This window comes from Sorex fumeus, unplaced genomic scaffold (assembly GCF_029834395.1).
Source record: "Sorex fumeus unplaced genomic scaffold, SorFum_2.1 ptg000013l, whole genome shotgun sequence".
Lineage (NCBI taxonomy): Eukaryota > Metazoa > Chordata > Mammalia > Eulipotyphla > Soricidae > Sorex > Sorex fumeus.
In genome coordinates, this window is record NW_026606070.1 from 2044787 (window position 1) to 2188965 (window position 144179).

The following is a 144179-nucleotide window of genomic DNA, read 5'->3' on the forward strand; positions in this document are numbered from 1 at the left end:
GAACGAGCAGACGCTACTGGGCTACACTAGCACGTGACAGGGTAGAATGGAGACGTTACTAGTGCCCGCTTGAGCAAATCAATGGGTAATGGGATGTCAAGTGATCAAGTGATCTTAATGTTATAGAAGATATTTTAGAGAAGTCAGGGCTAGTGTATCTAAATTATTAGGAAATTCATCTTCTTAGAACAAATCTCTTTAGCTCCGGCACCTGTTGTTTGGTTACAAAAAACCATGTGAGATGCCAGATGCCAATCAGTGGAAAGTCAGGCCAGAGTTCGGGCTGCAGTGTCCCCAGAGCTCGGCCCAGTTCTCAGGGCTGTGAGCTCAGTGCTCAATGCTCAGTGTCCTCAGAGAGAACCACCAACATGCACATGCCTTGTGGATGGACAGAATATATGTAGGTGAAACAATATCTTTGTATGATGTCTGGAGTGTGCTTGGAATGAAGCTTGGAATTGATGCTTGTAAATTTATATCCTAACCTGTTCTACTGTGTTATGAAAGGGAGAAGACCCAGCGAGTTCAATGAACAGGCAGAATCGCCAAGGCTGGTACCGAGCCCTACTGTCCTCCCAAGCCTGCCTCAACCTTCCCTGCATCTCTCAGAATCCCTCTTGCAGTTGTCCAATGTGTCCCCCGATGCCGGGAAGGACACCGGACACAGGCACTTCACCCAGTCCGTTCCCCCACTGCAGGACCCCGGCCTCAGTCTCACTCTGCTCAGCCTTGGCTTGCTGAGTTTCTAAAACCTGCTCGAATTGACACATTGCTCTGGGTGACTGATGCCCCGGCCCTCCCCTGCCGCCCACCTGGAAGCCGAGATGCTTGCTCGTCCTGTTTCTCCAGCCGCAGCTCGGGACTGGCACCCAGCATGCCTTAACTGGGACACATCCACCCATCAGAGGATCAAGTCACTGTCACTGTCCTCCTGTTGTTCATCGATTTGCTCGAGCAGGCCCAGTAACGTCTCCGTTGTGAGACTTCTTGTTACTGTGTTTGGCATATTGAATACTCTCGGTAGCTTGCCAGGCTCTCCAAGAGGGGCAGAGGAATCGAACCTGGCTTGACCTGGCTGGCTGCGTGCAAGGCAAACGCCCTACAGAAACATAAAAGAATGAAAGCTTTATTTGCAGATGACAAGATTGTCTTCTAGTAAAGCGTAAGGACATTGTGCACCACAGAGAAAAATAAACAAACAAACAAACAAAACATAAAGCTTTAGGGACCAGAGTGATAGAACAGCAGGTAGGGCATTTGCCTTGCATGCGGCCAACCCGGCTTTGATTTCCAGCATCCCATATGGTCCCCCAAGCACCGCTAGGGGGAGTTTCTGAGGGCAGAGCCAGGAGTAATAACACCTGAACATCGCTGGATGTGGCCCCCCAAAAGGAGCAAAAAAAAAAAAGTGAAGCTTTAATTTGCAGAGAATATGATTGCCTTTTAGAAAATTATTCTACCAAATATCCCTAGAACTAAAAAGTGAGATTAATTTATAACATGTAGCTGTCAAAAATCAATCATATTTTTATATAATAATATGTATGTAAGTATGTAAATGTATAAAGTTAAAAAATACAATACTTGGGGCTGGAGCAATAGCACAGCAGGGAGGGCATTTGCCTTGCATGCGACCAACCCGGGTTCGATTCCCAGCATCCCATATGGTCCCCTGAGCACCGCCAGGGGTAATTCCTGAGTGCAGAGCCAGGAGGAACCCCTGTGCATTGCTGGGTGTGACCCAAAAAGAAAAAAAATACAATACTATTTATTATTATCCAAAAGAAAATAAGCTACTTAGGTATAAACTTAGTAAAACATATATAGCATTTATAAGCTGAAAATTACAAAACAATGATGAAAGGGGAAAAAAGCAGTTAAAAAAGGATAATATATTCAAGGATTGGAAGGAAAAATACAATAGAGGTGTCATATTACCCCAAATTAATTAATTGGTTTAATGTCTTTCCTGAAAAAATGCTCGCAGAGGATCAAGAGAAAGAGGTAACTTGAAATATTTACAAACTCTCTGGAAAGAAAGATGGCGGCCGCACGGGAGCCTTGTGGACAGCAGGTTTGAGCCGGGCTCGGCGGGAGCGGCGGGGACCTCATGGGAAGGGGGGCTTTGTGGGCCATCCCCCACGCCCCACCGAGGTCGCCAGCTGCCCCCCACGAGCGGCTCTCCGGCACGGCCACGACTCCAGGGCACAGAAGCCAGTCTCTTAACTATCTAACTTTTAATAGAAATTCTTCCAGGGTCAATAAGTAAAATAGCAGAAATTCAAAACCGCGCGGACGCTATAGCGTCCGCGCGACATCATTTTATTCTTAAACCAAGTTGTAGAAAGCAAATCATTTCACAACGCTGTTTCAGCATATCTGATTGTGGGGGGTGGGTCGTAAACTCTAAACAATAATTGTGCATCTTCTATCGAAACAATCTATCTAGTCAAAGTAGATAGAGTATTAACTAGAACTCATCTGCCTCACAAGAATTGGGAGGGGTGGGAGGTGGGGGTCTATTGGGGTTCGGGGTTAAAAATAAGTATTGGTAAAGGGAAATGTGTTTGATATTTACATGACTGAGACCTAAACCCGAAAGCTCTGTAACTTTTCCCACAGTGATTCAATAAATAAATAAATAAAAAATAAAAAATAAAAAAAAATAACAAATAAAAAAAAATTTAAAAAAAAAGAAATATTTACAAAGTTAATAAGTAAAAGCAAACACATCTTCCAGGAAACTTTTCTTGCAATCTGCAGTTTCATTAATTCTTGATTTTTATTTAGACACCATGGTTTACAATAGCGTTTAGGGCGTAGAATGTTTCCACTTCCAACCCCACCACCTGTGACCCCAGGTTCCCTCCCACCCACTCCCCAGCCTGAGTACTTAACACACATTTCTTTTTAAGTTTGATTTATTGTCTTTTGGGTCTCCTGCTTCCAGCAGTGTTGGCATTAGTTTCAGACATGTTCAGTTCCCTCACCAGGGCACAGGCCAGCCCAAGGGCCCAGACTTTGATGCTGTTTCCTTCAGATTTCTTCCTCTTGCTTCCGGCTTCCATTTCTCTCCTTCTTCAGCAGTTTTGTTTCTGGAAATCTAGCATCCTCCAGTCCTGAGTGAAACTTCACCCGTGGGTTCTCAGAGAGAGAACGTCCAGTGAGTTTGTAGGCAGTAATAAGTGCACTGAGGTTCTATTGTCATACGCTTTAAACAGCTCTATCTCTCAAAATGAGTCTATGACAACATATGAAACCAGAACTCAACTACAAACCATTCAAGTAGTGTGTGTGTGTGTCTGTCTGTCTGTCTGTCTTTCTGTCTGTTCGTCCGTCTGTTCGTCTATGTATCTCCCAAGCAGGAAACCAGGATCTCTTCTAGTCCTTCTCAGTCACCTTGGCTGGCATCTGGGCATCTCGGTGTGATGGCATGAGGCTGTGGTGATGAGGTTGAGGTTGCAAGGGCTACTCAAGCACCTTAGTGGGAGCACAGTGCCCTCTAGTTCCCGCAATGCTATTTTTATTTTATTATTATTCGGCGGAGGTTGGGTCACACCCGGTGATACTCAGGCCTTACTCCCAGCTTGGCACTCAGGAACCACTCCTGGCTTGCTCAAGAGAACCTTCGGGGGTGCTGGGGTTTGAACTTAAATCTGCTGCAAAGACCAGTTCCTCTCCCACCTTAGAATTGCTCCAGCCCCTCACAAAGGACACAGAACAAAGAGATGCAAAAATATTTTCTTAGGGCTTGGTTTCAGAGCACTACAGAGAAACTGAAGCAGCGGGACTGTGTGTCTGCCAAGCCGCCGCCCTCTGTCACAAATATTCCTTCCAAACAAGGTCATGATATGATCGCTTAGCCAAGGGGTTCTCTGTAATAAATAGTCCCTCTGCTCAGGGACACGGTATGTTTGCTTAGCCAGGAATTGATCTCTAAGAAGCAAGCCCACGTTTATTCCACAATCAGCTGGGAGGAGTGTCAACTGCCTCTGACAGTTTGTGTCAAGAGGCGGGAGAAGGAAGGTACCCGGGTTCCAGCATCCGTGGCAGGAATGTGGTCCATACTCCCCTCTTGTGGCCACTTTCAAGCACAGTGACTTGTGCACAGGAATGTAGAGAGGCAAATGGATCTGCATTTATTCAAATTAGGTAACCTGCAAATTAAGGGTTGAGTCTTACTAGAATGTTAGAATAAATTTTAAGTATTGGCATAATAAACAGCATATTAAAACCAAGGTCAACAGGCTTTACGTTAAGTTTTCAATGATCAATGCTTCCGAAATCCAGATCTGACTGAAAGTCGGTGGGATGCAAACACACAGGTGGCCTTTGCGCAATCCACCTCCCCCAAGGAATAATCTCCCTCCCCGTTCAATCCCCGTTTAACCCCTATGGGCTGCACCCAGTGGATCTGTAGGAAATCAAGTTTATACAACGAAAAATGCCTGTCTAAGTATGACCCAGCAGGAAATGTGCACACCAAGAACTATAAAATAAAATTGAAAGTAATAAATATGAAGAAAAAATTAATTAATCTACAATCCCACTATGATTCAGAACCAAGCCCAGGACGGGAAGTGAAGGGAAACAGCTAATAAGGTGTTTCTTTGAACCAACACGTTCTAATATTCTAGTACAGCACAGAGAGAGAGAGAGAGAGAGAGAGAGAGAGAGAGAGAGAGAGAGTTTCTCTGTACCTCATGTTCTCAGCACTCTATCCAAAAATATGCTATTTAAGTAGAGCAAGTAAGATTTGCACATGGTTGACCTGGGTTCCATCCCCAGCGCCCCATATGGTTCTTCAAGTTCTGCCAGGAGTGACCCCTGAGTGCAGAGCCAGGAGCGTTGCCAGATATGGTCCCAAAACAAAACAACAAAAAATGTTGTTCATGCATACACATTGGTAGAGTCACTATAAAAAAAAAAACTAAATTGAATATTTTACCAAGGATGTGAGTAAATTGAACACCCTGTGTGTTCTTATTAGACATAAAATATAACCTAGCATCTGTGGAGGGTCATTACACACAATTTTAGAAATATAATTACCAGAGCCAGTGTGATAGTACAGCAGGTAGGGCATTGGCCTTGCACCGGGCCGACCCCAGTTTGATCCCTGGGTCCCACAGGGTCCCCAAGCACTGCCAGGAGCATTTCCTTAGTGCAGAGCCAGGAGTAAACCCTGAGCATTACCAGGTGTGACCTAAAAAGCAAAAGAAGTAAATAGAATTACCATATGATTCAGCAATCTTTTATATATATATATATATTTGCTCGAGCGGGCCCAGTAACGTCTCCATTGGAGACTTTTGTTGTTACTGTGTTTGGCATATCGAATACATCACGGGTAGCATGCCAGGCTCTGGCGTGCGGGCGAGATACTCTTGGTAGCTTGCCGGGCTCTCTGAGAGGGGCGGAGGAATCGAACTCGGGTCGGCCATGTTGGCTGCGTGCAAGGCAAATGCCCTACCGCTGTGCTATCGCTCCAGCCCCATATATATATATATATATATATATATATATATATATGCATTTGGCATGTACTTATTTTATAAAAGACAGGTTGGAATGAGAAATCTCAGCAATACAGATCATTTGCCCTAAAGAATTGAGTTCCATTGAACACGTGCAACTTTTTTTTTCTGTATCAATACTTTCTAGAGCTAGAGCGATAGCACAGCAGTTAGGGCATTTGCCTTGCATGTGGCCAACCTGGGTTCGATTCCTCTGCCCCTCTAGGAGAGCCTGGCACGCTACCAAGAGTATTTTGCCCACAAGGCAAAGCCTGGCAAGCTACCCGTGACGTACTCGATATGCCAAACACAGTGACAAGTCTCACAATGGAGACGTTAATGGGCCCGCTAGAGCAAATCGATGAATGACGGGAGGACAGTGCGCCTGGCTGTTCCTCCCTTGGAGGGGAGCGGGTTGAGCTTTCCTCCCCGCCCCAACCAGGGCTCCGGCAGCAGAAGACCTCCAGGACCAGCCACCACCATGCCGAGACCACTCTCCGCACACATGAAGGTACTGGCAGAGGGACAAAGCCACGCGGGTTCCGGGGCCGAGATCTCCAAGCCTACTCGGATTGGAGTTGAGCATCCTCCACCCAGATCCTCCAAATTCCAGTAGGCGGGGGTCACACCCACCACCTGGCCCCCTGGCGCCGTGTAATCCCATCAGCGGCCAAGACTCAGAGACTATAAAATCCAGCTCCCGGACATCTTATCAGGACATCTTTTTATGACATCTTATTATTTCATTCCTACTTTGGACAAACTTGCAGGCTATCGAATGTAGCCTGCCCACAGGGCAGAGTCTGGCAAACTCCCCTTGGCGTACCAAATATGCCAAATACCAGTAACAATGATGGGTCTCATTCTCCTAAAGAGCCTTGAATATAATCTCAGGGCTAGGATGAAAGAGACGTTACTGGGGCCTGCTCGAGGCAATCGACAAATAACAGGATGATGAATGAATGAATGAATGAATGAATATATATATATATTCCATTATATATATATATACAGAAATTTAAAGCAGGTGCTCAAAGATCTACTTATACATGACATTCATAGCAGCATGATTTACAACTGCAACATAAAGGCAACCGTAGCACTCAATGGCAGGTCATAGAATGCCATTCAGTTTGCAAAAAGAAATTCTTGTACGTACTATGTGTAAATCTCCTGATATTTTCTGTATATATATATATAGATTTATGCTAAATGAATTTAGTTTGGTCATAGAAAGACAAATACTATATGACTACCATATGAAGTACTTAGAGTAATCAAAATCACAGCTGTTTTAAGCTAAGAGCACATTTAAAAAATAATAATACAGAGGGCTGGAGCAATAGCACTGCAGGTAGGGCGTTTGCCTTGCACAAGGCCAACCCAGGTTCAATTCCCAGCATCGCATATGGTTCCCTGAGCACCTCCAGGAGTAATTCCTGAGTGCATGAGCCAAGAGTAACCCCTGTGCATTGCTAGGGTGTAACTCAAAAGCAAATAATAATAATAATAATAATAATAATACAATAACCCACCAACACTGAAGTGCCATTTTTCCATGACAATAAGACTGCAGGAGTTGGAGGCAATGGCCTTCTTTGGATGGATGACAAATCCCAAGGCTCCCTCTTGACAGCCCCAGGGCCAGCTGCCAGTCCTCCTTGAACACGTGGGTATTCTCCCATCCCTGGCCCTTGAAAGTGGCTGCATTTATGAGTTCAGAGAGAGAAAACAGCTAGATGTGAAGTGAGGGATTTCCCCACAGATATGATCAGAGGAAGAAGCTAAAGGCACAACAAGAGACATCTACCCTCTAGTGTTTGCTGAATCTCAACCATTAACAAACAATATGGAAAGTGCTAACAGGGGAGAGGGGGCAACCATAATTTTCCACAATCCTAATCATAATGGAATTTGCATCGCATTTCCACAGTTAAGCTTGTTTGTAATTCTTATTTCTTTATGACGTTTCTATAGGAGCCAGCTCAAGCGGTAGATCAGAGATGTATGGGGCGCCTGAGTTTGAGCCCAGCGCCACAACCCCCCCTGAGCATTGTTGGGTGTGCACCCTATAGTGTTTTTTTCTAAGAAGTAATGAAACCCTATGAATATTATGCAACACTGTCACACTGTCCTCCCGTTGTTCATCGATTTTCTCGAGCGGGCCCAGTAACGTCTCCATTGTGGACTTCTTGTTACTGTGTTTGGCATATTGAATACTCTCGGTAGCTTGCCAGGCTCTCCGAGAGGGGCGGAGGAATCAAACCCGGCTTGACCAGGCTGGCTGCGCGCAAGGCAAACGCCCTACCGCTGTGCAAGCTCGACATATATACAGTAACACAAACATGGAGTTATTTTTCAAGCCATAAATTCATAAATCATAAATTGAATACACCATAGGTTTTTTTGTGTGTGTCAGGAGGACCACATCTCACTGTGCTCAGATCTTACTCCTGGCTCTGACCTCAGGGATAACTCCTGGCAGACTCAGGGGACAATATGGGACAACAGGAATAGAACCCAGAGCCTCCACGTGCAAGGAAAACACAATACTCACCGTCCGATTGCTCCAGCCCCCACAACAATATTTGAAAGCATGAGATGTTTTAGGCTATTGTGAAGCACATTAGTCAGGGACCACAAAAGTGGTCCTTGGGAGGGATGAAAAATTCTCTTTTTACATATCAAACATAGCCATACATAGCCAAATAGGTAGCACTGTAGCACTGTCCTCCGTTGTTCACCGATTTGCTCGAGCAGGCCCAGTAATGTCTCCATTGTGAGACTTGTTACTGTGTTCGGCATATCGAATACGCCATGGGGAGCTTGCCAGGTTTTGCCATGCGGGTGAGATACTCTCGGGAGCTTGCCGGGGTCTCGGTTTTTAAGTCTTCAATGAAAATGTTATCAGAACTTTACTAGCGGTATCGGAGCAATTCCTGTGGGAGGGAGATAGGGGGAGCTCTCAAACAGTGCTCAGGGAGTCTGGGGGCCCCACTAGTAATTCTTGGGGGCAGGGCTGCTCTGATACTGCCCCAGGTGGTCACTAGGGAGCTCCAGGACAACACCCCATGGCGCTTGGTGGCCTGCAGAATTGTTCCTAGGAATAGAACTGGGTCAGGCTCTCTCCCGACCCCTAGAACAATTCTTTTTGCCTGTTCAGCTTCTGCAGAAATTCTCTCGCGGGAGGTGCTGGTCACTGATGACTCCACACCATTCCAAGCACTCAGATCTTTTATTTGTACCTGATCTTTTTTTTTTATTTTTAAAAAACCATTCTTGGGGCTGGAGCGATAGCCAAATAGGTAAAGGGACAAATATGATACCCTCTCAGGACCTGTATTACAAGCCATAATGTCCCAAAGGGGAAAGACAGATAGACAGACACACACACAAAGAGAGAGAGAGAGAGAGAGAGAGAGAGAGAGAGAGAGAAGTGTCTGCCATAGAGAGATGGACAGGGGAGAGGGTGGCAAGAGGGAAATTGGGGACCCTGGTGCTGGGAAATGTGCCCTGGTGGAGGGATGAGTGTTGGAACACTGAATGACTAAAACCAGACCATGATCAGCTTTGTAAATCTATATCTCATGGCGACTCAATAAAAATAAATAAATAAACAAATGACATTTAAAAACAAATTTTTAAGAAAAAATAGCCACAGATGTCACTCATAAGTGGCTGTGCAGTGTATCTGTGACAGTGCAATTTTCCAAAGGGAGGACCTCAGGGAAAGGAATATGCAAAAGGTCCCTTGAGAGTGACAATGAGGGCATTCTGAGCAATGTAGAGTGACAGGGATGATGGCATCAGCATTTAGTCACCATCCAAGATGCCAGCCAGCCAATGCCTGGGAAGCAGTCGAGAAGCCCTAACCGGGCTCCCGGACCGTCCACTCAGCAGCCAGTCTCGGCTGTGGTACCGCCAATATTAAACCAGACCATGAAAAATGCCTGTGATGAACCCAGTGCGCATTCACTGTGAAAATAGGACCCAAAAGTACAAATGCTTTTGCTCAAAAAAGACGACTAGCGCCAGCACAAATTTCCAGAGTAGGAGTGCTTCATTACACAGGCAGAGGTTCATCTAGGGAAACTTTGCACGCCGGCCAAGAAAACATCCTACAGATATGGAGGAGGGCAGCTTTGGGCAAATACCAGCAAAGTGACTTCACCCAGGAGAAGGCTTGTAACCTCCAGTCTTGCTGAACGAGACACGTCCTGCAAGTCAAGAACACAAAAATGTCCAACAGTCCCGCTGTGCCTCCCTGGGACTGAACTGTCTCAGAGAGGGGGCTGGGGGTCTGTCCCAAGGTGAGGTCAGAACAAAAGAGCAGCAACATTCCTAGTTTGTGCTGCCCGGGAACAGCCAGCGCCAACGCCCCGACACTCAAGGAGGGCCTTGTCTGAGCAAAGCAATGACAGGCGACCCCAGGGATTTTGTAAGCAGATGCTGTGTTCCCAGAGTTTGATGAAAGGGATGTGTTTTATCTCCTGGCCTGCAAGTCATCATCCCTGCCGGAGCATTTTAGCAGCTCATGTGAAAAGAGGAGGCGTCCTCATTCCTAGTGCGAGAGGCACCCAGCCGGCTCCAGCGACATTCAACTGCCTTTGTGATGATGTCATCATCTCACCATTACCGTTACGTATTTCCTATAGTGACTATAATTTGTTGAGCTCGAATCTAATTATGCATTGGACAAAATACTAAGCAAATATTGTTTCTTTTGATGGAAGTTATCTTTAAAAATACACATTAATTATATTATATTATATTATATTATTCCTCACTTGACAGATAAGGGCACAAAGGCACAGAGGTTGTATCCATTGCCCAAAGCCCCCTAACTAGGATGAGTAAGAGCTGAACTCAGGTCTGTGTGATAGGGCCATTCTCTCCTATCCCACTTGGAGGAAAAAGAATTTTTTTTTATTTTTATAAAGTAGTTCACAATATTTAATTACTTGTAATATTTGAACACCAATCCCACCACCATTATAACTTCCCACAACCGTATTTCAGATGTTTCCATCCCAAACCCCAATTCTTACCCCAAAGCGGAACAGAAATAATTTATTTTGTATTGTTTGTTGTGAATACACCACTGAAAATTCTCAAAAACAGTTTCCTTAGAGGAAGTGTGTGAAGATTGTTGTATTTCACCCAAGGACCAGTTAAGCCCTTCTATAAGAGATCACTAACATGTTGTTAAAGGTTGAAAGTTGTGTGCTTATATATGTGTGTGTATAAGCTTATATATATTTTACATATATCACACTTAATCACTTAACATCCCGTTAGTCGTCGATTTGCTCGAGCGGGCACCAGTAACGTCTCCATTTGTCCCTGTCGCGTGCTAGTGTAGCCCAATGGCATCTGTTCGCTCTGGGAACATGAAGAGCCTCAAACCGATCTTTCATGATCTTCACGAAAAAGTCTGACCATCTGGTAGGTGGGCGGCCATGCGGTCTTTTGACATCCCATGGAATCCAGTCGGTAACAGCTCTAGTCCAGCGGTTGTCTTTAAATCTCATTACCTGACCAGCCCATCTGATTTTCGACACCTTGGCAAATGAGACAGCTTCCCTGATTCTTGATCGTCGACGGATGTTGGAACTCCGGATTCTTTCTCTCATTTGAGTGAAACGTGATATTCCAAGCATAGCTCTTTCTATTCTTCTTTGGGAGACCTGAATAGCATTCTCATCTTGTTTGCGTAGGGCCCAGGTCTCTGAGGCATATGTTAATGCAGGAAGAACAGTGGAATCAAAGAGATGTGCCCTGAGCCGGAGGTTCTTCGTCCTCTTAGCTATTTCTTCGACGTTCTTGAAGGCATTCCAAGCCGCTCTCTTCCTCCTGCGCAGCTCGGGTGCCATGTCATTTGTCATGTTGACCTCTCGACCTAGGTACACATAGCTGTTGCATTCGGAGATGGTCGTTCCATTGAGAGCGAATGGGGCGTCAGGAACGAGGCTGTTTCTCATAAACATTGTCTTCGTAAGATTCAGCTGTAGTCCTACCTTTCCACACTCACGGTCAAAGTCGGCCAGCATTTGTGCCGCTTGGCTGATGTTTGGTGCTATTAAAACAATGTCATCAGCAAAGCAGAGGTGGTGTAGTTGCCGACCATCTATCTTCACTCCCATTCCTTCCCATTCCAGTCGTCGCATGATGTTCTCGAGGGTGGCACTGAAGAGTTTCGGTGAAATGGTATCACCCTGCCGCACCCCTCTCTTGACATCAACGATCACTTCTTTGTAGAATGGTGAGATCCTGGTAGTGAATCCACAATACAGCTCACGGAGGATCTTGATGTATTGGGCTTGAATGCCCTGATTGGCTAGGGCTTCAATGACCGCTTCTGTCTCAACAGAATCAAAGGCCTTCTTTAAATCAATGAACGTTAAACAGAGCGGCATCTTGAACTCCCGAGAAACCTCAATGAGCTTGGTTATCGTGTGGATATGGTCGATGGTGCTGAATCCTTTGCGGAACCCGGCTTGCTCGCATGGTTGTCCTTCATCTAGTGTTCTGCCAATCCTATTTCGGATGACTCGAGTGAACAACTTGTAGATGACAGACAATAGGCAGATCGGGCGATAGTTGCCAATGTCATGGATGTCTCCCTTCTTGAACAGTAGTACAGTCCTGCTGGTTTTCCACTGGGACGGAATCTTGCATTCAGACAGGTAGCGAGTGAAGAGCTGAGCCAGTGTATTGATGAGTACTGACGGCAGGTTCTTCAGGTTTCAGGTCTGACCTTGTCTGGGCCAGGTGCTGTTCGTTTCTTTATGGACGAAATGGCGTGTCGGATTTCAGAAGGGAGAATGTTGGGAACAACATATCCATCCTGTGGAATTTGGTATGTCGGCAAGTGGACATGGCTATCGAAGAGATTTGAGTAGAAGTCATAGATAATCTTCTCCATTGCCGTTCTGGAGGATGTGATGGATCCATCAGGACGTCGGAGGGCAGTCATCTTGGTCTTGTAGTTGGCGAAGGACAGGCGGGCGTTATGAATACTTTTCCCGGCTTCTGCCGCATCTACCAGTACTTCTGCTCTTCTCTCTTTGAGGTCTTCCTTGATTGCATCTCTGCACTCACAAGTGCTTTGCGAGCTCGGACGTTAGCTTGCAGTTGCCTGAGGCATGCGCCAAACCACGCTGGCAAATTAGCTCAAGAGTTTTTGATGATAGGCGATTTTTTGTGGCTATCTCTCTCTTGGCGTTCCTCGCACATTCATGGAGGTGCTGAACCAGTCGATCGTATTCCTCGTCAATGTTGTCAACAATGGCATCTTCCCATGTTGCCGCAATAGTACCAAAGAGTTCCCAGTTGGTGGTCATTCTGGGAGTTCTCTTTTTGAACTTTGCAGCCCTTTCTCCCCGCTCTGTGAAGTAGAATTTTGCATGAAGGAGACGGTGGTCCGATCCCGTTCGAAATTTTGGGACAACAGCGACATCAGTCAGGCAAAACCGTCGATTGAATATGATGTGGTCTATTTCGTTGTGGAATCGTCCACCGGGAGACTCCCATGTCCATCGTTTAGATTCTGCCTTCTGGAACTGTGAGTTACCATGAATGGTCTTGGTCGACATGATGAACTCAGACAGTCTCTCACCCTGTTCGTTCCATTCTAGGCCATGGGTCCTGATGTGAAGTTCTTCAGCTGATCTTCTCGGTCCTATCTTGACATTAAAATCACCCACAATGATCTTGTAGAAGGTGTGGTCTTCTTTATAGGACTTCTCTAGCTCCATGTAGAACTTCTTGATTTCTCTTTCATCATAATGAGATGTTGGTGCATAGACAACGAAGATAGAAACTGCAGGCAGTGAGCCACATCTATTCAAATGTAAACGTCCGATTCGGGTTGTTAGGCATTCTAATGAATCAATGCTCTTGGCCAAGTTTGTGTTGACAAGGACACCGACGCCTCCAACACCACTTTTATCGCATGTTCCGAGGAAAAATTCTTCTCCATTGTCGAAAATGGCATGGTGAGATTCGTGCCTTCTTGTCTCGGTCAGACCAATGATGTCGTACTTGATCATTCGCACTTGTACCATCATGTCCTCGATGGATGCATCTGGTGCTAGCGTACGTGCATTGAAAGTACAGATGATCATTTTTGTCTTCCTTCGTTGTGGCAGCCTAGGTCGGCCTTGAGATTTTGTCGGCTTCTCCTTTCTCATCCTTCTCAGTGCTGCCATGTCGGTGAAGCCTTCAGGGTCAGGTGAATGAGACCAGTTGTAGTTACTGGTTTTGGCATATCGAATACACAATGGATAGCTTGCCAGGCTCTTCCGTGCAGGCAGAATACTCTCGGTAGCTTGCCAGTCTTTCCGAGAGGGATAGAGGCTTTTGGGGCGACCTCTAATCACCCTTGTAGGTGTTACCATATTTGAACCCTATCAAATATGGTACGACAATTCCGGAAGATGGGTACCTAGTGTCTTATGATGTGTCGCGCGGCCGCTTGCGGCCGAGGGGGTCCGGAAAGCGTCCTGGAGTGTGGCAACGGCTGGGTAGTGGGAGTAGTGTTGATAGTGGAAGTCTGCCAGTGGGGTATTTATCTGAGTAGGGTGGGTCTCCTGTGCGCAATTCGATCCCTGGGTGGTTGATGGAAGCAGACAGGGCAGGGTAGGGTGGGGCTCCTGATTAGAATCCCTTTGTCACCTGTGGTTGGTGGGAGCAAGCAGAGAAGCTCTGTCCCTGGGTCCGCCGAGCCTGGAGTCCAAGGTCTCAGAGAGTTCCGCTTATCTTGTTCTGTGGGTTCTTGTTCTATTTTACATATATACACATATATATCTGTAAAAATATATTTCCCTCTAAGATTGGTAGCCTTCCACTTTAAACCCCACCAAATGTGGTGTGCTACTTTGGAATATGAGTGGTGTGAGATATGAGATGTCATGGCCACATGGTCTAGGGGAAAAAGAATTTGAGCACAATGTCAGAGTATCTGATATGTACACTCAATTGAGAGGCAACAGAATTTATTCAGAGGCAGCAGTCACTGTCAGTCATATTTGGATATCATTGGACAGTCTATTTTCTGTTGGGAGGTGGGTACGAAAGATAAATGGTGCAAATGAACCTTCAATTTAGAGTTTAATAACTCTGAGTCAAAGTTCTGGATACATGTACCTTCATGTAACTCTCTGAACACACCCAGCAGAAGGCAGCTGGAATAGAGAAGGGATCACTAAGTCAATGATGGTTGGAGGGGTCGCTCGGGATGGGAGAAGTGGGCTGAAAGTAGATAAAGGACCAAACATGATAGCCTCTCAGTATCTATATTGCAAACCATAATGCCCCAAAATGGAGAGTATTGGGGAAATTGTCTGCCATAGAGCAGGGGGAGGGGTGGGATGAGGGGGGCTACTGGGGACATTGATGGTGGAGAATGTGCATTGGTGGAGTGATGGGCGATGGATTATTGTATGACTGAAACTCAAACATGAAAGCTTTGTAACTATATTTCATGATGATTCCATTTAAAAAATTAAAATTAACACACACACACACACACACACACACACACACACACAGCAGGACTCAGAAACTAGTCCCAGATTCATGTCGAGATCATGCACACAAAGTTTCCGCTGCAGCCTGTTGAAACCTTTCCCCAAAACCCCCAAAAGGAATTTTTTTTGCTATTGTGATGAAAGTCTGCAGTAACACAAAGAAAGGGATGGAGATTATGACTACCATGTAAAAATCTGCTTCACACAGGTAAGTCTATTATGAACTAAAGGAACTGTGATTTTTTTTTTGCTTTTGGGTCACACCCAGCTCTGCTCAGGGGTTACTCCTGGCTTTGAGCTCAGGAATTACTCCTGGGAGTTCTTGGGGGACAATATGAGATGCCAGGAATTGAACCCGGGTTGGCTGCGTGCAAGGCAAATTACCCTACCTGCTGTCCTATCACTCCAGTCCTGAAACTGTAGATTTTTATTAAACTGAGATTCCAGAAGGAAAAAAAGCATTAAGGTATCTTGCGTGGGGCCAGAGAAAGCACTCATTAGACCGGGGTATATATATTTATTATTTTTTCTTTTTTGGGTCACATCCAGCAATGCTCAGGAGTTACTCGTAGCTTTGCACTCAGGAATTACTCCTGGCGGTGCTTGGGGGACCATATGGGATGCTAGGGATGGAACCCGGGTCAGCCACATGCAAGGCACACACCCTACCCGCTGTGCTATCGCTCCGGCCTCCACCAAGAGTAATTCTTGTGTACTACCAGATATGGTCCGAAGTCAAAATAAATAAAGGAAATAAAATATAATAGCCTGATTCCCCTTGCCCACCACTGCCTTTGCTTCTTTGACTTAAACTGTGCTCTATAAACTCAGTCCTCCACTTTAAAGTGTAGCTCGATCTTTATTTTCCACAAAGATTTCTTATGTTCCAGATTCCCAGTTGTCACGTGATGCTGCCTGTTTCATCCTCTCTTGCCATGACTCCTCCGGGAGTTTTCACTTCCTGAGTCAGTTCTGCCCTGAGACCCACACCTGGGCCACCTCTTAGCACGCACCTGCCCTCCTGGGGAGCACCACTCTGTGGGATCCACGTCCCCGAATCTGGGACACTACATGCACCAGCCCCGCAGCAAAGGAACCTGCTGAGCCCTCATATCGCTCGTCAAACCCTAGCGGCCACCACCTGGCCATCCTGACTGTCCTCTCTTATGCGGCCAGGTAGCGTGTCTGCCCCTGAGTCATCCATACATCCAAGAACTGAGAAGCTCTTCATTCCCCCAGTCCTGAAGTGAAAACAGGGCCGCTTAGGTCCTACTTTTTCAGAGATCCTATTTAACGGCTTGTTGTATTTAAAGCCAACATCACTGCTTTCCAAGATGCACTTGAGTCCATTGAGGTCTGGCCTAGGGTCAAGTCGAAGGGAAACGAATTGTTCCACACCCCAGTGGCCGTAATATTGAGCTGATCTGTCTGCCTGGTTTCCGTTACAATAAGCTTTTCCTCATGAAGAATTCATCCCACTCATCCCTCGGGCATATCCAAAGCTATTAAGTCACACAAAAAACTAGGTTCAAAGTGGACCAGCAGACATCAGACTTCAATACAAATAGCAATTATTACACACACACACACACACACACACACACACACAAACACACACACACGTGCGCACACACACACTTTTTTTTTTTTAGTTTTGCTAATTTCAAAAATATCCAACCTGGGGCTGGAGAGATAGCACAGCGGGTAGGGTGTTTGCCTTGCACGCGGCTGAGTCGGGTTCGATTCTCAGCATCCCATATAGTCCCCTGAATACTCCCAGGAGTAACTTCTGAGTGCAGGACCAGGAGTAACCCCTGTGCATCGCTGGGTCTGACCCAAAAAGCAAATATACATGCTACAACAACCTACAACCTACAATAGATTATGTTTCTGTCTCACAGCATTTCCTTACTGAATTTTCACTGTCACCTTTTGCCATTATCTTTTCACCTAAGGATGTCAGAGGGACCAAAAAGAAAAGCATGCTACTGAAAGGATGCCAAAAAGAGTGCATTTGCTGTTTTGCATCATGTCATTATATAATATTAAACCTGAAAATAATGGAGCCAGAGTAGGGCACTTGCCTTGTATACAGCTGACCAGACTTCAGACCCTAGCACCCCATAGAATCCCCTGAGCACCACCAGAGGTAATTCCTGAGTGCAGAGCCGGGACTTACTGAGCATCACTGGGTGTGACCCAAAAATATAAAGTTGATATAATGTGATCACAGCAGTGCTGACGTCACCACATCCACCACCCTCCCCACTATCTCAAGGTCAGCTTTCGTCTGAACTTCATTTCCCCCAAAAGCTTGGTAATACTTATAATCCAAGGCTAAGGATTTATCGTGGTTCAATATTGTCTTTGCATGTTATTGTATGCCTTTTCTGTCTTACATGATGAAATCATTTCCTCAGTCAATCAGAAGTTCGGAGTCAACTGCAACCCATCTTGCTGTGAGTTGAATTGTGTCATCCCCCAGAAGTTGATGTTCAAATTTCAATGCCTGGAGTTCGTGAATGCCATTTTTTTGTAAACAGGGTCTTTTCTGTGTCACGGTCACAGTCCTCCCATTGTTCATCGATTAGCTCGAGTGGGCCCAGTAACATCTCCATCGTGAGATTCGTTACTGTGTTTGGCATATTGAATACATCACGGGTAGCTTGCCAGGCTTTGCCATGCAGGCGAGATACTCTTCGTTAGCTTGCCAGGCTCTCCAAGAGGGGTGAAGGAATCGAACCCAGCTTGTTGTTACTGTGTTTGGCATATTGAATAGATCACGGGTAGCTTGCCAGGCCTTGCTGTGCGGGCAAGATACTCTCAGTAGTTTGCCGGGCTCTCCAAGAGGGGTGGAGAAATCGAACCCTGCTCGGCCAGGCCGGCTGAGTGCAAGGCAAACCCCCTACCACTGTCTATCACTCCAGCCCCTTTTCTGTGTAAGGAAGTTAAAATGAAATCACATGAGTTAGGATGGGTCTTTAATCTAGTGACTGGAATGCTCCTTAGAGGAAAAGAGGGACACGCAGTGAGAAGGGAGCCAGGTGACGGTAGAGCGGTAGAGGTAGAGACTGAAACCTTCTTATTATGAACCAAGAAATGCCAAGGATTATTGGAAGCCACTTGAAAGGGGGAAAACGTCGGGGAGGGTTCTTTTGTAAAGTCGTTTTAAGGGACAAGTGCCTGCTGCCACCTGGTTGCAGACTTCCAGTCTCCAGAACAGTGAGAAAATGAATTCCTGTTGCTGAAGTCACGGTCTGCCCACTTATTCTAGTCCTACAAGAGCCGTTCAGTTGCAACGGTGCTCGGGGGCTGGGGAGACCTTCCCAGGCCAATGGGTGGGACCTGCAGGCCAGGAGAAAGAGCCCCGAGCCCCGAAGGAGTGGGCCTGGGCTTGAGACTTCTCAGAATGTGCCCTGCAAAGTGAGTTTTAAACTGACCTGCCACAGAGACCCCCTCTACCTTCTCTTTTTTCCCTTCAAATCAGAAATGTCTGGGCTGCGTCTTTCCCCTGCCGCCTTTGGGTTTGGAAGCAGGTAACTTGATTTTCAGTTTCGCAGATCCATAGATCGACAGGAATTTTGCCCCAGAATGAACGTATCCCTAAGAAAATTAAGCTCTGTGGTGCTCAGCTTTCTAGTTAGCAAACTAACTGGGAGGGGCTTCCTGTCCAACTCTTCATGGTTTCGTTTTCTCCTCTATGTCCACTATCATGTGGGTGCCTGCGACTCCCAGGGAATCTCACTCCTTCCAACAGTGGACCCTAAACTCCTTCTAGCAAGATGTTTCCTCCGACACCAAACAGAGACAGAGACAAGTCCTTCGTGTAACTAAATGCTCATTGGATCTTTGAATGGACTTTCTGGTCTTACATCTGAATCCCACCACCTGAAGCTCATGGTGGGTGTGTGGAGCTCATAGCGGCGCAGAAGCTTGCCCACGGCCTGCATCCAAGTCTCAAAGGAAAGTCTAGCACTAAAAATATTTTTGACTGCTTTAGGTTCATGCTGAAACTTCTGGACAGAGTCGTGCTAGTTAGTGAGTTCCTATACAGTAATGAAAAAGCTCTTGCATTGTCGAAACTCTCTGGTGACACTTAAACATTGGACAAGCTTTTTAAATCTGATCTACAGCTGGGTTTGTGAGGTGTGGGCTTTGCTGCTGGTCTATTGTCTTTAGCTTCTTGAATGGTAGGCTATTTTAGAAATGACAGAAACAATGAGCGTTGGACATCAGCCAATAAATATTTCCGACATATTTAAAAGCCATTGTGCATTCAGGAGACTTTTATTTCCAAAAACAGCTCGATGAACATGGTTATCAGAAGTACAGTGGATCTTTTTTATTGTGTTTGGATCAATAAAACCTAGAGACAATCTCCTACATAATTGAGGGAAGATGCTGTAGCTTTTCCCTTCCGATGTATTTTAAGATAAATTTATCTGTAGGGGTCAAAGCTTGAGAGTTTTGTATGAAATATGAAAGAGTTTTAACAGGTAAAATTTTTTGGGGGGGGGCTGGAGAGATAGCACAGCAGGTAGGGCATTTGCCTTGCATGCGGCCGACCTGAGTTCGATTCCCAGCATCCCATCTGGTTCCCTGAGCACCGCCAGGAGTAACTCCTGAGTGCAGAGCCAGGAGTAACCTCTGTGCATAGCCAGGTGTGACCCAAAAAGCAAAAAAATATTTTTTTTTGTTTTTTTTAGTTTTGGGGTTTTTTTTAATTTTTATTAGTGAGACACCATGAGGTACAGTTGTAGACTTACAAATTTTGTGCTTGGGTTTCAGTTATACAATGATCGAACACCCATCCCTCCACCAGTGCCCATTTCCCACCACCACAGATCCCAGTATCCCTCCCACCCCCATCCCCCCCATCCCACCCTGCCTCTGTGGCAGGGCATTCCCTTTTGTTCTCTCTCTCCTCTTGGATGTTGTGGTTTGCAAAAGAGGCATTGAGTGGCAATCATGTTTGGTCTATAGTCTACTTTCAGCATGCTTCTCCCGTCTTTTAAAAATTTTATCCAGTTCACTTTGAGCAAATTATTTTGGGATGGTTGGTTGGTTTTGTTTATTTGATGGGGAGGGAATTTGGGCAACACCTGGCAGTACTCAGAAATTACTCTCAACAGTGCTCAGAAAACCATATAAGTGCTGGGAATCAAACATAGGCCTTCTGTATGTGAAACTTGTGCTTCACCCCCTTGAGCTCTCTCCCCAGTTCTCTAATCCTATTCTTTTATGTTGATTTTATTATCATTTATTATTCTATTAAAATTTTCTCTGACAAACTTCATTGCAGTTTATCATAGAAACATAAAATATCAGTTTCATTATTGGAGTATATTGTATGTCACATCTCTAAGGGCTTCCAGCTAAAACTTTATTCCCACTGAATCTCTATAATGAACTAAAGTCAGCCTGGTGAAATCATCTCAGATTGGGCCAGATAAAACATACAGGGGTTAAGGCAATGATCTCTAGCACTACACATGGTCCCTGGACTCCATCAGGAATGACCCCGAGCACAGAGCCAGGAGTAAGTCCTGAGCACAATGGGGTGTACCCAAAGTCCGCACAGGCCAAAAAAAGTCATCTCCTGGTTAAAGAAACTTTGGTACATCTACACAATGGAGTACTATGTAGCTCTTAGAAAAGATGAAGTCATGAAATTTACATACAAGTGGTACAATATGGAAAGTATCATGCTAAGCGAAATGAGTCAGAAAGAGAGGGATAGACATAGAAAGATTGCATTCATCTGGGGGATATAAAGTAACAAAGTATGAGATTAATACCCAAGAATAGCTGAGATCAGCACCAGGAGGATTACTCCATAACTTAGAGGCCAGCCGGGTATCCTAGAGGAAAGGGCTATTCAGATAGAGAAGGGAGCACCAAATAAAGGATGTTTGGAGGATCCTCCCAGGAGGGGAGATGCATGTCGAAAGTAGACTATGGACTGAACATGTTTGCCACTCAATGCCTCTTTTGCAGACCACAACACCCAAAAGGAGAGAGAGAACACAGGGGATTGCCCTGCCACAGAGACGGGGGGATGGGGGGATGGGGGTGGGAGGGATATTATCCATGGTGGTGGAAAATGGGCACTGGTGGAGGGATGGGTATCTGATCATTGTATAATTGAAACCAAAGCACAAAAAATTGTAAATCTACAACTTTAAAAAAATAAAATAAAATAAAGGGGGAAAAAAAAAAAAAAAAAAAAAAAAAAAAAAAAAAAAAAAAGTCATCTCGGGATCCCAAAGATAATACAATGGGTAAGGCACTTGCCTTGCACTTGCCCAACCTGGGCTACATCCCTGGCACCACAGAGGGTCCCCCAAGCGCCACCATGAGTGATTCCTGAGCACAGAGCCAAGAGTAAGGCCTGAGAATAACTGGGTGTGCTTGACCCCACCCCCAAGGGAAAGAAAAACAAAACAAAGAAAAAGTCATCTTGAACGGAGAATATTTCTTAGAATAAGGAGTTAACATTCGGGGTTCCCAGGAAAATTACTTGGAATCAGCCAAGACGACTCCTCAGAAGCGCCATCTGGCAAGTCCTGCGTTGGTCTCCCTCAGGCCCTGGCACCCAGAGCTGTCCTGCAGCTCCAACACTTGCAAGAAACTAGGGTGCACCAAGCAGAGCAAAACCCGCCCTCCCTTTCATGCTGCCTGTGGGGAGACTTCTCACACTCTAGATCTCAGCTGAGGAAAAACATCCCATTGTCTGACTTGGCGTCATCTATCCTGCGCCTGGAGAGGCAATTTAGAACAAGGACTCTGGATGCCGGGGACCTGAGGCAGCTCTGCCGGCCGGCTGTGACTTGTTCTCAGTTCCTGGGCAATGCGCCCAGTTTCCTCTGCCCAAAAGCCCCCAACTGCAAAGGAGAGATAATCCTTGCTCCTGTTCTCTGCTGGTTCCGAGAGATAAACAGGACAAATGTTTCCCAAATGCCTGGCAGCTTAGACGCCTAGAACCAGAGGTGGCCTTTTTTTTTTTTAATGGCTTTTTTGTTCTGGACTTGTGTTTGCTTGCTTTTTTACCCTGACTTGAACATAAATGACGATGAGCGCAATTAAATTACATCCCAGCCCTTCTAGTTGGTGTTGGTAGAGAATTTGCAGAGTGCGGATCTCCGGGTTGGGCTGTTGGAGATTGTCTCCTTCCAGCTCACTCAGAAGGGAGGTTTTGTAGCCTGCAGGTAGGAGAACAAAGGTATAGTAGCCCGCCAAGTATCTGGATTGAAGTCCCACCCTACAACGAGCTCATAAAACTGGATGACACTGGAAAATACCGCTCAGCTTTATCAAGCTTCTGTCTCTGCACATGCCCGCCCAGTAACTAACGCTTGCTGAGTGTCTGCTGGGAGGCGAGGCTTCTGTAGACCTCATAACTGAACACAGGAACCAATTTTAGAGCTCAGAATCACCTCGTTTCATCGGTTACTCTAAGTGCCTCATCTTCCAGTTAGGATACCAAAGATAAAACCACTTCCATGGCATGTCCCAGTTACGTAGAGTTAGGAGAGATAAAACCAGGCTGCAAATCCAAGTTGCGAGCACGTGAACGTTACCACTACATTGCACTTCCCTCAGATGGGAACTCGGTCCTACTTTCCTCATCTAGACTTGTGAGGATCAGGTGAAAGACACACACACACAAAAAAAAACCACCGTGCAAATAGAGTCTGACACATTGGAGATGTGCGATAAATGAGAAGTGGCAGTAGAAACAATTAGACACACACACGTATAAATAGTCCGAATGCTGAGACAGAAATAAATGCATCCCTCCAGCCTATTTTACAGGGAAACTTTTCCGATACACCAGTAATTCCCTAGGAGGTACTAACGGCTGTACTTGGGAGAGGACTGCAGCATTTAAAACCTCACAAAAACGTACTGCATTATATAAAAAGTGATGCTTCGTGGACATGTGAATCTCCCAAGGTCACGCAAAGACAGGGTTAAAGCATGTGAGGTACTCTGCGCTTATTAAAATTCAGAGTGGATTCATGAGAACAATTTCCAGTGTAGGGATGTAAAACCCATGGGTAGTAAATCTCCCCTGTCTTGGTTCCATATCCCCACCCCCACCCCTACCCAATGGTCTTTCTGAAGAAAGGATCTCCTGGAAGATGGTTTTGTATTGTTTTGTTTTTTCCTCAAAGTCTTAAAATAAAAATCCCTCTCCTCATCCCCGCCCCCACCCCCTGCAAGAGATCTTGCTTATAAAATCTTTGAGTTGCATGAGAAAAAAAAAAATACGTAAAGCCAAGTGCTTCAATTCTGGCCAAGTCTGAGCCTCTCTTGGAACAAGAGCTGGAGGCTAGGATTCTTTAACCCACTCCGCTCCAGAAGAATCGCTCCCTCCCCAGTGTGGGAGCCGCTCAGCCTGTAAGAAAGCGCATCGTGGAGGAAGAGGGAGGGAGAAGCCAGCCCGAGAACTGCAGGAAATCTGCAACGGTCCCAAAGGGGGGGGGGGGGGGGGGGGGGGAACGCAATGACAGTGTGAAAAGATCTGCAGCATCAGCCTCCAGATTTGCCTGTCACTTCAGACCCCAGGAGTTGACAGAGCCGCAGACTTTCCGATCTGCAGATTTGAAAGAAAGCAAAGCTAACAAGGGAAGAAATTTCAATTATTTCTTCTCATTTCCTGGCTGGGCGTGAAAAGGGAATTCAACTTCAGTTTCCAGCTGAAGTTCTGGGTTCAGCCACCTACCCGTAAGGTAAGTTTTTATAAAATCATGATGTTGTCTAGTTGCATGAGTGAAACTAGCTTGGGTGATCTCATAAAGCTAACACTTTGGCCTTTTGCCTAGATTTTTAAAAAAAAGCCGACATTATTTTTACCAAAAATAAATAAATAAACCTGGAGTCTTATTTACAGATAACTACTTTAATGGAGGGGAGGGTAGCTAACCATTTTTATGCCTCCTCATCTTCTCTGAGATTAAATAGGCTTAAAGAATGGTAGTTTTAGTAGGGACCAAGAGCACATGTAACTGAGTCGATAACATGAATAGCAATCAAAGTCTATGATGTCCAAATCCTGAAATGTGATTCGTAGAAATCTTTTACTCATTAAATAAATCCCCAGAGAATTTGCATACTTTCCATGCTTAAATGATCCGCAATAAATAAATATCCTTGTCCCAGTGTGTCTGGCCACAATGTAGAAAGGGAACATTTTGCTTCCTTTGATAAGGAAGGAAAATCTCCTTATCAGTTTATGCTTCTTGACATTTTAATTGCTGTGACTAGCACACCTTTCCGGATCCATTGTATAGCTTTGCAACTAACCATTCCCGTTCTCCTTTTATCACTTTTTAAGATGCAGACACACACATTCAAGTTCCCCGATTCCTAACGCAGAAAAGGAGAAAGGAAAAAACCCAAGAGACAGAAAGCGTGTGGTAGCACGCATGGCCAGGTCTGCCCACATCTGCCTTCTAAGCAGAACAGCAATGCAAAGTCATGCTCAGCTCACTCGTCTCTCCTTAGTTGAGGACGCACTGGAGAAAAGAAAAGCTTGATTTCAACTGCAGATCAATACTGTAGCTACCTAACCGAGAGGCACTGCAGAAAGCAAATCTCTTGTGCAATGCCTTGAACCTACAGCGAGGTGATATATGTCACCTTGGTGTTGTAGCTCAGTTCTCCCCGGGCCCGGAGCCTAAGAGCACTGAAGTGTTCACTCGGTCCAACTCAGAGGAAATCTCCCGCTTGTCTCTTGCCTCATGGGTACCAGTTTTATTAGTCACAGTTTATTCTCTTAAACTTTGATGGCTACAATTAGTATCGACTCTGTTTCTTTTTGAAAGGATGCCACCCTAAAGAAAGATTTCAGTTTGTGCTTTTTTCATTCATTCAATAAGATCTAGCAAAACAGAACCATCTCGTTGGGCTATTTATCGTCTCTCCAACTGAACCTGCATTATGCATTTTGGAAAAGAATGCTTGCATGTTATTGATGAGTTTTTTCCTTTCAGGGAATTTTTCGTCCTACCATTTGATTATTAAAATACTGGGGTTTCCTTTCAGATCCTTTGGGATTTTGTCTCTTTAGTTTCTTGTGTGCTAGCTACTTCACTTATCAACTAAGTAAAAAAAAAAATGATGACAGAAATGGAATGAATAGTGACGTACCTGGCCAACTTCAAAACATTATTCAGTTCATGTCCCCTTGACTGTTCCTTAGTTTTACTCAACTGATTTGTAACAGCAGTTAAATATCCCCACCTATATTCCCATTTAACACAATATCCAGAATATATTAGGGCTCTTTTATCCCCACCAGGAATAAACAACTCTTTGGTCGAAAGATTCCAGTTGTCCTTTTCCCTCACACATCACTTAAGAATAACCTTCATTGAAGGGCAGAGACCCAGAGAAGCAGGAAAATTCCCTCCGTGGGCCAGGCTGCCTGAGATACACCAACCAGGAGGGTAGCTAAGGCCAACAGCACAGACCCAACAAAGGCAGGATGGTCTCAGTGGTGGCACCCCTGGGCTAGCCCTTTTGTCTTGGTCATTGGAAGGTAAACAAAACTCAAGTGTGGTCTTAACTGCATGGAGCACAGTAGGACACTAAAGTAAATAAGATGGGTGGGTTCTAAATACTTGCAGTCCTGGTTTGTATCCGGCCTTTCTCTGGCTCCATGATTAGACAAAAGTATCTTTCTTTGTCCCCATGCTGACAGATGAGTCTTTGATTTTTAGTTCTCTCCTTTGTGGAAACAGGGATCATAAAATTATCTGCCCACATTCTCCTCCCCCAGAGACTTTCTGTGAATTAAGTGAAGAATTGGCCTGAAATATATGTCTGAAATATAATATATCTATCACTGTCACTGTCCTCCCATTGTTCATCAATTTGCTCGAGAGGGGCCAGTAACGTCTCCATTGTGACAATTGTTACTGTGTTTGGCATATCGAATACATCACGGGTAGCTTGCCAGGCTTTGCCGTGTGGGTGAGATACTCTCGGTAGCTTGCTGGGCTCTTCGAGAGGGGCAGAGGAATTGAACTTGGGTCAGCCATGTTGCAAGGCAAATGCCCTATCCACTGTGCTATCGCTCCAACCCATATATATATATATATATATATATATATATATATATATCATACATTAAATATATGATATGATATGAAATATATGATGCCACATAGCGACCTCCCTTCCTGCATCACAGCTCTCCAGGGGGATGTCTTTGCTAGGTGTTCCCATGGACTCTCTGCCCTATCTCGACACTTTGGTGCAGACTCAGACACCAAGGTCAGTTCTGTGTCAGAGAGAGCAGAGCCGTTCTGACAGAGCCTCAATCTCAGAGCACACGTGGATTTGAACCCTGACTTTGCTTCCACAGGCTCCATGGACACAGAGCATCCCAACTCTCTGACTCCGTTTTTTCCCATCTTGTAACCAAATAGTGCTTTGGGGGGAAAAAAAAGAAAAAAGAAAAAAAACACATACAAATGCAGTTGCTGTAGGAATCGAGATATTTGCTAAGTGCCAGGTGTAGTACCTGGAGATTTCAGGTGGCCGGAAATTTCACTGATTTTTGGAAGAAATCTTATCTCCCCACGAGAGGTGTCTAATTGTGCACTTGATATGATTGCTCCGATGATAACGTTGGGAGCTAGGCAAAAATTGATCTTTTGAAGAGTCTTTTTGTACCCTAAGAAATAAAAACTGACACTCCATACCCCCCAAGAGCACCTGGACGAGAAGTATTTATTACTGTGGGTCTCCTGCCCCATCAATTAGTTGCCTCTTAATGGCCAACTGCAGTGAAACCAAAGAGAGTTTTCTGTTTCGGGCTGCCATTAAGAAGAGACACAAAATGCTGCTTTGCAGTCAGTTCTGTTTGACTGGCCTACTTGGACCGGGGGAGACCCCCAACATCGCCCCTTTCTTATCTGTGCTTAAAGGCAAGAATAGGGGTTTTGACTTGCTCGAGGGGGGATTTTTCCCCTCTCCACTGCAGCTCCAAGGAAAGGATTTGCTTTCTTGTCTTTTGTTTCTCGTCAGCGTCGCCCCTATGTTCCTAGCACCGAAATGTCAGCTGCTTTTTCTGGCGACATGTATCGGAACAGCCTGTCGCCATAGCGATGAAAGAGGAGAGAGAGACTCCAGTTTCGTGTGCCATTCTGAGAAATCATTCTGAGTCGGCTTTTAAAATCCCTCTTTAGAAATGAAGGCTCCAGGCCCGGCTTGTTTCCTTCCTCTTATGCAACCGACATAATTAGACCAATTGCAGTAGCTGAATGTTTCCTTTAAAGGTTCAGTGAATGGGTGTTAAGAAAACAAGCAGGAAAGCCACAAAGATAGTGGCCAGTTTGCTGTGTGGTGCAGGGGGCAGTCACTGCAAAGGCAAGGAAGGGGAAGTGGGGAAATGACCTCACCTTATAGCACAGAGGGGACAGGCCTCCGTATGTCCAATTTCCAACAGTCTGCTGTCCCCTCCCATCTCCAGGAGGGCTCTGATTGTGCGTGAGCCTCCAGGAGGGCTCTCGAACAAGGCTTCTTTGCCTCCTCAAGTCCTGTCCCTTCTTTGCCTTTGTCTTGTCCTTCGGAATCCAGAGACGAACATCACAGAATTGTCTTGGGAAGGGAAAGCATCTCAGAATCTTACCTTCTCTGTTAGATTTCAGTAGTGGTGAATGTTAGTTATGAAGCAGGCCAAACCTCAGTTTCCCTGATCCAATGAGGAGGACAGCCCATTTGTGAGTTGCATAAGGTGAACAAAAATAATGGTTACCTGTGCCCCCAAAGGAATAGTTCTTTCAGAGCTTTCTTCTTTTGTATATCTAATGCTGCTAAGATGACTTTATCGGACTTTGACTCTCTCCATGAATACTGTTGAAATATAAGCCTCAAAATTAGTGCTGTACAGACATAAAAAATTAGATCTCTAAAGGAAAAAAAATTAAGAGGTAAGGGTGTTTTATGAAGAATAACAATGAGCTCATTTTGGCTCACGTTCGGGCAAATGGGATTAAGAAATCTTATCTCTTTTAAAACTTGCTTTTTAAAGACTTTTCTGTTTCCAGTGTCTTCCAGCTTGCAACTATGAAATAAGTAACATTTTTCTTACATTGCAGACAATAAACATAATCAGCGTCTTAGACCACGCAAAAATGCCAGAGATGCTGCAAGAGTGAAAACAGGGAAGGGCGAGTGGGGATTGTGTCCGAGCGGAAGTTGCTATATGGTTAGGGAGGCAGCAAGAGTCGAATCACTGGCTCCATCCATGCACAGGCCCAGCCGCAGGGTGACCTTGAGCGTGAAGCTGGCCAGAGTCTGTGACCAAATGCTCAAACGGGCAATAATTTGCTGCCCGAGCACATACTCGGGACACTGACTCCATTGTTACATAGAAATATCTAACATCTCACTGTATTCTAAGTATTTTCTGCTTTTCTAGATTATTATATTATTCTCATAGTACATGAAAAAAATTGTTAAGACTCTTTATCCTCATCTGTAACCTCGGCCCACTGAACCCTCCCTGCCGTTATCCAAGCACCTCAGCAACCCTCTCTAGTTTGTTTATCACACGTGTCTGAAAAATGTAATGATGCTGCAAATGTCAACCCCACAAATCAATTCTTATTTTGTGACTATGATCTCTACTCCTTCTTACTTACTAGATTGCTTTTCCCAATGCCATCTTAAAAGCCCTTGAGCATGTAAAGTATGATTTTGTAAAATTGTGCAATTCCAACATTATTCTTGCAATAATGAACTGCAAGAATAATTACTAAATCTGCTTTGCATATCTCTCCTTTTTTGAATCGCCATGACGACCTTCTAAAGCACAAACGTATTTCTTGTGACCTTTTCAGGCTGTTATCCTAAAATGGTACTTGTTCAAAATGAAGGAATGGAGAGAATGATCTATAAAGAGGCCTGATGAGCACTAGAATATAAGGTGAATGGAAGGATTCTGACTTATGGTGAATAGAACATAGAAATCTGTATTGCGTGTAACTATGCATTGAAGTAAGTGTTGAAAGCCAAAGCTTGAGTTCTCAAAAAAAAAAAAAGTAGAAAAGGAGTTTGGCTTATACTCAAGGTCAGTGATGGTTTATCCGTAACCTGAGGGTTAAGTAGAGGTTAACTCTGACAGCGGGAGTGTGTGTGTGTGTGTGTGTGTGTGTGTGTGTGTGTGTGTGTGTGTGAGATGATGATGATGATGACGATGATGGTTGAAGCTAGCTTGTACTGCAAGAGAATTCCGTAAGTGAGACGAAACTGTGCAGAATCCTTCCTTAGGAGATGGCGGATAGCAACAAGGCCACCGCTTTTGAAGCAAAAAGCAGAGCAGCGGAAACTCAATCCCTAAGCAATGCTCCATGATCTCCTTTCTCTAAGCACCGCATGTATTTCTCCTCTGCTTGGTTCATAGTCAGAATGCGTCTTTAACACCTCAAATGAATTCTGATTTCGCTCAAAGCCCCAGCAGGCATAAACGAGAAAGTCTACCCGTAGCTCAGATCCAGACACAGGATAGAAGTGTTAGGGATGTTCAGTTAGGTAAGATGACAGTTGACCATCAGGGTACCAGAAAGATCTGTATCATAAAGCCTGCGTGTATCACTTGTCTTAAAGGCTTGAACACCTCTATGTTAACGACTCAGCAGAGAACTAGAATTAGAAATAAAAGAACTTTTCTATTTCTAGTAAACTGTAACTTTCCCCCTCCAGATACCTTTAAAACCAAGCTATAGGAGCTCCCTCACGAGACTCGTGAATACTTTAAAAGCCCTAAAACATCAATGTCGAGTGTGGATCAGGTAACAACACGTATCTGTTAGCCAAAGTATGACTAAGGGATTTGCTCTCTGATAAGAAAGCTTTTTGGTTATCCTATAATCACAGGGTGAAGGACAATTTCTCTTTTAGTCTGACTATGAAGTACCTACAGAAACCATTTTGTTTACTACACTACCCTGAAAGGAATTTGTTCCGTAGTTACAATAATGTCCAAAAATAGTGGCTCATGGGCTTCCTCTGACATAAACAAATGCAGTAGGAGAACCCTGGCCTTATTTGGAAGGAAAAGACAGGTCAGTAATAAGAAGGAAAGTAAGAAACAGAGAAAACAGTCAACATAAACCCTCCTTTTCCTAGAGTACATGATTTGTCTTTCTCCGTTCATTTGATGTTAGATAAGATGAAAAGATCAAATGATCTTCATCTTGAAAACCGAAACTGTTGCATCATCACATTTTTCTTGGCCTCAAGAGAGGAAGGAGGACTTGTAAGTCACTCCCAATGAAAGAAGCAACAATTTAGGGGCCAGGTAGTCAGTTCCCAGGAAACTCAAGACAACAGGAGAAAAAATTCACTGAAAAAGACTTGGAGTAATAATGACCGACAGAAAAAAAAATATTGAAAGAGTTCTTGACCTGGCCAATATAAAAGGTGTAAATGGATAGACTCCAAACCTGTTTCTCCTTTAGAGCTCTGGGCATTTTTCACTCAAACTCAGCAGTTTATTCATGTTTGGGAGGAACAGAAAGAGAACAGAGATTCAAAGAAAGTGAAGGTACAGAGAAACAGAAGTGTCAGTGAGTCAGATCTTTAAGATAGAAAGATGTAAGTGGTAGATTTTCAAAACTGAAATTTACCACTTGGAATGTGAATCTCAGTGTTCTCTATTCAAGCATAGATAAGCTCATTTATTTATTTAATGTTCTAACAATTATAGGAACTGAGAAAAAAAATCAAATACAAAGATCTAGTCTACCTAACCTTATTCTTTTTGTTTGTTGGTTTGGTTTTTCCTTTGGGTCACACCCAGTGTTGCCAGGAGTGCCAGGGATTGAACCTGGATTGGCTGAGTACAAGACAAATGCTCTATCCACTGAACTATCACTCTGACCCCTTATTCTACCTAACCTAGTTCTAACTGAAACCTCTATAAAATACTTTAGGAAGTGAAATAAAGGGGTGGAGAGATAGTCCAATGCACTGAGCACACGCTTTACATGCTGGAGGCCTGGAGTGTGTCTCCAGCACCACCTAGTTCCCTGAGCACCACAAGGAGTGACCATGGAGCACTGGCTCAAGAGTAGCCCCCAACCACCAGCAGGTGTGACCCAATAACCGAAAGAAAAAAAAAAGAAAGAAAAGAAATGGAAATAAAATCAATTACAAATGAGTACTCAAAACGAACCAGAGTTCCCAAAATATATCCTATCTTAATATTTGAGATCATTCATAAGTCTAGATGAGCAATAATGTTCCAATTCAGTGTTTCTTTACCTTTTTCTACCTCAGTCCCTTTCTGACCTAATTTTCTTCCTGTGATCCCCTACCCTACTGGCTACCCCTACTCTGGCGCTATGGACCCTCATTGATGAAGCTTCATTTGTGGACCCCTTGGAATAAGACCAGAGTGGGCCTTTCTGAGCCAGAGACCAGTGGCGATGGTCACTCCCAAGTCCGCTACTTAGCGTCCTCAGGTCATTTCCTGCAAGCTGGACTGGACTGTTCTTCTAGTTAGTGAGAAGCATATTCAGGTCTCTTTCCTTATTTTTCCAGGGACAGAACGTGTAGACCTGCTGAGAAATCTAATTAAACCTCTATTCATGGTGCAATCCAATTACAGTCTCTCCCAAGGCGAAAGCCAATCCTTTCTACAAAAGAAAGCCAAACAAAGGGTCTCCAGCAGGGAGGTGGCCTTGTCTTCTCCCAGGCAACTAGCACAAGGTTGCATTCCCCTTGACTTGTCTTGCTGAGAAACGATGCTCATAGCCTATTTCCAGCTCCTTTCCCAGTAAGTAGGGGAAAACATCTTTATAGCTGATGCCAGGAGTTTGGGGGATTTTGTCAGGGATTTGTCAGTTGAGCAAGGGAAGTGTTGGGCCAGTCCCCATCCTCATTTTGGATTAAGCTCGGTGATTTCTCTTTGCGAACCTGGGCTTGTATGTTGAACAAGATGGCAGCAGGGGTGGGAGGGGGCAGGAATTGGTGAGATATTTAATCCAATCTCTTCCTACACGAGTTTTACCTGGTACCTGTAAGGGTCTGTGCACTCTTTGTATCAACCTATTCACTTGACCATAAGAAACTAGACCTGCTAAAAGAAGGTCACCCCCAAATTCTTAAAACCTAATTGGAATAAACAGAGAAATTTCAAAAGAGCCATTTGTGGAATTACACATTTTATAAGCACCTTTCCCTAACTGTTGAAACGGTACAGTCAGTAATTATCTTCTAGTCAAAGCTTTGCCACTACTATTCGCTGAAGGTTGTTGAATATGTAGAAAATCCAGATTTGCAGCTTATTCCTCAGAAAATAAGCAAAAATTTTGGAAAGAGCATCAAATTGTAGGTTTTCACTAAAAACAGAGCGGTGACTGTTAAATATTGGTTTTTTTATAACCATGGTTAATGAAACTCAAGAGAGACGGGATTCCACTATTGACCATGACCAACCCTCAATTAGCTACAAAATCAAAGCATTTTTGTTACCCTTAATTCAATTTGAGTAACCTAATCATCAATATAATATGATAGAGACTTGGTGGGCAAGTGATCCAAGATTCTATTAAACTTAAGACTGATTTACATATTGGTCTGTAACCAGGAAGATCTGATTCCACTAGGAGGAGACCAATCAGTTGAGAGACAAGTAGAAGAGCCACAGAGGTAGTACAGGGCTTACAGTGCTTGCCTTGCACTTGGTGGACCCTAATATATATATGTGATATATATGTGAGATATATATATATATATATATATATATCTCACATATACTGCCACCCAGAACTAACCAGCAGTTATCCCTAAGCATAGAGCCAAGAGTAACCCTGAGCACTAGCCAGTGTGGTCAAACATCCCAATAAACAAATATTACAAAAAACAAATGACAGAGAAAGCTTTATTAGTAAGAAGCTTGCACTCTGGAAAACATCTGCTTCACACCCTAAGGAACCACACCCCCCAAACTTCATTGTATCTTCAGAAGAGGCCAGGTGTAGACCAACCAACACCAGGTGGTCAATACATTCCCCTGTGGGTGGGTCTCTGGGGTATCTGCAAGCGTAAACAGAGATTTCTGGTTAGGGGTTCAGCCAAGACCTTATCTTCCTTGTAACAAGCTTCTAAGGGAAGGACAAGATAAGGAGAACATTCTCCACATTCTCAACACCCCTGCCCCGAAAAGTTTGATGACTTTTTAATTTTTGAACCCAACTCTTAATTTATTTTGGACTGATGTCAGCCCTGAACAACTGAACCTGTTTCAAGACACTGTATTTGGTCAGCTGTACACACTCCTCCTGGGTTTCTCCAGTATTTGGTTGGGGACCAAGCAACTCGGGGCTGCCTCGAAGTCAATGGAATTCTCTGCTTGAATTCAGAGGTAGTAAAACATAGGCTCAAGCCCAAATGTCTTCTTGCCCTTTCTTTTTCCTTTCTCACCATTAATTCTAAGTATACTACACTGAGAGGCTCATTTTTGGAGGTAGGGTTCATATAGACTTAGGAAACTTCAGCCATTTTCTAAACAGAGGTAGAGGAAAGTTCTGGAAGCTTTTATTTTCAACTGGGAAAACTTTCCCCTAAAATCTCATACGATGCAGTGAGCTTGGTAGTCTTTGGGGGGTCAGTGAGGAAAGTGGAACCGGGGGGTAGGTCTTGAGGTGGCACGCCCCACTACAACACCAGCCAACTGAGGAAAGCAGCTGACTGATGCTCTCTCATGATCTGATCAGGATTTAAAGTGAGTGAATTTAGAAGCAAGTGTTTGCTTCTAATCTGAGCATAGGACTCTGATGGGGTAGGAATGTCGGCCGTTATTATAGCTGAGATCCAAATATGACTAATTCCCAGCCCATGCTTCCTCTACTTTAGGACTTTTTGTTTTATTGGTCCCAAATTGTATGTGTTTGGCCGTTGAATACACCAAGTGCTGGAGTTTTGGCCGTGACCGGAGGCCAAAACCCTTCCCACCATTTTGGTAACAGATCTAATGTCTCCAGGAATCCTAGAACCTACTTTTCTTTCTTTACATTCATAGAAGGTCAGACCGAGCATAGCTAGGGAAGGCGGGAGAGTGGATTTCTATGTGGTGTTCTGACCACCAAGCCCCCAGCCCTCTTAGGTCCCAGGCTGTGAATGTGTTGTATACACACCACAAGCCAAAAGGACTCGCTCTCCAAAATGAACACGTGCCAGATTCCCCAGAACATTAGTCATCCAAAATAAAACTTTCTTTCAATTTAACTAATTAGATCGCTCCGGACTAGGCCAATTTCTGCATGTTCTGGAACCGAGCACTGAGGAACCTCTCATTTGGAAAACGACATCTCAGATGTTTTATCTCCCTCCTGAGCACCGCAGGGTGTGGCCAAAATAAAAAAAAAAAAAACCAGAAACAAAAATACACAAATGTTTCATCTCCAGGAGGGGACAGCAAGGTGCCAGGTCCCAAGTGTCCTGAGCCCAGCCCTAGCACTGATGCTGCCCCCAAGTAATACATAGCCCTGCCCAGGGAATGCCAGGGATGCCCCTGGCATTTACTTTATGTTCCTCTGCAGGTGGTTCTTGGAATAACAATTTTTTAAAAAAACTCATAAGGGGTGAGAAAACGGCTCACAGGGTTGCAGAGAGACCTCGGTTTGATCTCTGGCACTACATTGCCTCCTAAGCACTGCCCGGAGTCATCCCTGAGCACTACCAGATTTGACCCAAAGCCAAAACAAAAACTAACAAAACAAATCATTGAAAGATTTGGTCTCGCCTGAACTCATGAAAGGAACAAGTGCCAGGTTCCCCAGAACAATATTAGCCATCCAAAATAAAACTTTCTTTTGATTTCACTAATTAGATCTAACTTCTGCATATTCTGGAACTGAGCACGGAAAATCCTCACATTTGGAGAACAACGTCTCAAATGTTTTATTTCCCTTTGGTGAGGGGAAAGGAGCATAAGATGGTGGGGGTGCTGGAGAAGCGAAGACTGAAGTTCTTCTCAGGGTTCTGAGCTCATACCGGAGTCGTAGCCTTGTGCAACGACAGGAAATGAGACCCAGAAACTGCCTGGTCCCACACAAGACCCTTACCCCTTACCTAGCCCCCCGCCCCCAGCTGGCTCTCTATGTTTCTTTCCAAGGCTCTTGGGTTTCAGAGCACCTTCACATCTGTGACCGGACTGGGGGATTGTCACTGGTGACATTTGGATGTGGTGTAGCTCCTGGTTCTTTCTGCAGAAGAAAACCTCGCAGGGAAGCTTGTCCTCAACTCGTGTGTGGTCTCGAGGCCCACACAGTTGCCGGACAGGGCCAGGGGCTCATTCCCATGCACAGGGAAACCCGTCCACATATCTTGCTCTCCAAATGGCTCAGACTGAATTTTGATGTCCTTAGCACAGTGGGCAAAGCGGGCAGAGGGAGCGAAAGGATCTGTGAGAAGAATGAAAAGATATCCTTGGGAAAGACGAGTGAGTGCTCAGAACAAATGACAAGCGAGGTGTCTCGTTGTGTTTGTCTATAGGGAAATAAGTGCTTTCCCCACGTCCTTCAGAGAAGGATTTAAGGCACACTCAGTCTGGGGGTCTCTCTCCTGAGTGGCAGCCACCGCAGAAAGGGGTGTAGAGCGGTTCTCACATCCCTGATGCTTCTGCTTTTTGGTCAGAAAATGGAAGCTCCAACAAGACTTCGTTCTACATCTGTTGAATCTCAGATATTTTCAACTTAAAAATATCTTTATCCTCATGAAATTTGCTGTGAAAGTGGATGGTCAGGGAGAGGATCGTGATAAGTGAAATGAGTTAGAAAGAGAGGAACAGACATTGAATAACTGCACTCATTTGTGGAATATAAAATAACATAATATGAGACTGATACCCAAGGACAATAGAGACAAGGGCCAGGAATATTGCCCCATAGTTGGAAGCCTGCCTCATGAGCTGGGGGAGAAGGCAGCTGGGATAGAGAAGGGATCGCTAAGACAACGATGGAGGGATTGTTAGGGATTTGAGATCTGTGCTGAAGGTAGATAAACAACCAAAAGTGATAGCCTCTCAGTATCTATATTGCAAACCATGATGCCCAGAAGTAGAGAGGGAAAATATGGAGGAAATTGTCTGCCATAGAGGCAGGGGGAAGGGAGGGATAGGGGTGGAAATACTGAGGACATTGGTGGTAGGGAATGTGCACTGGTGGAGGGATGGGTGTTTGATCATTGTAGGACTGAAACTCAAACATCAAAGCTTTGTAACTGTATCTCATGGTGACTCAATAAAAAAAATATATCTTCATCCAGCTCTAGGGGTCCCGGCAGATTCCTGCAGAAACCCTAGGCAGGCCTAAAGCGGGCTCGTGCTGAGGGTCAGGCTCTTTGGCCAGGGATTCTAAAGACATTTTATCCATGAATCTGGCATTTTGAACCAAAATTTATATATTTAAAAGTTGTAACAAGAAAATAATACAACTAAGCGGGGGAGCAGGGAATGAATTGGGAGATGTGAGGAGAGTGTGATTAAGGGCTTAGCAAGGGATGGCCCCATCCAAGAATGGGCTAGTAGGAGCCAGTGTATATTTACAGGAAGAGAGCACTTTCTCAACCCACCAGAGGCAGCTTGGAGAGGCTGGCTGTGGTTTTCTAGAGAGGGAGAAATCACAGAGGCAAAGTCCAGAAGAAACATGCCTTGATTTCTCTGTCCTTCTTTCAAATCTCTCTGACCAGTGCACTACGAACTAAATTCGAAAGAAACTACCGGGCCGGAGACTCTGCCTCGGGAAGGCTTGGGGCAGCGTGGCCAGGCAGACACGGGTTGGCTGTGCCATGCAGGACCAAGTCTCTTCCCAGCGTGGGAGAGTTAGAGTAACAGCTGCAGACCAGCTGTGCCCACTCCTGGCTTGAATAAATCATCCCGCATTCCCCTCTGAAAGCAGAAGTAAGCAGAGTTTTCACCCTATTTCCAAATAATTCCAACCCCAGCCATGAAGCCCACAGGGCTGGTTCTCCCCCCGTGGTGGTGTCTTTCTCAGAAGGCGAGTCACAGTGCAATGCCCCAAAGGGATGGGCCATTACCTCCCTATTCAACATGTCAGCCCTCACCCAGGCACAGGGTAACCTCGCCCCGTGCTGGCTCCTGGGGAGTGGGGGGTGGGGGGGCTTCTGCTTTCATCAGAGGCCTTCACATGAACCAAATACTCATCAAAGCCCACCATTGTTCCCCATCTGGTCCTCATTCCCTGAGAACGAGGCTACTTGGAACCATCCTGGGGGTCTAGTTTGAAGCTTTTCTTAATCTTGGAAGAGAACCACACCAGTGAATAGTTCTTGGTACATTCTCAGAGCTAAAAGCACTTGAAATTCTTCTCCCAGCTAGCAGAGCTAAACAACCAGGCTTACTCTGTTAACAAAAGAAGAGAGGCCCTTTCCCCTGAATCTAAAGAGACTTTTTTTTTAATATTATGCTGGTCAAGTTTAAATAATAAGAGAAGTTTAAAATTAAAGGAGTCAGAAGAGAAAGCTAAGAACCTGGCTTAGGAGGAAAGAAACTCCAAGGAGGTAGAGAATGAAATTAATTAGCAGGTAGGAAAAAAAGAGCAAAACACAAGAGGAAAAAGTAGGATTGGTGAACTAGATAGTCCAGGTAGTAGATTTTTAAGGGGAAAATAGTCATGCTATTCACATTATGAAGCAAATCATTTTTTTCAACATGACAAATGACACAGATCTCCAGATAAGCTCCAGTTAAAAGTGGGTCTATATTTTTCAAGCTGCCAGTTTATACAGTGTAGATCTGTCTTCTGTGACTTTGCAGGGTGTGGGAGTCCAGGATCCAACCCAGTTCCCTCTATGTAAAAGCATGTGGGCTACCAACCAACTACAATCCTGGTTTCTGGAGGCATTCTTGGTTTGGTGGTTGTGTATGCATGTGTGTGTGTATGTATGTGTGTGTGCGCACATGTGTGTGGTACACGCAGAGGATGGAACTCAAGATCTCATACAGACAAAGCATGTCCTGAGAATCTCAAAATTAACACATAAAGCTTGTAAAGAGCATGTACAGATAAGAGATCCTGAAATTTCAGTTCTTCAGTTACCTCTGGCCATACTCAAACATCTATACTCAAAAGAACATGGGGTGGCGGGAGAGGTTGGGGTAAGAAATTAGAACAAATAAAATTAATCATGTGGAAACCCTGAGGATACAGAGTAAATAGAGGTACAAGTTCGATTCCTCCGCCCCTCTCGGAGAGCCCGGCAAGCTACCGAGAGTATCTCGCCCGCACGGCAGAGCCTGGCAAGCTCCCTGTGACGTATTCGATATGCCAGACACAGTAACAACAAAGTCTCCAATGGAGACAGTACTGGGCCCGCTCGAGCAAATCGATGAACAACGGGAGGACAGTGACAGTCACAGTGATTTCAGAAAAGGAGAATAAACAAGGCAAAAATAATTTCCACTATTCCAACACAGGACAAGGTACTGAGGGGACTTTCTGATGGGCTGACAAGGGCCTGAGAAAAAGAAAGGACTCTGGGTCTCTTATCCTGTGGGTAGTTCTGAAAGGAGACCCCTGGGGTGAGTAGTGATGCATGACACTGTAGCACTGTAGCGCTGTCCTCCCGTTGCTCATCGATTTGCTTAAGTGGGCACTGGTAACATCTCCATTAGACTTTTTTTTGGCATATTGAATGCACCATGGGTAGCTTGTCGGGCTCTGCCATGCTGGCAGGATACTCTCGGTAGCTTGCTGGGCTCTCCGAGAGGGGCAGAGGAATCAATCCCAGGTCGGCCGCGTGCAAGGCAAACGCCCTACCCGCTGTGCTATGACTCCAGCCCAGTGATGTGTGGCAAAATGAGGAACTCTGGAAGAGATGATGAAGAGGTGTGGGAAGGTGGCCGTTGCATTATCTTGCCTAAGATAAGTCTGTGGGGATCATCAAAAATAATTAAATATAACCCTCAGTGACATGTTATAGAAGAGGGAGAATGGACTGGTGTCTCCTGAGCTAGATAAATAGGTCTTCTCGCATCACTTGGCTCCCATACGTGTTCTCATTTATGACCAGGACAGCGGCAGGAAGAGGCTCTGAGGAGATGTTCAGTGGCTGGGTCGTCAAGGAAATGGAGCTGAGGCGAGACGTGATAAGAAATGGATTGTGCAACAGTGAAGTGCGTAGGGAGGCACTGGGCAGAGAGTAGCAAGGAGAAAATATCAAGGAGAAAATCCATCAATGAGCTACTTATTAAGAATCATTTGGAGGCTGGAGCGATAGCACAGTGGATAAGGCCAACCTGGGTTCGATTCCCCATATGGTTCCCTGAGCACCGTCTGGAGTAATTCCTGAGTGCAGAGCCTGGAGTAACCCCTGTGCATTGCCAGGTGTGACCCAAAAAGAAAAAAAAAGAATCAATGATAAAAATCTGGATTCAGAGCAATAGTATAACAGATAAGGCATTTGCTTTGCACATAGCCCACCTGGGTTCCATTCCTGGCATCCCATAGGGTTCCCTGAGTCTACCAGGTGTGATGTCTGAGCACAGAGCCAGGAATAAGCCCTGAGCACTGCCAGGTATGACCCAACTCTTCCCTCGCAGACACATACACAAAGGAAAAGACAGAATTTTGTTTTAAATACATAAAATTTAACAGAGCCAAGGAGATAGCTCAAATAGCTACAGCACCTGTCTTGCTAATGGTATCCCCAGGTTTGATTCCCGGCAAAGTGTGGTCCTAGAGCACTGCCAGGTGTGGCCCCCAAACAAATCATATTACATCATGAAAAAGCAAAATTTAATCATTACAATTATACATATCAAATGTCATAAGAATAATTTTAACTTTTTGAAACAAAAAATATTAGAAATAAAAAGCACAAGCATAAAAAGGAATTCTCTAAGGATGTTTGGTTTTAGAATAGTCACCATCTTCTAAAATTCGAGATGAGGATCTTCAGCACTTGTGCCTTCTATTCTTTTAACATAAATGAAGCATTACTTTAGTATTAAAAACATGAGACACTATATTCTTAACAGATGAGAAAAGCTCTCCTCCAAGTTCCCTGGGATCCGGAGAGCCCGGCAAGCTACCGAGAGTATTCGATATGCCAGACACAGTAACAACAAAGTCTCCAATGGAGACGTTACTGGGCCCGCTCGAGCAAATCGACGATCAACGGGAGGGCCTTTACCTTTACCTTTACCTTTACCTCTCATCTTTCATCTCTCTACACTCCTAACCAGGAAGAGTAGTATGAAAGAAAAGAAGAACTAATTCTAAGATAAATGGACCGTTCAAGTCTCTAAAATTTTACTTATTGGTGTTATTTGATCAATTTTTGCCTTATTAGTGTTTTAAAAAATATCACAGTTAACAAAATCAACAAATTATTATATGATCACATTTGAGTTTGAAAGCAACTTTAAAAGATAAGTCGGAAAAGCACTGTTAGTTTTCCCATTTTGTAGATGAAGAGGCCAGCGACTTGACCCAAGTCTTACGATTGGTAAGAAGCAATTCAGGTCTAGATTTTAGGGCTTGGGGGCCCATACAAGAATCCTTTCTATTATTCCACTGCCTTTGAAAAACTCATACTTTAGGCAAAAAGATGTTTCTCTAATTTCAGATCAACACTATACAATCCAATCTTCAAGAAAATACTTCAGTAATCAAAAATTCATTTCTGCATTTTCACCTAGGGCTTCATTTGCTCTTTCTGCAGATACTTGTAATCCAAAGCACACCCAAATGGGATGTCTTAAAATACCTGAGTTTTCACTTAACCAAGAATAGTGTTCTTCACACTTAGTAAAGACACAGGTCTTATTTTCAAGGAACTTTTCAAGCATCAGCTGATGAAGCCTCCCTGAAATCTTCAGCATGACAGCTGTTCTTCAAAATATCTCTTGTTTCCCAGGAAGCTTCTCCTGTCTTCTTTATTTACACAACAGATTTGATCCTAAAATAAAACTCAAAGGCCCTGAAGTTATTCTGGATCACTATGTGGCAAAAATAATCCACTCAGTGAAACAAAAATGTCCATGACTGTTTTGATGGTCAGAGAATGCAGAACAAAGCACAAAAACTTCTACATTGTAGGTACTGCAGTGCTCAAGAAGGTCCTGCAGATGCTCTACCATCACCTACAGCCCCAACACCAAACTAAAAATAATAAAATTGAAACGTTGCAGTGGTTTCCCACTGAATCCATTCTAAATGACACAGTCATATTCTGACTATAAATAATATTGGAAATAAACTTAAGGTCCCTAAAACAATCCTTGGCATTCTAGTATTTCTTTTGGATTTGGGCCAATAAGGAAATACCTCTTACCTGAGACTAGAAAGACAATAATTCAGGAATATCTCTGTTTTGATTCATGTAGAAAGCTGGAGTTAACTGTGTGGAATATAAGATAAGCAATACTGTTTTAAATAAGTGAATTAAGTCTAAAACTGTTTTGAGACTAGGAGTCCTGCACAGTTAAAATCAGGGAGGGAGGAAGATGTGAAAGGGAGAACAAGTAAGAAAACACTAAAACTAGTTTCCCTTACATGACACCAAATATTCGTATAAATGGCAACAATGATATTGATAAGAGGGGCCGTCAGGGTTATGGAAATAATAATCATTACATACCATGGTGCTTCAGAGTTTGCAAGGTTTTTTCCCCCCACACCAATGTTGGAAGAAATTATTGTTATCATTCTATAGACTAAGTTTGAAGAGTTTAATAATTTACCCCACGGAGTAATTAGTGCTCAGAGGAACAAGCTCAGTACCAGGGCCCCTGACTTCTAGCCATAGAAATCCTGCTGGACCATGGGGAAACCTACTTCAGAACCCAGAGGGCAGCTTCTCGGTGTTTAAATCTTTCCATCTCTTAAGTCTTGTACCATATAAATTTAGATTCCCCCAATTTTTGTTTTTTTGCAGTTCAATTACTATCTACCTTCCTTTTCTTATTGGATCAAATGAAACCATGTAGGAAAACATTGAATAACTGAGAATTTCTATATAAATGTAAGGAAAGTTTAATGTTAAGTGAATTAATATTTCTGGGGTCTGTTTAAACTTTCTCCTTTCTTTCTTTCTTTCTTTCTTCCTTTCTTTCTTTCTTTCTTTCTTCCCCTCCTTCCTTCCTTTTTTCTTTCTTTCTTTCTTTCTTTCTTTCTTTCTTTCTTCCTTCCTTCCTTCCTTCCTTCCTTCCTTCTTTCTTTCTTTCTTCCTTTCTTTCATGAGGCCAAATAGATTTTATTGAATGAAACTTACTTAGAAAGACATGAGGGGAGAGAAAGAGAGAAAACGCAAGTAGAACACGAATTTCTCCAGGGTGGACAAAGCAAGCAAAAGATGCTTAGAGACAAGCAGGCGAGGTACGTGTTCAAGGAAGGACACGTGCTTGAAGAGGAAGCCTCTCCTCTTTCCCTTAAGGAATTAAATGTCCCTCATCTCTTCAAATCTTTCACCTGTGCTTTAGTATTAGACAAGTGAATATTTATCCAGGGTCTGCTATATCATCTCACCAAATTTTCATCATCATCTCACAGTTAAAAAACCAAGAGTCAAAAATAGCTGAGCAAATCAGCAGGCCTTACGCCAGCGAAATATCAGCGCCCAGGTGCTCTATGGAGAGCCTCCATCAGGACCAAGACTTCCCATGACTCAGCAATTTGTGATTGCCCTTCGTTTCAGCTGTGTAGCAATCACCTCAAAATTGAACTACTTAAAATCAAGCCTCTTTCTTGCAGATAGTTTTCTGCCATCTGTACTGGGTTTAGCTGGATGCTTCTTCTGCTGATTTTTACTAATTTCGTCTCCAAAATCTCGGTACTGGTTTTTCCTTGAAGAATCTTCCTTATTAAAATCATTCATTCTGGGGCTGGAGTGATAGCACAGCGGGTAGGGCGTTTGCCTTGCACGCGGCCGACCCGGGTTCAATTCCCAGCATCCCATATGGTCCCCTGAGCACCGCCAGGAGTAACTCCTGAGTGCAGAGCCAGGACTAACCCCTGTGCATTGCCGGGTGTGACCCAAAAAGCAAAAAAATAAATAAATAAAATAATAAAATAAAATCATTCATTCTCAAGCTTTCAGCTTAAAGTTCCTAATTTATTAATAAAATAAAATTTTGAAGACATAAAAAGAAAATTTTCTAAAATTTTCTAGTTCAATGCACAGACACTTATGTTGCTTTAGCTGCTGTCTGGTCACATCATTCCCTGGTGACACCAACACGTGCTACCTTTGGAATCTGGACAGTCACCTTTACTGCATCTACCCTCCAAACTGGCTTTCCCGTGTTTCACACAGCTAGCTTCTACGACTGGATTCTCAAATCTCAGAGCAAGCAGCACCTTCTCTTAGAGGTTTTTCTAAAGGGGTTATGTGCATACGAGCACATAAACTAAGCACGTAGCTCTCAAATACCAACCCTGCCACTTTACTGTGTAACCTTAAGCATATTCAATAACCTTACTTTCCTTATTAGCGAAACGATAACAGTGAAAGTCCTTTAAAGGATTGTTGGAAAGATTCAAAAAGTATGTGCAACGGTACGTCTAGAGAACAGAGCCTATACTCTAAGCACTTATGATTTAGTAAACATTAGCAATGTTGACTTCCAATTTTAAGTGTCTCTAATCTTTATTTCCATTGCATTATGTGCATACTTACCACACTGTGCTAGATCGCTGGTTCACTTGCCTTTCTCTTTGAAATTCTTGAAAAAGAAACTTTGAGGCCCTGTTTTAGGCAGCATCTAGTGAGTATTCAATGAATGAATAAAGAATCGAATGAGTTATGCAAGTGTGGGCAACTGGACACTTATCTTTTCTTCACTTGTTTAAATGCATTTAGATTTTTTTTAAGTGTAGAACACTTTTGATATAACCAAATTAAGGGGAACTAAAGCCCCACGTTTGAAAAGATTCTTTTAAGACACACAATACTTTTGATGATTCTTGCTTCCCTTTCATATTGCTACTATTAGTAAGAAGCAGGGCTTTGCCAACTTCTTTTGTTATCTGAGATAAAGATAAGAAAATATCCTGGAGTTAAAGAAAGGTACAGTATATATGGGGGAAGGAGATGCTTTAAATACTCTACTAGAAAATTATGGTGGCCTCAGAGCAAACTTTAATTATATTATTTTTGGTGGGGAGAGCACACCCAGCTATGCTCAGTGCTTATTCCTGGCGGGGCTCAAGGGGCCATATGTAGTGCTAGAAATCAAATTCTGGTAGGCACCTGCAAGGCAAGTACTCCACCCACTCTACTATCTCTCTGGCCCTTAATTATATTGTTTTCTGGACTTACAAGTTGTTTGTCCAGCAATCATAATTTGATTGTTATGAAAAATACAAGAAGAGGAAGAAAAAGATTCATTGAGCACTTCCTAGATATCAGACATTTTTACAAATACTCTTTCTTCTACTATTCACAAAATTGAATTAGATTAACCAGAGAATCCAAAGAAAAGAACCAACAGAAGAGAGAAAGAGATGTATAATTATTAAGCAATTATGGAGTAGGGTGGTGGGAGGGATACTGGGAACTTTGGTAGTGGAGAATGGGCACTGGTGGAGGGATGGGTACTCAATCATTGTATGACTGAAATGTAAGCACAAAAGTTTGTAAGTCTGTGACTGTACCTTACGGTGGTTCATTAAAAAATAAAAAATATTTTAAAAACTTTAAGAAATGTCAGATAGAATAATCAGAATATAAATCAGTAAAAGTCTATTTGTGATTGCTATATGATTTTAACATATGTAAATAAGGAAAATTAAACTCTTTAATGCAATATAAAAAACAATTATGTAGGATAATAAATCCCATGATATGTCATCTATATCTGGAGACCCAGAAAAGCTGGGGGTTATACTGACTCCCAGTCCCAAGTCCCCTCCTCTACAAGTCTACCCATCAGGAGCCTCAGTCTGAGGGCAGAAGAAAACCAAAGCCCCAGTCCCAGCAGTAAGACCGAGAGAACAAATTCTCCCTTACTCCACAGTTTCCTCCTATAAAGACCCTCAAAGGGTTCAAGGCCACCCACACTGGAAAGCATGGCCTACTTTATGAAGCTATTGATCCAAGAGCTAATATCTTCTGGAAACATTTTCACAGAACAAACGAAAAGTAATGCTAACCAAATGTCTGGGCATCCCAATATCTGGTCACCCTGGACTGGAGAGACAGTACAGGGGCTAAGGCACTCGCCTTGCATGATTCCAGCCCCAGCTCAATCCCTGGCATTATGCTTGGTCCCCTGAACACAGAGGGAGGAACAACTCTGAGCACAGAGCCAGGAATAAGCCTTGACCTTGAGCACTGTTTTGGTTTGCTCACTGCCCCAAAACTAACTATGAAGCATTATATGGGAATTTTTAAACGAGAATCTGAGATTCCATGGCTTAAATAAGTTGCCAAGGATTGCAGGGATGGCGAGTATTGGTCCAAGGTAAAACTATACATGTCTTTTCAGTACCCAATGGACCATGTTTCTGCTGCTAAACCAGCTGTTCTCTGTAGAGGGGATTTTGCACTCCAGGACCCGGCAATGCCAGGAACATTTTGGGTTGTCACGACGGAGAGGGCTGGGGACTGCCACTAACATCTAAACATTTGAAGTAAGGAGTGAACAACACCTGCCGCTCAGAACCAAGAACCCAGAACACCAAAGTGTGCAGAGTCCCAAGTAAAACAAGCAAGGAAACTTTGCGTTAAATATTATTTTATATTTTTTACCTTTTTCCAAACAGTAGAATAGTGATAATAAGTTGATCTAAAATATAAATGACTACGGTTTCTTATATTTAACACTGGTAGGATGAATGTCCATCCTAGAAGACAAACCTAGAAGGGAAACTTCACTCCTCAATAACTGTCTGCTATTACCATTCGCTAGAATAAAATAAATTTCAGTTACAATTAGCAGTATGAGAAATAGGGGCTGGAGAGATAGCACAGCGGGTAGGGTGTTCGCCTTACAAGCGGCCAACATGGCCGACCCGAGTTCGATTCCTCCGCCCCTCTCGGAGAGCCCGGCAAGCTACCGAGAGTATTCGATATGCCAGACACAGTAACAACAAAGTCTCCAATGGAGACGTTACTGGGCCCGCTCGAGCAAATCGACGATCAACGGGAGGGCCTTTACCTTTACCTTTACCTTTATCCCAAATGGTCCTCGGAGCCCTCACAGGAGTGACCCCTGAGCACAGAGGCAGGAGGAAATGATGAGCTTTCATAACATCAAATACCATACCTTGAGGTTATTTTATTTGCTATGATAAAATCATAGATTGCTTTCTAAGCAGTGTTTGTGGGCCTCTAGAACTACACTCATGATGATGTTTTGGGACCTTGTAGTTGCTGGAGATTGAGCTGGAGATCGGCCGGGGTCAGTCACATTCAGGGCCTGCACCATAACCCCCGGGCTGTCCATTCTCTTCAGTCTTCATTACTTAGGACAACTCTCTAGGGGCGGTGGGTGTCTCATGGTGCTGGAGTCAGGCACTGTGTGCCGGAGCCCGTGGTCCCTGAGCGTGCCAGGAGCCGCCCCGAAATAGTGGGCTGGGAGCAGGCTCAGAGCGGTGGCTGGATGTGACCCAAAAGCCAAAAGGAGAAAAGAAAACTTCACTGAAAAAGGAGAAGTGAATTTTGCAGCTCTCTTGCCCAGTTAAGGACAACGTTCGTGCCAGAATCTAGCTCTCCTGATAATTTAATGTTTTTTGTTTTCTTTTACTCTAAGACCTTTTCCCATATAAATGACAAATTAGAAGAAAGCAAATAGAGAGTTTTATTCACAAGAGTTCTTTTTTTTTTTTTAAGTAGGACACCATAAAGAAGGAACCACTAAGGTTCAAGCACAGTTCTCCTTTCGTTCTTTTGAGGGGCTGGGGTGAGGCCATACCCAGGGGTGTTCAGGGCCTTACCCCTGTGCCTGAGCTCAAACATCCCTCCTGGGGGGCTCAGGGGACCAGAGGTTCAACCAGGGATCAAACCAGGTTCAACCACAAGCAAGGCAAGCGTTTTATGTCACTGTACTATCTCTTGATCCCCAACTCCCCTCCTTAGTAACCTAAACCATTTGTAACACTTTCTTGGCCTCTTTCTCTGCATGGCATGAAGTTGTTGCAAAAATCAAATAAGAAAACAATAGGCCATCTGTAAATCTGTTTGGAAAACCCTAGAGACTTTGGTGATACAAACTTCCAGCCTCTTATACACCATTGCCAGTTGTAAATAACGGTTATTTAAAGATTCAAATTATATAAACACACAATTCAGCCTGAGTCCTCGGAGTTTTTACTTAAGTGATATGTACTCATTTTTCTCTGAGGGACGGCTTAGAGCAATTATAATTAAGCCTCCAAGCTGAGTACATGTTATTTTCATTAAAACTGGGAATTGAGGGGCCGGGGTGTTGACTCAGCAATAGAGGATCCCTTGAATTCGAGGATGTGGATTCAATCCACGCGCTGCAAAAAAAAAGAAAAAAGAAATACTGGGGAACATGAATGGTCATAAAAGGTTAGACACTTATTTTCCCTGCATTCAGTCCCAAATCAACCTAACGTTCATCCTTCTCCTTCCGGAGCACGAACTCCTGGTGCAAGTTTAAATGGTTAGATTGGGAAAAGAATTTTCTTATTATTCTGTTATACTTTTATTATTCCTCGGAAGATGAGGAAGTGCCGAAAACTGCTTTTCTTCAGCAAAAACTTCATTTTAAACATTGGTTTATATCATCACGTAGTTACAAATCAATATCTATGTACCTAATGTTGCTACCAGAATTCCACTTTCCTTTCGTTTACCACTCTGTTAATCCCTTTTATTCAAATTCCCCCAGGAGTTCTTCTGACATGCAAAGCCTCAAAAAATTCTGTTTCCAGGAAGCTTCTGGAAGCTTTCACGAACTCCATGAAAATGAAAAAGAAACCCCAGGCAGAAAAACCGCAGGGATCTAGGAAGCAGAAGCTCAAACTCAGGAGCACAGGAGCTGGGTGGTGAGGGCAGAATGATCTCTGAGGGAAGGCAGTGCAGCCAAGTGGGTTTCCAGTCAAGTGGAGCAAAGACACTGGCAGGGGTGTCCCGTGGAGGAAAGAGGGCTCTGTGCTTACAGCCTCATTGTTTTGCTACTGTGTTAGAAAGTAGTGCTACCATCTTAGAAAAAAAAATGTTGGAGAATTTGAAAAGAATAAATGATGAAAAGAAAAAATAAATAAATGGAAAAGTGATGGGTGAAATGCTTCAAGAGAAACTGCAACATTCTTTGACTCTCTTGCTCTCTCTCTTCCTCCCTCTCCTCTTCTCTCTTCTTCTCTTCTTCTCTTCTCTCTTCCTCCCTCTCTCTTCTCTCTTCTCTCCTCTTCTCTCTTCTTCTCTTCTCTCCTCTCTCCCCTCTTTCCTCTCCCCTCTTCTCTCTCTGTCTCTCTGTCTCTGTCTCTCTCTGTCTCTCTCTGTCTCTCTCTGTCTCTCTCTGTCTCTCTCTCTGTCTCTCTCTCTTTCTCTCTCTCTCTCTCTCTCTCTCTCTCTCTCTCTCTCTCTCTCTCTCTCTCTCTCTCTCTCTCTCTCTCCCAAGCTGTGGAGTGCAACCCCTAGATCTCACAGATGCAAGAAGGCAAGTCGTCTGCTTCTGTTCCTCAAACCTGCATGTTTCTGTGGCAGCCTCAAGTTCGGAATTTGAAAGCCTATAAATTCTAGTTTAAAATACAGGGGCTGGAGTGATAGCACAACGGGTAGGGCGTTTGCCTTGTATGCAGCAGACTCGGGTTCAATTCTCAGCATCCCATATGGTTCCCCGAGCACCTTCAGGAGTAATTCCTGAATGCAGAGCCAGGAGTAACCCCTGAGCATCGCTGGGTGTGACCCAAAAAGCAAAAACTAAATAAATTAAATTGAATATTTAAAAAACTTACATAGTGCTTACCAGGCCAAAGACGCCCGCAGAACCACCCTTGATCTGGCACCAACTCGCACTAGACGGCAGACAGCAAATCTCTAGTCGCAGACACGCTGCTCTTATGAGCAATATTTTGTTTCCTAACATTTCCTTTGACTGTATGGATTTATTCCCGTCAAAAAGGGAAAGGCCAAAAAGGTTCGGTTTGATTTGTTTTCTATCCGAATCCAATACATCACATGTACTTAATGATTTTTCTCTTCACTGCGGACACTCACAAATCTTAATACCCAAGCTCCTTACAGACCGTCCATAAAAGGAAGCACAGTCATCACCAGAGGTTGGCTCTGCCCGGCAGAGCTGGGCCAAAGCTCAAGACGCCCTCGCCGCTGAGGGAAAGCTGCCATCTGGTCCCCCTTTCCACAGATGAGTCCTCACCGGCCCGCACAATGTCTGCTTTAAGGAGACCCTCCTCTTAATCTGCTCGTTTTCTTCTTGGTTCACAGGCTGAACAGCATGAAGACGCTGTGGCTTTTCCTCTCCGTCTTGGGAGCTGCGGCCGCAGTCCCGGTAGGTACTAGCCTGTTTTTGTTTTGTTTGTTTTGCTTTTTTTAGGCCAGTGATGCTTTGAGCTCAGAAATCACTCCTGATGGTTCCCCAGGTGACCATATGAGATTCTGGGGATCGAACCCAGGTCAGCAATGTGCAAGCCAAACACCCTCCCCGTTGTACTCTCTCCCAGGCCCGGTAGATATTGTTGCTTGGATGATTACAGCTCTCCCGTTTCCAGGCATTTAATATTCCACTAATGGAATATTAAATGCCTGGAAAAAATCATCAACAACTTTCGATGGTCAATACTATAGAAATCCTCCACTTAGAGCAAGTGTTATTCTACAGAAGTTCACAAGTCCTTTTTTGTTGGGGGGTGTGTGTGTGTGTGTGTGTGTGTGTGTGTGTGTATCGTTTATTTATTTATTTATTTATTTGCTTACTTATTTATTTATTTTGCTCAAGCAGGGAGTAAATGGCTAGAAATTTTGAAATATTGTTTGTTTCTTAGGGTTTTTTTTTTTTCGGTGCCAAAACATGGAGGTAAAAATTCAAGATCTCTTACCTTCGGAAAAAATATTTTAGAAGCATCACGTTCTATAAGATGCAATAAAAAGAGCCTTAGGTGTTGAATATCAATTCATCCTCCATGGACTATGTCAAGTACCAAGAGATAGGGTGAAATAAAGCTTCCTACGGAAGAGCATCATGTTCGCGGATAGAACTAACAGAGGTCTTGGGAGCAAACTGGACACCGTCCAATAGTTTTCTTCAGTATGCTGGCTGAGAACTCCTGAGTCTGTAATAAGAGGGGAAGCAGATTGGCTCCCAACCAGTCTGCAGGGGGTTGTTCCAACAACCCTGCTGAAAGCAGACAGGACTAGCTTATGCTTTTCCTTACAGTCGAATATACCAGCCAGTGCTTCACACAGCAATAAATCATCACCAGGAAGGTCACTTCAGACTGCGACAGCAGTTTCCAAATGACCTACAAGATAATCGCTGAATAGCATCCCATTGTGTGGGCTACATCTTCTCTCTCCAATTACCTGAGGGAGAGGGGGGTGTTTGTTTATTGTGGAGAAGGTCTTGAGCCACACCCAGTGGTTTTCAGGGCTTACTCGTTGCTCTGTGCTCAAGAATCACTCGTGGAGGGGTTCTGGGCCACATACAGAGCCAAGACTCAAACCTGGCTCAGCTGCATGCAAGAGAAGTCCCTACTCACACAAGGGAAGTACCCACTGGACTATCTCTCCAGCCTCCCTTCCAATTATCTGTCAATGGATACTTGGCTGTTTCCAATTCCTGGTTGCCATTATTTTCTCCGTGTTGTGGGAACTGGAGGTTTATGATACAACTGTCAGCATGTATAATTTCTACTTTCATCTCCCAACTCAATTTTTAATGAGGTAAGCTCCCTACCTCTTTAGCTGCACAAAGCAACTTATTATCTCGTGTCCCTTCCTCTCAAGGCCATTTTGAAACTTTTGCTCTCGTTTAGAGAACATGGTTTCTTTCATGTTAGTCTTGGTGGTCTCCATGTACATTACGGCAGTGTCACCACCCCAAAAATGCTATAACTCTGCACCTTGGATCGCCTGAGAGTCTGTCCTTGTTTTCTGCATAGCCAGTTTGGTCAGTCAGTTCAATTGCCACACTGATACAACTCCCAAACCAAGCAGTTGTTAGAAAATGGAATTTGTGATACCTAATCTCGGCTGAGACCTCCAGGGTCATCTCAGCCAAGTTCCCGGCCTTCCAAAGCTCCGCAGAAACACTTACACCCCAATAGCTGGAATGCCCAGTGAAATATTCTGAATTTTCTGGAGCGACATTTCCAAACTCTACAACACTAACGCTAAACTCAACTAACAAAAACATTAACACAGAAGGCTCAACTAGCAACACCAGATAAGGACTTAGTGTCCCCAGGGTGAGATCCAATAATTTCACAAATTTCCTTTTACTGAAGTATATTTTGATCATTCTATTAGCTGTTTAGTGGTGATAAACAATATAAAATAAATGCTTGTGGGCCTGCAATGGGGGCAGGTTCAGGGAGTGTTTGGAAAAATGAAGACAACGGTGGAGGGAAGGTGACAATGGTAGTGGGATTGGTGCTGGAATATTAAATGCCTGGAACAAATCATCATGGACAACATTGTCAATCTAGTGTGTAAATAAAGTGGGGGGGGGGAGAAAACAAGACAGAACGGAAGTAGGACCTATGAGCACCACCAAGAATCCTATTTAGGGGCTGGAGAGATAGCACAGCCAGTAGGGCATTTGTCTTGCACGTGGCCAACCCAGGTTCGATTCCTAGCAACCCCTGAGCACTGCCAGGAGTAATTCCTGAGTACAGAGCCAGGAGTAACCCCTGTGCATCGCCAGTTGTGACCCAAAAAGAAAAAAAAAAGAATCCTATTTAAGTAGTGGGGTGCTCCGAGGACGTTACGGCATTCCACTGAAGTGAGAGATTAAGGGCAGCACTTCTGCCCAGACGGGGACTCCCACGGAAGCCTTGCTTTCATCTGAAATGCGTTTCGTCCTGGCAGCTACTGTGGCTGTGAAACAGGCTTCAAAGTCGCCTTTGAAGCCAGTGTTTAGTCAACACACCTGCCCGGGTCGCTGCTTCCTTTCAAGGAATATTTATTATTTACAAAAGTAAATAGAATTTACTAATTTTAAATCTTGTGATTATTTCTCTCCTGCCCAAATCCTCCCCGAAGTTCGGGATGAGGAAATTCCACACAGATTTCTGAGGTGTTATTATAAATAGAGACTCAGTCATGATATCAAGCAGGAATTTCAGTTTCGAAAACTCTCTGGAAGGAGACGGGTGGCTGTGTTTTCCTTCCATGGTGTCCCTTGCCGGCAACTTGTGGAACTGCCCACCTCTTTTCTTTTTTTTTTTTTTGAACTTAGGACTTTCATTTATAATGATATCACAATGTAGATTCAACAATTGTAACAAATTCCACTTTGACAGCAGATGACAATAAATGAAAAGACTATACATTTGGGGGTGGAAATGAGAAAAATAAAAAAAAAAAACCTTCATTTTTCTGTGAAAACTGCTCTAAATAACAAAGTTTCTAAAATATTTCATGCAAATTAGTCAATTAACAATTTGACAAAGATTCTAAACAGAATTTTCTTCCATGAACACATTCAAATGGCTAATATGCACATTAAAATGTTCTCAGCAAGTGGCCAGAGATAGAGCATAGAGGACAGGCCTCACATGTGGCCAGCCCTGGGCCATTCCTTCACACCATACAAACCTCTTTTCTTTATCCTCTTTTGGAACTTTTTTTCACATCCAGTTATTCCCCTAAGTGGAAAATGGTGAGAAGCAAGAGAGCAAAACACATCTAAATTCTGCACTCGATGATTTTCTTTATACTTAAAATCAGCATCACAGGGGCTGGAGCAATAGCACAGCTGGTAGGGCATTTGCCTTGCACACGGCCAACCGGGTTCGATTCCCAGCATCCCATATGGTCCCCTGAGCAACACCAGGAGTAATTCCTGAGTGCAGAACCAGGAGTAACCCCTGAGCAACACCGGTGTGACCCAAAAAGGAAAAATTAAAAAAAAAATCAGCATCACAGGACCTGACACGCAGAGACAATACCCTCCAAATCCATCTAGAGTTACAGCTGAGTGTCCTGCATCTGACCAGCCCATCAGCTCTTTAATGCTCATTCATGGTGAATATCTTCAAAAATAATATGTGGTTATTACTACCACTGTAACCACACTTCCACTAAAATTTACGTGAAAATAGAAAAATCCTACAAATACACAATTTAGTAAAAGTGAGAAGAGGAAAATTAAGAAAATTTTTTTAAAAATCTAAATAGGTTAATGTAAAAGTTTTTAAGTGTGTTTTATCCTTAAAAGGGAATGCTGAACTTATGTTTAAAAATACTGTTATAGATAATACATAAATGTGTGCATATATAAGTGAACAGTCATAATAAAAATTTCTAGAGAATATCTTTTCATCAAATCTTTCTTCATGTGAATGCAGTATATTCCCATTATTTCAAAATGACAATATAAAAGTACCTAGAATTTTAACCATAATGCCTATACATGAATAACACAAACCAGCTTTGTTTCTGTTTTTTAGACAAGGATCCTACCTGATGATTTCAAGCCAACTGCTGATTCCTCGAGTTCGGCCCCACAGGCTGAAATCTTGGTAACCCCTTCCAGCACTGACATTCCCATTTTAAACAGTGAAGATGAAGAAAATGAAAAGGAAACTTCAGTGTCCTTAGAAGACCATCTTAAGCATAAGGTAGCATGGTCATACCAATATTTGTTAGTTCTCCAAAGCATGGTCAAAGAAATGACCAAGTTTCAACTTGGTCTTCAAAAAAAACTAAGTTTCATATAATAATTATACAACTGCCTCCAATCATAGAATTATGATAATTAATTAGTTTTACTTCTATAATAGTTTCACTGTTTCACAAGTCCAAATTTAAGTTAAACTTGCAGCTATAAGACAGGAAGAATATCATATATAGAGAAAAAGAACAAATGGATATTAAATGTTGAGTTGTGAATTACAAATATTATATAGAAATACTGCATAGTTTGTTTCAAAACTAACATTTTTTTTCTTTTATGGGTGAAAAAAATCTTCAATATTAAAGTCAAAGGAGGAAAGTGACAACCCAGAAGACCAGGACCCTAGCCACAGCCCGGAGCTGGAATCAAAGGTTCTGCAGGAAAACGACGGTGACTTTGGTGAGAATTTGGAGGATGCACCAACTGAAGGTACCCTGGAGCTCAAAGAAGATGCGAGTGAGCTTCAGAAGAAGGAACTCCCAGAGAGCACTGATTTCCTGGCTCCTGATGTTACTTCTGTGGTAGATTCTGACCAACACGAAAGCACGACAAATGCAGAGAAAGACCAAGAACAGTCTGTAAGTGACCTAGACCCTCACTTGAACGGGAGCAGCAAACAGAGCCAAGACCTAAGTGAGCCAGAAAATCAAGCTCAGGGTCCGAAGAGTTCCAGTGAAGAAAAGGAGGAAGAAAAAGAGCCAAGTGAGGTTGGTGTGAATCAGGAGGACCAAGAAAAGGAAAGCGAGTCTCCCAAGAAGCATTCTAGAACCCACCAGGAGGAGAGCACCAAATCTGACGTTGTGGGAGAGTCTGAGCAACCAACTCAAGTGAACAAGATGCAAAAGGATGAAGTTGAGCAAGATAACGAAGAACAAGAAGACGATCAGTCTGACACAGGAGCGGAAGACGAAACTTCATCAAAAACCAAAAAGCACCAGCAAGATTCAGAAGGGCTGAACCTCGAGGAAAAGTCTGGCCTTGAGGGTCTGAGCAACGAAGAGGAGGTGGAGAAAAAGTCTGTTTCTGAATCTTTGCCCATCGAGTCTACGGATGATGAGGGTGACATCATGCCTGGAAATCATGAGGCTGATGATGATGAAAATGACGATGATGATGATGAAGAAGAAGATGATGAAGATGATGGCCACAGGAACCGTGCAAATCATGACGACGCCACTCCAAGCCAGGCCTCCCTGCAGAGTGAAGGATCTCGGTCCAACTACCACCATCTCAAAAACGAAGAGCAAAGAGAGCGAGCGCATGAGAAGGAGAATGTAGACACTAGTGAGGCTGGAGAACACCAGGGGGTAAGAGTTTTTCTACCAACGCTTGTCCAACTGAGCAATTAGCTTTATGAGCTGCCATCATGGCTAGATGTGCAGCATGGTTACTGCAGTTAACAACTCTACATTACAGGTTTTAAAAAATAAATTTTATGAGTCCTCATTACAAGAAAAAAATTTCCTGTAAACTATGTAAACGGTCCAATATTAACTAGAATTCAGGTAGCAACTATTTCTCATATATACAAGCATTAAAACCATTATGTTGTACGCCTGAAAATGACATATAATGATACCTGTCAAAACCTAAAGTATAACAAACTGGAAAATGATTTTTAATGTCATGACCTTTATCTGTGCTCTGTGTAATTTGAATATCTCTCTGAATATTCTACTGAAATGTGTGAGATACAGTTATTTATTTTTACCTCCATCTCTAACATTAAGCTGAGAGAGTTCGTTTTATCCGGGTTTTCCTAGAAGCCAATCCTACGTGTGAGTGCAGATTATAGAAGTTCAACTAAGTGAGAAAGTGATACAGGAAACAGAATGAAACAAATAAAAGGCATCTCCTTCAATGGAGCACGCCCTCCTTTGAATTAACCCATTTGGACAGTGGAGATCAGCTGGGTCTTTATATGAGAGGGGCGGCAGTTCCCTCGCATTTGTACTCTCTTTTGGGAGCAGGTCCAATATATTTCCATGATTTTCCTGGCACAGAGATGCAGATACTGCGGTTGAAATTCCCTGGTGATAACCAAAAAATAGTGACTAATGGTAAACTCTGACAGGTATGGGCGACTGGGGACAGACGATCTAATTCTTGACTGCAGGTACCAGTGATAATCAAATGAGATTATCACTGTCTAGCCAAGTTCCTCTAACCTAAGAGGTCAGGCACTGTTTAGAGAGTTTGCTGTAAACATTAAGAAAAAGACTTTGCGTACCATTTTGTGACACAAACACATACTAACATGACCATCAGGAAATGCAAGAGAGTGGGGTAAGGGAGAGACGTGTTCTTTGGGTATTTATCTGAAGCAAAGTCTCCAGTCACTCACCAGGAAGATTTGACCCAGCTGTGGGCGGACCAGCTCACCAGTCTCCTCCATTCCTAAGACTTTGGCCGCCATTCTTAGATGGAAGTGTTCTTGTACTTTAGAAGCTATATAAAAAATCTTTACCAGCACCTTAGGAATTACTAATGCGACCACCTGTACATCTGTACAACTACAGATGTACGTGATAATACAAAATTGTGACTGTTTCCCGTGTTCCAAAAGGGAAGTTCCAACGTCTGTGGCAGCATTCATTGAGTGATGCCCAGAGATGCAGGACTGAATCCCATTGGTGGAGGGGGAAGGAGACACATCTGTTCTCGGAGGTTAGCACTCCCACAGGTGTGGCTGGTGCTGCTCTGTGATATCTGAGGTCATTCCGCTATGGAAAGCTCTATGAAGGCTGACAGGGTTGGACACGTGAGTTGTACAACAGCTGCCTCTACTGAGCAGTTAAACTTGTGCTCTTCCTGTCATAAAGGCCAAGAAAGCAGAGAGCTCACCCGCTGAGGATGGAGGCTCAACTGAAGGTGACTCGAAGCTGCCCAGTGCTGGTGAGTAGCACCGTGTTCAGGACTCTAGCAGGAAGGAGATGGACTTGGCCCCCGGAAGCCAACACGATTGCCCCTTCTCAATGACAATTTAGAACCTCCACTCCCCAGATTTCCCTCCTCCCAGAAACGCCACCTACACTGTGAACATTTTCCTATAGCACACTTGTTGTGCAACTAAAGGCAAAATGCATTTACAAATGCAACACCCTGTGCTCGTTACTATAAAAGCTAGACTTCTCTTCCCCTAAATCCTTTCGCTTCTGAGAGCTTATTTCACCTCATTTATTCTCAGATTCATTCAAATCTTAATGAATTAAGCTTCCATATGTGATTAACATCCAGCTGCCAGTCACAAAAGTTTTATGGGGAGGGAGGAAGCCAAGAGACGTCAGGAATCAAACCCACAGCCCTGTGCTGCTGTACGCGTGCTCCAGTCCTTGGAGACATCTCCCTGCACTCCCCATCCTCCGGACACAAACACTTTGGTGCCATCACAGTGACGTTGCCATGACTTATTTAATTTCTGACCAATGAGCACAAAATTGCACTGCAGAGCCCAGACTCTGACCATCAAAGTAAACCGAAGAGAAGAGTTTATCCGTTTGTGGTGGGGGCTGTTTTGAGCCACACCTGGCAGTGCTCAGGGCTTATTCCTGGCTCTACACTCAGGAATCACTCCTGGCAGTGCCCAGGAGACCAGATGATTTATTGCGGATGGAGCCAGGAGTCCGCTACTTTCAAGGCAAAGGCCCTACCCCCGTACTATTGCCCTGGCCCTCAGTCTGTCCATTTAAAATCTTCGATTCAAAACACACAGTAAATCTCACTCTCATCTCTAGCTCTCTGATGCCAGAGGGTTCCCTTGAAAATGAACACATGCCTTAAATTGGTTCCGAATGTTTTCCCAAGCGTTCTCTCTTACAAATGAAACTGGAGCTATTGGCCTGAATGAATTTGGGCTTACTTACGCCATTGAGCTCTTACATGTTTCTATCCAAACTCTTCTGTTAGATGTGTGCATGAACTTCCAGTGTAAGAGAGGGCACATGTGCAAGGCTAACCAGCAGGGGAAACCACACTGTGTTTGCCAAGATCCTGCGACTTGCCCTCCTGCAAAACTTCTCGACCAAGTAAGTATTCTACAAAGTGGTCCCTGTTGGACGCCAAACAGTGATTTGAATGCAAGTGGCTTGCAAATGAAACTTTTTAATTAAAAAAAGTCCATGCTTAAGTAATATTTAAAAAAATAACAAGCAGTAGCAAAATCAAAGAATTTCAACTGTGCCCTAAAAAGGTAATATGACATTGACTTATAGACTTACTTCAGTTTTGAGTTTATCTAGCGCTAAGTTGCCATCACCGTGGCAATAATTTATTCTACTGCTTTTGGGGGGTGCCAAATGGGATATAGTTGGGATTCAATGGCCTGGCATGCCTGGCCACATCTGTGGCACACGTCTGATTCAACCAGCCTGTAAGCTTTAAGGCAAAGAGCATCTTTCTAGTGAACTCTTATCAACAACACCTTTTCCATGCCTATTTTTCCTAGGTCTGTGGCACAGACAATCAGACCTATCCCAGCTCCTGTCATCTGTTTGCTACCAAATGCAGAATGGAGGGGACCAAACGGGGGCACCAGCTGCAACTGGATTATTTTGGAGCCTGCAAATGTACGTTTCTGGAACAACCATGCTGAGAAAGCTTTGGGCAAATCTGCACAGAGCTGAATACTATAGATTCAAGTATAGCTTTCCCAGATATGCGAACAGAACAATACCAGCATTGTTTTGAATCCAAGGCCACACATTAAAATCAAATGGGAAACTGAAAAAAAAAATAAGGATGCCCAGGCTTTAACTAAAGATGAACTGGAGATTTAACATGAGATTTTTATTCCATGGCATTGTTTTTTCACTTATTTAAAAAGTAACCCAGACAATTCTAAAATGTAGCCCAAGTTCAGAGTCACTGTAATAAAACTATTCACTTAACAACTGAGATGAATCATTGAACTTTTCTTAAATGATTCAATCTTTTACCCCACTGGCATTAAGCCTCTGCCAAGAACTTTGATAACAACACATTCTTCTAACAATGTTTTGAAAAAAACCTCTTCCTTCCCCAGGATATCTCAGCTGTGCACGGATCTGCTCATTGCTCAGGGTGTCTCTGTAAAATTCCTGCTCTCCCTCTTCTCCCAGACACTGGAGGGGAATAAACCTCTAACCTGGATGTTAGGTGTGCCCATATGAGTCGCTTTGGCCCGTGACTGTCCTCCCGTTGTTCATCGATTTTTTTGAGCAGGCCCAGTAACATCTCCATTGTGAGACTTGTTGTTACTGTGTTTGGCATATCGAGTACGTCACGGACAGCTTGCTTGGCTTTGCCGTGTGGGCGAGATACTCTCGGGAGCTTGCCGGGCTCTCCAAGAGGGGTGGAGGAACTGAACTCGGGTCGGCCGAGTGGGCCACGTGCAAGGCAAACGCCCTACCCACTGTGCTATAGCTCCAGCCCATGACATCTGAGCAAAAATCATCTGTGTGAGGAAGAGCAGGAGCACTTAAGGAAGAGCTAGTGTGAGGTTCTCTGAGCTCCCCAGTGTAGACAAGATGGAGTCTCCATCATGCATCAGAAATGACAAGCATTAGCCTTATCCCAGATGGAGAATTAATCCTTGTTTCTTTAAACTACCATGATGGAACAATACTTTTTACTACCATATAAGCCTACTTATATGGCGGGGGTCACACCCACCAACTGGTCCCCTGGCGCCGTGTAATCCCATCAGCGGCCAAGACTCTGAGACTATAAAAACCAGCTCCCGGAACATCTTATTATGACATCTCATTCCTACTTTGACAAACTGGCAGGCTACCGAATGTAGCCTGCCCACACGGCAGAGTCTGGCAAACTCCCCGTGGCATACCCAATATGCCAAATACCAGTAACAATGATGGGTCTCATTCTCCTAAAGAGCCTTGAATATAATCTCAGGGCTAGGATGAAGGAGACGTTACTGGGGCCTGCTCGAGGCAATCGAGAATAACAGGATGATCTGTGATCTGTGATCTGTGACCATACAAGCAAAATTCCACCTTTTCTTTTTTTTTCTTTTAATCATTAGCTCTGTGCCCCCCTCCCGCCAAACAAATTCCAATTCTGATTAGGGTATGTGGTTCTCAGACCTGGATGAGAGTGAAAACTTTTTAATTTTACATTAATTTTTAATGTAAACTTTTAAAAATATGCTAGGGTGCTGAAAGATATTACAGTGTTTAAGTACCAACAGTGTAAGGTGCTTACTCTGCATGCAGCCATCCTGGGTTTGATCTCCAGCACCACATACGGCCCCCTGAGCCCACCAGGAATGATCCTTGAACACAGAGCCAGGGAAAATCCTGAGCACCACCAGGCCTGGTCTCCCCAGAACATTCAATACAAAAAAACATTCTAGTAGCCACGTTCTGCCACAGACTGATGCCGTCAAAATGTTTTTGAGCAGAAGCTGGTAGATGGTAGTTTTGAAAAATCCCCCTGGCAATTCTGCTGTGACTCTGGGGTTCGAGCCCAGGGTGGTAATGCTCACGTGGTCCCTGCTGACCCTACCTAGAAGCTGGTGACCTCACCATGGAAACGGGGTAAGACCCAGAAACTAATGTTTGCTTCCTCTGCTTGGAACAGCTATTCCTGTCTGCACGGACTTTGAAGTGGCTCAGTTTCCTCTAAGGATGCGGGACTGGCTTAAGAACATCCTCATGCAGCTGTATGAGCCCAACCCTGAGCACAACGGCTACCTGAATGAGAAGCAGAGAAACAAAGTAAGTCATCGACGGGATGGCACAAGTGTCTTCCTAGAGCCTGAGTAAGCACAGGGTCCAGGCAGAGCCCGGGGTTCCCTCTGCACTTCGCCGAAAACCCCCTTTGCCTTCCCAGGTCTGTTTAGGGGATACGGATTATCAGGATATGGAGTGTCGGTCCCCATTGCCCTCACAGGCGCGGATATAATCACACCATCCCTTCCGTGCATATAGGACAGTGGCTAAAGACGCACTCTTGAACTCAAACCTAGAGCAAGCTCGGCTGAGAAATTCGGGCCAAACATCTGATTTCAATTGAAGCCTCTCTTCTGCTCTCAGAGGCCAGACACAGATATATCATGTAAAGGAAACGTTACTCCCAATGTCAATAAGATTTAAAAGTTTAGAACATTAACTCCAGAACTTCCCAGGGGAAAAAAATAATGCATTTATCATATTATCTTGCGTATCTGGAATCAATTTACTTGATGGGGAAAGAACAATGAATCCCTAAACAAAAATCTCTACCTCAAGAGCTCACACTCAGGCAAAGAGACAGAGTCCGAACAAATAAATATGTACTCAAGTATGAACATATTTACAGATCTATAAATACATGAAAATGTTTATGAACTTGCATGTATAAACTGTGTCTGGTGAGATAAAGCATGTCACGAAAAAATAATAAAGGAAGGAGGGTGTGCATGAACGGTGTCAGATGTTGATTCCAGATGGTAAGACAGGAACTGAAGGCTGCATAGGTTGGCCATAGCTGGCCTTGACAGTTGCTGTTTCTGCAAGTGAGGAAGAGAGGAGGCTGAGTGTGTGGGCTGGAGCAGTGAATGGGAGGAAGGATGTACAAGCAGCAAGGATGTGAAGGCTCTCTGCTATAAAGGGGAACCGTGAAACGAGGCAGTGGTAGGAAGGGTGAGTACAAGATCCCCCCACCCTCGAAAGATGGCCAAGGATGCTTGCTTCAGGAAATAATCTAGCAGGGAAGGAAACACTCACGCAAGGTGTTCTTGAGTCGATGAGAAAATTCAAGCCTGGTAACTCTGGTACTGTGTCCCGGGAATGAGTAGAAATTCTGATCTGATGGCTTCCAAATACTTAATGGGTGAAGTCACAGCTGAAGGACTCCCATGCTTCGCCCCGAACAAATTTCTATCCTCTCTTTTTAGCAGATGTCACAGTGCGTTTGGAGCTTGTTCTCTCTGTGACCGGGAAATTTGATTGGTGGTGTCTGGTGCGTGGCACATGAAGGTTGAGCTGAGACTGAGTGGGAGCTCGCAGGAAATCCAGAGGCTTAACAATGGCATGAGCCGGGGGAGGGAGAAGCAGGGCTAACAATTTTGCCCACATCGTTTCATCCCTTTCTTAAATCCTTCTCGTATTTCAAGGGATGCATTGACCACGGCTTGGTTAAAGGAGGAAATGGTAGAGTTTTCATTTTTTTAATCAGCTTTAAGGACTGGAGAGATGGTACACTCACCTTGCACATGGTCTCCCTGAGTTCCAGCCGGGGCACTACAGATGGTCCCCTGAGCTCTGCTGGTTGTGGCCCAGAAAAGAGCAAAATAAAGCTAATAAAATAAAATAAAATAAATCAGTTCTGTATGTCAAATAAGAAAGACTGTGCTGGAGAAAGAGTACAGAGGTTAAGACAGGTGCCTGCCAAATCAAGGGTGTTGGGAGGTTCCTCTCAGGGTGGGAGATGCGTGATGAGAGTAGACTATAGACCGAACGTGATTGCCACTCAATGTCTCTTTTGCAAACCACAGCACTCAAAAGGAGAGAGATAACGGAGGGGAATGCCCTGCCACAGTGGTAGGGTGGGATGGGGGCAGGGGGGAGGGATGCTGGGACTGGTGGTGGTGGAGAAGGGGCACTGGTGGAGGGATGGGTATTCGATCATTGTATAAATGAAACCCAAGCACAAAGATTTGTAAGTCTACAACTGTACCTCATGGTGTTTCACCAATAAAAATTTAAGAGAAAAAAAAAACTCTGAAAAAAAATAAAAGACAGGTGCCTGGCGTGCCCCGACCCAGGTTCAAATACCTGGCACTGCATGGGCTCCTGAACACCACTAGAGGGCACACTGGAGCACAGTCAGAAACTTCGACTAAGCACAGTCCTATGTGAGCCAAATCCACCCCTCCCCCCCCCACACACACACATACACAATCAAAAGCTTTGAAGGTATTTAACCTGGTTTCAAATGACAACTTTGGCATGTTTTCCTGTCAGTCACTTTTCAAGTAAAACTTGAAGTGATAGAAAACGATGATACCATTAACCTCGTCTGACTCCCTGATGGTCTTTCCCTTCCGAATCCCAGGTCAAGAAAATTTACTTGGATGAGAAAAGACTCTTGGCCGGGGACCATTCCATTGACCTTCTCTTACGGGACTTCAAGAAAAATTACCACATGTATGTGTATCCTGTGCACTGGCAATTCAGTGAACTTGACCAACATCCCACAGACAGGTAAAAACCCTCTGATCTCCCATTATTAGGTCACTTCCCAGTATAATGTCTAGTTATAGATGCAAAGATAATTCAAATAAAAGATTGGGAAATGTCCTTGTTCCATTCTAGAACACTGATAAGCCAAGTACAGAGTCTAAACACAAATCCCCACTGAAAATAACAGAAGGGGCTAGGTCACTGCCCCAGCTCCCCCACAGAGATGCCTTCATTCCTTATTCCTGAGACTGAATTTCTGATATGGTCCCTGTTGGGCCACCTGCTATGGGTACAACATCCAGGTGAAAGTGTTGCAGACAAGAGCAAGGTTTGAGTCTGCAATGTGGGTGATGTCAAGCGACCTCAGATTTATTCAAACTCCCCCCAAAAATTGGCTACTGGAAACAAAGATTTAAAATTGCAAAGAAATGGAAGTGTGGGGACAGAGCAATAGTACAGGGGGGAGGGTGTTTGCCTTGCACGTGGCCAATCTGAGTTCTAATCCCTGGCATCCCATATGGGCCCCCAAGTACTGCCAGGAGTAATTCCTGAGTGCAGAGGCAGGCGTAACCCCAGAGCATCGCTGGGTGTGACTCGAAAAGAAAAGAAAAGAAAAGAAAGAAAGAAAGAAAGAAAGAAAGAAAGAAAGAAAGAAAATGAATGTGTATTGAGAATAAGTATAGAAATGCCCCACTTGAGATAGGATTCAGAGAAATGGTGTAGTGGGATGATTATTGTCTGGTGTGTTTGTAGGTTCTCTTCACAATAGTGCTAGGTTGGACCGCTGTTCTATGACGAATGACGCTCTGTTTATCTCGTAATTGCCAGCTGGGTTAGGATACCCTGACATCTCCCGCTAATAGGCGGCTCTGGGCATACGTTATGTTATTTAAGCCCTTTGGAAGCTGCAGCCTCTGCTAAGTGGCTCAGAGAAACTGGAGGTTATTAGTACTTCATTTGCCCAAAAGGATTGTTTACGTTTTCTGGTTGAGGATGATTGTTGAATCTTCCCCTGCCTTGGAGTGAAGAAAGTCAATAATATCACTGGCAGTGACTTTAAAAGCCCAATTGTGTGATCCAGCAGTTTTCACAAACTTTTATTGAACTATTTTTTTTACAAATCCATGACCCATTTTATTGTAACAAGCACTATATAATAAATTATTTTGAGCCTGCTAAGGAGGGTGGGCTTCGGGGGAGGTGGGAAACTGGAGACGGTGGTGGAGAGAAGGTCACTCTGGCGGTGGGATTGGTGTTGGAACATCAAACACCAGAGACAACTGTCTTATGCACAACTTTGCAAAGCACAGTGTTTAAAGAAAGTTCTTATCTTTAAAAATGAAGTGTCTCCTGACAACTGATCAGGGAAAACTGAAGAATCCTTTTTCACACGGGATGGGTGAGAACGAGGCTGTGTGAACACGACTGCCTGCCGCAGGGCGGGTGGGGAGCCCCTGTGGATTTAGAGTGGAGGCAGGGTTCCAGGGAAGGGGGAAACTGAACTGCCACCGCCAAAGACATCCTCTGTAGGCACGCACAGCTGGTGTCATCCACAGCGCTTCACGACTGACTGCCGTTCTCTCCTCTGGCTCTGCCTCCTGGTGGGAGAAAAGTCCCTCTAGGAGCGACTCACTCACAGGCTGTCCTTCGTTCCTTGCAGAGTCCTGACACATTCTGAGCTGGCTCCTCTGCGTGCGTCTCTGGTGCCCATGGAGCACTGCATCACCCGCTTTTTCGAGGAGTGTGACCCCAACAAGGATAAACACATCACCCTGAAGGAGTGGGGCCACTGCTTCGGGATCAAAGAAGGTAAATCTGGCCGCCAGAGCTGGGCTCTGCTCCAAACTCGCACTGGGGCCCATGCCGGCCCCAAGCCGGCCGACAGCCTGTTCAGATGTGCAAGAGTGAGGGCAGAGGGCCACAGTGCACATGCCGTCTCTGCAAGGTGGTTTCTTTCTGGGGTCGCACTGTATAGCACTGTCCTTCCGTTGTTCATCGATTTGCTAGAGCGGGCTCAATAATGTCTCCATTGTGAGACTTGTTGTTACTGTGTTTGACATATCGGATACGCCACAGGGAGCTTGCCAGGCTCTGCCATGCGGGTGGGATATTCTCGGTAGCTTGCCGGGCTCTCCAGGAGGGGTGAAGGAATCCAACTCGGGTCTGCCAGATAGGCCACATGCAAGGCAAACAAAGAACTATTTTTTCTTTCCCTAAGTTAGCACAATACCATTGTGCTATCGCTCCAGCATATATATATATATATATATATATATATATATATATCCTCTAGTATATGTATATATATATATACTCTATAATGCTGAGGAAGTTGTTAGTATATTCAGACAATAACAGTTATTCGCTAGACAGTCAAGACTTCCCCAACATGTTAAAGCTAGAGGATGTATAGTATATATACTAAAAGATACACACACACACACACACACATATATATATATATATATATATATATATATGTAGCTTACCAGGATAAATACTGAGAAATATGCAGGGCTTACTGCTTGCAGGGCTTGGCAGCTGGCTGAAACTAAGAAGATAATGGGACTCCAGGGAGCCCGTCTGATTAAGGAAGTAAAGAGGGAAAGATATTTATAGCGCTCATGTAGCTGGATATTAGGCCAAACTTTCTTTTAAAATTACACGTAAAGAATAAAACAGCAAGTCCGATTCTTATAAGATGTCTTATAATTTATTCTAAGATACCAAGACACTAAAAATTAGATCATATGTATGACTGCAAGCTGTGCCCAGATATTAACCCGGAATGACCCATTTCTTTTTCTTTTGATGATTAAAAGTCAATTGGCAAGTGGGGACAGCAGAAGAATAGTACAATGGGTAAGGTGGATATGGCTGACCTGGGTTCTATCCCCAACAACGAACATTGGTCTCCAGGCAGTGCCTGAGTAAGCCCTAAGCACCGTGAGGTGTAGTCCCCAAACAAACAAAAATAAATAAAATTTAAAAACTGGTAGATTTTTTTATTGACTGCTGTAGTGGTATAATTTAAGTATAAACATGAGTTTTGCTGAGTTCTGCCTTAATCTATTTTTTTCTTTCCCTAAGTTAGACTTAATTTTATGAGCAAGCACCTTTTTCAATGATCAAGATTAAAATGATGTTCAAATAGCACTGAAGCACTGTCCTCCCATTGTTCATCAATTTTCTCGAGCAGGAACTAGTAATGTCTCCATTGTGAGATATGTTGTTACTGTTTTTGGCATATTGAATATGACACATGGAGCTTGCCAGGCTCTGCCATGCAGGCAAGATACTCTCAGTAGATTGCCGGGGCTCTCCGAGAGGGACAGAGGAATCGAACCTGGGTCGGCAGCATGCAAGGCAAATACCCTACCCGCTGTGCTATAGCTCAAATAATGAGCAATAAATCCTGCTGGTAAGATGTGCCAACAATGAACATCAAATTTCTAAAGTAGAAATTTCACACACGTATATTCACAGCATACATGATAATGATTATGCACCAATTAATAATCAATTTTATCAAAGGTCTATAATTTCCCAAAAAGAGATACATTTCCCTAAAAGAACTTCACTTAAAAAATATTCTCCATTCAAATGTATAATTCACTTAAAAATTCCTTCAAATTAAAAAATTAGCTGAGCATTAAATATAGTTGGTTATTATGTATACATCTATGTGTGCAAAAGAATTTTCCTTTTCTTCTATTGTATTCTGTGAAATAAGCAAAACTGTGATTGGGCAAATATCCAAAGCTACAGATAAGAGACTCCATTTCTTACCATAAGGACCCAAAGTTATAGACAGAGGCTTCATTTCTTATTTTGGTTTGGTTGGTTGGCTTTGGGGCCACATCCAACAGTGCCGAGGGCTTTCTCCTAGCTCCTAATGATTCCTAACGGCTCAGGAATCATTCCCAGTGGTGCTCAGGGGACCACATGTGGTGCAGGTGATCAAACCGGGTCCACTGCTTGCAAAGAAGTGCCTTACCCAGTGTACTATTGCTTGGGTCCAGAGGTTTCCGTTCTTACCATGTGATCCTTTCCATAGGTCTTCTCAAGGAATTGCCTCTGATCTTTTTCCAGAATGAGTGATAGAAAGAGAGAGGAGGGACTGGAGCCATAGCACAGCGGGGAGGTCATTTGCCTTGCACATGGCCAACCCGGGTTCGATTCCCAGCATCCCATATGGTTCCCCGAGCACCGCTAGTAGTAATTCTTGAGTGCATGAGCCAGGAGTAACCCCTGTGCAACACCGGGTGTGACCCAAAAAGGAAAAAAAAGGAAGAAAAAAAGAAAGGGAAAGGAAGTGAACGGGGAAGAAGGAAGAAGAGGGCAAGAGAAAGGAAGCAGAGAGGGAGAAGAGAAAGGAGAAGAGAGGGAGAAGAGAAAGGAGAAGAGAGGGAGAAGAGAAAGGAGAAGAGAGGGAAAGCAAAACTAAATCTGAAGCATCTTTTACAGCCTTTCAGAAATGACACACTTTCTCCTGCCCATATGACAATTAGACCTACAGAATGATCCAACTATGATATCACGGAGGCTGCAGGAGGAGGGGATCTCCGAGACGGGCTCCCGTGTAGCTTATGCTCCACGAGGATTGGTAGAAAGTGTCATCTCATACTGAACCCAACCTGATTGAAACATAATAAAAGCTTTTATTTGGTGTTTCATTAGGACTGTAGCCTGGAGACACAAATTTACGTAACCCTTGACTCATGCTCTGAGTTGCCTTGGATGGCTTATAACCACATGGTAAAGGAAAGACAGTGCTCATTCTGGTCAACCATGCAACATTAGGGTTCTGAGTAAACCAAATGCCAATGGGTGGCCCACTGTGCCAATTAGGCAAGACGTCAGTGGCACGTCTTCTGGTGCAGGAACAGAAAAACTTGATGAAAAGTTAGTTCAGCAATGGTTGGTTGCTTTTCCACTCTTCCCAAAGGTGGATATGCTCAAAACATTGGCCTTGACATGCCTGAGTGTGCTGGGACCCCACCTCAACTGTCTACCCACACCTTTTGGTTCTACCCAGACTAGAACAGCTATACTTTCCTCCCTCCCTCCTTCCTCCCTCCTCTTCTTTCTTCTTCTCCTCCCCTCCTCTCCTCTTCTCTCCCCTCTCCTCCCCTCTTCTCTCCTTCCCTCCTCTCCTTCCTTCATAACTTCCTTTTATATCCCATAAGTCAACAAGCTATTAAAACCCAGACCCTTACAAATAATTACTATTTCCTTCCCAACATCCATTCTATGAGCACAGTATTGATGAATTCAGCTATATCCCAAAAAGTGACCAAAGCTGGTTTTTTTTAATGCCCATAATAAAAAGACAAAATTATACAGGTACAGTTGCCTGACCTTTCCATCCACTATCAAGAAGCAAAGAAATTAGGTGGCACAGAACATATTCTTACATGCCCATTTCCAGGGCATGTGACTTTAAAAGAGTGATCAAAAGGAAAAATTGAACAAACGCCCTCCGCGTAAGGAAGTGAGCCTTACTCTGCTCTTTTGAAAGTTCTGGCAATTCTTGTGCATGTCGAGGTCGCTGGGCTCGGGCTGGGCTGGTGTCTGGGAGGAGCAGGAAGAGACTCAAGTTCAATGACTCGAAAAACTCCTAATGATCTTGTTTGTTCACTGTGGTTTGGCTTGGATGACGTTATTTTGAAGGACGGAAAGGATTATCACATAGTAAGCCAATTAAGCAGATATTAAATACTCGGTCAGGACAAGTAAACAAGATATGTTTTGGGAGGCAGCTAAACAGACCAAAGTGGAAAAAAAATTTCATCTACATTTGTAAATCTATCCTTTCTTCTTCTCAGTATTGAGAACCCCACAGAAGAACAAGATCAATTTTGTTTAGTATTTTCTTAAATTTTAACTACCTTTGGTCTGAATTAGATGTACTTAAATATTTCAGCCAGAGTCAGGTTTTTGTTTTCTTGCATGGAAAAGTGAGGTTCCATTTGGAAGGAAAGTTTCATTTACTCATTTTACCATGACATGAGATGTATTGACACATAAGCACATTTATCTTTAGAAAAACTTTCCTAGTGAGACTAAGAGTGCAAACAAGTCAGAGCCTGCAGGTCCCACTAAGCCAGCTAAAGACATCATCCTAAAAGCACTGGAGCATCAACAAAGAGTTCCATACTCAGTGAGTTCACTCTGTTCGTAAGCAAGTTTCCTTTAGTCATATTGTGGAGAAGCCAGAGAATGTTTGATGGGGCACTGTGGCAAACCCAGGCGGGAGATGAGGAGAACTCAAACTAGAGGAGTTACAATGGGGGAAAGAAAAGTAAATCCCTTAAGATGTATTTTGAAATATAATATATTTTAAATATATTATAGTTTAAAGTATATAGTTTAAATATATTATATTTAAATATATATCTAAGTCATGTTCAAGATTACAAAGAGTCAAGACGTAGAGCATGTATAAATAAGACCATATTTGATAGAAAAATGTGGGTGTGAAAGGAACAACTCATTAGGAGATTTCAACAAAGAGAAATACAGTTCTCAGGTTCCTCATTTGGGCCATGCAAGATCAATAGAGGTAAGTCACTTATAGAATGACTGCACTCATTTGTGGAATATAAAATATAATATGAGACTGACACCCAAGGACAGTAGACACAAGGGCCAGGAACATTGTTCCATGATTGGAAGCCTGCCTCATGAGCTGGGGGAGAAGGCAGCTGGGATAGAGAAGGGGTCACTAAGTTAATGATGGTCGGAGGGGTCGCTTGGGATGGGAGAAGTGGGCTGAAAGTAGACTAAGGACCAAACATTATATCCTCTCATCATCTGGATTGCAAACCATAATGCCCAAAAGTAGAACCAGAGTAAGGGGGAGACTGTCTGCCATAGAGGCAGGGGGAAGGTTGGAAGGGGTAGGTAGGGATACTGAGGACATTGGTGGTGGAGAATGTGCACTGGTGGAGGGATGGGTGTTCGATCATTGTATGAATGAAACTCAAACATGAAAGCTTTGTAAGTGTAGCTCAGAGTGATTCAGTAAAAAAAAATAGAGGTAAGTCACTTTGCACTGAGGTAAAAAATATAAGGACAGAAGTGTATTTGGGGAAAATGAAAAATTCTATTCTGGACATGCTGAGCTTAGGGTACAAATGCTCCACTGACAACTGATCATAAGGTGCCTATTTCAGCACCATATTTACTAAAACTGGAGTGAGACAGAGCAGATGTATCACTGTCTCTGTGTAAGGATAACTGACTCTATGGGTCTGTTTTTCAGGATAGTGTTTGGAGGCCAGAAAGAAAGCACAGTGGGCAGGGCACTTGCTTTGAATGTGCCCCAAACAGGTTCAGTCCCTGGTATCCCATATGATGCCCCAAGCCAGCCCAAGCGGTCCTTGGGTACAGAGCCAGGAGTAAGCCCTGAGTATGTTTGAGTGTGATCCCAAACCAACACAACAACAAAAATAAAGACTGTATTTGGAAATTTTAAATGCATGTTTGAGTATAATGATCGTGCATATTAACTGACCTCAGGAGAGAAAATTAATTCCCCAAGGAAATTGTGTTAAGTTACATGGAAAAGGATTGAACACCAGGAACAATATCTGGACCAGCATTCTTCAACTTCCCACACCTGTGGACCAGTTAAACCTGCCACGGGATTTGGGGGCATAGTTGGGGCCAACTGCCAGGAAACGTCCGCAGACTGAGACCAATCCATGCACCACAGATTGAAGAACAGGAATCTAGAGGGTAAAAATATGCAGGAAAAGGAGTCTGTGAAGGAGAAGGAAAACTCTCCTGAATGAAAAAAATAGAATCGTGCCATGTGGAAGGAGTTATTTCAAAGGAAGAACAAGTGAACAGTGGCAATTGATACTGAGAGATCAAATTCTTGGGGTTGAGAAAGAGTAGGAGGTGAGAAAAGGTAGTATATGTGTGTTTGAAGGCAAGAAAGAGAGAGGGAGAGGGAAGTGTTTTGAGGTGCATGAGGTTAAGCACTCATTCATTCATTCATTCATTCATTTATTCAAAGAGTGTTTACGGATGGCCTACACAGTGCTAACAGGTTAAACAGCATATTCACACACTAATGTGATATACATCATTTTTTAAATGGGAATACATAAAGGGGAAAGAAAAATAAGTGAATTCAGAGTGATCCTGAGGAAGGGGAGTAGAATTGTCCTAAAGTCCACAGGAAGGACATCTTGCAACTGAACAGGAAGAAGACAAAAAGTATGAATGAGGGGGCTGGTGTACAGAGGGTAGGGCATTTGCCTTGCACGCGGCCGACCCAGGTTCAATCCCCAGCATCCCATATGGTGCCCCAAGCACTGTGAGGAGTAATTCCTGAGTGCAGAGCCAGGAGGAACCCCTGAGCATCACTGGATGTGACCCAAAATGAAAAAAATCAAAAAGTATAAATGAATGTGATAGAAACCAATTTATAAGTAATGAAACTACTCTTTCTGTTTCACAAATAAAGTCAGTTCTCAAATATGTACCAAAGGTATGTATTTACATAAGGTATGTATGTACCAAAAATATGTACCAAAGGCCATCATCCTTTCCTCATTTAAGGTGTAACTTGTCTTGGGCAGGGAAATTTTCTGGTATCCCAGAGTTCTTCACATTAATGTGCTTTAAGTTCTGGTTCAACGGTTACTGAGTGGACGTGGGCCAGGTCAGTAGCAGTGGTCTGCTTACCCCTAAGAGACGTTGTCTTTTTCTCTAGAGGAACAAGTTCTTCTACAATTACTAGATTGAAAACTGGAGTTAACTGGCCCAAGGCTTGTATTTATTTCTATGTTGTATGTGAGCAACCCTTCCGGGAAATTAGCTTGGTACTTCCTGGCTGAACAGTCCCTCAACCTTCCCCATCAGTGACGCTCAGCCCTACATCAGAACCAACTGCAGAGCTTTGTAACTGCATTCAAACCTGGACATTCTGATTCAGGAAGTCAAAGGCAAGGCCTGTGAACACATTTTTTTTCAAAGCTTCACTGAGTTACTCTGACACCCTGGGAGGGCTAAGAGTCATTGTATACTCAGCTCCTAAAGAGATGCTTCTCCCTGCTCTAGCAGGGGGTTTCTGTCCATGATTTTTCCGTGGCTGCGTTCTGAAAGCATGTTCTGTTCTGTTTGTTTTTTGCAGAAGACATAGATGAAAATCTTCTGTTTTGAAGAGGGAATTGAATGCGCTCAAAGTTTCCAGCATCTTCATCTGTTTCACCACATCTGAAATCTCTGCAGCTGTGGAACTCCCAGAGACTTACTAGCGAATGTTTGCTTTTCTCAGAAGACATGAGAGCAACTACTTAACCATACTGTATGCGCCCGACATTTAGTAGTAACTGAAAATAAAAGCCAATAGACGCAAAATACAGCCTAACGGTTTGTGAACAATCTAACTTATTACACTCTGCATCCATTTATGAGACATGTACTAGTCATAAAACTTGAAGAACTGTGTTCATTTTGTCTATCATATCTGCACACCAAGAAAACGCAATGAGGCTCTTTACTTGTTAATGTGTCTTGTTTCCAATATCTTAATATCCTAATAAAAACCCAAATACATATGCAAGTTCATTTCTAGTCATTTATTTCAAGTGAAATAATGTGAAAGGCCAACTCAGGACTCCCATCATATCAAACTGTAGCTTTGCTTCCAAAGCACAGTTCCTTGGTCTTAAGGAGTGTTGGGTGTGGTTGCAGATCTTCCTGAGGGGAAACAAAGATCTGGTTGTGCAAAACTCACTTCTAGACTCAGCAAACCCTGTGGTGGTTATTGGGAAAGGGGAGGGGGGGTGAGAGGACAAAGGGTCTTTTCAGTGGTGGGGACAGCACTGGACTCCGCTGGTGAGAGAGTGACCATCACACACACACACACACATGCACACACGCACGCACACACAAGCACATGCACACACACATGCATGCACACACACACATGCACACATGCACACACACTGATAAGAAGCTAACCCCCTGACATGTCATAGTATTGTAAACCAGTCATAAGGAAAACTAATATTTTAGTCACAGATACTTGTAGTCACAAATGCCCCGTGGTTAGGTGGCAGCTGCTCGTGAATGTTCTTTGTCTACAAGAAAAATAAAGCAATTGTAGTGCTCTCTACTAAACTCAGTTCCAAAGCAGATGATTAACTGCTACTTGAAGAAACAACTTCTGGCTTTTATACCATCGCATGTGTGTGGCAGAAGAGAAGAAGGCACACAAAATTTCTGTGTATGACCATGTCCTCAGAATAAAAGGGAGGACCAAGATAATACAGCTCGGAGCGCTGGTGTTCAATATAGTCAACAAAAAGCATTATTCCTGTGCATTGATAGCAAGAGTAGGTAGTATAAAAGAAATTCTATGTTTTTCTGTGAACTCTTTTTTTGGGTGACTATAAATATAGTAAAGGCTAGATGTCAAACCATGATTGAGCTTTCCAGAATCTGAAACTTGTCAATGAAAGAACTTGTCACCATTTAATTTACAGTACTTCAAAGAATTGTTGGTTTACTAGGGACTTCCCCAGTGGTGGTGGGGATCTAGGGACCACTCCTAGCAATGCTGGTGCAGGGGTTATTGAAGTTATGGTGCTCCAGTTCAGCAGGCCTGGGAGACCAGGAGGAATCAGGATCAAACTTAAGCTTTCAGGCATGTGAGTCACGCACCCCAACCCTTTGAGCTATTATACTGGCCCCTAAAATGGTTTTTGCTTTTTGTTTTGGGGCCACACACAGCAGTGCTCAGGGCTTACTCCTGGAAGGCTAAAGGAAACATATGGGGTGTCAGGGATTGAACCCCCATTGGCTGCATGCAAGGCAAATGCCCTACTCAATGTCCCATCACTCCAGTCCCCCTAAAATGATTTTTCACCTATCCTTTCCTAACTGAAGTGAAAACTCTCAAAGCAAAACATGTTGGATTATTTTTGCAAATCAAGAATTTACTGTCATTATTGGGGTTATAAGACTTATTGGCTAATTAGACTATCCCTTGAAATTTTATCTAAAATAGACATCTATGAAAGTTTGGGGGTTTGGTTTGGTTTTGTCTTTTTCCCTTTTTATTGAAGTACCATGATTTGCAATACTGTCAATGATAGTTTGACACATACATCATGCCAATCCCATCCCAGAGTGCCCGCTTACCTCCACCAGCGCCCCAAGAACCCTCCCACCTCCCCCTCTCCATTCGCCAAGGGAGCCTCTGTTCTGTGATCATCTCTCCAGCCCTGCGGAGTTTGGCCATCTGTTATTCTCATGTCACTGTCACTGTCACTATCCTCCCGTTGTTCATCAATTTGCTCAAGCGGGCCCAGTAACGTCTCCACTGTGAGACTTGTTGTCACTGTGTTTGGCATATCGAATACATCACGGGGAGCTTGCCAGGTTTCACATGTTTCTGAATATCTTACATTCGAGAGAGATCATTCTGCATCTCTCTTCTGGCTGACTTCCCTCAGCAGGACACCCTCAGTTCCATTCACATAGTAGCAAATCATCTTTTTTTTGTGAGAGGTGAGTAGTATTCTGTTATGCAGATATACCACAATTTCTTTATCCAGTCATCTACTCCTGGGTCCTTGGGTTGTTTTCAGATCCTAGGTACTGTGAACCTCAGGGCACAAAGGCCTTTTGTGAATAGATATTTTGGACTTTGAGGTTAGATGCCAAGAAGTGGAAGTGCTGAGTCATCAGAAAGTTCAATTCTTAGTTTTATGAGCAATGTCCATATTGTTTTCCAAAACGGTTGAACCAGTCAACATTCCCACCACCTGAGGATTAGGGTTTTTTTCATACATCCCAGCATCATTGTTTGCTTTTACTATTTTTATTTGAGCAGGTCACAACCAGCAGTACTCAGGATTTACTTTTGGCTCTGCAATCAGGAATCACTACTGGTGGGGCTCAGGAAGCCACCTGGGGTGCCAGGGATCAAACCCAGGCTGACTGAAAACAAGGCAAGTACCCTGCCCATTGTACTGTCACTCCAGCCTGGCCCTGACAGTTTTTTTTTAATCTTTTTGCTGTGTGGCAGTCTCATTGGTGTGAGGCGATACCTCACAACTGTTCAGATTTGCATTTCCCTAATGATAAGTGATAAAGATCACTTTTTCATATACCTGTCGTGTCCCTCTGATGATCTTCCTTAAGGAAGTGTCATTTCCTTAAAGAAGAAGTATCACTGGTTATCTTCATTTCTAGTCTCCATTTTTTTGATAAGATCATTTTTTTAATTGCTAAGTTTTGCCTGAATATTAACCCTTTGTCAGGTGGGCAAATATTTTCTCCTCTTTTAATTCTTGTTATTGTTTCTTTTGTGGTGCAGAAGTTTCTTAGCTTGATATAGTCTGATTTGGTTATTTTTGTTTCTGTTTGCTTGACCAAAGGCATTGAGTGGTAGAAAAATGACACTAGATTTAATGTCATAAAGAGTTTTGCCTATGATTTCCTTAATATAATTTATGGATTGAAGGGTCTGATATGAAGGTCTTTTATCCACTTTGAAATGATTTTTATGTAAAGTGTGAGATAATTCTTTTTTTTTTTTGACATGTAGCTGGCTAATTTTCCCAGCACCACTTTTTAAAATGGCTTTTTTTGTTCCACTTCACACTTCTAGGATTTTGTCAAATAATAGCTGTCCTGGAGCAATAGCACAGCGGGTAGGGCGTTTGCCTTGCATGTGGCCGACACGGCCTATCCGAGTTCGATTCCTCTGCCCCTCTCAGAGAGTCCTCAAGCTACGGAGAGTATTCACCCACACGGCAAAGCCTGGCAAGCTCCCCGTGGCATATTTGATATGCCAAACACAGTAACAACAAGTCTCACAATGGAGACGTGACTGGACCTGCTCGAGCAAATCGATGAACAATGGGAAAACAGGGACAGTGACAACAGCTGTCCATATACCTGAGGATTTATTTCTGGGCTCTGAACTCTATTCAATTGGTCTGAAAATTCGTCTTTATTCCAGTACCACACTGACTTCATTACTACAGCTTTATAGTAGAATTTAAAGGAGCACTGCACAAAAAAGAGAAAAATAAATAAACTAACAAACAAGTAAATAAATAAATGAAGTAGCACTGCACGGTAGTACTGTCTTCCCCTTGTTCATCAATGTGCTCGAGTAGGCACCAGTAATGTCTCCATGGTGAGACTTGTTGTTACTGTTTTTGACATATCGAACATGCCAAGAGGAGCTTGCCAGCCTCTTCTGTGTGGGCAAGATACTCTCAGTAGCTTGTCAGGTTCTCTGAGAGAAACAGAGGAATTGAACCAGGGTCAACCACCTGCAAGGCAAACGCCCTCCCCCTGTGCTATTGTTCCAGCCCAGAATTTAAAGTAGTATTTAAATTTTTCTTCTACAATTATTTTAGTTATTCAAGTTTTATTTCTCCATATGCATTTTAACAGCATGTGGCCTGTGTTTCTAAAAATGTCTTGGATATATTTATGGAGAGTGCACTGCATCTGTCTAGTGCTTTGCTAGTACTTTGGGAAGGCTGTTCATTGAGACAACATTGATCTTTCTGATCCACACACAGGGAGTGGGTCTCCTTCCTTGTGTGTTCTTTTGTTTCTTTTAGTAGAAACTTTCCTCATAAAAGGTCTTCACCTCCTTTGTTAAGATGATGCCCCATTACTTGATTTTTAAACGTGCTTTTTTTGTTTTACGCCTACACCCAGTGGTGTTCAGTGCTTACTCTCCAGCCCTGGTACTTGGTTTTTTATGCCACTGTTTTTCTAATTTACTTTCTTTTTCATTGTTTGTATCTAGTAAAGCCATGGATTTGTGTGTTGAGTTTGTCGCCTGCCATCTGGACTCTTACAACTTTCCAAGACTGACTGGGGATGAAACAGGGACCCTCAACAGATGGATTACTAGGAAGGAAATTGAAATGTCAATTTAAAAAATCCCCCCCAAGTAAAAGCCCAGGCCCAGATGGGTTTACTGACACGTTTTTTCCAAACCTTTGAAGAAGGGCTAAGGAGTCAGGATAGCAGGGAGGGTGCTTGCCTTGAATGCTGCCAACCTAAATTCAATCCCTGGCACCACATACAGTCCCCTGAGCACTACCAGGAGTGACCCCCGAGCACAGAATCAGGAGAAATCCCTGAGCACAGCCAGGTGTGGGACAACTCCCTCTCTCCAACAAAAAGAGACAAAGCTTCAAAGAAGACCTACTTCCAAGCCTACTTGGGCTCTTTCATAAGGTCAAAGAAATGGAAACCCTTCCAAACAATTTCTTTTTTTTTTTCATTTTTTATAATTTTATTTATTGAATCACCGTAAGAGCAATTACAAAGCTTTTGGGCTTAAGTCTCGGTTATACAATGAAACACCCGTACCTTCACCAGTGCCCCAGTATACCCCCATGCCACACCTTCCCCCTACCTGTGGGGCAGATGATTTTCACATTACTCTCTCTCTCTCTACTTTGATCACATTCAATAGTTTGACACCAGACCCATCAATATTATTTGGGATTTTACCCCAACACTCAGATCTGCTGAAAAGGCAACAGTTTTGTTTTCTATTGCTGGTTAAGAATAACATATGATTTCGCGTGGCTGCAGTAGTGGCCGCGCAATTTTGAAATTCCAAAATTTTAACACTTAAATCTGGAGGCATTTCTGCCAAAGCCTGCTGGGTTCTGAGATTTGTTCCTGAGTCTCTGGGCTCATGGCCATTAAGCAGCTTGATCAGAGCCAGAGAGGCCATCCGTGGACGACGACTCAGGATCTCATTGGGGTGAGAAGAAAGGGCCGGCTCTACCCCCATCCCGTGAGACCCCACGTGAATCATTACTGAGGGCCCAAACCTGACTTTCCAATGGCCTCTGGAGGATGGCAGCCACCGAACCACCTTGGGGGAGCAGTTGGAGGGACAGCACCTTTTCCCCCCTGGGGTGGCCTGGCAATAGTAACTTACTGTGGGGTCCGGACGCATTTCTGCCAAAGGCCGCTGGGTCTAAAGATTTGTTTCTCAGTCTCTGGGACCATGGCTGTTAAGCAGCTTGATCAGGAGCCAGAGAGACCATTTGTGGGCAGCGACTCAGGGTCTCGTTGGGACGGGGAGGAAAGGGCCGCCTCCACCCCCATCCCATGAGGCCCCGCATGTCTTGTCACTGTCTAGTGGACTCTGGAGGATGGCAGCCACTGGGCCGCCAGGGGGGAACAGACCAAAGCACGAAACCTATTCCCAACTGGGTTGGCCCAGCACTGGTAACCTTCTGCAGGAATAGGAAACATTTCTACCAAAAACTGTTGGGTTCTGAGATTTGTTTCTGAGTCTCTGGAATCATGGCCATTAAGCAGTTCAATCAGGAACCAGAGAGGCCATGCCTCCAATTATATAGCTGAGCCGGAGGTGGTTTGTGGGTGTGTCTCCCACATACCTAACTTTTGGCCATTTACTATCTTGGTAAACGTTGCTCCAAGTTTTTGGGGTCTGGCCAAAGGCACAGCAGCAATTTGGGGGTATCTGGAAGTCTGAAGGCGCCATGAGGCTGCTGATGCACTCGCCTCACAGTACAGATTGACCTGCTGGCAGCACCATACCCCCTCCCGAACAATTTCTACAAGGAAAATAGTACCCATATACCAGAAGCAGACAGAGACAGAACTAGAGGAGAAAATTAAAGGGGCCAGAGAAAGTACAGCTGGTTGGGCATTTGCCTTGCATGTGGCAAACCCAGGTTTGATCCCCAGCACCACCTACAGTCCCCAAGCCCCACCAGGACGGATCCTTCACTGCAGAGTCAAGATTAAGGCCTGAACACTCCTGGGTGTGCCCCTCCACCCCCCCAAAAAAAATTTTATAGATCAACTTAACTGATGAATACATATGTAAAGTTCTTGACAAAATATTAATGAATTGAATCTAGCAATACATTAAAAGAATCATACACCATGATCAAATGGGGTTTGATCTATGTAAATATGATCAGATCAACAAATAGCACTTTGTGAGATCCAACACCCTTTTTTTTTATTAGTGAAACACCATGAGGTACAGTTATAGACTTACAAATTTTTGTGCTTGGGTTTCAATTACACAATGATCAAGTACCCATCCCTCCACCAGTGCCCATCCTCCACCACCACGGGTCCCAGCATCCCTCCCACCCCCCATCCTCCCCGTCCCACCCTGCCTCTGTGGCAGGGCATTCCCCCTTGTTCTCTCTCTCTTCTTTTGGGTACTGTGTTTTGCAAGAGAGGCATTGAGTGGCAATCATGTTTCGTCTATAGACTACTTTTAGCATGCTTCTCCCACCCTTGGAGGGTCCTCACAACACCCTTTATTTGGTGCTCTCTTCTCTATCTGAGCTTCCTTTTCACCTAGCACGTGTGGCTGACCTTCAAGTCACGGAGCAAAATTCCTGGTACTAATCTCAGCCATTCCTGGGTGTTAGTCTCCCGTTTTGTTGCTTTATGTTCCCCAGATGAATGCAATCTTTCTGTGTCTATCCCGCCCTTTCTGACTCATTTCGCTTAACATGATACTTTCCATGTAGTACCACTTGTGTGTAAATTTCATAACTTCATCTTTTCTAACAGCTACATAGTACTCCATTGTGTAAATGTACCAAAGTTTCTTTAACCAGTCATCTGTTCTCGGGCACTCATTTTTTTTCCAGATTCTGGCTATTGTAAAGAGTGCTGCAATGAACAAACAAGTGCAGATGTCACTTCGACTATACCTTTTTGCCTCTCTGGGATATATTCCCAGGAGTGCTATAGCTGGATCAAATGGGAGATCAAATTCTAATTTTTTGAGAATCGTCCATACTGTTTTCCAAAAGGGCTGAACCAGTTGGCATTCCCACCAGCAGTGAAGGAGAGTTCCTTTCTCGCCACATCCCATGCCAACACTGGTTGCTTTTGTTCTTGTGGATGTGGGCCAGTCTCTGTGGTGTGAAATGATATCTCACTGTTGTTTTGATCTGCATCTCTCTGATGATTAGTGATGTAGAGCATTTTCTCATGCCAACACCCTTTTTTGATTTAAAAAAAAACTCTCTATACAACAGGAATAGGAGGAACTTTCCTCAATCTAGTTACAGCCATTTACCATGAACCTACAGCAAACTCAATGATGAAAAAATTCCCTCTAAGATCACACACAGGGCAAGGTTTCCACTCTTACCACTACCATCCAGTAGAGCATCCGAAGCCTTTCCATAGTGTGTAGACAAGAAGGAGACGTGAAGGGGATTCAAACTAGAAAAGAAGAAGTCCAACTATCACTACTTACAGTGACATGGTACTTACTCAGGAAACCCTAAGGACTCCACAAAAGCAAACTAAAAGCAAAACAACCTTCCAGAAATTTCTATTTCTGAAATAGAAATCAGGTTTTATCAGAATAATCTGATAAAATTCAAAATTGTACTTTGTATTTCTTGGGAGGCTCACCCACAGTTGCCCAGGGCTATTTTTGGCTCTGTTCTCATTAATGAGCCCCGGTGGTACTTGGGCGACCAGATGGGTTCGGTGGATCAAACCAAGTTGGTCACATGTAATGCGAGTGCCTACCTTCTGCCCCATCTCTCTGAACACCTGTACTCTGTATCTCTTAATTCAATAAGTCACTTGTTAAACGTATCATATCATCCCATGTCATTTAAAAAGTACAATTCATATCATTTTACCAACCCGGGAAATACATTTAGATATTATTTCAAAATACATAAATGTTTTTAATACATACTGCAAGGAAATGTAATGAGACATCTTAACTAAAAACACAACTATATAAATCTGTTAGAAATTAACATTATATTAAACAAACAAACAAAACAAACACTGTCCTTCCGTTGTTCATCGATTTGTTCATCAATTTGCTCGAGCGGGCCCAGTAATGTCTCCATTGTGAGACTTCTTGTTACTGTGTTTGGCATAGTGAATACTCTCGGTAGCTTGCCAGGCTCTCCGAGAGGGGCGGAGGAATCGAACCCAGCTCAGCCGGGCTGGCTGCGTGCAAGGCAAATGCCCTACCGCTGTGCTATCACTCCAGCTTTTAGGTATTAATTAAACCTAAGTTACTACTGGCATAGTAAAAACTTTTTTAAGTCCAACCACACTACCTAAATATTTACTGAAAGAATTTTACTTGAAAATAATTTTCATTTTAAAATGAAAATATTATTTCATTCTAGAGCCTTAAATGTCCTATTACTTAAAGCCCCAACATGTTTAGCTGCCCTAGATGATATAGTGCAGAAGTACTTGAATATTTCTAGTGGCCACAATTTTTAACTGTGGGTTGTTTGGATAGAGACATCACCCTAATCCCAATCAAGGTGTTGAAGTTATCTTCTCAGCAATTGGTCGTGAAGACATCGCTGTATAATTGAGCTACTTATAAATTGGAGTTCCTAAGCTGCAATCAGTTGTTCCAACTTAGTTTTCAATTTGGTGATTCATATTGCTATGACCACAAGGCATTAGTAACATGATTTAAATACAAGATGGGCAGAAGGAGTCTAAGAGATCACGCTGCTTCTTGAATTCATTGCTCCAAGGGCCACTTGAAGCAAAGGTAATTTTTTAAAAAATTATAAGAGATTCTTGTGTTTTATAATTTCTCAATTTCTTACTCATCAATTTATCAACGTAAGGAAAAAACTTAAGACTATAATACAGAAAAGAAAACATGAGAAAAAGTTGGGGGAACAAAATTAAATAAAAATAGGTTATAACTGAGTTTCCAACACTATAAAATAATACTAAGTAGTGATTTATATATAAAGATATATGTTTTGCTTCTGATGTCAGTTAAAATCTCCTAATAGAATATTATAAATGTTGTTTTTTTCTCAAAATTTAGTTCCACCAGAGTACAGTTATTGTTTCAAACTGATTAAGGTAAGTTTATTTCAGTAGAAAGTCATTTAACAACCACAAAAGGTTTTCTTTCAGAGTCAAAGGCCAGTACAATCTACCTTGATTTGCTTTATTGAATTTGCTTCCATTGTGCTCATTCTTTAACCCTTTACATCTGGTCAGATCTTCCTGCATCCTTTCCTTCCTGAGAGATTACACAATAGCAATGTCTACAACACACGTCACCTTGGTAAGTCTCACGGGACAGGCGCTCAATGTGGACTTATTGGCATGTGACATAAGTAATATTGTTTAGATAGTGGAGATACATCCCTCACTGTGAACGTGGGGACACTAGTGTTGAAGATGTGTAGGAAGAGACCACGAATTCAGTTAACTGCAGTGACTCCGCAGGCTGAGTCCAGAATACAAGGTTAGAGAGCCCAGTGGTATGTGTCTTTGATGTCATGAGTCTGAGAATGCATGTCTTGTCCTAAGAGCATCCAATATCAGGGGCTGGAGCTACAGTACAGTGGGGAGGATGTTTGCTTTGCACGCGGCTGACCCGGGTTCAATCCCCACCATCCCATATGATCCCCGGAGCTCTGCCGGGAGTAATTCCTGAGTGCAGAGCCAGGAGTAATCCCTGAGCACTGTTGGTGTAACCCAAAAAGAAAAAAAAAATTTCATTTAAAAATAAAAAAATAAAGAACATCTAACGTCTTAACAGGTCACTGTTCTGGGTGTACGAAGCCTAATCCAGGGCAGGCTTGAGTCTGAACGCTATTTCCGTGCCTAGAAGCTGTCCATTCACAAAAGGATCAATCAATCAAAGCTTTGAAAAATATTTCAAATGCTCTCCTGATCTTCAGTTGCAGGCTCTTCTCTCAGGATGAGACTGCTGGTGCTGGCTGGCCTTTTGGGTATCGCTGTGGCGTTTCCTGTCCCCGTGAGTACCCCTCCTCTGGGGTTGATCCCAATTCCCTCCAAGAGACAAAGCGTTTTTGAGCTAGGTTTCCTCCATGGAAAGGCAAAGAACCAGGAACTTCCCACTCTTTCTCAGCCCAGGCTCAGCCCCAGAACAAGTCTCCCCTCCACTTGCAATTCGCCAGCAGTGTTACCCTGAGCAAGGGATTGACATGTGTCTTCCTCATCCAGTAAGAGGAGTTCAAAAGAACCATCTGAGTTGTGAGAGAAGTAAAAACACTTTGAAATCGGTAGGGAAGAGTTGTAATTTGAATAGGGGAAGTTCCCCACTGAACTTAGCAACACAAAACAAGCGTTCTGCAGTCACTTGGGTCTTCACTACACTTTGCATCGAGTTTCTTTCTCCACCCCCTCGGCCAGACATCTCTTGTCCGCTTTTGCTATGCCTTCTACAGGGATGCAGGCACGAACTATGAGTCTTGTCTGTTTATTAGTTTGAATAGGTGGGGGACCAGTGGGTGAAATATCCCCCTTTCCCTGCACATGTTGTAACAACAGAGCTTGCAAAGAAGGGAAATCCCAAAATTTGTTTGGATATTAGCACTGTCCTCCGGTTGTTCATAGATTTGCTAGGGTGGGCACCAGTAATGTCTCCATTGTGAGACTTGTTGTTACTGTGTTTAGCATCTCGAATACGCCATAGTGAGCTTGCCAGGCTTTGCCATGCGGGCGGGATACTCTGGGTAGCTTGCCAGACTCTCCAAGAGGGACGTCTGGGTATTACAAAACTTAAACTTGTACTTCCAAACACCCTTCACCACGAACTAACAAATGCTCAGAACTAAACTAAGAAAACCTGAGAGAACAAAAAGAGGTGAACAATTATAACCTCCAACATAAATTAAAATACTCCTTGACATAAACTTAAAGGCATTGCTGTAAATCATTGGAAAGATTAAGGCAACTCTTCCAACTATAACTTCAACTGCTTTTTCAAAACAAAACTAGAAAAAATAAAAACTTATTTCTAGAGGCAGTAAAAATGATGGTGATGAGCTGAACGAAGGCGGGAAACTAGATTGATGCAAGGAATGCACAGAGATGCCTGCTAGCAAAAGAACTTTGGTAGTGGGTGCTAGCTCCCCAACCACATAGGGAGCTTACGCTATTCGCATAGACTACTATAATACCATCTGTCATAACATGCACGAATGTTAATACATTTCATTTCATTCATTTCATCATCCTGTTATTCGTCGATTGCCTCGAGCAGGCCCCAGTAACGTCTCTTTCATCCTAGCCCTGAGATTATATTCGAGGCTGTTTAGGAGAATGAGACCCATCATTGTTACTGGTATTTGGCATATTGGGTACGCCAGGGGAGTTTGCCAGACTCTGCCGTGTGGGCAGGCTACATTCGGTAGCCTGCCAGTTTGTCCAAAGTAGGAATGAGATAATAAGATGTCATAAAAAGATGTCCTGATAAGATGTCGCGCGGCCGCGAATGCGGCCCGCGGTTCCGGGAGCTGGATTTTATAGTCTCTGAGTCTTGGCCGTTGATGGGATTACACGGCGCCAGGGGGCCAGGTGGTGGGTGTGACCCCCGCCTACTGGGATTTGGAGGATCTGGGTGGAAGATGGGCTGGAGCGATAGCACAGCGGTAGGGCGTTTGCCTTGCACGCAGCCAACATGGCTGACCCGAGTTAATACATAGCTTATAATATACAATAACTGATAAATTTTAGGGGCTGGAGCAATAGCACAGCGGGTAGGGCATTTGTCTTGCACGCAGCCGACCTAGGTTCGATTCCCAGCATCCCATATGGTCCCCCGAGTACTGCCAGGAGTAATTCCTGAGTGCATGAACCAGGAGTAACTCCTGTGCATTGCTGGGTGTGACCCAAAAAGCAAAAATAAATAAATAAATAACTGATGAATTTTAAAGTCCTTAAATTCATTTTTTTTAATTGTTTAAGAATTGCCAGGAGTGGCTCCCGGACCCACCAGCACTAAGTAAATGAAAGAAGGGACAAGTAGGTTTAGCTGCCTTATGTGTCCGAGATGGAGCTCCCTGGGAGATGGCAGAATGCGGAGTGGGCAGTTGCTGTTCTCCAGAACCAGACCCCTCCGGTCATCAGTAGCATAGTGACCACAGTGCCCTTGTCTCGTGCTGGACCTGACCTGTCTCATTTCTCTTTGCAAGTTTGCACATTCTGGAGGAAGTTCCAGTGAACAGGTAAACGTCGTTGTTTTTTTTAATGAACATATTCATCCATCTGAAGGTCTTCAACCATCTAAAATGAGTAACACACGTTTCTGTCCCCAGAGATTTAACTTCTACCCGCCCCAAGGGCCACCGTTCTTCCCGCCGTTCCCCTTCCCGCCGCCGCAGGTCCCGTTTCCGCCGCCGCAGGTCCCTTTCCCGCCGCTGCTCCCACCGGTGCCCCCAGTAAGCATGGGTTGGGGCTGGGGGGCGAGGGGAGGACACCGATGGCAAATACGTCTCTTTCCTGGCTGAGTGATGGTTAGGAAACTTAGGAACTGTGAGCATGCCGAACGCGGCGGGTTCTGCATGCACCCAAAGAATCACCAACATCTGTGATGGGTGGAAACTTCCTCCCCACCAGCTGGTACAGAGCAGTGAGTGGTACAGCATGCCAGGGAGGAGAGAGGAGATGCAGGATGCTCTCCCGTGAGATCTGAAGCGGCAGAGGAAGGGAACAGCGCAGAGCCCAGAACTGCATCTGCCTCAGGGGGTTCCCTCGGCAGTGAGGAGGGCTGGGGGTGTCTTAGACAGGAAGCAGAGGAATTTGGCGGGGACCCCAGTGGAAGTCAGACACTGTTGGAGGGTGGGATGTTGGAATGCGTGAGATGCTCATCTGTAAACTCGTGAGGACTGGTGACTAAATTAATTTTTAACTAGAAAAGAATGAACCGCTTCAGAAGAGAAATTAATCAGCAAAACTATGAACACACAAGACAGATTACAGGGCTGTGGGCTGGACTAATTAAGCAAACGCATTCCTCTTGAAAGAAAAAAAATAGTCTTAAACCTATTAGAATCTAATTGCCACCAACTTGAAGACAGTTTTTCTGGGAGTCAGGATATATGGGTGGAGGGGGGACAGATGGACAGATGGATGAATTAAAACATGGGAAAATGAATGAACAAATAAGAAAACAAAATATTCGCTTTGTTTTCCAATTCACTTTCTCTCTCTCTCTCTTTTTTCCCCCACAGATTCCACTTCCTTTTCCTTTTCCTATTCCTTTTGATCCAAATCAGGTAACTATACTTAATTTTCCTTCGAGAAAGCTTTGAAATAAGCACAAAATAAGGACTTGAAATTTTTTTAGACCGAACCAGAGAGAAACTTGATACCAAGAGTCGTTAACACTCTCTTTGGGGAGACCATTAGCTATGGATATTTTATCTGGTTTGAGTCATTTAATATACACACTCCATAGCCACTTTAAAAACTGAGAGGACCCTGAAAACAAGAAGAAAATGTATTTAAATCAAAAGCACATTCCAGTTCTGCTATCTAACTTTGGGCTAACCTTAAATTCCTTTGACCCTTACTATTTGCCAGAAGAGAATGAATGCAGTTGATTTATAAAGTGCATTTCACTTCGAGAACTTTATGCTTCTACCTATCATGAATGACGGAAAGATCTTGGTATGAAATGATTATTTAAGTTTCCCTTCTGACACGATTTGATTTACTCAGTAAAGGTAAAGGTAAAGGTAAAGGCCCTCCCGTTGATCATCGATTTGCTCGAGCGGGCCCAGTAACGTCTCCATTGGAGACTTTGTTGTTACTGTGTCTGGCATATCGAATACATCACGGGGAGCTTGCCAGGCTCTGCCGTGCGGGCGAGATACTCTCGGTAGCTTGCCGGTCTCTCCGAGAGGGGCGGAGGAATCGAACTCGGGTCGGCCACGTTGGCTGTGTGCAAGGCAAACGCCCTACCGCTGTGCTATCGCTCCAGCCTGACCCGAGTTCGATTTACTCAGTAACAGATCAAAACATACTTGTGTGTGACATCAATTCTAAATTTTTAACAAAATTTCTACTGTAAGGATAGGAAGTCATTTTAATGTTTTCTTTCATAAAGAAGTGAGCAATTGATAGTAAAGAGCGTAAGACACTTTGTCTTGCACACAGAGAAGCCGGATTCCAACTCCGGTACCACATATGGTCCCCCAAGCACCACCAGGACTAATCCCTGAGTCCAGAGCCAGGAGTAATCCCTGAGCATCACCCAGGAGTGACCCCCCTGCCAAAACAAAAAGTACTGCCCAAATGTAGCCCTTTTTTCGACTTAGTAAGTTTAAATTTAATGATCCTTGCAGAAGTTCTTACTACATAGGCACCCATAAACAAAAATGTGACTCTGTTTCCAGACAAATATGAAAGTGATGGGGTAGAAAGAGAGGTAGAAAAAATTAGTGAATATGAATCCAATGACATAAATATGGAACTGTCAAGTAAGCTTAAAGTATTTCATTAAAGTAAAGTAAAGTAAAGTAAAGGCCCTCCCGTTGATCATCGATTTGCTCGAGCGGGCCCAGTAACGTCTCCATTGGAGACTTTGTTGTTACTGTGTCTGGCATACCGAGTACGCCACGGGTAGCTTGCCAGGCTCTGCCGTGAGGGCGAGATCCTCTCGGTAGCTTGCTGGGCTCTCCGAGAGGGGCGGAGGAATCGAACTCGGGTCGGCCATGTTGGCTGCGTGCAAGGCAAACGCCCTACCGCTGTGCTATCGCTCCAGCCCGACCCGAGTTCGATTCCTCCACCCCTCTCGGAGAGCCCGGCAAGCTACCGAGAGTATTCGATATGCCAAACACAGTAACAACAAAGTCTCCAATGGAGACGTTACTGGGCCCGCTCGAAAGTATTTCATTAGTCAAGCTAATATCACACGTTTAACACAGAAGATACAGGTAAAATGTTGAATTTCAACTGTTTGATTATTGACTTGTGTTCCCTTTACCATAGGTCCTGACAATTAATGATTTTATAACGGTAAGTCTATTCTGTCCTATTACTCTATACAACGTATGAAAACATCAACTTGTGGGGCTGGAACGATAGGACAGCGGGGAGGGTGTTTGTCTGTCTTGCACAAGGCAGAGCCTGGCTTAATCCCCAGCCTCCCATTTGGTTCCCCTGAGCACCGAAGGGGTAATTCCTGAGAGCAGACCCAGGAGTAACCCTTGAGCATCGCAGGGTGCAAACCCTTCCCCCAAAAAACAAAACCTAAAATATCACATGCAACACCCTATAAAAGACAACTCAGTTCATCGTGAAAATCACTGTCCATATTAGTTCAATTCCTTTGGAAGTAACATTAAGAGGTTGTTTAAAATAAGCCATCATAAGAAACTGATGTGTTAAGGAAAATTCCAGGGCAAACAAACACGTAGCTTTCTGAGCTTAACTAGGAATTTAAGATTTTTAAGTCTGAAGATCCAATGCTTTCCCCACCATCCAGAACATTGCAGTTCATTTGCAGTGACAAATCATAAAACTTCTAGTGTATCTCCAACTAAAAATATTTTAAAACTGTCTTCAGTGATTAGTTGCTGATGACACAATTACTGCATTCAATAACCTGCGTTTGGAGAGCTAAGACTCTCTTCCCTTTTCTCTTCCCTTAGTAGAACTGTGCAGACTTAACTCTTAAGTCCCTTCCACCAAAAATATTTCCACAGACACACCACTCATTCAAATGATCAAATCTGACTGTTAATACTTTTCCTCAACTTAAAAAAAAAAAAACGCTGTTGGAGGGCTGGAGAGATAGCATAGCAGGTCGCCCCCTTGTCTTGCACACAGTTAACACAGCTTTCATCCCCGGCATCCCATACGGTCCCTCAAGCACCGCCAGGAGTGATCCTTGAGCAGGACCGTGAGCACTACTGGGTGTGGCCCCGAAACAAAACAAAATGCCATTAGAAGAATCCTTTTCAAAGATCTTCTGTTACAGACACCACGTTAAGATTATTTTTTTTCTCATGGTGGTCAGGATTAAGGGAGGAGCATAATCAGGGATCCTGGGAAACACATGTTACTTCCATTCTTTGGCAAGAACTTAGCCACAACTACACTCCCCACATGAGGTCTTGCCTTCTTGATAATGGGCCCCATTCCCCGGCCCAGCCTCCACCCCTTACGTCACAGAGCTTGCCTTCCCAGGGAGAGTGTCTGTGAAGCCCACCACTGATGGATTTATAACTGTTGTCAAAGTCGGCTTCAAAGCCTTTGCAGTGAAAAGGAAAAGATCCATCTCCTGTTGGAGCTTCCAGATAAAAGCACTTCATGTGGCTGATTATCTTTCCAAACCCCTCTCTCCCCCCACACACAGTCTGTTTCACTGTTTGCACGGCAAGGCTCTGCTCACTGTGGGCGTGGGAGAGAGTAAGATAATAAATGCTTTCTCGTCACTGTGCAGTCCAGTGACAAGACAGTCGCGGATGTATCTAAGACATCTGCAAGGGCTGGTTCCGGCGACAGTTAGATGAGACATTGCAGCTTTAAAGCATGGAGAGGTGTGTGGGAACCCATTTCCCTCTGAGCCTGGCTCTGCACATGGAGCGCTTGTTGAAATCTAAAATATCTTGGGTGAAAAACCACACCTGCCCCCAGTGCCATCTTACAGCACACAGCAGCAAAGAAAACTTGCTGGCAGGCTCCACAACTCCCGGGGAATTATTCGGGCCCCATACTGAGCTGGTATCACTGGGAGGTCCCAAATGGGGTAGGTGCTGTCTCCCCGCCTCCTCCAGGTGGAATCCTGGCGACCATGAGCTTCTACAAGCATGGCTCCGGTATGCGGGTACCAGGACTATTTTTCCGAACTGCGCGGCCACATAAGCAGCCCCACGACATTTCCTGATATGTAAAGTAATCAATGGAAGGTAAATGATCTAGCGTTTGTCCCTGAAAGACAGGCTTGAATGGTGGTGGGAAAATCTGAACAAAATATAATGCCCAACCGAAATGCATCTGGACTGTCCATTTAACTATGGTGCTATGCTGCCCTGGGAGGGGAAGGGTGTCTGTCCCTCCGCCTGTCCCCTCCTTGTGGCAGCGGCAAGGTGGCCTCCATCTTTTAGAGCCTAATGATCAGCCAGGTATGAGACTGCATTGACAAGGCACGTGGGGCCTCATGGGGTACAGGGTGGAATCAACCCTGCTCCCTGCCATGACAATGCCCCAGGTTGCCACCCTCAAACGCCTCCTCCAGCTCCTGAACCACCATGATCCCAGAAGCACACAAACCAATCTCAGAATCCAGGGCCTTTTGGCAGTAATCCCTCTAGGCTTATTACTAAAATATCAGAAATCCAAATTTGCGTGGCCGCTACTGCAGCCACACAACATCATATGCTCTTCATCATCAGCAATAGAAAACAAATTATCTAATGATGTCTTTTTGGCAGGTCTGAATGTTGGGGGAAATTCCAAATAAAATAATGTTGGGTCTTTTGTCGTAATATTGAATGTGATCAAGGTAGAGAGAGAGAGAGTAAAGTGGAAATCTGCCACACAGGCGGGGGTGGGTGGGAGGGGGTTATACTTGGGGTATACTGGTGGGAAAATGTGCAGTGGTGAAAGGATGGGTGTTTGATCATTGTATGACTGACTGAGACTTAAATGGAAAGGTGTTGTGACTGTTCTCACAGTGTTTCAAGAAAGAAAGAAAGAAAGAAAGAAAGAAAGAAAGAAAGAAAGAAGGAAGGAAGGAAGGAAGAAAGAAAGAAAGAAAGAAAGAAAGAAAGAAAGAAAGAAAGAAAGACCACACCTGTGAGATTCAGATGAGACCAGGTGTGGCTCGTTCTGTGGCTCAAACCCAGAGAGAGGAGAGTGCCTGAAGAATGTGACAGGGAACACATTAAACTCAACTGCCCTGATTCGGCAAGACCCCACAGCCAACAGCACGGGCGGGCGTCCAGCAACATTGAGGGGGTATCTATGTCTCATCCGCATGCAGGTGACCAAGAGCCAGGACTCCTGGACACTGCAGGAATAGCGGGATGGGCAGAGCGGGTCTACACACCTGTTTGTGACCATGAGATGCAGCCCAACCAGATGGGCTCTGGTCTTCCAGATAGATTGAAACTAGCTACAGGGCAGTTGCAAGAAAAATTGTTTATAGGTTAAGAAATTGAAATCTTGATTTTTTTTTTTTAGCTAGTGCATCACCTATATGGAACACTGAGTAGCACAATGGAACAACGGAATTAATTTGGGAGTGGGAGACGTGGACCATGGGCCACGCCCAGCGGTGCTCAGGGTTTCCTCCAGGCTCTGTGCTCAGGGGCCACTCCTGGTGGGGCTCAGGGCACTACAAGTGGTGCTGAGGATCTATCCGGGTCAGCCACGGACAAGGTCTTAGCCCTGTCCGATCTCTCTGGCCCCAAAATGAAAGTAATTTTTCACAGGTTTTCATAAGAAATATTTTAATAGATATGTATCAAGTTTAGAAGTTAATAACCTGGGACTGGAGTACATGGCTGGCACTGCTGGTCTCCCCGGCGCCACCTGGTGGCCAGCTCTGCAGGATCAGGGCCCAGAACCACAGACCCTGGGCTGAGGATTTCCAGGGGGCCCTAGGTCCCCCACACCGCACCGGTAACCCACACCCCACCTGTCTGTATTTAAAATTAAAACCGTAACAGCACTCATTCTTTTTTTTCCACAGTTACTCATTTCGATTCTGAACCAACTGGGGGTAAGTTGAAATTTGTTTTTAAGTGATTATACTACAATTACAGTAACAACAAGTCTCACGATGGAGACATTACTGGGCCCGCTCGAGCCAATCCATGAATAACGGGAGGACCGTGACCGTGATCTATTAAGTGAATTGAAGATAATATATACTTTTTTTTTTCATTTTAGGGCATTTTGGGGGTAAGAATTTACTTCTTTGTCTTTATTAATACAAGTAAGTGGCATTTAATCCCAGAAAAGGTAAGTGTGTCCCTTCCAAGCCACGAAAACACTTGGCAGAATCAAACCCAGCAGATCTACCCGAACTGGGGCTTTAGAGTTAGGATCTGGAGTTCCTTCAGGATATTTTGATCACAATCTATAATCTCCACTTAAAGCTGCCTCTAAACAAAAGGGCTAAATGGGAATCATGCTCATGATGTCGCTGGTATTTCATAAAATTTCATTTGTCAAAATACATGCAATATTAGATCATAAAATTTCAAATGGCAAGTTTCACCTCCAGTTTGCTTTTGTCTTATGGAAATTTGGTGTAAACCGTGAGAAAGTCAGCCATAAAAATACCAAACCTGACCTCAAGGCAGCAGAAATGCAGCCGCAACTTAACAGACAGACTCCGCATCTGAGAACTGGCTCAGTCTCTCCCAGGAGGCTTTGATTTAAAATCATGCGAAGGGCCAGAGATAGTACAGTGAGTGACAGGCTGGCCTTGCATGCAGCTAACCCAGGCTCAATCTCTTGACCATCCCGATGGTCCCCCAAGAACTGCCAGAAGTAATACCTGAGCACAGAGTCAAGGTGTGTCTATCCTCTTAACTTGACCTCCAAAAAAAAAAAAAAAACAGGCATGTGGAAGGTTCCAGAGAGACAGCCTAGTGGGTAGGGTGTTTTCCTTGCATGTGGCTCACCCAAGTTGGACCCCCAGCATCCCATATGGTCCCCTGAGCTCACCAGGAGTGGTCCTTGAGTGCAAAGCCAGCAGTGAGCCCTGAGAATCGCTGATAAATGGCCCAAATACAGCAAGCCAAAAAAAGAGGGATGAAAAAAAATATGCAAAAAATACCCCCAAACGACCAAAAAAAAAATACATTTCCTTTTTTAGTATCTAAATTGATATCAGGATTATGTAGAGAATGTGTTGACTTTAATCTCTCCTTTGAGAGTTGTTGAAACAAACTTTTCTCAGCCCCAATTTTGAGAGAGAATTCTACTCAAATTTTCCTGACAATCTTCACTAGCCTGAAATGCTTCGTTTCTTAAGTGAGGAAAACTGACTTCTATGTTGAGGATAAATACTGTTTGTTATATCCCCAAATGCCTAATTATACCGTATTAACTCATCAGCAGCAGTAATCATCACGGGAAAAGGGAGGTGCCAAGAACGATTCATGGCAAAACTATCTTCATATGACAACAGTAATCTTTATTCTTTGTTTTGACAGTAGTAATTCGCTCCGATACCAGAAGCTCCATGCGGTGAGTAAAATCTCCAAATACCTTACAAGCACTATGACACATCTGAAAATAAGTTGCCTCTCTAGGGTTGTGAGAGAGAGAACAGGGGCTAACATCTTTAGGCAGCCTAACCGGATTCGACAGTCACTCCCGGACACAGACCCGGAACAGCCTCTGGGAAGAGCTGGGTCTGCCTGAAAATGAAAAGAAATAAATATCTTGTCTTAATAGGGGCCAGGAAACTATTCAAAGAGCCAGAGTGTGTGTCAGGAAAACACCACCAGGGGGCGCTGGAGTCCCCCAAGCAACGCTGCCTGTGTAGGGGAGTGGGGGGGGCCTGCACACCCAGACTGTCAGCCCACTCAACCAAGCCCAGTTCACTTGAGTGACCCAGGCCCCCTGCACACTACTAGGTGCTCCCTCCAAAAGGACTTCAATAGCCTCAGGTCGGACTGTGAGACCTGTTGCTACTATTTTAATAAAATAATCAAAGTTGGTATGTAACAAGGCCAAATTAATTACAAGTGCTTTTTTCAGTCAATGTATTAAAATCAGATTATTTATTAAAATAATATATATTTAAGGAAGCAAACTGAACCCCCCAAAGCCTGTCTAAGGCAGCAGAGAAGCAAAGCCTCTAATGTTTAATTTTTTTTTCTTTTTGGGTCACACCCGGCGATGCACAGGGGTTACTCCTGGCTCTGCACTCAGCAATCACTCCTGGCGGTGCTCAGGGGACCATATGGGATGCTGGGAATCGAACCCGGGTCGACCACGTTCAAGGCAAACGCCCTACCCGCTGTGCTATCACTCCAGCCCAAAGTCTCTAATGTTTAGAATTTTCTAGGTCATATCTTTAGCTCCCAGGCTTTAGCTCTGGGGAGAGCTACGGTCTTGGGTAAATTGAGTACATGCTTCTGTCTTGGTGTGAAATGCCTTCGAGGCTCAAGAACACCCTCCAGGAAGACAGAGTGTGGTCACTTATCCTTCAGCCAAGAAAATATCAAATAAATTGTCTTGGCGCCAAAGTGACACCAACAATTCCAACAGTGCTAGGCAAATCCGAGGTGCTCCTTTAATTTCCGGTCACAGTGCCAGGGAGGCAGGGCAGGGGTGAGGTGCTGCATCCCTGCTGCTGGCAGCTCATTCCCCGACCTTCCTAGGGGCCTCAAAGCACCGCCAGGTGTGTCCGTGGGGCCTTCCTTGGGGGCTCCAAGCCCCCTGAAATGCTCAAGGCACAAACCATAAATGCATTACCATGGGCAATATGAAGAACGTTGAAGGATAATCTTCCAAACTGCACACTTAAGAAATGAGTCGTGAAACTTTCACTGCCTTGGGGAATCCAACAGGGAGATCCTAGGTTTTGCAACCAGGCACAGCAGAATTCAAACCCCAGCTCTGTCCCTTACTGAATAAACCCGGGGGTGACCTTCCTGAGTATCAGTCTCACCTGTGGACTAGGAACACTGCCCTTTATTCACCAGGATTCTAGCGAGGGTGAGAGCCAATGTGGGTGAATATACAATCAATACTATTCCCGCTTCTCTAAGGCTCTCTAAGAACAAAAGAAAATCGTCTATAAACACAAGAAAATCAGACATGAAGGCATTACCTAGTAACATGAAAGTAGAAAATCCTCCAGAAATATCTTCGACTTAAGTGTTTTTGTTTTTCTTGATTATAGATGGTGCCGGAGACCAACAGTGAGGATTACCTAGTTAAACCTAGAGTTTAGAAGTTTGCTGTTTTGCATACTTTGAGAATGTTCCAGAAAAAAAAAATTCCAAAATGCTGTGATAAAAACTGCATCTACAGACCATGTGCTTTGCGCCTACTATAAACCAAAGTTGAACACAACCTAATGTCTTTCTCTCTTTCCCTTCCTTTTGGGGGAGGGGATGTCTGGCGTTGGCCCACCCACCCCTGGAATGTTCAGGATTCTGCCAGGTGGGGCTGTCCTCCTACCCAGTCTCATGGCGCTCACACATGCTGGTCTCGCTGTGTGCGGGACTCCCTCATTTTCCCAGAGGGGCTCCCACACACTCGGCTCTGGTAACACCAAGGATCCCAGTGAGTGTGGAGCCCCAGAACCACGCTTGGCAGCAGGCCATGCCAGGAACCGAACCCTGAGCCTGGTGCCTGCAAAGCCCGTGCTCTAACACCGAGCCCTTCCCAGCCCCCAACCTCGGTGCCTTTATAATGTCAGTCTCAACAGCTCCAGCGTTAAACAAGGGAACATCACTCTTCAGGGAATTAAAAATTACCCAGTTTCTCAAAAGTGTTTGTTGCGGTTTTAGAGAGGACTATTCCATGCAGGAAGAAGCAAGATTTTAAAGTTCATCTTAATGGGGCCACAGCAATAGTTCAACGGGTAGGGTGTTTGCTTTGCATGCGGCCGACCTGGGTTCGATTCCCAGCATCCCATATGGTCCCCCGAGCACTGCCAGGAGTGATTCCTGAGTGCAGAGCCAGGAGTAACCCTGAGCATCGCCGAGTGTGGCCCAAAAGGCAAAAACAAAGAAACAAAACCCTTAAAGTTGACCTTACAGAGCAGCTTCTTCCTCTTAGGAAATTCCTGTATTGGTACCCGAGGACTAGGACTTCAGGGACGCTAGAGAATTGGGACTGTACATAAAACCTCCCATAAATAGAGCATTCCAATGCTTCTGGGCAAGCAAAACTTGGAAATCACACGGGGGGGGGGGGGGGAGGAAAGTCTCAGTTCTCCCCTTTCTCCAACTCTCTGAATAAAAGCAAGCAGCTCACTCGCCCTGACGCCTCCTTCTCTTCAGCTGTCCCACCTGTAATCCAGGGAGAAGGCGGGTGGAGCCAACATAGCTCCACCCCAGGCTGATGGGGGCCAATTACCGTGGGGTGCCCCCAAGGGTCTCAAAGATAGAAGGGGCTGTGTCTCCGCCCCACCCAGGGCACCCAGAAACCAGCCCTTTCAAGGGTTCATTACACTAACAACGTGGCCCTCAAAGCACAGTTCCAATTTTTAAATTCCCTTCCTCAGAAAAACACTTCTGTTCCCTGAGGCGTCCTCCTCTCCTTCAACTGCCTTCTGAACGCCGGTTTGTTAATTCATTTATGACATACACAGTTTCAGTCGCGCAAAACAGACATTATTAACCTAGATGACTGATTTCCTTGACATTCTTTTCATTTGGAATTTTTGGAATAAAGACAACAGCCTTGGTTCTTTGATCACTAAACTTTATTGACTTCACCGGTGACTAAAATTACCTCATAAAATTGATGGTTCGTGTTAAAAATACACAAAGTTCCCGTTTTGGAAACCAGCTTCCATAAGATCATAGGCAGCAAAATGGAAAGCAAACCACGGACAGAAACTCAGTTTTAGACAACGGCGGGTCTCCTCCTGAAGGGAGGTCCTTCTGGTCTCAGAAGATGAGGAGGCTGACGGACGAGATCTGTGAACGGGGATGTCGCGTCTGAAGAGCAGGTCGCCCTTATTTCAAGAGCTCTTCCAGGATCAGTGCTTGCTTCAATCCCGTCATGCTTAAGTAGAATACTACAAAATGTGATGGCATTCCTTTGGGACCAGAAAGAGAATCCGGCCCTCCGGTCCACGAGGTGTGTGAAGCTCACCTGGTGGGATCCTGCACCCGCACTGCACCCCGAGGCAGTCGCCTGTGGCCCCCTACACCCCCCGGCAGTCGGCCTGGGGGCCCTCGCTCCAGTGCGCGTCCCGCTTCTCGGCCACGTGGCGGATGAACTGCGCGTGGCTGGCGTAGAGCTGCAGCTGGTCGTTGATGTCCACCCACTTCACCTTCCCGGCATCGTCCCCGGCTTCGAGGGCCAGATGATCCATGATCTCACCTGGTGACCGAGGAGAAAACGTCGTCAGCAGAAAGGAACGCCCTCGTTTCCTTTCCAGCACGCACGGGATCTTAGGCTGAGTGGGACTGAAACCGTCTCCAGCCACCACTGTGCCCAGGGGCCACCTGCATGAAAACCTGAGGCCCACGGGCGTCTGTGCCAGGTGTTGGCGGGAACCACGCCAGGGCTCAGGCCAGTCTCGACAGAGCAGAGCCCAGGGTCCACAGAACGCGGACGGGGTGGCTGCAAGGGAGAGGCAGGAGAAGACAGTGACGTGAATGACCCACAAACTGGCCAGCTGCTAGACCATCGACAGCTCTTAAGCCTAAAACACAGTTCTCACCCTTATCATGCACTTACTGCTGGTCTGTACTCTTCTATTTTATCTTCTTGCCTATTTAAGTTCTCGGTGCAAGAAAGATGAACTGGGGCCATTCAGGGCTGGGGATCAAACCTGGGAGCTAACTGGTCAGTTAACCTCAAGGCCAGTGCCTCGGCCTTGTAATTCACTTTTAAAACAGAGTACTGTAGGGGCTGGAGAGATAGCACAGCGGGTAGGGCGTTTGCCTTGCACACGGCCAGTCCCGGGTTCAAATCACAGCATCCCATATGGTCCCTTGAGCACCACCAGGAGTAACTCCTGAGTGGAGAGCCAGGAGTAACCCCTGTGCATTGCCAGGTGTAACCCAAAAAGAAAAAAAAAAAAAACAGAGTACTGTATCACTGAAACCCAAGCACAAAAAATTGTAAGTCTACAACTGTACCACATGGAGTTTCACGAATAAAAATAATAGAAATAAATAAACAAATAAATAAAACAGAGTACTCCCCTCTCCTTTTCCAATAAAAAAAAATTGATTCCGCCATCAAAAACAAATACTTTTAATTCATGGACTAGAAAAAAGCATTAATTTTATAGTTTTTCTTTGCTTGAGAGCATTTTTGGCATTGTGTTTTCATAATAAATGCCTATAGTAAAGTATTTCAAACAGTAAAATAAATATCAATTTATTGTGGCCATACATCCAACTTCCTGCCCAAATCCCCAATGATTCAATAGTCCTCAGGGACATAATTTTAGTATAAAAATTCCATCTTGATTTGGAATACTCCCAATGGACTAAAGGAAATTAGCTGCTAGCAACACTTTGCGGCTTTCTTTCTAATACTTTTTAATAACAACAGTTTATTTTGGTTTCTTTTGTCTCATTTTGGTGTGACTTTTGGGCTACACTCAGCAGCCAGGGCTACTTGCAGCAGTGCTCAGAGGACCCCACCCTGCCAGGGTCCAGCTGGTCCTCAGTAATCAGGGCACAACATCCTGCCAGGGACAACCTAGTCTGAACACAGAGCACGAGCACAGCCCACGGAGCGATTTCTCCAGCCCCAATTATGATTACTTATAAGGGTGATTCTCTAACCAGTCAACTTGGATTAAGATGCTAAAACTTAATTATGCCTGAGGTGATGCAAACTGAATCATGCCTGAGGTGACTTGATGTAAATGGATCCTCTGATCCAGGGGGGTTAATACAATCGGAGGAATTACCAGTTTCGTCATGGTAGTTCACAGCTTCTGTCTCCATCCACGCATTGTCAGTGTTGCGAGGGTCATCCACATAGCCCTTATAGATCTATTTCCAAAAGGAGGGAGATTAAAAAAAAAATCGAAGGTGAATGAGGAAGGGAATGGAGGGTGGAGAAACTACCTTCTTAGGAGTAGGAATCTAGTAAAAGTCATATTGCAGAATAATATGCATGTCGTTCATATACTAAGGAGCAGCCGAGGGGGAGGAAGTACCAGGAAGCCCCCACAGGGCCTCTCTCTCCGACCCCATGGAGGGGCCTCTCTCTGTCTACGGACATGCCTGTGGTTACTGTGACCTCTGTGGGCATCACTGAACACAGCGAGTGACACTGTTCACCAGCAAAGAAAGTGACCTGAACGCTTGAACCCAACCTGAACCTATACAATACACTGATGATAAGCATGATGTCTTGTATGCACTCAGGAATAAATTCACTTTTGTGGTAACACTAGAGACTAGTATTTAAGCTATGAACAAATAAAAATGATTTGCATGTAGCCACCGAACATAAATGTGCTCACCCTAGTCATGGTGTAATATCACTTATAATTATGAAATTGCAATTCTAGGAAGAAATCAGAACAATTCCAACAAAAGAAAACAACAACAAAAAGGAAAATAAAAGAGAAATCTGTCATTTCCCTTAAGATTAGTACACTTATAAAGTCATTTTAATCACACACAAAAATAACATGAAATTTAAATAGTTATTAATCAGAAAGACCCTGAGTGACAAACAGTAAAATATAAATTGTTTTCAAAAGAGCTGAATTCATACAAATTCAAATTTTTCTCTGTTATGTGGGTAAAGCTCAGTGACCCATTAACTCATACCTAGCTAAACGAAATCTTACAAGAGGGCCTGGGGAGACAGGACAAAGGCTCCAGCATTTGCCTCCTGCTGACCCTGGGCTGAATCCTCAGCGCCAACTAAGGTCCCCCGAGCTCTGCCAGGAGTCACTCCTAAGCACGGAGCCAGGAACAGCTCTGAGCACCACCAGGTATGGCCCAAAAGTCTACTAAAATAAGAAAAGCGGGGCTGGAACACAGCGGGTAGGGCATTTGCCTTGTACATGGCTGACCCGGGTTCGAGTCCCAATATTGCACAGAGTCCCCCGAGCACCGCCAGGAGTAATTCCTGAGTGCAGAGCCAGGAGGAACACACACTTGTGCATGGCCAGGTGTGACACCCCCCTCCCCCCCAAAAAAAGAAAAGCGTGATTATCAAAAGGGCCATTTGTGGGACCAGTAAGATAATAACGCAGGTAAAGCCAAGCCCTAGGCTTGCATGGGCAATCCCCAGCACTGCCGACGGTCTCGACCCCAGCAGGAGTGACTGCTGAGCCCGGTGCCAGGCTGAGTCAGCCCCGAGCGCCCACACGGGTGCCCCGAAGCCCCCTGCCCCTCAAGGAATGATGTAACTGACTTACAGAAATCGACAGCGAGGTTGCCAACACGTATTTCAAATACGTAAGTATCTCCATTTTGGGAAACATCCTCCCGGACTCCCAAGGGGCCGTAAGGAACCTTCGCCGACCCCGGGACCAGACCGCCCCCCAGGAGTCCCGGTCTTACCACGAGGTGGTCCTGGCTGAAGAGCTTCTGCAGCTGCTCCTCCAGCTCCCTCTTCTCGGCGCTGGATTTCTGCAGGGAATTGAGCGCCTCCTCACTGAACTCCCGCTTCAGGGTGGCGCTGATCTTCTCTCCCGGGTCCACCATCCCCTGAGGGTCCGGAGGGGAAAGAACGGGAGGGAGACTGCAAGTCAGGGACAAGTCCCACCGTGGACCGTGACTGTCCCACCGCCCCCCACAAGGGCTCTCGCTCCTCTGCACACGCTCCTCTGAAATCATCAATTTCCCGAGAAACGGGCCGACAAGTCACCGCCCCTGGCTGACCACAGTGACGGCACAGGCGGAGCCAACCCGATGCACTTCCACGTCTCAAACTCAGGCTCAGGCAGCGGCCTTGGAGGCAAGAAGGAAAGCAGCGGCCACCTCCCCACTGCTCAGCTCTGTCTTACCCCCCATCGTCCACGCTCCAGCCACACGACTCCCTGGGAGTCCCAGGAGGGTCACTGGCTGCTGACAGACAGCTCACTTCCAGGTGCCCTTCCCTCGCCACGCAGGTCATTCAGACCCTCCCTGCCGCTCTTCACCCCAACGCCACTGTCTTGAGCTCCCCAAACTCTCAGCAAGCCAGGCCCCTGCCCTGTGTGAGATCCCCTCACGCCAGCTCACCTTGGAGCACCAGTAAGGCTTCTCTGACCCTCTGTCCATCCTGACGCCCCCCCCCAAACTCAGGGCCAGGAAAAGCTGCAACAGGCTAATCCCAAGCCTGACGTTTGGAGGGGGTGACAACCCCTCTCGGCAAGAAACTTCCCTGTCCCATCCCCTTGGCTCTGAATGGGCCCCAATGACCCTCTCCTCAAGAGCACCCGGGGGCCAAGAAGGTAGCTCAATGGGCGGGGGCACATGCTTTGCATACACGAGGCCCGGGCACGGAGCTGGGAGTGACTCCTGAGCACCACCACGTGTGGCCCCTCCCAGACCTCAGCACAGCTCCTGGTGACCACCAGCCCACTCGGATGCTTCTCCGCCACCTTCTGTCAGCGACGTCTGTCTGTCCTGCGGGCCAGAGTCGCGTGTGCTCGAGGGCACCCCTGGGCTTCCTGACGGGCGGCTAGAACGTGGCCACCCTTGCCCCGCTCCCTCTCGTCACAGCCCTCTGGCCCACCCCTCCTGTCTAGAGCAGAGCTCAGTGAGGCTGCTTGCTACACCCCAACATCTACAATATTAATGGACAAAAGGCCCCAGGTACAGATCACAGGAGATGAACGGCGTCCAAAACCATACCGAGACAGCACTCACTGCACTCATCTGAATTTCAAATTCATGACAATAAAAATACACATCCTGTGATGAAATCATTAGCATTTTTGCACTCAAAATGAGTTACGTTTGACTGCTTGGCTTGTAGCAATTGTACGTCAGCCAAAGTCCGCTGAGATCTTTATTTCCATTCTACTTGTATCCTCCAGAGTCAGGTCAGCTGACTACTTGCATCCTTCACGTCTTCTACTTGTATCCAACAAAGGAAAAGCTATTCTGGCAGTGAAGAATGTAGGGTTGCCTCGCTCATCAAAGGATCTCCATTCCTCACTACGGCACTGTGAGCACACACCCATTTTTGAAAGCTACTTCAAATACACTACTCGACACGAACTTAACAACAACAACAAAAAAACCCCACTCTTTCTAATATTATGGGCATTTTTTAAAGTACAAGGACTGTTAAGTAACAGGAGTTAACTTTTTCTTCATTATGTCTAAAGGTCTCAAAGTTCAACCAAAAACTACTACAATTTACCTTACTTTGGGCTTGGATTACGGTTAAGTTCAGAGAAGGAACTAAACAACCAAGAACCAACACACATGATTATGGGTTGCACTCTCTCTCTCTAGTGATCCCATGAAGTAAGATATGACTGTCTGTAAAGACGAGATCTGAATTCCATATCACTCAATTCCATACCTTAGGTTTCTAACTTCAAAGTTCACCTTCTTTCCCCGGTTTTAGGACTGAACTCAGAGTCGAGGGCCTTGCTCTATTCTCCTACACTTGGGACGGACAATGACCCCCTCACTACAGTGGTAAACCACAGAGGAGTGGTGGAAACGGAGAGGGATAAAGGATAAAGAGAAGGTCCAACAGCAACCACCTTCTAGCAAGCAAAGAAACGGAAAACAGGGGCTGGAGCAATAGCACAGCGGGGAGGGCGTCTGCCTTGCAGGCAGCCAACCTGGGTTCGATTCCCAGCATCCCATATGGTCCCCCCCAGCACCGCCAGGAGTAATTCCTGAGAGCAGCAGAGTCAGGAGTAACCCCTGAGCATCGCCAGGTGTGACCCAAAAAGAAAGAAAAAGGAAAACATGAGTCTGATTTTAATGCTTACCCCTGGGATTGCCCATTCTCCACAGTCTTTCCTTTTTATTGCAACAAACTGTAAGATATTTTTTCCGGAAATGGGGTGAGTGATTTTATTTCCACTTTTATCCCTTTTCCACCTAAAAATAACAATTTAAAAATCACAGCTAATTTAGAACAAAAACCAGCATTATATTTCAAACTTGAGAAAAATTTATAAAGATGAAGTTTTCATTTATAAGATTTTATAAAAATTTACCTCCTATATGCTAGTTTCTATCAAAATACTCTTTTGCATGAGAAATAGCCTACATTCAGCAAGTTACAGAACAGGATCATTGTCTATTGGCTGCAAGAATGTTACAGTCTCTGTAATGAAAATTCAGGATGCCAACAGTTGTTACTACTTAAAGTGTCATCCAAAAGAAAAATCTTAAGCTAAACAGAATTTAGAAGCAGCATTTAAAAACTAATTTTTCTTAAAGAAATTACAGGGAGTTGTCCTGTCCCCAGCACCTCTCTCTCGGTGCATCCCTGGCACCCACAGAATTACAGGTAGTGTGAAAATCTATAGGGTCTTGGTTTTGTCGTTCACTCTGAATTAGTTATCTCAAGCTCCCAAGAGTATCTCGCCCTCACGGCAAAGCCTGGCAAGCTCCCCGTGACGTATTCGAGATGCCAAACACAGTAACAACATGTCTCACAATTTGTTGTGAGACGATACTGGTGCCCGCTCAAGCAAATCGATGAACGACGGGAGGACAGTGACGGTGAAGAACAGATTATCTGAGGAATCTTCAGCTGCTCTCATAAGCTTTGCCTTTCAGTCTTCATGCCATTTAGGATTAGAGAAAAAAAAAAGTCACTCTGCCCTTTACTTGATACCTTGAATTAAATTCATGTGATTTTTAAAAGTTATCAAGGCACTATTAATTTCACTATGGACATATTCAAACTCCAGTCTCTTTCCGAGGATATGAACAAATCTTCCCTTCACTACCACCAGTATATTCATCTCCCAAACCTAATTTTAAGAAACATTCTAGGGGCCAGAGAGATAGTACAGCAGGTAAGGTGCCTGCCTGACTTGCACGCGGCCAACTAGGGTTCAATCCCCAGCACCCCATATGGTCCCCTGAGCACCACCAGGTACATATCCGGAATAGCCCCTGAGTATTGCTGGGTGTGGCCCCCAAAACGGAAACAAAACCCAAAAAAAGGACATTTAGGTGAAAATAATGATTTTTGAACTTCTAATACTAAACAAAAAGTCTATGATCTTATCATCACTCTTCATGATACTTGAAGAAATACAGCAGCTTAGACAGGAGCTCCACTCTTGTTTGTAAAGAAACTGACGAGCACAGTCCCACAGTCCTACCTGACTCCCTAACTTCTTCCCCCACACAGCTCAGAGCCAGCAGAGGAGCCAAACACAGAGAAGAACAAACAAAGAGAGTTTGGTGTCAACAGTGAATAGAAATGAAAGATCTCTGCAATGTTTGTTTTCAAGGGTGCCAGACAGAAATGACACAGGAAGCAAAGCCAGGAAACCAAGAAATGTGTTCAAGAAACTGAATGCAGATGTGGAGACCAGCAAGAGTGGGCATCCCGGGTTTCTGTGCCAGTATCCACCCATCAGATTCTCCCCTGGCAGTTCTGCCAACAGCAGCAGTACTGTGTGCACTGCACGAGGACCCCTCTACCAAGCCCCTTCTCCGGTTCGGCGAGCTGAATCTCCAGCACAACCTGCAGGCACAGGGGGCAGGTGTCTCAGATTTTGAGATGCTGATTCCACGACATGTTGACATTTGATTTCTGGCTGCACTGCAACAGCAAGTGCTGCTAACTGGTGTCTACCTCACGCCACTTCTCTAAAGATGCTGCTGTGACTATTTTTTCCCCTTTATTTAAATCATAAAATTTCTGAAGGTCTTATTTTGGTGCCCTGGACTGAACCCAAGTTAGCGATGCAGAGCACGTCCTCTACTGCAGAATTTTCTGTCTGTGCTCACTGAAGTGAAGACAGTGACTGGTCAAGCAGGCTGGCAGGTGAAAACCCGGGAACGAAGAAAGAAGGAGTGGTAGGTAGGTGGGTGGGTGACAAGGGAAAAAAATGGGGCGGGTATCAGGTAAAGATCCCCTTTGACAGGGGAACCAAAAAGGCTATTACGAGAACAGGTATGACGAATACTGAAGCTTCTCTGGCTTCTGGAAACTTGAAAAGAGGGAACTTGGAAAGAAAGTCCATCTGCATTCTGAATATAGTAACCGTGACATGTGAGAAAAAAATTGGTCAATGAAGAAATCCTAAAAATAAAAACCACTCAAAGAATGACAGTGAAGACAAAATTTCCTAGATGTACTAGAAAGATGATTCAAACAGAGATGGCTAAATCTACCTGCGCGTCCAATTCCCTGACCTTCGTGGTTCTGCTTAATGTTCACTAAGAGGCCTCTGGCCGCGAGCAGACAGGCATCTGGTCTGTCTCGGGGAACACGATGCTCTCCTGCTCTGAAGCCTCCAGGGAGTCCGGCCCACAGTCCTTACCTTTTAACAACCAGTATTTGCCACAATGGAATGCGATAAAAGTCAATTAATTTTAAGTGTAATGAGACCCCTTTCTCCTAGAAAAACTGGGGGGTAGGTGGGGGCTTCACCTGGCATGCTCAGGGGACTTCATGGGGTGCTGCAAACAGACAAGTATCTTATCTGCTGCACTCTCTCTCCAGCCCCTCCCAGAGGAAGTTTTTGCTTCAACCAGCCGGGTCTCCTTCTTCACCTCAATCTTCACTTAGATATTATTACGAGCCTTTTAAGGCCTCCCCTTGGTCTCGACCCAAGCTCTGAGTTCAGTTCAGTCAACTTCCACAAACAAGTATTTTTTGGGGTGCTCTGGTTTGACATCACCACGCCCCACTCTCCAATCTACCAATTTTCCTAAAGCGCTTTGTGTCCTATTACCCATGATATTTCCTTATTTTCAATTTTTTATCTTGAAATAAAGCTACAGCTCTTCATTGACAGGGAGTTAAATCGTAGCATTCTTATACTTTCGTGTGTGTGTGTGTGTGTGTGTGTGTGTGTGTGTTCTTATACCCAATTTGCAAACAAACAGATGCTTGCTAAGTACCTAGTGAATTTACTTTGTTTCAATCATACCTAACAGACTTGTATAATTTACAACCACAACTTTACCCTCACAATATACCACTATAATCTTACAAAGATTTCCATTATAGACTCATGGATATGTCAAATATACACAAGTATGCCTTTAAATGAGTATGTGAACACATAATTATAGTCATATTTTTCCAGTCACTCTGTCATTGACTGATTTTTTTATTCTCACCTAGTTATGATGGGATCTGCAGCATGGTTTGGGCCCCAGCGCCCCAGAAGACCTCGACCAACAAGTCCTGTCCGTCCTGCCGGATTTCTGGGAAAGAAAAACATAAAATCAGTTGACTGTGTTGATTTTATAACTCAACTTGTCATGGCCAAAAGATGGTATGAAAACAGGCAGAGGCACTGGCAGCTGCACTTCACCCACCTCACCCGCGCTCAGGGCTGGGGGGCAACTGCAGGGTCTAATTCAATGCCAGAACATCTCCATAGAAGCCCCAGCAGCCAAACAGGAGAAACTATATCTACACTGAAGTACTGCTGAAATACCATAAACTGGGAATGGAAACACAACAACAGAGGCAGACGCAGCAGCCTGTTGATTTGTGCAAAATAGCAAATCAAGTCAGGGCCCAGACAAGTAGGAATCGAAAGTTTCACAGTCGGCACCCCTAAACTCTACGAATGAAAGGTAAACCAAGGAACCAGCTATACTGGCAGACAGGGACAGAAGTCCAGGCCAGCCTCAAGTTCGTCAAAATTCTCAGGTCAAGTTGAGGAGGACCTAAAAACAACACTCTAGGCAGTGGCAATGGAGAGGAAGCAATCACTGAAAGAAATGCAATCAACTCCAGGAGGAACTGATTCAGAGGATGGAAGAATCCATACAAATGAAACTAAAGTATACAACAGCAAGCCATAATATCAGAATTCTGGATATGGAGAGCCATATCGGTGACCTTGAAGACAAATATAAGTCATTAACAATAATGAAGTGGCAAAAGAAAAAAAGAAGTAAATGGAAGAGAATGGAAGAAACAATGGATAACCGAACAATAATAACATCTAAATTATAGTAATACCAGAAGAGGGAAGAGAGAAAGGGGAAGAATGATTTGAGGAAGAGACCATAGCTCAGAACTTCCCCAATCTCTGGAGGGAGCTTCTATACAGAGTCAAGAAGCCCAAGAGTGCCAACACAACGGACTCAAACAGAACAACACCAACACACACTGTAATCAAGATGGCATGAGCCAAACAGAATACTTAGCGCATCAAGACAAAGGAGAAACCTCAGCTACAAGGGAAATAACATAAGAACTGCAATGGATCTCCCATACGCAACCATACAGCGAGAAGAGTGCAATGACATATTCAAAGAACTGAATGAAAGAAAGCTCAACCTAGGGTCTACTACCCTGCAATACTGTCACTTAGGTTTGAGGAGGAATAAAAACACTTTCAGACAAAGAAGATGGTTTGTCCTGCAGGAATAACTGGAAAGCTGCCTATAAAAAGCAAACACAAAAAAAAAACATTTATTTGAGAAGATATATGCACACCTGTATTTACGGGAGCACTTGGTAAAACCAGGATATGAAAAGAACCCAAATGTCCGACCACAGACCCATGACTGGATAAACAAGTTGTGGTAAACATACTTTTGTGTACACATACATATGTGTATTTATATATATATATACATATATAATATATATATACGCAATAAAATACTTGCGCTGTAAAAAAAATGAAAACCAATGGTGGAGGGAAGTTGACACTTGTGGTAAGATGGCTGCTACAATATTGAATATCTAAACTCAACAATAAATAACTTTGTAAATCACAGTTCTTCAATAAATTTTTTCTAATGTAAATTTGCACTTTGTTGCAACTTTGAGAGGACTGGAGGGCATTATGTTAAGCAACATTAAGTCAGCGGGAGAAGAACAAACACCCGGTCCTCACTCATTCCAGGGACACAGAGAAACCGAATAAGGGAATGGACAGCACCGAACGGTGACAAACCCCTGATCTCGGACCACAAACTGAGACCACCAAACTCTGAGGGAACGCATTGGTGTAAAGGAAGAGCACAGGACAATAGTCAGGGCCCTGGGGTAAGGGCAGAGCACAGGACAGTGGTCAGGGCACTCTGATGGTGGTGAAGGTACAGGAACTTTGTACATTCTAAAAGAAAGCCGAAGATCTTGAACAATACTGCAACCATATTATATATAATGAAAGTAATATATTTTAGAAAAAAATGCTTTTTAAAAATAGTGTTGTCAGCACCCAAAAGGAGAGAGAGAACAAAAGGGAATGCCCTGCCACAGAGGCGGGGTGGGATGGGGGGGATGAGAGGTGGGAGGGATACTGGGATCATTGGGGGTGGAGAATGGGCACTGGTGGAGGGATGGGTACTCGATCATTGTGTAACTGAAGCCCAAGCACAAAAATTTGTAAGTCTACAACTGTACCTCATGGTGTTTCACCAATAAAAATAAATAAATAAATAAATAAAAGTAGTGTTGTTACATTCTCTGGTTATTTTTACTCTTACGTATTTCAATAAATTCTTACCCTAAGCTATTACTTCATTTAATAAATATTAAAAGTACAATTTTATATACAATTTATCTCTCTCTTCACAAAGTAGAGTTACAAGAGATGCATTCAATTTACATTAGCTCCCCTTATCTGTGAAATGAAACTAAAACTGCTACGGAGCATTGGTGGTCACTTGTGAGGCTACTTATAGAAGTTACTTTATGTAATACCCGTAAAGTCTAAGCACTCAGTACATGTTCATTGTATTTTCGACCTTTTCCACACTCATTACTGTAATACACTCAATTCCTAGCACCTACCTAGGTCTGCCATTTTTAATCTCATACAGGCCATTCTGGCTTTTCCTCTCCACGTGCCCATCCTTTTCATTAAACTTGGGAGAAAAGTTACTTTCGCTGTAATGAGAAAAAAAAAGCAAAGTAAGAAACAGTGACCCAGCTAATAACACCATAATAATGCCATTCAGTCATTCAGAGAAAGCAATATCCCTGGAACCAAATTATTCAAGTTCTTTAGTTACTTATTTATAAATCCATCTTACTCCTTTAAGAACAATTTAAGAAAAAAATAATTTAACCAATACCATAAGCAGCTCTGGGATAAAGGGAAGCAAAAACCCTGGGGTTCGGGGCTGGAGTAATAGCACAGCGGGTAGCGTGTTTGCCTTGCACACAGCCAACCTGGGTTCGATTCCCAGCATCCCATATGGTCCCCGAAGCACTGCCGGGAGTAATTCCTGAGTGCATGAGCCAGGAGTAACCTCTGTGCATCGCCAGGTGTGACCCAAAAAGCAAAATAAATAAGTAAATAAACCCTGGGGTTTCTCCAACACGCTACGAGGAATGATGACGTTGCTATCGGCAAAAGAACTGTGGCAACACTAGCTCCAAAAACAATATTCCTTGTCTTATCGTGATGTCTCTGTGTGATGTTATTTTAATATCTATAAATGTACACTGAGCAATGTCTTTGTTAAAGTAAACCCATAAAACAATGAACTCATCCTACAAACTCTGTAATGTAGATTAAGACCAATATAGTAATGCAGGAAATGATATAACTCTGGATTTGGATGGTGTTCACAGACATGTAAATGTAAGTTCTACTGGGCTGTACAGCACATTGCCCTTTACAGCATTTATGTTATACCACAATGAAATTATTTCTAAACAATTTTCCCCATATCACAAAATCCCCACCCTTCACTGGTGGAAAGGAAGAGCAGGTGAGCTCGGAGGCATCTCTGACAGAAGATGCTTTTTTAATTCTAGTAAATGAGCATAGACACATTTTAATAAGCATAGAGATGTTTCAATTCTAGTAAATGAGCGCAGATACTCGTGCTCTGTTTGAGAAATAATTTCCAATTCGGAAGATCTAGGCATTCTTTAATGACACCTAACTAATCTTCCATCTAATAGTAAAATAAAAAAGAATTAAATGAAAAAGTAATGAGATTATAAAACCAGAATTTTATACTTTCAGGAACACTAGATTTTATATTAAAAACAAAATGCAGAAACCTAGTTATAACTGAGGCATTAATAACAGTAATAAAGCTTGGCTTAGATGGTGATATAAATCCAACACTTAAACTAAATTTAAATAAGCAATGTATTTGATCTTCCTCTATATAACACCTTTGGACATCACTAATTTTAATCGTACATATTGAATATATAAAGGTAAAGGTAAAGGCCCTCCCGTTGTTCATCGATTTGCTTGAGCGGGCCCAGTAACGCCTCCATTGGAGACTTTGTTGTTACTGTGTCTGGCATATCGAATACGTCACGGGGAGCTTGCCAGGCTCTGCCGTGCAGGCGAGATGCTCTCGGTAGCTTGCCAGGCTCTCCGAGAGGGGCGGAGGAATCGAACTCAGGTCGGCCATGTTGGCTGCGTGCAAGGCAAACGCTCTACCGCTGTGCTATTGAATATGTAAAAAATATATATATATATATATATATATGTATACAACAAAATAAAAATAAATCATTTAGGTCAAGTAACTTATCTATTGGCTAACATCATGATCGATAATAGTACTGTCAGAAGATTACAAACACATCTGTGGATAAAATATGGGCTCCAAATTGTCACCAGTAATAAGCCCTTGGGAAGATCTGACAACTGAGTGAACTGAATCTGGCCAACAAGCAAAATTTTTTTGATTTGACAAGCTGAATAATACCTTGGGAGGACTACTAATTACAATACATTTGTCCATTAACTCCATTAACTTTGGGAACTGAAGTTAGGACAGCAGTGTAGTGCAATGGTTAGGGCCAGACTTCCCCCGAGCTCCCGCAGCAGCTGGCTCAGGAACTCCAGGCAAGGGCAAGCTCTCAATTCCTGGAGAAAGAGCAGCCCTGCCTGCCTGCAGAATAACTATTTTAAGAAATAATAATAATGCTTATAGAGCAGTGCAGAACAGCGCCTACTACCAGTTCTGAAACATGATTCTCGCTCTTAAGAGGGTGGGCCCCACTCCTCTCTGCAGCCCCCGGCAGTCTCACTGGGGTCTCCTTCTCCCTCCTCCTTACCTCCTGCTCCCCTTTCACTTCACAGATCTAATCTCATCAGCCTCTGTTCTTATAAATGAGGGATAAATATATCTAAAAAATACATTTTTTACTACATTAATCCAAGTCGAGATGGTCAAAATAACTACAAAAGATGTTCTGTTGATAACCGAAACAGGACCGATGAACTCAGACACCAGTCTTGCAACTTTATAAACCAAAACACTCCAGACTTTTCTATTGGTGAGGATCGTTGGACCTGACCTCCAAAGCACGAACAAACACCGCCTGCCCCTCCTCAGCAGATCAAGTGGAATGTGCAGCCTGCTCTATATGCGGCAAAATCAAGCCTACATAATTCTTTTTTTTTTCTTTTTGGGTCACACCCAGCAATACTCAGGGGTTACTCCTGGTGGTGCTCGGGGACCCTCTGGGATGCTGGGGATCGAACCCGGGTTGGCCACATGCAAGGCAAACACTCTCCCCACTGTTCTATCACTCCAGTGCCTACATAATTCCTGAGTTGTCCTGACAGTGGACATTGCAAACCCTTTCTCTCCCTGGCAGTCTTGGGTCACCCAGCCCAGCTGACGCTCACCTGATCTGCGGGTCGGCCCACTGGGGCCCAGCCAAGACCGAGCGGGCCGTGTACTCCACGGGGTCATAGTCGTGCCACTCAACCCGCCAGCCCACCTTCTCGTTGGGCACCTGGCGGCGATGCACCTCCGAGCCGGGATAGGGCGACGTGCGGGCCTTGTAGTGGGAGTGCGCCTTCATGTCCTTAGCGCCGGACATGACGTTGGAGTTGAAAGGAAACCAGCAAGACGAAAAGGCGTTTCTGGTGGGGCGAGAGTGGAAAGAGGACAAATTTTTCATAAATGTCAAGAAAAAAAGTGAATGAACTGAATCTTAAAAAAAAACAAACACTGTCCTCGCGTTGTTCATCGATTTGCTCGAGCGGGCCCAGTAACATCTCCATTTTGAGACTTGTTGTTACTGTGTTTGGCATATCGAATACGTCACGGGGAGCTTGCCAGGCTCTGCTGCATGGGCGAGATACTCTCGGTAGTTTGCCAGGCTCTCTGAGAGGGGCGGAGGAATCGAACCCAGCTCGGCCAGGCTGGCTGCATGCAAGGCAAATGCCCTACCACTGTGCTATCGCTCCAGCCCTAAAAAACTAAAAAAAAAAAAAAAAAAACTTTTAATTACAAGGAACTAAAAATGAAAACTTGCAACTATATGTGTATTAGTAGTGCATAACAGTCCCATTTGTGAGAAATTATTTTCAGACAGGATAAAATTTTAAAGATAGCTAAATTTTATGGATATCTACTGATCGAATATATTTCTGCTGAAAAAACGGGACATTTATTGGGTTTTCTTATCCGCTGAGGGAAAAAGCTTGTAATGAAAACTCAACCATATAATCAGAAGAAAGCTAGGTAAGTCCACACAACGGAACAGATTTGGAGAGACACTCGACAGTACAACATGCGTGTGTAACTGTACAGCAAAGACAGCCCTAAGGAAGAAGAAACTGAAACGATACTATTATAGGTTCACATGTTGTACATAATTTAATGTCATACAAAGATAGACTGTGATAAGTACACCAATTTAAAACTTCAGAGTGAAACTTAAAAGGTAAAATTAGAAAACGGTGCTGAAATACTTGAGTAACACACACAAACACACACAAGAGACTTTTGGCCACAGCCCCGTCAAAATGTGTCACTCTCCTGCCTAAAATAAAGATGAAAATTTCCAATTGTGTTCAATTAGAACATCTAAAGTCAAAAACAACATTCCTGGGAACACAATAAACCAAAGAGATCACCAGTTCCCTTGCTCACGCCACTGGCCGCTTCCCAAACAAACAGCGGGCAAATTGGAGAGGTGGTGAGGTAAGTGACACATCACGTGGCCGTTCTCGTACACTGAGAGGCAAACTTGAGGCATACATGACGACTTCTGCACGCTTCTTGCAAGAATACGGGAACTGAGTCACCACTGCCAAACAGTGACCTTAGTTAGCATTGCTATAGGTTTTGTAAGGTAAAGTCAGAGCCACAGACAGTTCAAAGTAGATGCAGACTACAGACAAATTGAAATCGGTAATTCTGGACCATAAAATCCTGTACCATAAAAGGGAGGAAGGGAGCTCTCTTTAGAAGTACATAAAGACGAGGATACAAAAAGGTTATTTACGGCCAATCTCGGAAGAGACGCCAAGCCAATGAAACTCCCAGGCAGATAGGTCTCCAGGCTGAAAACTCTGGGGCCTTTTGGCAGGTGGCACCTGCCCAATGCCACCCACACCCGCCCCTGCCCCACGTCCTGCCTGGAGCCCAGCAGCCCCACCCTCACAGCCTCGGGCACAGGAACAGCTCAGCTTCGAAGCTTCAGGGCTAACCCAGGAAGAGAGGCCAAGCCAACGAAACGCCCCTGGCCATTTCCAAGTTTCCACACTCACAGCTCCAACAGAGCAGAGCAAATGAGACGGGAAAGTTGCAAAGAAATCCACTAAGCACAGTGAGAAAAACGGTAAGGCCGAAAGCGCAACTAGCAACTCAGTCAATCCTTAGACAAGGACTTTAATAAAATCGTGGGTGTGAGATGATTTTCGCAAATTTTCTTTTGCCTAACTAATCTTTCGATGATTCCATTCTCATTTTGTTGTGACAAGAAACATGAAATAAATGATCTTGTGCCTACTGGGGGTGCAGGCTGGAGGGTCAGTGGGTAGCTGAGAACAATGGTGGAGGCAGGTCGCAGTGCTGGGACACGGCATGCCTCAAACAACCGTATTGTGAGCAACCCTGTAAGTCGTGGTATTTAAATCTTTTTAAAAAATTAAATTTTTTCCTATCAAAGAAAAGCTTAAACCAGATGACTTCATCAGTGAATTCTACTAGACATTTTCTAAAAAATTGACAGCAATCCTCCTCAAGTTCCTGAAAGCTATCTAGCAACAATCAATGTATATACATTTTTTTTAACCCAGAAATTCCATTCCTGGAAAGCTGTGTTCAATAGGCAAATAAATCTTAGGAGAAAAGCTGCCCCAAAATATCAGAAGCCGTCATGAAATTTCCCAAAGATCTCCCCTAAGATTTATGACATTAAAGAAAAGCTATCAAGTAGTACAGTTATAACAGTATAATGTTCATGCTTCAGGTGTAAAGCAGAGATCATTCGCCTGCACCTCTCTAGTCCGTGACCTGGAGCCCGTCTCTCCTCACCTCTAACCCCGCTTGGTAACTTCAGTCCTGCAAAGCCCACGCACTTGTTTAGGGAACACCATGTGGCCCCTGGCTTTCTATCTCTATACATCACAAAGTTAGACATCTGTCTTCCTGATTTATTTCACTGAACATGACACCCTCTCAGGCCACCAAACTGATAGGATTTTATTCAATCATTTCAAAGGCAGGACAATCATTCTTTCTTGAACACTGTCCTTTTATCGGCCTTGCCAACTCTGCATAAAAACAAGCAATAAAAAAAAAATTAAACATAAGATTTTAAGACCTGCCTTCATAACATAAGGTTCCCACCTGCCTTCTCTGTTGTTCTGGGGCTACTCAGAGTTCCGTCCTCACGGTCTGCTCCCTGTGGTACTCGGGATGGAACCGAGGCCTCCAGGCAGGCCTTTCTGTGAAACAGCTCCAATCCTCCACCTGCCTTTTCCACAAGTTTTAGCGGCACACAAAATAACATGGAAAGTACGAAAAGTTCTTATATGCTCCCACTTCATGCACGCACACACGCACCACTATCCCAAAGTCCTCAATTTACGTGCGGTTCAGCATTAGTATTAGATAAGGGACGTATGGCCACAATTGTAATACATTCTGACTAGCAGCATGCCTGAGAAATTCTGACCTCTTACCCCTACCACCGCCACGTCCCAACTCTGGGAGCTGATGCAGTATGTTCAGTGTCTTGCCTTTTTCTGAACATCACATGTCAGTGGTGTTCATCATACAGAAGAGTGCTTGGGCTGGAGCTATAGCACAGCGGGTAGGGCATTTGCCTTGCACAAGACCATCCCAAGTTTGATTCCCAGCATCCCATATGGTTGCCCGAGCACCACCAGGAGTAATTCCTGAGTGCAGAGCCAGGAGGAACCCCTGGGCATCGCCGGGTGTGACCGAAAAAGAAAAGTGGTTTATTCCACCACAAAGCACAATTTCATGGTTTCTTCATGTCATTTCTTGCACCGCTTGAACATTTGAGGGTTGTTTGTTTTAGAACTGAGTACCATTCCTGTCTGGATGCAGCAGCCTGTGTATCTGCACACCAAGAAGAGCATCTCGGCTACTTCCATTTGGGCAACCACAGATGAATCTGGTAGAAACATCCACGTGCATCCTCCGTGAGACCAGAACTTAACAATTCAGCCAGTCCACAACCAAAAGACTGCTGCATGATATGCCAAGCCTCTCTTTGGTTTTTCAAAGAAAACCCCACGCTATTGCATTTGGCACTCACTATGGATCCGTGGACAACCTGGCAGGCTACCGCATGGAACCTGCCCACACGGCAGAGCCTGGCAAACTCCCCGTGGCGTACTCAATATGCCAAATATCAGTAACAATGAAGGGTCTCATGCTCCTAGCCCTGAAAGAGCCTTGAATGTGGCACTTTTTAAAAAATCTCAGGGCTAGGATGAAGGAGACGTTCCTGGGAACTGCTCGAGGCAGAGGCAATCGACGAACAACAGGATTATCGTGACCGTGATGGATCCGTGGAGGACTGTTTCACAGCAATGATCAGGAGAAGACTGACCAGTAAAGAATTGAAGGTTCCAGAGGAGCTGGACACTAGTATCGGGTGGTGGAATATTTCACTTGCCACTAATTTTATGAACATCACAAACACCTTCCCCATTTTCACGCTGCGTTTGCGTGTGTGTGAGACTTTCCAGGAAACCCACACAACCTCCACTGAAAATCTGATCTTCCTCTAACCCACCCCCAGTGTAACAATCAGGATATAAGGAAACACAGGCATTGGGGGGCTCAGAGCCCCCCACCAGCAGGCAACCATGCACTGGCCTCGCACGTGGCTGTCCGGGGCTCAATCCCCCTCTCCACCTGGTGCCCCCGGGAGCCAGGGGTGAGCCCTGAGCACCCCGGGGTGGGACCCCAAGGCAGAAAAACAAGTCGCTCATTCCCATCATATAAGGGCCCGAGCGACAGCTCAGCGGGGAGGGCGTCTGCCTTGCACGCGGCCGACCCGGGTTCGAGTCCCAGCATCCCATAAGGGGCCCCTGAGCACCGCCAGGAGTGATCCCTGGGTGCAGGAGCCAGGAGGAGCCCCTGTGCATCGCTGGGTGTGACCCAAAAAGCAAGGAACAAAAACAAAACGAGCCGGCAGACTTCGGTGAGTCCCAAAGCTGTTCTTCTGCCCCGCTGCCCCAAGGGTGGTCGCCCGGCGGGCGCGGGGGTCCCGGACGGCTGGACACTGCCCGCGCCCTCCAGCCCCGCGGGCACCTGCTCCGACACCAGCCGCAGGACCCGGCCCCGGGGGGGAGGGGTCCCGGCAGCTCCTGGAAAGCTCTAGAATCCGCGACTGGGCGCAGGCGACTCGCCCGGCCCGCGGAGCCCGGGGAGCCCGGGGCGGGAGCAGGGGCAGCTCGGGGCTCCCGGGGAGGCCGGGGAGGAGCACGGGGAGGAGCACGGGGAGGAGCGGGCCGGGCGGACCGGGCCGCGGGCCAGTACCTGCACGCCCAGACGCCGCCGCGGCCCGCGCACCCGCAGGCCACCGCGGCCAGGGCCACCGACAGCGACCACGACGCGGCAGTCCCTCCCGGGGCGCGGCGGGCCATGGGCGGCGCGGGCGCGAGCAGGCGGGGCCACCGAGAGCGCGCGGGGCCCCGGCCCGTCTGTCTGTCCGTCCGTCTGGCCGTCTGGCCGTCGCGAGCCCGGCGGGACCACCGGTGACAGCCGGCGCCGGGGCGGGGCGGGCGCGCCACGGCACTTTACGGCGGGGCCGCCAAGCGAGGCCGTCAAGCGGCGCCGCTTCCGGTTCCGGCGGGGGGTGGCGGAAGTGCCGAGCGCGCGCGCGCGGAGTGGACGCAGCCCGCTGGCGGCCGTTCTCGGGGCGGGGGCTTGGGGGCGCCGGAAACGGGACTTTTAAACGAGTTCTGTGCAGCTTCTTCCCAGCTGGGCCGAGCCCTCCCGGCCCCCGCGGGAAGACGGCGACGCAGAGGCCAGCGCGGCCGCCCCGGGCCCTGCCCGCTCCCCCCCGGGTGTGCGTCCTAGACCCCTGCCCGCCCCCCGATCCGCCCTCCAGGTCACCGTCCCAGAGCCCTGCCCGCCCCCCGGGTGACCTCCCAGACCCCTGCCCGCCCCCCGGGTGACCTTCCAGGGCTCTGCCCGCCCCCAGATCCGCCCTCCAGGTCACCGTCCCAGACCCCTGCCCGCCCCCCGGGTGACCTCCCAGACCCCTGCCCGCCCCCAGATCCGCCCTCCAGGTCACCGTCCCAGACCCCTGCCCGCCCCCCGGGTGACCATCCCAGACCCCTGCCCGCCCCCCGGGTGACCATCCCAGACCCCTGCCCGCCCCCCGGGTGACCTCCCAGACCCCTGCCCGCCCCCCGGGTGACCTTCCAGGGCTCTGCCCGCCCCCAGATCCGCCCTCCAGGTCACCGTCCCAGACCCCTGCCCGCCCCCCGGGTGACCTCCCAGACCCCTGCCCGCCCCCAGATCCGCCCTCCAGGTCACCGTCCCAGACCCCTGCCCGCCCCCCGGGTGACCATCCCAGACCCCTGCCCGCCCCCCGGGTGGCCTCCCAGGGCCCTGCCCGCCCCCAGATCCGCCCCCCGGGTGACCATCCCAGACCCCTGCCCGCCCCCCGGGTGGCCTCCCAGGGCCCTGCCCGCCCCCAGATCCGCCCTCCGGGTGACCGTCCCAGACCCCTGCCCGCCCCCCGGGGTCCCAGTTAGGGGCCCGGTGACACCCGGGCGCTGTGACTCTTGGGCCCCCGGAGGTGAGGACGCGGCCCGGAAGCCTACAGAGCCCACCTGGTGAACCCGTTTCTACATCAAAACCGTTTCTAAAACTCCCCGGTGGGTTGGATCTGAGCCTGTGCAAGGGGGCGCTTTAGTTTCCTCCCCCCTTGCTCCGTTTCAGCTGTTCCCGGTCTGCCCAGCTCACTCCTCACCTCCCCAGATCCCGCCTTACTCCCCCCCTCCTTACATTTTAAACATTCCTGTAAAATCTTGAGGAAAGGACGTGAGCCATTTCCCAAGACCATAAAGTCCGCCCCAGAGCTCACCAGAGACTGAGACTATGGGCACTAGCTAAGGCAGAAGGTCAGTTAAATGCCCAGCACTCCTAAATTGGCCAGACCGCTCTGTAAAAAAAAGAGAGAGAGATGTGAAGAAACCAACTTTCATTTGAAAGAAACTGCACGAGAAAGCTCTTTTAACTAGTTCTATACAGTTTTCTTCCCTCCTGGGGAGTTTCTGCTACTTACTTGCCAATAGACTTTTAGTTTTCTTACTTGAGTCTGAGCATAATAATTACTCCCTTGAAAATAGTGAAGACCCTGGGATCCGTGGAGGGACACAGACCCACTCAGCTTCTGCAAGGCCCTAGGGAGGGTGCACAGCCCCGGCACACCCTTGGCCAAGGTGCAGGGCTGATAAGAGGTGACTTTGCTTCTGCTTTGAGGAGCGTTACCCAAAATGGCCTGTGGGTGGTCTCAGCCCTCCACCCCACACCCCTGCCCTCACGACCTTCCCTCCACCCTACCTCCGTGTGAGAGATCTCCAATTTGTTTCAGGAAGTGCATTTCATGTCTGTGGACCTATTTCCGGCCACTCTCTCTCCGGAGAAGGCCAGTTCCTCCCTGACTCACTCCTCGTCCTCACATCCTTAACCGAGGACTTGGGGAACCAACAGCATAACAGTAATGCCCAATGAGTCACGTCCCTGAGTCACCAGTGGCTTTAACAGCCCGCCTCGGTTCCCTCTGACAGCTCTACCAAGGGCGTGAAGATGCCCTAGCTCCTTTAGTACTTCAAGACAGTCTTTGCCCTCTTGCGTGCTGGGCTGCCCTCGGCCTCTGCTTCGATGGGGGAATCAGCATCTCTGGGGGTCAGTGGGCAGAAAAGGAGGTAAGGCAGTGAGTCATGAAAGCTATCTGAGAAAAGGGAGGAACTGGAACGCGTCTCGGGAGTTTCACACCGAAGCATGTCCCTCTGCATTTCAGAGTCCAGAGAGTTCTGTCCGCAGAGCTGACCCACTGGGCCGTAAACTCTGCCTGTGGGAGGCCAGGGCTGGCACTGTGTGGTCCTGAGCACTGCTGGGAGCGAGCCCTGGGCTGCTCTAGGTGTGGCCCAAAAGCAAGGGTGTGTGCACAGGTGTGTGCACGTGAGGTCACTCCCCGCCCGGCACTGCACCGCAGCTGCTTGGCTGGTGTCCAGCCCTTCAGGCCCCGAGCAAGTCTGCGTGTGCCGACGCAGTGAGAGACGTGTCTTGGGCACACTAGATTGTCCTTGGCATGCTTACTGTCCCACAGCTCAACAAAGGGGTGGCCTCAGAATTTCTGAGACAGCTCTCCTGTTTTCTTCTTTGGAAACCACAACAATCCAGCTAAAGGACTTGTTAAAAAGTTGATGACGTAGGCCAAAGATACTGAAAATCTCTCTCTCTCTTTTTTTTATGCAGTACCACTTGAGGGGTGAGGGAAGAGAAAAGTAGCATGCCTTAGGTTTGCATTAGGCTCTCTCTCTCTCACGCTCCCTCTTGTTCTTTGAGCTTTCCTCGACCAGGAGAGCAGGGTTCCTCATGCTGGTGGCTGGGAACCGATTCCTCCAAGTGGAAACGCCCTGAGTGGAAGTGAGGATAAGGATGAAAAACAAAGACGAAAGTTTACCACACACCAGGTCATCAGATGAGAAAGAACAAAATTTTCAGTGGGGATGGGAGCCAGTCGAGCTGCACATTCTCCCAGCCTGGGTTCCGTTCCCTACACCACATGGTCCCCTGAACTCTTTACTGGGTGCCGGGCTAGGAGTTGGGGTGCCTTCTACTCTAGCACCGTGGGGCTCCCAGAGCTCCCAAACACTGCTTGAGAGTCCTCAAAATTAATTAAAATAATTTTTATGTTAAATTCTTGTTTTCCATTCTTTAACAAAGTTCCGCATTACCTGGATCCCATGGGACTTCACTCATGTGTGGGGCCCGGCCTGAGCATGTGGAAAGCAGTCTGGAGCGTGGTGGCGGTTGGGTAGTGGAGGTCAGCTACTGGGGCTGGGTCCCTTGGGGTGGGGAGGTCTCTCACCCGCCCCCTTCTGGGGCGCCCCGAGTGAAAACAGCCTGGCGCAGAGTCCGATAGCATGGTTATGGGGGCCTCATTTTATGCTCCCTTCCGGGAGAAGCAGCTGTGAGTTCTTCTTTGTGACCTTGGACTCTGGGCTCAACAGGACCCAGGAGCAGAGATCCTCTGCCTGCTTTCCCCAGTCTCTGGTGACCCAGGGTCACACCCATAAACCACCTCCTGCCAGTGCCAGATAACCTCATCAGCCACCCTCCAGAACACACACAACACACACACACACACACACATATATATGTATATGCCTCTAAGAGAGCCCGGTAAGCTACCAAGAGTATCCCACCCGCACAGCAGAGCCTGGCAAACTACCCGTGGCATATTCGATATGCCAAAAACAGTAACAATAATGGGCCTCATTCCTCTAACCCTGAAAGAGCCTCCAATACAGCAGCATTGGAAAAGACGAGTAAGAAGAGGCGGCTAAAATCTCAGGACTGGGATGAATGGAGACGTTACTGGTGCCCGCTCGAGTAAATCGATAAACAATGGGATGACAGTGATGATAATTCTTGTTTTCTATTTATATTACTAAAACCATGAGCGAGCGAACCTTTTTTTAACCCTAATGTGAAATGATGATGGTGGGTTTCTTTTTCAATATAAATTTTAATTGCATTATAACATTGCATTCTAAGTATAGGTTTCCGTGTGTATCGTTCCAAATTAGCACCTGTATCTACGACAAGAAGTTTACCACGAAGGCGCCACCTCTGATCTTCACCCTACAGTGGCCCCTTTCACTTAGTTCACCCGCCCACCTTCCCCCTTTCCTCTGAGAAAACTGTGCGTGTTTTCCTATATAGATCTATTTATTGGGTGGGAGGAGGGGACGCTAATATCAGAGTGGCTAAGCATGCCAACCGTTCTCATCTCCCTGTTCTTTGAACTCAGTTACCCACTGGCCTGGTGCTAAATATCAGGAATAAGGTTGTGAACAAGATGGGACGAGGCCTGGGTCTTAGGACTCCTCGTACAACCATAACTAAATGGGCAAAGGGGAGTTGCGTATCAGAAGTGCTATCGAAGCAAGGGGCAACTTGCTGTGAAGGAGCGACAGATTTAAGTTGTCGGGGAGGGGGTTTATAGCGACCAAAGGATACATTTACACAATGGAGTACTATGTAGCTGTTAGAAAAGAGAAGTCATGAAATTTCCATACAAGTGGTACTACATGGAAAGTATCATGCTGACCGAAATGAGTCAGAAAGAGAGGGACAGACATAGAAAGATTGCATTCATCCGGGGAACCTAAAGTAACAAAATAGGAGACTAACACCCAAGAATAGCAGAGTACCAGGTTTTAAGTACCAGGAGGTTTAGTCCATGGCTTGGAGGCCAACTACACATGCTAGGGGAAAAGGCAGCTCAGATAGAGAAGGGAGCACCAAATAAAGGGTGTTGGGAGGATCCTCCCAGGATGGGAGATGCATGCTGAAAGTAGACTATGGACTGAACATGTTTGCCACTCAATGCCTCTTTTGCAGACCACAACACCCAAAAGGAGAGAACAAAAGGGAATGCCGTGCCACAGAGGAAGGGTGGGATGGGGGGATGGGGGTGGGAGGGATATTATCCATGGGGGTGGAAAATGGGCACTGGTGGAGGGATGGGTATTTGATCATGGTATAATCGAAACCCAAGCACAAAAATCTGTAAATCTACAACTGTACCTCATGGTGTCTCACTAATAAAAATTTAAAATATATATATATAAAAATATAAAAAAAATTAAAAAGAGACCAAAGGATAATGTAAGGACTAAAAGGAGCTGAGATCATGCTGGGGGAAAAGGCAGCTGAGATAGAGAAGGGATCACTAAGTAAATGATGGACGCTCGGAATGGGAGATGCATGCTCAAAGTAGATAAAGGACCAAATGTGATAGCCGCTTAGTTAGTACCTGTATTGCAAACTACAACACCCAAAACTCAAAAGCAGAAAGAGAGTAAGAGGGAATGTGCCTGCCACAGAGGCAGGGGTGAGGGGTAGGGGGTGGGGGAGGGTGAGCAGGAAGAAGGGATGGGTGGGATACAGGAAACATTGGTGGTGGAGAATGGGCACTGGTGGAGGGATGGGTGCTCGATCACTGTATGACTGAAACATAATCACGAAAGTTTGTAAGTCTGTATCTCACAGTGATGCAATAAAAAAATTAAAATTAAATTAAAAAAAAAAGAGCTGAGGGCTGAGGAGGAAGCTGGCAAGAGCATCCCAGAAGTGAGAAGTGTCAGGTGAAATCCTGCAATAGGAAAGAGCCTGGCCGCAGCCAAGGATCAGAAAGGCCTCTGTGGGCCAGAAGATGCTCCAAGGCTAATACACACGTTTCTCAGGCAGGAAACCAGGTTTAAGCTCCAAACACCACTGGGAGCGACCCCTGAGTACTGAACCAGGAGTGATTCCTGAGCACCACCTGAAGAGCCCAAAAACCAAAAAGAAAGAAAGAGAGAGAGAGAGAGAAAGAAGAAAAGAAAGAAAGAAAGAGAGAGAGAGAGAGAGAGAGAGAAAGAAAGAAAGAAAGAAAGAAAGAAAGAAAGAAAGAAAGAAAGGGGCTGAAGAAAAGAAAGAAAGAAAGAAAGAAAGAAAGAAAGAAAGAAAGAAAGAAAGAAAGAGAAAGAGAGCAAGAAAGGGGCTGAAGAAAAGAAAGAAAGAAAGAAAGAAAGAAAGAAAGAAAGAAAGAAAGAAAGAAAGAGAAAGAGAGCAAGAAAGGGGCTGAAGAAAAGAAAGAAAGAAAGAAAGAAAGAAAGAAAGAAAGAGAAAGAAAGAAAGAAAGGGGCTGAAGGAAAGAAAGAAAGAAAGAAAGAAAGAAAGAAAGAAAGAAAGAAAGAAAGAAAGGGGCTGGAGAGATAGCACAGTGGGTAGGGCATTTGCAGCCAACCCGGGTTCGATTCCCAGCATCCCATATGGTCCCCTGAGCACCGACAGGAGTAACTCAGGAGTAACTTCTGAGTGCAGAGCCAGGAGGAACCCCTGTGCATCACCGGGTGTGACAAAGAAAGAAAGAAAGAAAGAAAGAAAGAAAGAAAGAAAGAAAGAAAGAAAGAAAGAGTGCAAGAGAGATAGTACAGCACTTGCCTTGCATGTGGCAGACCTGGGTTCGATCCCTGGCACCACAGATGCACCACCAGGCGCAATCCCTGCGCACAGAGTCAGAAGTAAGCCCTGAGAACCACTAGGTGTAGCCAGAAAGAACAAAAGTAAAAAAAAGAAAGGAGGTCTGTGTGTTAGGGCAGGGCCGTTAACCAGGGAACCACAGCTTGCCTTTGAGATGGAGAAGTGGCCCAAGGGGCAAGCCCAGATCCCCGCTTCCCACTCCCTGTTCACCCTCTCCATTCTCCTGTGTCCAGTTAAATGGTCGCCCTCCTCATCTCCCTGCAGCTAAGGGAACTGCATGGCCCTTCCTAGCCGAGGAGATGGATGTGGACGCCTCCTGCGTGGGCCTTCTGGGAAATCTCATTTTCTTGGCCAAAATGCACCAGCTCTGTTGGAAAAACTGACTGTCCTGTGCCATTCCCCTCCAGCATAAAAGGCTGGTCCCTACAGAAGGACCAGGTGTCATGCGACCATAACGACACACGTGCCTAATCTGAAGGATGGAATGTGTACAAGGAAGAGCCAGAGTCTTGTGTGACTTCTTCACCAGCCACACTGGTGCTGGAGAGCCTAGATAGAGACAGGGAGAGCCCCCACTAGCCCCTCTCATCTCCTTGGAGACCAATTGAGCCATTAAAAAAAATCATTGGCTTACTAAGACACAGTAGCAAGTTTAACTGCACATGCATGGAGGCTGTGCAGGGATGTTAAATTCTAAAGTAAATGGGGCCAAAACGAGGGTTTTCCCCCAAGCTCAAGGTGTAGTAGTGTCTGGATATACAGGAACAGAGGACAGGACTTGGGATCAAGACTAACAGTTCTGAAATCAGGTGTTTGCTCTGTTCTACGAAGAGCTCTTGGCTCACCTGACTCTAGGTAATACTCCCAGTTCCATTCTTCCGTATGCTTGAGAGAATGGGAGAAGCTTTTTTTTTGGGGGGGGGGGTACTCGATGACCTTTGATGGAAATTATACACACTCTGGAGTCAGATCCCAGGAGAAGCTGTTCTGCATGTTCAGGGCTGTCCTTTATCTGCCTCTGCAGTATGAGAAGGAAAAACATCTTTTTCGCCAAACCGCTACTATAGTTGGCTTTGTTGAGGGAAAATCTTGACCCAAGACCCAAGTCTTAGAAGTCATGGTATGGAGTCGAGCCTTTATCCCAGATGCAATGGAAAGCCATGAGTTGTCTATCACAGGCTGGTTTTTCTCACAACCTAGTGAAACGAGCAATGTAAAACTTAAAACTGGACAGAGCATCATAGCGGTGGAGGAGGGAAGTCAGGTTCCGGATTCTTGATACTTGTCGCCTCTCCCTCTCTCCCGCAGGTCTGGGCCAGAGCAGGCCGCTTCCTCTTCTCCCTGTGGTGAGGTTTCCAGTGAGGAGAGATGGCAGACCCTCTAGCCTCGTTGTTTTATAATGCATGCTAAAGGAAGTTTGAAAAAATGCTTTCAATTGACAAAGCCTGGCTTTGAATATTAATCCTTTCCTAGAAATTCAAATCTATTCATAGTGACTCCCTTGTTCTAACTCACATCTCTTCTTCTCCCCAAAACACTGAAACCATTATGCGTATGTACCAAGTGTACTAGGGCAGGGAAATATCCAGAACTTAAAACAGAGCTAAGAATATTCTGAGATCATTATTCTCTCATTCTTCCCTTTGACCGTGTAATCCCAGCACATTCTTCTTTATGGCTGTTTCCTCTCCTGTGCAATGAGATCTGGTAGTGCCCTCAGCATAGAACTATGGGAATGGAGGAAGGTAACTCTTGCCAAATATATAACTAAATTGTGATAATAATCTTCAACCAGCAAGATAATACAACGAACAAGGCATTTGCTTCCTAGATAGTTAACCTCAGTTCCATCCCTGGCACTTCATTCAGTCCTATAAGGAGTGGCCCCTGAGCACAGAGCCAGGAGGAAGCCCTGAGTACTCCTAGATTCCACTCCAATCCCCCCAAAAATTCTTTTTGGGGGGCATCTAAAATGTGCCACTGGGGCTGGAGCAATAGCACAGCGGGTAAGGCATTTGCCTTGCACGCGGCCGACCTGGGTTTGATTCCCAGCATCCCATTGGGTGCCCTGAGCACTGCCGGGAGTAATTCCTGAGTGCAAAGCCAGGAATAGCCCCCTGTGCATTGCCGGGTGTGACCCAAAATGCAAAAAACAAACAAACAAAAACCTAAAATGTGCCACTATTTACTATGCACCTCAACCATATTTCTGTTCCTGAATCCATCAAATGGCAGCTCATCACTGGCAGGTCACTGACTGAGAGACACAAGTCAAAGACAGGTTTCCTCGGGTGCTAGTAAATTGAGAAACGGGGGGACCTGTCATCAGCAAATACTGTCTCCCGCTCAGGCTTGGACGTAAGGCTGGCAGAAGGCTTGCAGTTGGAGGAGCAAGGAGCAGCGCAGGGCAGTGGGCTGTGGGGGAGAAGGTCCAGGCAGGAGGCACCCTGCTGACATCCGTGGGTTCGAGTCCAGGACCCGCCTACCTGTTCTTTATGGAAACCTCAAGTTCCCATCACTGCCATGTCAGCCATGGGCGCTGGGTGCTGCCACCAGGGGCAAGACCCTGTTGTTTGTTCATGTAACACTGAACACAGTTTGTAGAAACATTTCTTAATGTGTGTATGGGGGGAGGGTGTAGGGGAGATGGGGTTGGGGGGGAGGCAAAAACAAGGGATGAGAGAAGATCCAGAACTTCTCTGGAGAAAAAGACGGCATCTCAGGCGCCACGTATGAACCAGACAATAACCCCAAGGGCTCAGGCACTGGTGCCCTACTTTAATTTCTATTGGTTTTGTGGATCACTCCCTGGAGCTTGGGGACTAGTACTGGTTCTGTGCCCAGGAGTGACCCAGGTGGTGCTAAGGGAACACTCTGGGGTGCTGGGATTCTAACTGAGGCCAAGGCCATTGGAAGGTCACACAAGGCAGGTGCCTTCCCTCTGTGCTGTCGCTTCCACCAAGCTCCCTAAATTCAGAGACAGGTTGCAAACTCCAGGGAGTTAAATACCTTGGGTTGAGGAGACAGCCCAGGGCTGGTGTGCATGCTTTGATGCGAGATCCCCAGGTCGCACATACCTCTCACCACATCAGACAAAAAGTCCCTGAGCAGCACCAGGTCTGGCCCCCAAAACAACAATTAAAAAAATAATAATGATAATTTTTTATTTAATTTGCACAAGATTGTATGTCCTGTCTAATAATTTCTGAGTCCAGCTGATTCCTGCTAGAACAAGGAGACTGTAACCAACTCCCACAGGAGTGTGTGTGAGCTGGTGTAAACTGATAAAGACATGCGTTTCCTTCTGGTTTAAGGGCCATAATTCAGGTGCTAAAATCCAGCTGTCAGCAGAACCCCCACACTCGCGTGGAGACTCTGGGTCACTATTCTTTGCCTCTTCCTGCTTTCAGCTGTGCACTCGGCCTTTAGCACCTCTCCGTATGACCTTCCCCTTCTCCACTTGTGAAAATTCTGACTGTTTTTTGTTTGTTTGTTTTTTGTTTTTTTGCTTTTTGGGTCACACCTGGCAATGCACCGGGGTTACTCCTGTTTATGCACTCAGGAATTACTCCTGGCAGTGCTCAGGGGATCATATGGGATGCTGGGAATCAAACCCGGGTCGGCCGCGTGCAAGGCAAATGCTCTACCCGCTGTGCTATCACTCCAGCCAGCCCCCAAAATTCTGACTGTTGTGATCCCTTACAACTTCAATCAATTCTCACCTGTTACATCTAGGATCCACTCGGCATTTCAAGTCTTTAATTACATCTGCAAAGATCATTTTTTTGTATTAGATAATGTTTACAGTTTCAGGATCTTTTATTCTTTGTTCCATCCATTGCATAAGGATTCCCCTTTGTATGTAGAAGACGCTTAAACTCAAATTTGTGTGTGTGTTTGTGTTTGTGTGTGCGTGTGTGTGTGTGTTTGGTTTGGAAGCCACATATGGCAGTGTTGGCTCTATGTTCAGGAATAACCTCTGGCAGGTCTTGGAGGATCATCTGGTGCTAGGAGCACCTTGCTTGTGTTGTGCTGGCGTGAGCCACGAATGAACAGAGAGACAGCTCAGGATGCGATAGTGAGTTTATTAGAGGCTCAGCGCTGAGGACCCCAAGTCAGAAGAGAAAGAGACTTGGAGCCCCGTTTGCTGAGAGGGCCTCTCTTTTATCGTCTAAGAGTGGGCTGCAATCTACGTACCTTCTTATCAGTGAGACAGGAGATACAGAGGTAGTTGGCAAAAGAAAAAACAATCAATGCATCCTTCCCACACTGTACAGCCTTCAGGCACCCAAGAGGAGAACAGCCCTTGTCAGTCTATCTCGCCCACTTGATGTGGCCTCAGGCCCCATGTCCCGGGCACTCCCATAAATCTGTGATCCTGGTACACTTCCAGAAATCCGGTGGGCTGATGGGCCCTTAACCCCATTAATTGGGGTCATAAAAGGAATGCTTCTCCCTCCCTTCTCTTGTTTAATTTAGGGGGTCAGTTTCAGTTTCTCAGTCCCCCTCATATTTTCTTAATTTTTGTTAGAGTTTCATAATTCTCATTACACCCAGCTTCTTATTTGTCATTACACCTGCTGTACTATCTGTCTGGCCCCTAAGCTCAAATTCTTAATCCTATTCTGATTAATACAATTATATGAAGCACCAGGTGTGTACAAGCAAAGCAGTGGGTACTGTGAAATAAAAAGAAACGAAAGTGATCCAATACAGAGTTCTGGGACCAAGGCACTGGCCCTGTATGTGGCTGAGTCCAGCTGGATCCCAGCCACAGACCGGTCCCCTGAGCCCAGAGCCGAGAGTAGCCCCAAAGCATCTTCGGGTGTGGCCCAATCCCCACCAAAATAGAACAATTCCAAAGTTTTTAGAACAATTGGAAACAGACCTCGGGAGTCAGCAACAAGCTTGTTGGGGAAGATAGATATTATTCACAATAATTACAAAAATTGTCAAGTTACAACTATGAGAGATGTTAAGAAGAGAGTTTTAGGGGATGGAGCAACGTGTTGCAAGTAAGGTGGTTTGCCTTGCACATGCCAACCTGGGTCCAATCTCAGGCATCCCACGTGGTGATCCAAGAGTAAGTCCTGAGCACAGTTGAGTGTGACCCAAAAACAGGAAGGAAGGAAGCGGAAATGGAGAGGGAGAGGGAGAAAGAGAAGGAGAGGAAGAGGTAGAGGGAGGGAAAAGTGGAGGAGGAGGTGAGGAGAAAGAAGAGGAGGAGGAGAAGGAGGAGGAGGAGGAGGAGGAGGAGGAGGGGGAGGAGGAGGTCGTGAAGGAGGAAGAGAAGTTAGTTTAAGGTAACCCAAGATTGTATGCTGAGGAAAATGGTCAATCTGTGATATAGTTTTCCTCAGCAAGGGAAAAACTAAGAAAAAAATTTGCTGTACACAGATCCAAGCGCGTCAGTACAATGAGTATTCCCAGATGAGTCTGGGCCATAATCAAGGGCATTCAACAGCCTGACAAACCAGTCTCTCACAGAACATTGATTAAAGAGAAGGGTTTGATTCTGAAAAAGGAGTCTTGGGTAATATTTATTAATAAGAAATTTGTTCGAGAATAATCTTTGCAAATGTTACCATTTCATATTTAGAAGATTTCCAAAATGTGAATAAAGGAAGCTTATATAACAACTAGTTGGAAAAACAAAACATTTTGATTGCATGCTTAAAGTCTATTTTCTTTTTAGTGAGGTTCATAAAGTCTTAAATAAGTTCTCATCAATATTATAGCTCAAGAAACAATTCAGAAATGTGGGTTAACTAGAAGTTTAAATTGTGTGTGGTGGGAGCCACAGAGATCAGATAGCGGTTGTCTCTGACCGATTCACACCATTGAGCATTGTCCTCTGAGCCCCTCCAGGAGGGATCTCGGAGCCCAGAGCCAGCAGTAAGCCCTGAGCACAGCCGGGCGTGGCCCAAAAGCAAGCAATCTGTTCCAGTGGCAGTGGCAGTGTTGCAAGGAATTGTACAAGAGCCATAATTCCATTATGAGCCTTTAGCCTTTCCTTCCTCCCATTTCTTCTTTTAGAACAAATGTACTCCAAACTACGCATTAGTCATCCCTCAATTCTGAAGAGAGAAAGAGAGAGAGAGAGAGAGAGAGAGAGAGAGAGAGAGAGAGAGAGAGATTAATAGATTAATAGTTTGGGTAGGGCATCTTCTAAAATGCATATGATAGATAATCATCAGGGAGATGCAAATCAAAACAATGAGATATCATTTCACACCACAGAGACTGGCACACATTCAAAAGAACAAAAGCACCCAGTGCTGGCTTGGATGTGGGGAAAAAAGGACTCTCTTTTGTTGGTGGTGGGAATGATGCTGACTGGTCCAATCTTTCTGGAAAACAATGTGGACATTACTTCAAAAACTAGAAATTGAACTTCTATATGACCCTGCAATACCACTTCTGGGAATATATCCCAAGGGTGCAAAAAAGCACACTAGAAATGACATCTTCATTTGTATGTTCATTGCAGCACTGTTCACAAAAGCCAGAATCTGGAAACAAACCGAGTGCCTGAGAACAGATGACTGGTTAAAGAAACTTTGGGGGGAAAAAAGAAAGAAACTTTGGTACATCTACACAGTGGAATACTATGCAGCTATTAGGAGAAATGAAGTCATGAGATTTGCTTATAAGTGGATGGATATGGAGAGTGTCATGCTAAGTGAAATGAGTCAGAAAGAGAAGGACAGATGTAGGATGATTGCACTCATTTTAGAAATGTAAAATTATGTAATATGAGACTGACACCCAAGGACAGTAGACATAAGGGCCAGAAATATCGCCCTATAGTTGGAAGCCTGCCTCATGAGCTGGGGGGAAAGGCAGCTGGAATAGAGAAGGGATCACTAAGTCAATGATGGTTGGAGGGATCGTTTGGGATGGGAGATGTGTGCTGAAAGTAGATAAAGGACCAAACATGATAAACTCTCAGTATCTGTATTGCAAACCATAATGTCCCGAAGTAGAGAGAGAATTTGGGGGAAATAGCCTGACATAGAGGCAGGGAGAGGGATGGGGGAGGGATACTGAGGACATTAGTGGTGGAGAATGTACCCTGGTGGAGGGATGGGTGTTCAATCATTGTATGATTAAAACTCAAACATGAAAGCTCAAACTGTATCTCACGGTGATTCAATTAAAAAAAATACTAAAATAAAATGCATATGATAGTTTACCTGTGTGTTTATAAGAACTACTTGTGTATAACCACGTTCACTGAATGCCAACAGGATGGGGGAATGGGGCTGCTGAGAATGTAGATACAGACACTGTGAGAGAAGACACAGGTGATTGTGAGTACAAAGGGCACGCACATGGGACAGCCACAGTCAGCAAGCAATCACCCCTTGGGATCTGCCTTCACATAGAAAGAGTGACTTGGGGGAACCGAGGGGACATCTCCGTGGCTGAAGGCATCTGTCTTGCAAATCAAGATTGACCCTCAGTAGGGCTGGAGCGATAGCACAGCGGGTAGGGCGTTTGCCTTGCACGTGGCAGACCCGGGTTCGATTCCCAGCATTCCATATGGTCCCCTGAACACCGCCAGGAGTAACTCCTGAGTGCAAAGCCAAGAGTAACCCCTGAGCATCGCCAGGTGTGATCCAAAAAGAAAAAAAATAAAAGATTGACCCTCAGTGCCACCACATGCACCAGGTAACCCTGGCAGGGATGTTGTCTGAGACCCCACTCACATTAACATATTTGACCTCTGGGGAGCACCTCAACTAAAGATGAAGCAGTGTGACTGCCACAGTGTAGCCTCCCTGTCCCCACGTCCACCCCACGCCCTGCACACCACAAGTGTGTATGACTGTGCGTGCAAAAGGGAAGGAGGGAGGGATGATGCCTGGATATTGCCACGGTCTATGGCAGCCCGTGAACCAGCTGGAACTAACCATGGAGCAGACACAGGTGAACGGGAAGACCATCGATTAAAAGAGATGATGTGACTCTCTTGTTGAGGAGACCACGTCTCAATTTCTATGCCCTTTTCAGAAGAAAATCTCCTTAATTCATTCTTTCAAAAACAAATCCTAGGGCTAGAGAGATCGTGGAGCCCGGTAAGGCACTTGCCTCACACGCGACCCACATGTGCTCCATCCCCGGCATCCCAACGGTCTCCCAAGCCCACCTGGAGTGATTCCTGAGCACAAAGCCCGGAGTAACTCCTGAACATCGCCGGGGGTGACCCCAAAACAACAAGAAAGACTTAACTAAAAAGTAGATTAGGGGCTGGAGAGATAGCACAGCGGGTAGGCTGTTTGCCTTGCACGCGGCCAACCTGAGTTCGATTCCCAGCATCCCATATGGTCCCATGAGCAGTTGCCAGGAGTAATTCCTGAGTACAGAGCCAGGAGTAACCCCTGTGCATGGCTGGGTGTGACCCAAAAAGCAAAAAAAAATAATGATAATTTAAAAAGTAGATTAGCTCCCGGCTCTGGAGAAGAGCCGGGGTTCAGCACCAGCCTAGACCCCGTATTTGTGCCATCAGGCTTTTACTGCCCAGGTGGAAGGCAGGTAGAAGTAAGGATGGGGGGTTATGGAGGCCCAGATCTCCCCGCTCACTCCTAAGGATTTTGTTCGGTGGGCACCACACCACGAGGATACTCCCCTTCTTTTTTTTTCCTTAAATTTTTATTAGTGAAACACCATGAGGTACAGTTGTTGACCTTACAAGTTTTTGTGCTTGGGTTTCAGTTATACAATGAGCGAACACCCATCCCTCCACCAGTGCCCATTCTCCACCACCACGGATCCCAGTATCCCTCCCACGCCCCATCCCCCCATCCCACCCTGCCTCTGTGGCAGGGCATTCCCTTTTGTTTTCTCTCTCCTTTTGGGTTGCTGTGGTTTGCAAAAGAGACATTGGGTGGCAATCATGTTCGGTCTGTAGTCTACTCACATCATTTTTCTTGTGATTGTACTTGCACAGATTAAATGTAGCCATTAAACATTAAATACAGAGCACAGAGCGTGTTCTGGGGTTCTACCTGCAGAGTTTTGCAATGGAAAGGTGAACGAATGAGCAAGTGGGTTAAAGGAAGTGGGGGTGTCAGTAGAGATGATATAATTAGAGGTTTCGTGATCAGATGTCATATAATTTATTATGTGATCCAGTGGTGGTAAGGTCCTGGGGGCCATAGATGACACATGCAACAGTGTCACTCCATGGGGACCAGAAGCTGGATGTGAAATTTCAGGAGCAGAGGACAGAGCTGTCTGGGGGTGCGGGGGTGAGGCCCTATTGGCAAAGACTCTCCTCCACCAACTGCGAGCCAGACTTCTAAAGAGCATGTGCTTTGTCAGCATGGAACACTGTACTGTGAAGAATCGGTATGAGCTGGGGTCCTGCAGAGAATCAGTAACAGGTGAATAAGGAATTGGGTCATCCCAGTTCCAGTTATGGGGGTCAGCTAGCTTAAAGTAGACAGGACTGGTCAGCGGGCTCAACTCCAGGTGATGGCACTACCAAAGGATTAGGGTTTTTTTAAAATTGAATCACAGTTGAGATACACAGTTACAAAGCTGTTCATGATTGGGTTTCCGTCATACAATGTTCCAACATCTGTCCCTTCACCATTTCCACCACCAATGTCCCCAGTTTCCCTCACACTCCACCCAACCTGTCCCTATGGAAGGTTCTCTCTCCCTTCCTTCCTCCCTCCCTCCCTTTCTTTTTCTCTCTCCCTCTCCCTCTCCCTCTCTCCCTCCTTCCATCTCTCTCCCTCCCTTCCTTCGTCTCTCCCTTTCTCTTTCTCTCTCCCTCTCTCTCCTCTCTCCCTCCTTCCCTCCCTCCCTTCCTCCCTCCCTTTCTCTCTCCCTTCTCTCTCTCCCTCCCTCTCTCTCTCTCTTCCTCTTCCTCCCTCCTTCCCTCCTCCCTTTCTCTTTCTCTCTCCCTCTCTCTCCCTCCCTTCCTCTCTCTTTCTCCCTCCCTCCCTCCCTCTCCCTCCCTTCTCTCCCTCCCTCCCTTCTCTCCCTCCCTCCCTCTCTCTCCCTCTCCCTCTCACTCTCTCCCTCCCTCCCTCTCTCTCCCTTCCTTCCTCCCTCCCTCCCTTTCTTTTTCTCTCTCCCTCTCCCTCTCACTCTCTCCCTCCTTCCATCTCTCTCTCTCCCTTCCTTCGTCTCTCCCTTTCTCTTTCTCTCTCCCTCTCTCTCCCTCTCTCCCTCCTTCCCTCCCTCCGTTCCTCCCTCCCTTTCTCTCTCCCTTCTCTCCCTCCCTCCCTCTCTCTCTCCCTTCCTTCCTCCCTCCCTTTCTCTTCATCTCTCTCCCTCCCTCCCTCCGTCCTTCTCTTTCTCTTCTCTCTTTCTCTCTCTCTTTCTTTCTCTCTTTCTCTCTCTCTTTCTCTTTCTCTCTCCAAAGCATGAGATTTGTAGGAAGAACCAGTAAGTTGGACTTAGTTGAGACAAAAATAAGTAGTGAATTCCTAAAAAAAAAAAAGAGTTCATATTTATTCTACTAATGAAAGACAAGTTTCTTGGATGCTTCCCTTAAAGTGGCACTGTTTCATTTGATTGTGGTGAAACGCACAGCACAAGATGTTCCATTTTAATCAGTCTTGATTGTGCAATACGTGGGATCAAGTCGTCTGCACTGTCAAACGCCAAACTTCCAGGTCCCTCGGGATTCTCCAAGAGAAACATTTCCCTCCCCACCTTTCCAACACATGAGCCTCCCTGGGAAGCCCCAGGAAGACCTTCCCCTCAGGGTCAGCAGCCTACAGGCTGTCCCTGTCTCTTTCAGAAGTCCTTCATCTCCTTCCAAGGTCTCAAGCCTGTAAGTACCTACGTAGGTCACAGCAAAGAGAAACTCCCTGCTGCAGGGGACGCGTATCACCATTGCAAACTTCTTACAGGGCCTGCAGCTTTCAGGGACTGTCAGGAACCCAGGGAACGTGGAAAAAAAGTGTCCTCAAGCACGGATCCAGGGTGAGGATAAACACCAGTGAAACCCCACGCGGAAATCAGAAAACGAGGTTTACTGTGAAGAACTTGGGCAGAGACAGAGCAAAGCCTGGGCTATTCGAGGCCCTGGGTTCGATCCCAGCCACAACTTCTCTCTGAGGACTGCCAGGTACCACCCCTGTAGGTCCCCACACCTCCAACCAGCCTCCACCCACCCCTAATTTTTATTTCTAAAGAGTTGCTAACACACGGGCTAGAGATAGTACAGCGGGCCCAGGTGGGGACCAGGGGCACCGGGGCAACATGACAGCATCAGTGCTGAAGAAGCAGCAGGGTGTGAGCACAGCAGGAGGACGCAGCATCCTGCTATCACTTCTGGTTCCTTGCGGGACTGGGTGGGAGTTGTCTGCCAACAAAGGTCATGCCTGCCAGGTAGCAGCAAAGCAAACACCCACCTTCCTAACTCGGTGAAAAGGTGTATTTGACCACTCCTGGGAATATATCCCAGAGAGGAAAAAAGTATAGTTGAAGTGACATCTGCACTTGTTTGTTCATTGCAGCACTCTTTACAATAGCCAGAATCTGAAAAAAACCTGAGTGCCCAAGAACAGATGACTGGTTAAAGAAACGTTGGTACATCTACACAATGGAGTACTATGTAGCTGTCAGAAAAGATGAAGTCATGAAATTTACATACAAGTGGTACTACATGGAAAGTATCATGTTAAGCGAAATGAGTCAGAAAGAGTGGGATAGACATAAAAATATTGCATTCATCTGGGGAACATAAAGTAACAAAATAGGAGACTAACACCCAAGAATAGCTGAGATAAGTACCAGGTGGATTACTCCATGGCTTTGAGGACAACCACACACACTAGGGGAAAGGGCAGCTCAGATAGAGAAGGGAGCAGCAAATAAAGGGTGTTGCGTGGATCCTCCCAGGATGGGAGAAGCATGCTGAAAGTAGAACATGATTGCCACTCAATTCCTCTTTTGCAAACCACAGCACCCAAAAGGAGAGAGAGAACAAAAGGGAATGCCCTGACACAGAAGCAGGGTGGGATGGAAGGGATGGGGGGGTGGGAGGGATACTGGAATCAGTGGTGGCGGAGAATGGGCACTGGTGGAGGGATGGGTACTCGATCATTGAATAACTGAAACCCAAGAACAAAAATTTGTAAGTCTACAACTGTGCCTCATGCTGTTTCACTAATAAAAATTAAAAAAGAAAAAAAAAAGAAAAGAAAAGAAAAGAAAAGAAAAGAAAAGGTGTATTTGAAAAAGGAGGACATGAGGAACCAGTGTATGGTGTCTGAATGGAGGCAAGGAGGGGAGGCAGATTAGAATCCTGCATGGAGAAATTGTGAGATGGACACCATACCCCCTTTGAGTCCAAGTCACATGAACCCTTGGGTTCAGTTCTAACATGTTGTCAGAATCTATCATGACAGGCTGTAGGAAGCACTCCCGATGTTCATTGATTTGCTCAAGCAGGCACCAGTAACATCTCCATCGTGAGACTTGTTGTTACTGTGTTTGGCATATCGAATAGGCCACGGGGAGCTTGCCAGGCTCTGCCATGCGAGTGGGATACTCTCGGTAGCTTGTGGGGCTCTCCGAGAGGGGCGGAGGAATCAAACCCGAGTCGACTGCATGCCAGGCAAACACTGTGCTACCTCTCCAGTCCTGGCTGTAGGAAATAAGCTGAACATGCTGGCTCTGTCCATCAGAGCAGTGAAGATGCCTGCACACGAGTCAGGACACGGGAATGTGAGAGTGGGTTTATCATCAGAGACCAGGAATCTGCTCCCTCCCTGAGGTTCCTGGCAGATGGAGGAGAAGCTCTCTCCTTCACTCTGGTGCAAGAACTGCAGTCATGGCAGGGGCTCTGCTGTGTTCTGCTTGGTGAGGGGCTGACAGTGAGGTGCCACCTGTTACTGGCCTCCGGAGACACAGGCCCTCACTGTCAGTGGCCAGCGCAGCACCAAGTCAACAGTTTCCCTAAGTCCCCTGAGCGGCAGCAAGGCTGCAAAAGGACAGTTGTTTACAGAGGATGATGCCTGTGTCGCAGAGATGAGCACTTGGAGGCGTAGGTATGCAGGTGTGACTACACCAGAAGCAACAGCTGACGTGGCTGCCACCAGGACGGAAAAACACGATCTTGTTATATCTTGTGAAGTTGAGTTGCCTCTTAGAGTCACTAACTCAGGTTTTTGTTGTTGTTGCTGTTGTTTTGGGGGTTTTTGTTTTGTTTTGTTTTGTTTTACTTTTTGGGTCACACCTGGCAATGCACAGGGGTTCCTCCTGGCTCTGCGCTCAGGAATTACTCCTGGCGGTGCTCAGGAGACCATAGGGGATGCTGGGAATCGAACCCGGGTCAGCTGCCTGAAAGGCAAACGCCCTACCCGCTGTGCTATCTCTCCAGCCCAACTCAGGTTTTTTGGTTTGCTCGTTTGGTTTTGGGACCACACCCAGTGGTGTTCAGGGCTTAGTCTTGGCTCTGTACTCAGCCCCTGTGGGCTTGGGGAACTGAAAGGGGTGCCAGGATTGAACATGGGTCAGCCAGATGCAAGGCAAACACCCTACCCACTGTGCTACCTCTCCAGCCCAACTCAGGTTTTTTGGTTTGCTTGTTTGGTTTTGAGGCCACACCCAGTGGTGCTCAGGGCTTAGTCTTGGCTCTGCACTCTACCCCTGTGGGCTTGGGGAACCGAAAGGGCTTGCCAGGATTAAACACGGGTCAGCCAGATGCAAGGCTGGTGCCCTACCTGCTGCATCATTCCTTGGGTTCCCAGACTCCTGATTAAAGGGAAGTGCCACAGGACCCCACAAATACTGACAACGCATGTCCTTTCCAAAAAAAAAAAATGACCATTCAGTTTGGCATTGTGCAATAGCAGAGAAGCAGTGCCCAGACTTTCTGAGTGTTGGTTCAGCATCTGAACAGACGCCCAACTCAGAGAACTGTGAAAGTACCTCAGTCCAAAGCTTGTGAGCTGCAAGTGATAAGTGGCACTTTGGCCCAAGTCCAGCTCATTGGGTGTTCTTTGGGTCTCCTAACCTGCCCGTGGATAACTTCCTTCATCCCTGATGCCTAATTAGAGCAGATATGTGTAGCGACTGGCAAAGGACTCTGAGTTTTTGAATGGTTCCTGTGGCACAGGAAAAGAAGCCTGTAAATCAGGAGCAATAAAAAATAAAATATAAAATATCTTTTTATTTCCCTGCACACATTTTGGGCCATACTCAGCAGTGCTCAGGACTTACTCCTGGCCTTCACTCAGGAGTCACTCCCTGGCTGATGGGTTTGGGGGCCATGTCAGGTGCTGGGACTTGAACCCAGGTGCAAAGGAAATGTACTATTGCCCTGCTGTACACTCTGGCTGCTAGACCATCACTCTAGCCACTGAAGCAGTATCCTCTGGGATGCCAAAGGTTTGCACAGGTATCAAAGACTGATAAGGCAGGAGTGGAGGCCTGTCATCATCTCAATCATTTCACACCTAAGGTCTTTGCCGAAAACAGATGGATTGCAGGGGTGCAGGAAGGCGACAGACCCCCACCAAATGATCCACATAGAGGCTGCCTTCTCAGCCGTGCTAATGCTGTGGCCTCATGACCAAACAAGGGGTCTCTGGAATGGGGGTGTATGTTCATCTCCCCAGCAGGTGAATAGCTCCTTCTCCATCCTCATCATTTTAAGACTCAAGAGGATTTTCCTTTAGAAAAGGGCAGATACTGGGACTGGAGCAATAGCACAGCGGGTAGGGCGTTTTCCTTGCACGTGGTTCACCAGGGTTCAATCCCCAGCATCCCATATAGTCCCCTGAGCACGCTAGCAGTAATTCCTGAGTGCAGAGCCAGGAGTAACCCCTGAGCACTGCCGAATGTGACCCCTCCCCCCAAAAAAAGAAAAGGGCAGATATTAACCTTCCGCTGTCTCTCCAGATCGAGTTTTTGACGTAAGGGAGTCATCAGACTGTAACATCACCCAAGGAGCTAGGAACTGGGATACAGGTTCAACAGGACAGAGGGCAGGTTTAAAAGGTCAGGAAGGGAAATGGCCTGAGTCTCAGACCATCTGTTATGAGAACCTTGCAACTGCTTTAATCCAATCAGCCTGTTCCCACTAGTGATGCAGAAATTTCCCAGAAGGCTGAGCTTGGGAGTGTGCCGTGAGAATCAGAGGGCCCTCTGCTTCGTCAGAGCATCGATTGCTGACTCAGCTGGTTTAATTTCTGTCACGCTAGAAGTCTCCGCGTGACAGTCTGCGACAAAGGAGTCTGTCTCTCTTGTCTCTCTTGGCACCAAAATCCACAGAAGGATCGGAGAGCTAATATAGGGCATGAGGCACTTGTCCTGCAGGCTGCCACCCAGGTTCAATCCAAGGTTCAAACCACATTTGCTCCCCAAAGTCCGCCAGGAGTGATCCCTGAGCATAGAACCAGGAGTAAGCCCTGAGCTCAGTGGGGCCCGTTTTCAATACACACACACAGAGAGAGAGAGAGAGAGAGAGAGAGAGAGAGAGACAGACAGACAGACAGACAGACACACACACACACACACACACACACACACGCACACATATTCATGCATTCACAGTACATAGGTGTGAGTTTCCAAGAGAAAAAGCTGTGGGCACAAAGGACACGAGGGTTCGGTGGCCGAGAGCCATTTCCCTGGCCGGCCCACCTCTACGAACAGGCAAAAGACGGGGAACAAAGAAACAGGACCTGAGCTGTTGGTAGTTTATTTCTCTCTCCTCCCCAGCGTAGTCCGACCTCTCCCCTTACAGCACAAACACAGTAGTTTTGGTCGTAGTCCCAGTCATCATAGTTCCATCATCCTAGTCTCCTCGTAGACCTCGAAGTCTTCTCCCTCATCATATCTTCTTCCTCATCTCGTCATAGTCCCATAGTCCTCTACTTCCTGTCATCGATGTCATCTAGTCTTCCTTCTGATCCCCACAGACCCTCTAGTCCTCAAAGACCTCAAAATCTCAAAGTCTCCAAAGTCTCAGTTCTCATCTCCTTACAGCATAGTTATATAGCAATCATGAAAGGTGGGGTACACATAGGTGGGGTGAATATTGTCATAACAACAAACAGAGGCAGAGATAAAGCCACTCCTTCAAGGGGAAGTTCTAGGGTAAATCATCTGAGGGTTCAGCACTCCAGTTTAGTAGGAGATCCGCTCAAGAATGGGATTCCATCCGGGGTGTATTGCTTTCTCCTTTCCTCAGCTAGTAATCCACTTAATCATAGAAAATTTACTTCTTACTAATATTTCTAGTCATTTTGTATGAACACAGGAAGAGATATATTAAGCTTAACTGTTGGCTCTTCCTGAGGACATCTCACTAGACATCCCAGACCACAGGCCAGTTTAGTCTTTCCTAACCCCAGCAGGGTCCTTATCCAGTTACTTCATTTCGGGTCATGACAGAATTTGTTCCATGACTGTGCTCTTAACTTATACTGATGGCACTTAGCTTGTCTCCTTTTGTTGCCAGGGTAGCTTACAGCTTGCCCTGGGTCCATCGAGTCCCTTTGTCGGGACTCTGCTCTTGGAGTGCTAGGAACTAAGGGCAACTGAGGCTTCGGTCAAGTAAATATGGGTGCCCAGGAGTAAATATTATTTTGGAGGCAATTAACTCCCATGTTACATAGCATAGCATCAACTGTCTTTCAGTGTCTACACAAAAACGACATTGCTAAATAAACCATGCAAATGACATAAAGGAAAAAGAAAAGCAATATAGGACTATTAGTGTTTGATGGAGTTGGGTGTGCCTCAGGGGCACTGTTGTGGGAGTAGCTCAATAAACCTTAAGCTCCCTGCAAGAGGAGCAAGGACAACCTAATGTTATCCAACACATAGGAATCTTACTTGACTTGCCTTTCTGCAGAACTGTATCTCTTGGCCCATGTGTTGGCATCGTGACACTATGGCACCAAACAGACCCCTTGGTTTCCTGTCCAGAGATGCCTTAGAAGACACTTGTGAGTGTCAGAGGGCAGGAAATAAATCCTGTGGAAGATCAGGCACCTAGCACATCTGTGATGTTTTGGAAGGTCCTGTGGTGTGCAGCGTGCCTTCTAGGTAAAAACTGCACTGTTCACTCTCCACCACTAAGAAAGAGGGACACTGTATCATGAGTGCTTTGGGGTTTCGAGGTGGCATATACAGGCATGCGCAACTGTTGGGAGTGCTTCCTCGACCCATTTCTAAATGAACTCGGGATGCTGCCCTCTCTGAGAGCTGCTTTGCAATTCCAACTCTGCTCCTTGTTCACACTTCCCTGAAGACCTCCGGGGCAAGAGCTCTGATGTACAGTGGATGAGGGTGCTCTGTGGGGGTCCTTGAGCTGGTCCTGGTGGATGCTGCTTTGCAAAATAAGACGCTTGGAAGTTTCTGCTTCTATATTCTCCCACCAGTTGCCTGCAAACGTCCCATCAGATATTCTATTAAATAGAACTTTCTTCTTAGTTCAGGGCCCAGAGTGTTGAGTGTTGGGCCCACAAGAGTAATAAAAGTGAGTCCTCCCACTCCTCAGAAGGTGTTACTTGGTTTTTTTTTTTTCTCACTCTCGCCATAAGACTATTCACATGACCTGTTGGAACTCAGCCCCTGGCATGATTCTTGGTCTTGGCAGATACCAAGAAGCCTGGGACATAAGGTGACAGGTCATCTCAGGGGTCCCCTGCTCCCATCACAACATCACAACATCGAAGCGGCAATTAGGACACACAGAGCCCAGCTGCACATGGTCTTCCAGTTCTGCAGTGCTAGCCAGTCTCTCATTTGCTGCTTGTCCTGTCTCGACACAACTGTCTCATGAAATGTTGGTGCTCCCTTTGCACCTAGGTGCTGTGCTTCATTTCTGCTGGAGATGTGACCACTCTAATGTCTCTCAGTGAGGACGGGATGGGAGGGTAGCTGTGAGCAGGCAGCATGAATGGGCAGGGGACAGGCCTTACGATGCTCAAGGCCGGAGTTTGCATTTCATTCTCAAGGCCCGTGAGCCTCTGGGTGAGATTAGATCAGGATACTTGCAGGTTCTGGTTTTCCTCTTGGAAATCTCCCTCTGACTGCTGTGGAGTGGTAGGTGTGATTAAGGCCGAGATTGTGGTTTGAGATACGGAATAAAGCATGTTCACGTGCCAATGAGGTTGATTCAGTACGGCAGGGTGAAAGAAAGAACACAGTCCCTGCAGCAGGAAGATGACTTGAAACTGAAGGCGTTTGAGAGAGGTTTACGTGAATTACCTTACCTGAGAGTCTCACAAAACTCAGTTATAAATCCTCTCCTAACAGTATTTTTTTAAACATCAATTTTACTTACAATGGCATCAAAAAGAAAAGAACTTTATAGGAACTAAATTAAGAAATACAAATCATAGATTCTGAAAACTGGGAAAGCTTGTTGAAAGAAATTAAACATAACTTAAACTTCAACCCGGTTTTGTTCATGAAATGAGACATTATTGTGCTTTTTTATTCATATGGTGTATACATTCTTTTTCACTAGGGGGGTAGGGATGCGCGCTCAAGGCTTACTCCTGACTCTGTGCTCAGGGCTCTCTTCAAGTGGGCTCAGGAGACCATATGTGGTGCCTTGAACTGGGGTCACCCATATGCAAGGCGACTGCTTTAAAGCCTATCCTACAGCTCTGGTCCTAGAAGTTCTTGTCTTCTTTTTACTATTTTCACATTTTTTACAGTGTGGGGTTTGGTTCATATCTGTAAACATTTATTCTCCATGATTTATGAAGTTGTTCACAATAGAGCTCCAGGCTTTGAGTTTTCTAACTCCAAACCCACCACCTGTCTCAATGTTCCTGCACCAATGACACTTCTTTTCAAAGAATTTATTTTGGAAGGGTGGGTCACGCCTACCTGTGCTTGGGGCTTACTCCTATCTCTGTGCAGAAGGGATGCCTGGTTGGACTCAAGGAACCCTGTGTGGTGCTGAGGATCAAACTGGGCTTGGCGGTGTGCAAGGCAAGTGTCCTACCTGCTGAAGTATCTCTCTGGCCCAAGAGCTCATGTTTTCTTATAGCTGAGACGTGTTCCATTGTATCTGTGTGCCATGATCCGTCTTTCTTTCTGTGTGATTGTTGTTTGCTTTGCCGACCTGGCCATGCTTAGGGCCTACTCCTTGTTTGATACTTGGGGATGTCTGGTGATCTTCCCCACTGGTATTTAGGCATGTGGTACCCGAGATTGAACCTAGGGATCCAGAATGCTAGCACATGTGCCAGTCGTTTGAGCGACCTCTCCAGCCTTACTGTAATTTCTTGATCTGTTCATCTCTCCTGGGTGTTTGAGTGGTTTCCAAATTTTGCCTATCACTTAATCACTTAACTTCCCGTTAGTCGTCGATTTGCTCGAGCGGGCGCCAGTAACGTCTCCATTTGTCCCTGTCGCGTGCTAGTGTAGTCCAATGGCATCTGTTTGCTCTGGGAACATGAAGGGCCTCAAACCGATAGTTCATGATCTTGACGAAGAAGTCTGACCATCTGGTAGGTGGGCGGCCACGCGGTCTTTTGACATCCCGTGGAATCCAATCAGTAACAGCTCTAGTCCAACGGTCCTATTTAAATCTCATTACGTGACCAGCCCATCTGATTTTCGACACCTTGGCAAATGAGACAGCGTCCCTGATCCTTGATCGTCGACGGATGTCAGAACTCCGGATTCGTTCTCTCATTTGAGTGAAACGTGATATTCCAAGCATAGCTCTTTCTATTCTTCTTTGGGAGACCTGAATGGCGTTCTCATCTTGTTTGCGTAGGGCCCAGGTCTCTGAGGCATATGTTAATGCAGGAAGAACAGTGGAATCAAAGAGATGTGCCCGGAGCTGGAGGTTCTTCGTCCTCTTAGCTATTTCTACGACGTTCTTGAAGGCGTTCCAAGCCACTCTCTTCCTCCTGCGCAGCTCGGATGCCAGGTCATTTGTCATGTTGACCTCTCGACCTAGGTACACATAGCTGTTGCATTCGGAGATGGTCGTTCCATTGAGAGCGAATGGGGCGTCAGGAACGAGGCTGTTTCTCATAAACATTGTCTTCGTAAGATTCAGCTGTAGTCCTACCTTTCCACACTCACGGTCAAAGTCGGCCAGCATTTGTGCCGCTTGGCTGATGTTTGGTGTTATTAAACCAATGTCATCAGCAAAGCGGAGGTGGTGTAGTTGCCGACCATCTATCTTCACTCCCATTCCTTCCCATTCCAGTCGTCGCATGATGTTCTCAAGGGTGGCACTGAAGAGTTTTGGTGAAATGGTATCACCCTGCCGCACCCCTCTCTTGACATCAATGATCACTTCTTTGTAGAATGGTGAGATCCTGGTAGTGAATCCGCAATACAGCTCACGGAGGATCCTGATGTATTGGGCTTGAATGCCCTGATTGATAATCTAGAATAAACACAGATATGCATATATCTTTTCAAATTAATGTTTTTGTATTTGAAGGATAGATGCCAAGGAGTAGGGTCACTGGGACATGAATATTTTATACTGTTCTTTATACTAGAAATTTCCATACTGTTTTTCATAGAGGCTGAACCAGATGACGGTCCCACCGACAGTGAATGAATTTTCCCTTTCCACCACACCCCTTCGTGTTAACACTGGCGGTTTCCCTTCTTTCTGATGTAGGCCGCGCACGTTGGCGTGAGGTGACATCTCCTTTTGGTTTGCTCTTTCCTGATAATCAGTGACCATGAGCACTTCTTTTAATATGCATTTTGGCCACTTTTAGTCTTTGAGGAAGTATCTGCTCAGCTCCTTTTTTTATTTTATAATGGGATTTGCTTAGATTTTGTAGTTGAATTTTGTGAATGTTTATCTTATTTTATAACAAAATTTTATTTTGCTATTTACTTATTTTTGGTTTCAGGGTCATGCCCAACTTTGTCAGACTTACTGCTAATTCTGCCCTAAGAGCTCATTCCTGGCAGGGCTCGGGAGACCATATGTGGTGTTGGGATGAAACTGGGGTTGATGGTGTGAAAAATAAGTGCCTTAATCCCACACCTTAATTTTGGTGGGCTGGAGCGATAGCACAGCGGGTAGGGCGTTTGCCTTACAAGCGGCCAACTTGGCCGACCCGAGTTCGATTCCTCCGCCCCTCTCGGAGAGCCCGGCAAGCTACCGAGAGTATTCGATATGCCAGACACAGTAACAACAAAGTCTCCAATGGAGACGTTAC

The 144179-nt window shown here is 45.3% G+C and overlaps 2 protein-coding genes across 2 annotated transcripts; one reads left to right on the plus strand and one right to left on the minus strand.

Moving 5' to 3' along the window:
- Positions 1–23558: 23558 nt before the first annotated feature.
- On the plus strand, positions 23559–72599 carry SPARCL1 (SPARC like 1). Its single transcript, XM_056111527.1, has 11 exons — positions 23559–23781; positions 49448–49511; positions 53632–53802; positions 54164–55165; positions 56681–56753; positions 57765–57883; positions 58303–58423; positions 60435–60571; positions 62892–63040; positions 64680–64828; positions 72168–72599. Exons 2-11 carry the CDS (start codon positions 49458–49460, stop codon positions 72194–72196), a joined length of 2004 nt encoding a protein of 667 aa, XP_055967502.1. The 5' UTR covers positions 23559–23781; positions 49448–49457; the 3' UTR covers positions 72197–72599.
- A 23607-nt stretch (positions 72600–96206) lies between these two features.
- Positions 96207–116408, minus strand: NUDT9 (nudix hydrolase 9). The gene is made up of 8 exons (XM_056111525.1): positions 116302–116408; positions 111174–111413; positions 108356–108451; positions 105712–105798; positions 102384–102495; positions 100006–100152; positions 98391–98475; positions 96207–96841 (listed from the first exon to the last, which is right to left on the minus strand). The coding sequence occupies exons 1-8, from the start codon at positions 116406–116408 to the stop codon at positions 96663–96665; spliced, it is 1053 nt and encodes a 350-aa protein (XP_055967500.1). The 3' UTR covers positions 96207–96662.
- Positions 116409–144179: the final 27771 nt, after the last annotated feature.

Excerpts from the sequence above, each read along its gene's own strand:
- NUDT9 (XM_056111525.1), bottom strand. The coding sequence starts at position 116,408 with ATGGCCCGCCGCGCCCCGGGAGGGACTGCCGCGTCGTGGTCGCTGTCG. Across the intron at positions 111,414-116,301 it reads GGCGGCGTCTGGGCGTGCAG|AAACGCCTTTTCGTCTTGCT; the intron begins GTACTGGCCCGC and ends TCGCCCCACCAG. Across the intron at positions 100,153-102,383 it reads GAGAATGGGCAATCCCAGGG|GGGATGGTGGACCCGGGAGA; the intron begins GTAAGCATTAAA and ends CCGGACCCTCAG.
- SPARCL1 (XM_056111527.1), top strand. The coding sequence starts at position 49,458 with ATGAAGACGCTGTGGCTTTTCCTCTCCGTCTTGGGAGCTGCGGCCGCA. Across the intron at positions 60,572-62,891 it reads ATGAGAAGCAGAGAAACAAA|GTCAAGAAAATTTACTTGGA; the intron begins GTAAGTCATCGA and ends TCCGAATCCCAG. Across the intron at positions 63,041-64,679 it reads GACCAACATCCCACAGACAG|AGTCCTGACACATTCTGAGC; the intron begins GTAAAAACCCTC and ends CGTTCCTTGCAG.